The sequence below is a fragment of the Ranitomeya imitator genome, chromosome 1 (genome assembly GCF_032444005.1).
Source record: "Ranitomeya imitator isolate aRanImi1 chromosome 1, aRanImi1.pri, whole genome shotgun sequence".
NCBI classification, from domain to species: domain Eukaryota; kingdom Metazoa; phylum Chordata; class Amphibia; order Anura; family Dendrobatidae; genus Ranitomeya; species Ranitomeya imitator.
In genome coordinates, this window is record NC_091282.1 from 1,186,939,855 (window position 1) to 1,187,084,033 (window position 144,179).

The 144,179-nt window shown below is 44.8% G+C and overlaps 1 protein-coding gene across 5 annotated transcripts; it reads right to left on the reverse strand.

Moving 5' to 3' along the window:
- Positions 1-29,458: 29,458 nt before the first annotated feature.
- Positions 29,459-72,052, reverse strand: KIAA0232 (KIAA0232 ortholog). Of its 5 annotated transcripts, none has more exons than XM_069744798.1 (9): positions 71,887-72,052; positions 58,039-58,499; positions 55,024-55,161; positions 44,808-44,898; positions 44,180-44,255; positions 40,105-43,255; positions 38,035-38,143; positions 31,886-31,968; positions 29,459-30,213 (listed from the first exon to the last, which is right to left on the reverse strand). In XM_069744798.1, the coding sequence occupies exons 2-9, from the start codon at positions 58,264-58,266 to the stop codon at positions 30,037-30,039; spliced, it is 4,053 nt and encodes a 1,350-aa protein (XP_069600899.1). In that variant the 5' UTR covers positions 58,267-58,499; positions 71,887-72,052; the 3' UTR covers positions 29,459-30,036. The 5 variants fall into 5 exon arrangements, with proteins under 5 accessions (XP_069600899.1, XP_069600898.1, XP_069600901.1 ...); XM_069744797.1 differs by having other exon boundaries at positions 40,096-43,255; XM_069744800.1 differs by having other exon boundaries at positions 31,882-31,968; positions 40,096-43,255.
- Positions 72,053-144,179: the final 72,127 nt, after the last annotated feature.

Genomic DNA, 144,179 nt, shown 5'->3' on the forward strand with positions numbered 1-144,179 from the left:
TGCAGTGTCCAGATGCTTCCAATCAATGGACCCATAGGTGCTCAAATTAAGGAAGACAGACTCAGGCTGTGATCAGACGTCAGTGATTTTCTAGGATGAGAAAACCTGTCCCGAGTTTCACCAGTGATTTTTTTTTTTCATCAGAGTTTCTTCAGCGTTTGGTCAGAGTCTTATCAGTGTTTCTCGGATGAGAAACAAATACAAAAAGTGTCTCTCTTTTCTTATCTAGCAGTCTATGATGGCTTCCGAGTACTCTCCGATTTTTTTCATGGACCCATAGGCTTGCATTGACGATTTTGATTTAACCATCGGATCAAGATTGGACATGTCTCCGTCATTCCGCAAAAAATACGGACATGTGTACAACCCTATTCACTAGTGGACACAGAGAGAAGCCCCTGTGCAAAAACAGAATATGGGCCCTTTACAGTTAAATAGCTCATCATAATGCTCAATTCTACCTGCGTTAGAAGTAGAAATGGGCCCCCTTACCTCTCGGGCCCCTGTGCGCCTGCACAGGTTGCACCAATGATATGTCTGCCGCTGACCCTATTCACTATTATGGGTACGAGTGCGGAAAATCAAATACATATCTGGCTTGACCAAGATGCCCAGAATGATCACGGACCAGAACTATAGGCCTATTGGTTCAGGAGTCCCTCGGTCAGTCCATATACAGTTGTGCTCAAAAGTTTACATACCCCAGCAGAATTTTTGCTTTCTTGGCCTTTTTTCAGAGAATATGAATGATAACACCAAAACTTTTTCTTCACTCCATGGTTAGTGGTTGGATGAAGCCATTTATTGTCAAACTACTGTTTTCTCTTTTCCAATCACAATGGCAACCTAAAACATCCAAATGACCCTGATCAAAAGTTCACATACCCCATTTCTTAATACCATGTTTTGCCCCCTCTAACACCAATGACAGCTTGAAGTCTTTTGTGGTAGTTGTGGATGAGGTTCTTTATTTTCTCAGATGGTAAAGCTGCCCACTCCTCTTGGAAAAAAACCTCCAGTTCCTGTAAATTCCTGGTCTGTTTAGCATGAACTGCGCGCTTGACATCTCCCCAGAGTGGCTCAACGATATTGCAGTCAGGAGACTGAGATGGCCACTCCAGAACCTTCACTTTGTTCTGCTGCAGCCAATGACAGGTCAACAGGCCTTGTGTTTTGGATCATTGTCATGTTGGAACGTCCAAGTATGTCCCATGAGCTGCTTCTGGGCTGATGAGTGCAAATTTGCCTCCAGTATTTGCTGATAACATGCTTCATTTATCTTTACTTCAACTTTGACCAAGTTTCCTGTGCCTTTGCAGCTCACACTTCACCAAAGCATCAGTGATTCACCTCCGTGGTTTACAGTAGGAATGGTGTTCCTTTCATCATAGGCCTTGTTGACCTCTCTCCAAACACAACGTTTATGATTGTGGCCAATAAGTTCAATTTTGGTCTCATCACTCCCAATTACCTTGTTCCAGAAGTTTTGAGGCTTGTCTCTGCTGTTTTGCATATTGTAGGTAAGCTACTTTGTGGCATTTGCACAGTAATGTCTTTCTTCAGGCGACTCGAACATGCAGACCATTTTTCTTCAAGTGCCTCCTTATTGTGCATCTTGAAACAGCCACACTGCTAGTTTTCAGAGCGTCCTGTATTCCAGCTGATGTTATTTGTGGGTTTTTCTTTGCATCCTGAATAATTTTCCTAGCAGTTGTGGATGACATTTTTGATAGTCTACCTGACCGTGATTTTGTTTTTACAGAGCTCCTGGTTTTCCATTTGTTAATCACAGTTTGACCGCTGCTGACTTGTATTATCAATTCCTTGGATATCTTTTTGTATTCCTTTCCTGTTTTATACAGTTCAACTACCTTTTCCTGTAGATCCGTTGACAATTCTTTTGCTTTCCCCATGACGCACAATCCAGAAAAGTCAGTGGCTGGATGAAAGATGCAAGAGTCTGTCTGGATCCCAGAAACTCACTAAGCTTTTATGCACACATACTGATTACAAGCAAACAGGTGAGGATATTACCTTTAGCAGCCATTCAAACCTATTTATGTCAACTTCTGTCCATGTTATCAGGCCAAAATCACCAGGGCATGTGAACTTTGATCAGGGTCATTTGGACGTTTTGGGTTGTCATTATGATTTAAAAAGAGAAAACACAGTAGTTTGACAATAAATGGCTTCAGCCAACCACTAACCATGAGTGGAGAAAAAGGTTTTGGTGTTATCATTCATATTCTCTGAAAAAGGGCCTACAAAGCAAAAATTCTGCCAGAGTATGTAAACTTTTGAGCACAATTGTATCATCAGTGAAACAGACAAGTGAGCCCAGCCTTATCGAAACTGGAATCTGTTTCGCATGCATGCTGTACTGTAAAAGTGGGAACATACGATTATTGTTCATCAGCTCATGTATTTTGAAAATAGTAAAACATTCAAAATGTCCAATTACACCAAGTGTACGGATCTCCCTTCTGAGACTACAAGTCGCCGCATGCCTAGGCAGCCAGATCACTGCTCTAGAATCAGCTCAATTTCTGATTTATTGTACTATATTACATTTCCACCACTAGTGGGGGCTATAGTCATGTGTAGGTGTACTGTATACTAAACTACAGACACAATATATTCCGTACGCAAGTCTCATGACCTGAACGCAACAGTAGGCTCTGGCTCCGCCTGGTATTGCCGCTCAGGCCCTTCCACTGCAATGTCCCATTTTCACACCGAGTGGTCCACTCCAAGAAAGGGTGGAGTTGCGCAGAAAGATTTGCAGTACCCTCATCCGGCATCCACTTTGGTATTCTTGGGCAGCCATAGCAGGGCAGTGCAAACTTCCTCGGCCAACACTTACATGCCGGTATCCTGGTCTTTCATAATGTCTCTGGCCTTAGTAAAGAGATGCGTAGGATGCTGGCTGAGTACCTTGGTCCAGCTTCAAACTCGGTACTCCGTGGCAGACACCCGAGTGTGCATCCTGGGCATTACTTTACTAGATCCTGTGATGTCATGACATGCTTCTGGGCAGCATTGAAGTTGCTGGCATTTGAGTGCCAGCCGTTGAAGTTTGCACTGCACTGCTACCCAATACCAAAGTGGATGTTGGACCAGGGTACTGAAAATCTGTTTGCTCCACTCTAAGCCATGGACAATCCAGGATTAACCAAAGACTATAATGTAGTCCTCCTACTGCTGGAATAAAAAGTATGTCAAGCTGAACATCAACCAGTGGATTTCCATGCCATAGACGTTTTCAGATCTATGTCATTGTCAAAAACCCAGGGGCACTCTTGTTTATTGGCAAAGCTTACTCCCAAAAGGTATTTAAGTATAAGAGAAAAAAAAAAGATCTACCGAGTGAAATTATGCCAGTAGACCGGTAATACCATACTGCCACGACAGGGGTTGGCAATTAATTTTCCCGAGGGGCCACATTTTATATTAAATATACCACTTAATGGTGACGCACGTAATGGTGACGCAGCCCAGAGGAGATCGTGGTATGCCTAGGCACTGAACGCACACTGTGATCTCCGACAGAGAAGCAGGGACGTGCCAGGAGGGCGAGTATGCTATATTCACCTGTTCCACCGCTGCGTGCCACAGTCTTCCACATTCTCTGCCTGTGACGTTCAGGTCAGAGGGCGTGATGACACGATTAGTGCGCGCCGGCGCTGCATTCTGACTGAACAGTCACAGCCCGAGGACCCGGAAGAAGGAGCGGTGCGCTGCGGTGGAACGGGCACAGGTGAATATAACAAGTGCCGGGGGCCTGAGCCAGAGGTGATACCGGCACCTGACCCCCATAGCGCGCCGGTGTCCCCACCTGCTCAGGCCCCCGAAACTCAGCGCTCAGCGATGATAGGCATGTCTTTTTTTTTTAGTTTATATTGCAGCAGCATATGGGGCATATAATACTATGGTGCATCTTATGGGGCCATCAACCTTTATGGAACAGCATACGGGGCATATACTATGGAGGATCTTATGGGGGCCATCAACCTTTATGGAGCAGCGTACGGGGCTTATGGATGGGAGCAGCACATTACAGAATGGGGGCGCAAGATGGGAGCAGCACATGACAGGATGGGGGCGCAGGATGGGAGCAGCACATTACAGAATGGGGGCGCAGGATGGGAGCAGCACATTACAGAATGGGGGCGCAGGATGGGAGCAGCACATTACAGAATGGGGCGCAGGATGGGAGCAGCACATGACAGCATGGGGGCGCAGGATGGGAGCAGCACATGACAGCATGGGGGTGCAGGATGGGAGCAGCACATGACAGCATGGGGGTGCAGGATGGGAACAGCACATGACAGCATGGGGGTGCAGGATGGGAACAGCACATGACAACATGGGGGAGCAGCACATGACAGCATGGGAGCGCAGGATGGGAGCAGCACATGACAGCATGGGGATGCAGGATGGGAGATGCACATGACAGGATGGGGCGCAGGATGGGAGCACCACATGACAGAATGGGGGTGCAGGATGGGAGCACATGACAGGATGAGGGCTCAGGAAGAGTAGCACATGACAAGATGGAGGCGCACAAGGCAAGATGGGGGCTGCACGACAGGATGGGGGCGCAAGATGGTAGCAGCACATGACAAGATTAGGGCGCAGGATGAAAGCACCACATATCAGGATGGAGACCATATATCAATATAAATGCTCGCCACCCGGGCGTAGAATGGGTTCAATAGCTGGTATATATATATATGTGAGCCCAACATAGCCCCCTATAAATGGTATGAGCTACTAGTATCTCTATACAATATGAGCTCACATATCCTTCTACAGTATGAGCTCCCACAGCCTCCTAAATACAGTATGAGCCTTCACATAACCTTCTATATTCAGTATGAGCCCCGTATAGCCTCCTATATACAGTATGAGCCTCCTATATACGGTATGAGCCCCACATAGCCTCCATATACAGTGTGAGCCCTACAAGCCTCCAATATACATGCAAATATCCCACACACATAAAAATAAAAAAAAAACAAATATACAACACATACTCACCTCGTTCCCGTTCCCCCCCAGCACTTTGCTCCTGTCTCTTGTTCGAGTCTCAGCAGCAGTGCAATTAAATGACATCATTGCATCTGTTGTCTCAGTTGCACATGCTGACTGGTGGAAGATGAGCTGGCAGCCCTGTCCTCCACTAATGTAGTCAGCGCTGTCTGCATCCTTAGGGTGGGAATAGCGCTGACAACGGGCGGCGGATGGATGGCAGGCAGGGGAGGGAGGGAACGATGCAGCCAGTGGGCCACTGTTTCAGGCCTTCAGTTGTCTCGGTCCTCAATTTACCCAGGTCTGTGCAATGAGGTACATGCACTTTCACCCAGAAAACGTATAAAGCTGGTCATACACTAGAGAAGGCCATAAAGACTGAGTGCCTTTGGGTGAGTCACAATAAATGCTGATCAATGGCAGGTATCAAAGTTTATCTGCTGTTTTTCTTTATTGGTTGATGCTGTGGTTAAAAGTTTGTTCATCCTATCAAAAGAAAGTCAGACGAGGCCACAGCTCATAGCAAAGTTCATTTATACTGTATTCACACATCCACGTTGTGTGGTCTGATCACGGACTCTTCACGGGTCTCCTGATCCGAACTTGACAGCAAAATAGGCAAATGTGTGGCTGTTGAGTTTGGGTTGCATTTCATTCACCGCAACCCAATTCTTTAGTTGGATTATACCTGGGTACTGGAGTTTCTAGGAACTCACCTCTATTAGATGACTTCTGTGATTCTTACTTTGTAAGGAAGTCTTAGTAATGGAGAAAAGAGGTACAGGATTCTAGGAATGTGCGGTCATCGTCAGTGGAAGAATACAAACTGGTTTTCGAACCCGAACTCAAGTCTTCATCAGGTAGGTCGAGTTTCACACTGAAGGTGGTTTAAATCCCCAATTTGAAGGTAAAAAGGTTCAAGTCTTGGCAATACATAGTAACATAGTAACATAGTAAGGCCGAAAAAAGACATTTGTCCATCCAGTTCAGCCTATATTCCATCATAATAAATCCCCAGATCTACGTCCTTCTACAGAACCTAATTGTATGATACAATATTGTTCTGCTCCAGGAAGACATCCAGGCCTCTCTTGAACCCCCCGACTGAGTTCGCCATCACCACCTCCTCAGGCAAGCAATTCCAGATTCTCAATGCCCTAACAGTAAAGAATCCTCTTCTATGTTGGTGGAAAAACCTTCTCTCCTCCAGACGCAAAGAATGCCCCCTTGTGCCCGTCACCTTCCTTGGTATAAACAGATCCTCAGCGAGATATTTGTATTGTCCCCTTATATACTTATACATGGTTATTAGATCGCCCCTCAGTCGTCTTTTTTCTAGACTAAATAATCCTAATTTCGCTAATCTATCTGGGTATTGTAGTTCTCCCATCCCCTTTATTAATTTTGTTGCCCTCCTTTGTACTCTCTCTAGTTCCATTATATCCTTCCTGAGCACCGGTGCCCAAAACTGGACACAGTACTCCATGTGCGGTCTAACTAGGGATTTGTACAGAGGCAGTATAATGCTCTCATCATGTGTATCCAGACCTCTTTTAATGCACCCCATGATCCTGTTTGCCTTGGCAGCTGCTGCCTGGCACTGGCTGCTCCAGGTAAGTTTATCATTAACTAGGATCCCCAAGTCCTTCTCCCTGTCAGATTTACCCAGTGGTTTCCCATTCAGTGTGTAATGGTGACATTGATTCCTTCTTCCCATGTGTATAACCTTACATTTATCATTGTTAAACCTCATCTGCCACCTTTCAGCCCAAGTTTCCAACTTATCCAGATCCATCTGTAGCAGAATACTATCTTCTCTTGTATTAACTGCTTTACATAGTTTTGTATCATCTGCAAATATCGATATTTTACTGTGTAAACCTTCTACCAGATCATTAATGAATATGTTGAAGAGAACAGGTCCCAATACCGACCCCTGCGGTACCCCACTGGTCACAGCGACCCAGTTAGAGACTATACCATTTATAACCACCCTCTGCTTTCTATCACTAAGCCAGTTACTAACCCATTTACACACATTTTCCCCCAGACCAAGCATTCTCATTTTGTGTACCAACCTCTTGTGCGGCACGGTATCAAACGCTTTGGAAAAATCGAGATATACCACGTCCAATGACTCACCGTGGTCCAGCCTATAGCTTACCTCTTCATAAAAACTGATTAGATTGGTTTGACAGGAGCGATTTCTCATAAACCCATGCTGATATGGAGTTAAACAGTTATTCTCATTGAGATAATCCAGAATAACATCCCTCAGAAACCCTTCAAATATTTTACCAACAATAGAGGTTAGACTTACTGGCCTATAATTTCCAGGTTCACTTTTAGAGCCCTTTTTGAATATTGGCACCACATTTGCTATGCGCCAATCCTGCGGAACAGACCCTGTCGCTATAGAGTCCCTAAAAATAAGAAATAATGGTTTATCTATTACATTACTTAGTTCTCTTAGTACTCGTGGGTGTATGCCATCCGGACCCGGAGATTTATCTATTTTAATCTTATTTAGCCGGTTTCGCACCTCTTCTTGGGTTAGATTGGTGACCCTTAATATAGGGTTTTCATTGTTTCTTGGGATTTCACCTAGCATTTCATTTTCCACCGTGAATACCGTGGAGAAGAAGGTGTTTAATATGTTAGCTTTTTCCTCGTCATCTACAACCATTCTTTCCTCACTATTTTTTAAGGGGCCTACATTTTCAGTTTTTATTCTTTTACTATTGATATAGTTGAAGAACAGTTTGGGATTAGTTTTACTCTCCTTAGCAATGTGCTTCTCTGTTTCCTTTTTGGCAGCTTTAATTAGTTTTTTAGATAAAGTATTTTTCTCCCTATAGTTTTTTAGAGCTTCAATGGTGCCATCCTGCTTTAGTAGTGCAAATGCTTTCTTTTTACTGTTAATTGCCTGTCTTACTTCTTTGTTTAGCCACATTGGGTTTTTCCTATTTCTAGTCCTTTTATTCCCACAAGGTATAAACCGCTTACAGTGCCTATTTAGGATGTTCTTAAACATTTTCCATTTATTATCTGTATTCTTATTTCTGAGGATATTGTCCCAGTCTACCAGATTAAGGGCATCTCTAAGCTGGTCAAACTTTGCCTTCCTAAAGTTCAGTGTTTTTGTGACTCCCTGACAAGTCCCCCTAGTGAAAGACAGGTGAAACTGCACAATATTGTGGTCGCTATTTCCTAGATGCCCAACCACCTGCAGATTTGTTATTCTGTCAGGTGTATTAGATAGTATTAGGTCTAAAAGTGCTGCTCCTCTGGTTGGATTCTGCACCAATTGTGAAAGATAATTTTTCTTGGTTATTAGCAGAAACCTGTTGCCTTTATGGGTTTCACAGGTTTCTGTTTCCCAGTTAATATCCGGGTAGTTAAAGTCCCCCATAACCAGGACCTCATTATGGGTTGCAGCTTCATCTATCTGCTTTAGAAGTAGACTTTCCATGGTTTCTGTTATATTTGGGGGTTTGTAACAGACCCCAATGAGAATTTTGTTACCATTTTTCCCTCCATGAATTTCGACCCATATGGACTCGACATCCTCATTTCCTTCGCTAATATCCTCCCTTAAAGTGGACTTTAGACAAGACTTTACATAGAGACAAACCCCTCCTCCTCTCCGATTTTTACGATCCTTTCTAAACAGACTGTAACCCTGTAAGTTAACTGCCCAGTCATAGCTTTCATCTAACCATGTCTCGGTTATTCCCACTATGTCAAAGTTACCTGTAGATATTTCTGCTTCTAGTTCTTCCATCTTGTTTGTCAGGCTTCTGGCGTTTGCAAGCATGCAGTTTAGAGGATTTTGTTTTGTTCCAATCTCCTCGCTGTGGATTGTTTTAGAAATGTTCTTACCTCCCTTCTGAGTTTGTTTTCCTGGATCTTCTTTGTTCAAGTCTAATGTTTTTCTTCCCGTCCCCTCTTCTTCTAGTTTAACGCCCTCCTGATGAGTGTAGCGAGTCTTCTGGCGAATGTGTGTTTCCCAGGTTTGTTGAGGTGTAGTCCGTCTCTGGCGAGGAGTCCATCGTACAAGTAATTCACACCGTGGTCCAGGAATCCGAATCCTTGTTGTCTGCACCATCGTCTTAGCCAGTTGTTTGCATCAAGGATCCTGTTCCATCTCCTGGTGCCATGCCCGTCTACTGGAAGGATAGAAGAAAAAACTACCTGTGCATCCAGTTCCTTTACTTTCTTCCCCAACTCTTCAAAGTCTTTGCAGATTGTCGGTAGGTCCTTCCTTGCCGTGTCATTGGTGCCAACATGTATCAGAAGAAATGGGTGGACGTCCTTGGAGCTGAAGAGCTTTGGTATCCTATCGGTCACATCCTTGATCATCGCACCTGGAAGGCAGCATACTTCTCTTGCAGTTATGTCCGGTCTGCAGATGGCTGCTTCTGTGCCTCTCAGTAGTGAGTCTCCCACCACCACCACTCTTCGTTGCTTCTTGGCTGTACTTTTTGCTGTCACTTGTTGCTGTGTGCCCTTTTCTTTTTTGCTTGCTGGTATTGCTTCATCCTTAGGTGTGCCATCTTCATCCTCTACAAAGATTTGATATCGGTTCTTCAGTTGTGTGGTTGGTGATTTCTCTATGGTCTTCTTGCTTCTTTTGGTCACATGCTTCCACTCATCTGCTTTTGGAGGTTCTCTGACACTTTTTTCACCTTCTGTGACCAGTAGAGATGCTTCTGTTCTGTCTAGAAAGTCTTCATTCTCTTTGATGAGTTTCAAAGTTGCTATTCTTTCTTCCAGACCCCGCACCTTTTCTTCTAAAAGGGCCACTAGTCTACACTTCTGACAGGTGAAATTTAATTCTTCTTCTGGTCGATCTGTGAACATGTAGCACATGCTGCAGCTCACCATGTAGGTTGTCACATCTGCCATGTTGCTCCTAGATCCTGCTGACTTGCTGTGTGTTTTCCTTCTTGTGTAATCTACTCAGCCAAGCTCTCTTGCAATAATGTCCTACAGGCAAAAATTTGGTGATTCTTTCCAAGCAGCTGGTCCCGGCTGTACCCAACGATCTTCTAGCTTAGGGAGACTCTTCGCTTTCCCAGAAGGCACCTGGAATATGCAAATTAGCCTCCTCAAGCTTGAATCCCTGGTTTGGTGATTCTTTCCAAGCAGCTGGTCCCGGCTGTACCCAACGATCTTCTAGCTTAGGGTGACTCTTCGCTTTCCCAGAAGGCACCTGGAATATGCAAATTAGCCTCCTCAAGTTTGAATCCCTGGTTTGGTGATTCTTTCCAAGCAGCTGGTCCCGGCTGTACCCAACGATCTTCTAGCTTAGGGAGACTCTTCGCTTTCCCAGAAGGCACCTGGAATATGCAAATTAGCCTCCTCAAGCTTGAATCCCTGGTTTGGTGATTCTTTCCAAGCAGCTGGTCCCGGCTGTACCCAACGATCTTCTAGCTTAGGGAGACTCTTCGCTTTCCCAGAAGGCACCTGGAATATGCAAATTAGCCTCCTCAAGCTTGAATCCCTGGTTTGGTGATTCTTTCCAAGCAGCTGGTCCCGGCTGTACCCAACGATCTTCTAGCTTAGGGAGACTCTTCGCTTTCCCAGAAGGCACCTGGAATATGCAAATTAGCCTCCTCAAACTTGAATCCCTGGTTTGGTGATTCTTTCCAAGCAGCTGGTCCCGGCTGTACCCAACGATCTTCTAGCTTAGGGAGACTCTTCGCTTTCCCAGAAGGCACCTGGAATATGCAAATTAGCCTCCTCAAGCTTGAATAAATTCCCCTTGGAATAAATTCCCCTTGGAAGGATGGGTCATCAATATCACATGTCCGGAGAAATCTTTTTAGTTGTCAAGAACATAAGGGCTCATTCAGACATCAGTTGCTTTTCTTGTGAGCAAAAATCGTTTCATCAGTGTTTTTGATTAGAGTCATCAGATTTTGGTCATGGTTAGTTTTTAACATCAGAGTTTCATCCATTTTTCTCAAAAACAAAACTTGACAGATGTTTCTCCAGCTTCGCCTCTCAAACAGTCTGTGAAAAATTGATGTGCTGTCCGATTTTTTTTCTTTTCACAAATCTAGACTTCTCTTGGTAAGTTTGATCCAGTCAAAATCGAATAAGTCTCTGTGCTTTTGTGCGGACCACCCCATCTGTGGAAAAAAAATCGGACATGTGAACTACCTCATAGACTCTCGAAGGTGCAAGTGCGCGATAGCCATGAAAAAATAGAATTAGGCTTACCGGTAATTTGTGTAACATGTAATCCCCTTAAAGGGAACCTGTCACCTGAATTTGGCGGGACAGGTTTGTGGTCATATGGGCGGGGTTTTCAGGTGTTTGATTCACCCTTTCCTTACCCGCTGGCTGCAATATTGGGTTGAAGTTTATGCTGTGTCCTCTGAAGTACATGCCTGCGCAAGGCAATCTTCACATTTCTTACGTCTTCAGCTGTTGCTACGTCTGGGTCAGGATGGGTTCACGTGCTCCTGTGGTCTGTTGGTGAGCTGACCGGGCCTTTGGCCCCCGTATTTTTCTATTGATATATTGAACAATGCATATTCCCTGGCGAGGGATGAAGATCATTACTTCCGCCATAATTTTTGTAAAAACCCGTGGAGCCGAAGAGATGCCGAAGGGTAGGACGTTGAATTGGAAATGTTTGATTTGCTGCCCCTGAGAGACTGCAAATCTGAGGAATTTCCTGTCTTCTGGATGGATTGGTACATGGTAGTACACATCCCTCAGATCCACTGTCGCCATTACCCAATCTTGCCCGATGAGGGGGATCACCAATCTGATTGTTTCCATTTTGAGTTGCCTGTACCGGACTGATTCGTTTAATGGTTTCAGGTTTATGATGATCCTGTTTTTTCCCCCCGACGGTTTTGTTACCAGAGACGAGAATAGTGGCCACGTCCTTCCTCCCGCTTTGGCACCTGCGAGATCACATTTGATTGGAGTAGACTTTGTAGAGCTTTTAACAAGTAGTTTTGGAGGTGTCGGGTTTGTAGGGAGGTTATCCTCAAGCATTGTGGGGGAGGTCTCTCGAATTCTATTTTTAGTCCATCTCCTATGGTACGAAGGACCCACTGATTTGTGGAGACGGACTGCCACTGGGTGAAAAGAGTGAGTCGACCCCCGACCGGAGCACCATCATTGTTTATCTGGAGTCTGTGAGACAAGCATGTTCCTGCCCTTGCCTCCTTTGGGATAACTCCATCTCCCTGTTTTGCCTTTTCCCCTATAATCCCTCTGTGAAGATTGATCACGTGAGGGGCAAAAAAAAAGTGTATTTTACTATTTCTTTGTTCAGGGAGAATTTCTTCTTGTCCGCTGCCTTATCCAAGATATCATCCAGAATGGGACCAAACACATGATGGCCCTGGAAGGGGATGCTGCACAACTTGGACTTGGAGACAAATTCGCTCCCCCAGGATTTTAGCTAGAGTGCTCTCCTAGATGAGTTGGAGAGGACAGCAGCTTTTGCGGCTACTCGGACAGACTCAGCAGAGGCGTCGTCTAGGAACCCTGTTGCTTTTTGTAGCAGGGGTAGGGAGTCTAAGATCTCCTCTGTTGGGGTGCCCTGTGTCAAATGATCCTCAAGTTTGCGTAACCAGATGAACAGAGATCTGGCCACGCATGTGGAGGCCGTTAGTCTTTAGTAAATTTGTGGAGGTGTCCCAGGACTTTCTTAACAAGCTCTCTATCTTTCGATACATTGGATCCTTGAGCTGGGAAGTCTTCAAAGGGAAGGGCTGTTTTTTTTTTTAGTTACCCTGGACACTTTCACTTTTGGGAGAATTAGATTCTGTATATTTTTATGTACAGGAAAACCTTTTTGATCTTTGGGCTTTAGACCCTCAAACATCTAATCCTGTACTGTAAGTTTAATTTCCTCTTCCTCTACCCCCATGGTGCCTCTTACTATACTGACTAGGTCACCCATATCCTCAGAATTAAAGTAATATTTCTTGTTCTCTGATTTAGGGGTGGTGGTGGAAGTAAACCCCTCATTCTCCCAAACGTCACCTGATCCCGAGGATTGAATCTCCCCAGACTCTGAGTCGGACTCTACTGGGGCCGTTTTCCTCTTCTTAGGAGGTGGTTGAGGCACCGGGATCTGGGAGATGGTAGCCATGATAGACTGGACCTCTTGTTTATTGAGGGATCTTATGCTATCCAGAAGAGAGGGCTGCTCAGTGAGTAGGACCTCATCTGTACAAGACTGGGAAAGCTTTTTCCCATATGTAGATGGGAGTCTGGCTGCACACATTTTACACTTGCGGCTTGTCTTCTAGGGTCAGAGAACTTTTCTCCCTATAAGAGAAAAAGAACTAAGCCGCTTGTAAGCATGTATATAGGATAGCCGGGGCCCAACACAGAACGACGTTATCACCAACGATCTGGCAACAGCTTTGGTGGTTACGGAACCTACTGTTCCGACATTGTATCTACTCCCCAAGATTCATAAAAACATTTCGTCACCCCCAGGGAGACCTATAATTTCTGGACGGGGAAATCTACTGGAACATGTTAATAGGTGGATAGATTTCCACCTGCAACCATTAGTTACCAGTCTTCCTTCCTTCCTCAAGGATACTGGGGATGTGCTGCGCAGGGTTGACGGATTGTGTTTGGAGGGTGATACTCTATTGGTTTCGGCGGATGTCGAATCTCTATAGACCAACATTAGGCACAAAGACGGCATTGGTGCCGTTAGATACTTTTTGGAGTCATCTACTTTGTCCATTGGGATGAGATCGCTTCTGCTGGAACTTTTTTGTTTTTAATGGGTCCTTCTACCTACAGCTCCAGGGGACTGCTATGGGAGCGGCCTTTGCGCCCTCCTATGCCAACCTCTTCCTGGGGCTGTGGGAGAGGGACCTCCTCCTGTCCGGCGAACAGGGATCAATTGACATCTTGATGACATCTTCTTCGTCTGGAAGGGCACGTCCGTTGACCTTGCGCGGTATATCTCCTCCTTGAACAGCAACGATCTGAACATCCATTTGACATTTGTGTGGAGTGATGTATCCATCGATGTTCTAGATGTGACGATCAAGAAGGACCCTAGTGGTATTCTATGCACGGATATTTTCCGTAAGCTGACTTCCACCAATACCCTGCTGCACGCCTCCTCAGGTCATCCTCAGCACATGATACGATCGATCCCGGTGGGGCAGTTCCTTCGGATACGTCGTATCTGCTCCACCGACAGTGATTTTGAGAAAAGAGCTGGGGAACTGCGGATGCGATTTGCAGCACGGGGATATAGTGGTAGATCCATCAAGAGGGCATATCAGAGGGCGAAACATACTACATGCCATAATTTACTTTATGGCAGCCAGCATGGACAACCAAATAGGACCAATAATAATGATAACAATATTAGGTTTATCACTACCTACAATTCCAAGGCTAATCAGATTAGGAGAGCCTTGGATAAAGCCTGGCCTATTCTCCAAGTAGATCCGATAATCCAAAAGTTTATCCCGAAAAAACCATCTATCACATTTAGGCGAGCCGCCAACCTTAGAGACCAATTGGTCCATAGTCATCATGAGGGACGGTCCCCTGCAACCTTCTTGGATAGGTTTACACCTAGTGTTGGTTGTTTTCCGTGCGGTCGGTGTGTCGCCTGCCCCAATATCGAAAAGAGTGATTCCTTTTTTAATTCTAGTGGTACACAGGTGTTTTCTATTAGACAACGGATCACCTGTACCACTAGATATGTCATCTACTATGTTACATGCCCCTGCGGACTAATATACGTCGGCCTTACCACTCGCCAGTTAAAAGTCCGCGTGAGGGAGCATGTATTGGGGATACAGGCGGCCGCCGGCCACATGGATACGACCACACTAAAAACTCTGCCAAGGCATTTTAAGGCATACCACAATTGTGATGCCACGATGTTGAGAGGGGAATTGATGCCCTCAGGATCAACATCAGAGGTGGTCGCCTATCCAAGAGACTTGGTATGTTAGAGACACGCTGGATTTTGCGTTTACGTACCGTCCAGCCATATGGGCTTAATGAGGGTTTGTCGTTCGCCCCGTTCCTATAGTCGCCTGATTGATGTGCATCTTCTCCTCTGTACTGTTCCGCATACGCTATCTTTATTTGTTTTTTAATTAGTTTTTATTATTTTCATATTTTTAGTTTGTTTTCGGATCATGACCTGGTTATGGGACAACCATCTTGGTCGTCTGTGAGAAGAACTTGTATCTGGATCTACTTGTAATACATCATTGGTGGACTATTTGGAATGAACATCAGTACCCCCCAGTACCACTGGACATCAGTTCTATATATCGGATATCATGGACTATATGATTAAGCATTTACGCCTCATTATATATGAAGATGTCACTGATATCTTGATTCTGTTGTACATGAGCAGGTGGAAAGTGGGTGTGATTGGTGTCGAACCTATATACAGTTAGGGCCAGAAATATTTGGACAGTGACACAAGTTTTGTTATTTTAGCTGTTTACAAAAACATGTTCAGAAATACAATTATATATATAATATGGGCTGAAAGTGCACACTCCCAGCTGCAATATGATAGTTTCCACATCCAAATCGGAGAAAGGGTTTAGGAATCATAGCTCTGTAATGCATAGCGTCCTCTTTTTCAAGGGACCAAAAGTAATTGGACAATGGACTCTAAGGGCTGCAATTAACTCTGAAGGCGTCTCCCTCGTTAACCTGTAATCAATGAAGTAGTTAAAAGGTCAGGGGTGGATTCCAGGTGTGTGGTTTTGCATTTGGAAGCTGTTGCTGTGAGCAGACAACATGCGGTCAAAGGAACTCTCAATTGAGGTGAAGCAGAACATCCTGAGGCTGAAAAAAAAGAAAAAATCCATCAGAGAGATAGCAGACATGCTTGGAGTAGCAAAATCAACAGTTGGGTACATTCTGAGAAAAAAGGAATTGACTGGTGAGCTTGGGAACTCAAAAAGGCCTGGGCGTCCACGGATGACAACAGTGGTGGATGATCGCCGCATACTTAATTTGGTGAAGAAGAACCCGTTCACAACATCAACTGAAGTCCAGAACACTCTCAGTGAAGTAGGTGTATCTGTCTCTAAGTCAACAGTAAAGAGAAGACTCCATGACAGTAAATACAAAGGGTTCACATCTAGATGCAAACCATTCATCAATACCAAAAATAGACCGGTCAGAGTTAAATTTGCAGAAAAACACCTCAAGAAGCCAGCTCAGTTCTGGAAAAGTATTCTATGGACAGATGAGACAAAGATCAACCTGTACCAGAATGATGGGAAGAAAAAAGTTTGGAGAAGAAAGGGAACGGCACATGATCCAAGGCACACCACATCCTCTGTAAAACATGGTGGAGGCAATGTGATGGCATGGGCATGCATGGCTTTCAATGGCACTGGGTCACTTGTGTTTATTGATGACATAAGAGCAGACAAGAGTAGCCGGATGAATTCTGAAGTGTACCGGGATATACTTTCAGCCCAGATTCAGCCAAATGCTGCAAAGTTGATTGGACGGCGCTTCATAGTACAGATGGACAATGACTCCAAGCATACAGCCAAAGCTACCCAGGAGTTCATGAGTGCCAAAAAGTGGAACATTCTGCAATGGCCAAGTCAATCTCCTGATCTAAACCCAATTGAGCATGCATTTCACTTGCTCAAATCCAGACTTAAGACAGAAAGACCCACAAACAAGCAAGACCTGAAGGCTGCGGCTGTAAAGGCCTGGCAAAGCATTAAGAAGGAGGAAACCCAGCGTTTGGTGATGTCCATGGGTTCCAGACTTAAGGCAGTGATTGCCTCCAAAGGATTTGCAACAAAATATTGAAAATAAAAATATTTTGTTTGGGTTATGTTTATTTGTCCAATTACTTTTGACCTCCTAAAATGTGGAGTGTTTGTAAAGAAATGTATACAATTCCTACATTTTCTATCAGATATTTTTGTTCAACCCTTCAAATTAAACGTTACAATCTGCACTTGAATTCTGTTGTAGAGGTTTCATTTCAAAACCAATGTGGTGGCATGCAGAGCCCAACTCGCGAAAATTGTGTCACTGTCCAAATATTTCTGGCCCTAACTGTATGTGCAGTCACGATGGCCGTGCGTGATATATTTCTTCTATGGCCGATCCTGATGTGTGCATATGTGTCTTCTATACCTACTCACTGGCCATATGTTTATACTATGTTCCGTATTGATGGTCACTATAGCGGACTATTTGTGTCATATGTAGTTGTTTATATTTGCTTATTTTTTCCTGTTTGTTTATTGCTTTTATCCTGCACGCTGTGGTTAGAGGTATGCGCACTTTTATGTGGGAGCCGTTTTGGCTCTTCTTATATGCCAGCACATTTGCCCCTCTCCCAGATGGCCGTGGCTGCAGTTCGCGCATGCGCAGTCGCGTCTTTCCTGTCTCCGGCTCCTGCAGTGCCTTGTGGGGCGGATCACATGGGGCCCGTGTTTCCGGTCCCACAGGCCGTGCGGACCGGATGTGGGATGATGCGATGCGGTGTGGAGCGCGAACGCCGCTACTTCCGGATCATAAGGTATTTAACCGGTGCCCCCCATCTCTGGGCACCCCCCCTGAGGAAGGCCAATCGCCAAAACGCGCGTCGGGGAGGACGGGACTACTGTGCACGTGTTTTGTGACTCACCACTGCGGTATGTACTATATATCTGACACACGTGTATAGGGTCACATGCATTGCTGCTAGACATTTTCTTTATGTCTTATGCAATCGATAGCATATATGGACCTTTATGATAGCATATATGGACCTTTTAACTTTATGGTCCATAAAAGATATTAGTGCACTGCAGTCCGGTCCCTCTATGTGAGATGTGTGTGCAGGCTTGTGTAGGGGATTTGTTTGCCTGCCATGCTGTATACCTGTGTTTTTTACATAATAAAGTTTTCTTCATATTTGCATTAATTGGACGTTTTTGACTGCGTTTTTGGTGCTTTTTCTGTTTGATACATGCTACTTACAGTAGGAGGGGGTATGCTGGGTTCTGCAGAAGCAGAGCAAGGGGGTTTGTCACCGTCCATGTCCGTCCAGTCAGCGTCAGACAGGCCTTACCTGGCGTCCCCCCCACCCAGATCTTTAAAGGGACACTGTCACCTGAATTTGGAGGGAACAATCTTCAGCCATGGAGGCGGGGTTTTGGGGTTTTTGATTCACCCTTTCCTTACCCGCTGGCTGCAATATTGGATTGAAGTTCATTCTCTGTCCTCCATAATACACGCCTGTGCAAGGCAAGATTGCACCTTGTGCAGGCATGTACTACGGAGGACAGAGAATGAACTTCAATCCAATATTGCAGCCAGCATGCAGCCAGCGGATAAGGAAAGGGTGAATCAAACACCCCCAAACCCCGCCTCCATGGCTGAAGATTGTTCCCTCCAAATTCAGGTGACAGTGTCCCTTTAAGGCCGGGGACACACACAATGTATTAAAAAACGGTCCGTTTTTGACGGACGAGAATCGCACAAATGTTACCAAAACAGTTATCCGTGTGCAGTGCGAGAATGCGATTTTCTCGCATCAAATGATCCGTGTGACATCCGTATGGCATCCGTATGGCGAGATTTTCTCACACACTTGCAAAATGAGCAAATAATGGCTGAGCCTTTCCTGTCACCTGCCTAATGCCTGAGAATTTCTCGCAAGTCACACTGATGGTCCGTGTTCTGTGCTATTTTTTCTCATCCCCATAGACTTTCATTGGCGAGTCTCGGCCGAGATACGCTGACAATCGCAGCATGCTGTGATTTCACTCGGATCCTGAATACGGCCGAGAAAATATCGGATGATGGGAGCTGCCCCATAGATTAACATTGGGACGAGTGCTATGCGATTTTTTATCGCATTGCACTCGTCCGTATTACGGTCTAGTGTGACCCCGGCCTAAAGGGGATGATGGGTCAGCGTCATCTGTGCTCCTCCAATCCTGGCCCAATTGAAAGGGGGGGGAAATCCTTCCCGGAACGCCCCGGTATTACTGCCCGCTGAAAACAGCCGGCTGGCGCGCACTCCAGGTGGAACGCACAGGAAGAAACCAGAAGTGACGCGCCACCCTCCCCCAGCACGCCCCGACAGCACCAGAATGCAGCAAGTGACGAGGAAACCAGGGGGCTACCGCCCTGCTTTACCCCCAGAGGTGGGCGCAGGAGAGGCAGGATGGTCCCAAGTCCTGCCGAGGATAGGAGACGGGAGCAGCACCGGATGAGAGACGAAGCCCCCGACCTCAGCTGCCTGGCTTGAAAAGGTAGTGTGTGGAGCTCCAATCGCCGGCCACGGCAGCCCCTTCAGATTCTCTTCAAGCCCCATAGGGGACAGGAAAACAGTGGTGGTTGCAGGAAGGGGAGAGGTATTTAACCTCTTTGTGTGCCTGTCCCCCATTAGGGCGGGGAAGACAACCTTAGAAGTGGCTGTCGTGGAAGGTGACTAGAGAAACTCTGAATTCATATAAGAAAAACCTTTTAGAATTGAGAGTCCTCAGTGGTTGATACCTTTTAATGGCTCACTGAAAACATGGTAAATTGCAAGCTTTCGAGACTACTCAGGTCTCTTCATCAGGCATAGACTAATACAACATCTGAAGAATCACATATTTATACACAACACAGCAGAAAGATAATGCAATGGATAAGTCAAGTGATGTGAAGCAGAGCTATAATTTTTCTATCTACTGGCTAACACGGTACCAAGATATACATCTTTCCTGTACAAGAAAAACGGACATTTCAATGAGAGCTTATTGAGGTCATCCGTTCATGATAATTCCTACCCAAATAATAGCCAGAACATCCAATGTCTGCAGAAACTCCTGAGAATATAACTGGAGGAAGCATCTACAGGTCTACTCTCTCATATTATACCATACCAATTAAGTTCTCAAGCAATTCACCATCACATCTTGTGGTGGCGTTTACTTTTCTGTATAGAATCCACTTTTCATACCTTTCACCTACACTTAGAAGGCATCTACTAGGATCCAAAAGGCATTCGGTTTTATTGTATCCTTTCTGAAATTCAGTTCGAAAATTTAATTTGGCATCAAAGAAAAAATATTTTTATTTCCAATATGTCAATTTCAACTGTAAAAATAGTAAGTGATATTATCCTTGTCTGTTATCTCACAAAGAAATAGACTAAGCACTTGTGGTCAGTAACATTGCACACTGAATGGTCCCGAAGTGCTGAATCTACAAGTCTAAGAGACAAAAAGGAAAGGGGAACAAAGCCAAAAAACATTATGGCGTGCACTGGCGAAAGTGGAACCAAAATCTGTAACACGACTGCACCCCTTAAAGGGAAGGTGCCACCAGTTTTCTTGTATTTTGTTTTTTGTGAAATTAAGCTTAAAATAGTAATTAAAATGTATTAATGCAATGTTTGCAAACATTTCTATATGAAAAATATTATATATTTTTCTACAAATATACATATTTACCACTAGGGGGAGCATTTTCCGTTTTAGACCTCAAGCAGCTATAGTAAGATTTAGCAGCTCTGCCCCAGGGATATTAGACCACCCAAAAGGGGAGGGAAATGGTGATGTCAGCAGTTACTGCCCCAACAGTAAGACTGAAGAGCAGCATCACAGGGCAGCGCCATTTTGTGTGTGACTGCCCTGTGCTCTGCCATCACCAGCAGTTACTGCATCAGAGGCACAGCTGTTTACAGAGGAGCAGAACACAGTGGACTCAGCAGCATCTGGACCCAAGAAGAGTGAAGACGTGTGGTGTGCATGGAGCAGCATTAGGAGCTGTCTGGGAGCTCCAGCTCTGCAGTGAATAGCCAGGCATTATGGAGGGAGGGGAGAGATGCATTGTATGGCTCAGGCCGGGGTCACACTAGACCGTAATACGGACGAGTGCAATGCGATAAAAAAAAAAAAAAAAAAAAAAATCGCATAGCGCTCGTCCCAATATTGATCTTTGCCCCTATGGGGCAGCTCCCATCATCCGATATTTTCTCGGCCATATTCAGGATCCGAGTGAAATCGCAGCACGCTGCGATTGTCAGCGTATCTTGGCCGAGAATCGCCAATGAAAGTCTATGGGGTGAGGAAAAAAAGGAAAAAAAAAAAAAAAAAAAAAAAAAAAAAATCGCACAGCACATGGACCATCAGTGTGACTTGCGAGAAATTCTCAGGCATTGGGCAGGTGATAGGAAAGGTTCAGCCATTATTTGCTCATTTTGCAAGTGTGTGAGAAAATCTCACCATACGGACGCCATACGGATGCCAAACGAATCATTGGATGCGAGAAAATCGCATCCTCGCACTGCACACGGATCACTGTTTTGGTAACATTTGTGCGATTCTCGTCCGTCAAAAACGGACCTTTTTTTATACGTTGTGTGTGTCCCCGGCCTAAGAGTGACTGATGGGAGAGAAAGAGACGTGAAGTATGATGAGTGAGACACATATGGAGTGTGATGGGGAGATACACCTTGAGGCTGTGTGCACACGTTCAGGATTTTTCGCATTTTTTTGCGTTTGTTCGCTATAAAAATGCGATAAAAACTATTTAAAAATGCATACATATGCATCCCATCATTTATAATGCATTCCGCAATTTTTGTGCATATGTTGCGTTTTTTTCTGGGGAAAAAACGCATCGCAGTAAAAAACGCAACATGTTCTGCGCATGTCGTGTCTCCTCCTTTGATGTGGGCTCCGGCGCTGAGCCCACATCAAAGTCACGACATGTCGGCTGTTTTGTACAGCTGACAATGCGCGCAATAGCGTCAGGATGGTCACCATAGAGGTCCTTGAGACCTCTATAGTTACTGATGCTGGTTTGCTGTGAGCGCCACCCTGTGGTCGGCACTCATAGCAAGCCTGTAATTCAGCTACGGAGCAGCAATCTGATGATCGCTGCTATGTAGCTGAGCCGATCGAGTTGTGCCAGCTTCTAGTTTCCCATGGAGGCTATTGAAGCATGGCAAATGTAAAAAAAAAATGTTTTTAAAAATATGAAAAAAAAATAAAATTAAAGTTTAAATCTCCCCCCTTTTGCCCCATCAAAAATAAAACAATAAAAAAAAAAATCAAACCTACACATATTTAGTATCGCCGCGTTCAGAATCGCCCGATCTGTCAATAAAAAAAAAACATGACTGACATGTGCCCGCAATAGCGGCGGGTGAAATCGCGATTCAACCGTTCCTCTGTGTTTTCCGTCCGGCGGAAACAGCTGTTTTGACGGATCCTGCAAAAAACGGATGAAACGTGTGGCCATCCGGCGCTAATACAACTCCATGAGAAAATAACGGATCCGGCGAAAAAAACCTGATCTGGCAGAAAAAAAAGGAACTTGTGGAAAAAAAAAAACGTATCTGGCGGGAAAAAACGGATCCGGCGGAAAAAACTGATCTGGCAGAAAAAAAAGGAACTTGTGGAAAAAACAGATCCGGCGGAAAAAAACGGATCAGGCGGGAAAAAAAGGATCCGATGGAAAAAACTGATCTGGCAGAAAAAAAAGGAAATTGTGGAAAAAAAAAAAACGGATCCGGCGGAAAAAGACGGATCAGGCGGAAAAAACTGATCTGGCAGAAAAAAAGGAACTTGTGGAAAAAAACACGGATCCGGCGGGGAAAAAAAAGGATCCGATGGAAAAAAACGTGATCTGACAGAAAAAAAAGGAAATTGTGGAAAAAAAAACGGATCAGGCGGGAAAAAAGGATCAGATGGAAAAAAACTGATCTGGCAGAAAAAAAAGGAAATTGTGGAAAAAAACGGATCAGGCGGGAAAAAACGGAACTGGCAGAAAAAAAAGGAACTTGTGGAAAAAAACCGGATCCGGCGGGAAAAAACGGATCCAATGGAAAAAAAACCTGATCTGGCAGAAAAAAAAGGAAATTGTGGAAAAAAACGGATCCGGCAGGAAAAAAGTGGATCCGGCGGGAAAAAAATGGATCCGTGGAAAAAACGGATCTGGCGGAAAAAAACGGATTCTGCAAATGTGCTCGCAGGATGCGTTTTTTCCCCCATAAACTTGTATTAGCGACGAATCGTGACGGATGGCCACACGTTGCGTGGTCGCGTCTGTCGTGCAACGGATCCGTCATGTTTTGGCGGACCGTCGGCACGAAAAAAAACGTTCAAGTGAACTTTTTTTGTCCAGCGCGTCCGCCATTTTCTACCGCGCATGCGCTGCCAAAGCTCCGCCCCCTCCTTCCAGACTTCAGAATGGGCAGTGGATGTGTTGAAAAACTGCATCCGCTGCCCACGTCGGGCACAAATTTCACAACGTGCGTCGGTACGTCGCATAGCGACGGACTCGTACAGACACAAGTGTGAAAGAGGACTTTATGAGGGTTGAATTAAAACAACAAAAAAAAAAAACCGCGTGGGCGCCCGTGCAATTTTCTGTGCCAGAGGGGGAAAGCCGACGGCCAATATCTGTAGCCTGCTATGAATATCAGCCCGCAGCTGTCTGTATAGCCTTTACTGGCTATTAAAATAGGGGGACCCCCCAAAAAAAATTGCGTGGGGTCCCCCTATATTTTATAGCCAGAAAGGCTACGCAGACAGCTGCGGGCTGATATTCATAGCCTAGAGAGGGGCCATTGATATTGATATTGCCCCCCCGGGCTACAAATACCAGTCCGCAGCCGCCCCAGAAATGGCGCATCTGTAAGATGCGCCAATTCCGGCACTTAGCCCCTCTCTTCCCACTCCCGAGTAGCGGTGGGATATGGGGTAATGAAGGGTTTTATGTCACCTTGCTATTGTAAGGTGACATTAAGCCGGGTTAATAACGGAGAGGCGTCAATAAGACGCCTATCCGTTATTAATCCAATAGTAAGAAAGGGTTAAAAAAAACACGCACACATTAGGAAAAAAGTATTTTAATATTCTTCATTTCATCATACTTACCATACTTCAGCGCCTGCAAAAAACGTAAAATAATAAACCGTATACTACTTGTCCGCCGCAGTCCAATTAATAACGAGTGTCCCACGACGATCTCCCCTATAGAACAGTGACATCGGGTGATGTCACTGCTCTATAGGACCCTCAGTGACACACTGACAGGAGACAATGGCTCCTACAGTGCATCACTGAGAGGTTACCTTAGGACAAAGTCTCACTTTATAGCAATTGCTGCCTGGGAAAAATTCTCATACAGCAATGGCATAAAGTGAGACTAGGGACTTTTTTTTTTACAGCGGCGGAGGAATACAGTGGTGGAAGGATACCTTCCTGCTGTCATTGTGTTCCTGGAGCCCCTAGAGAGCAGTCGCATTATCTGATGTTGCTGCTCTCCATTGGAGATAGTCGTGGGACACTCGTGGATTTCTGCGGACAGGGAGTATATTGGTTGTTTGTTTTTTTCATATTTTTTTTTACAGATGACACTGGCTTCGGGGAACAAAATGACAAGTAATGGTGAGTATGTAATCTATGTTTAATGTACTGTATGTCTATAAGTATGTAATGTATTGTATGTAGCATGCATGTATATATGGAGTATGTATGGAGTATTTTTTTTTTTCATTCAACACATTAGCCGGATGGTGGGACTATTACTGTCCCATAATTGGCTAATGTGTCAATCACTGTCATTGTAGCAGGCATCGTCCGATGGGACTTGTAGTCCCATCGGACGATGCTTGCATACACGCATAGAGACCTCCCCACGCCGCACAGAAATCCCCCATGCCGCAGAGACCCCCCCAAGCCGCAGTCACCCCACGCCGCACAGAGACCCCCCACGCTGCACAGATACCCCCCCACGCCGCAGAGATCCCCCATGCCGCAGAGATCCCCCGCGCCGCAGAGACCCCCCCCACGCCGCACAGAGATCCCCCATGCTGCAGAGATGCCCCACGCCGCAGAGACCCCCCCCCACGCCGCACAGAGACCCCCCCCCACGCCACACAGAGATCCCCCATGCCGCACAGAGACCCCCCCACGCCGCACAGAGATCCCCCATGCCGCACAGAGACCCCCCTACGCCGCACAGAGAGGGAAAGCGACACAGAGGGAGAGTGCAGTTTACCGGAGATCACTGGGATTGTGGGGAGGCGGAGACAGAGCAGGAGAAGCACACGGCAGAGTGTGAGAGCAGAGGATGTCTGCCCAGAACCTGCAGTGCCTGGAGTACAGAGGAGCAGTCAGTGCTTCTCTCCTGTGATAGAGAACAAGTTGAGCTCGGCAGATAGCACTGGACTATAATAAAATGGCAGCTAGTCACACCTACAGCAGTGAGTTGTTCAGCCCACAGAGGCGTGCCCAGCTCACTGCTAATGCTGCTGCAATGTTACAGATAGGGTCCGAGCCGGTCTATTATCTCCTATGTCCATGGGGTGCCGTAATCTGACACTGATAGTGACGTACTACTGCTGCAAAACCAAGATGTCAGCCCCCAGTGCATTCTTTCTACTCATATATCACACGAAATCTGTTTTACATGCATTCAAATCTGGGTTATAACAGCATGTTATGCTACATTACATTGATTAATTAATAATCTACAAACGCGGTACCTTCCCTTTAATAAATGTGGAACATCTTTCAGCTGCTGTGCGCCACTGACAGATTCGGACGTAGACGGGGAGAAAAAAAAACAAAAACACTTTAATGTGCAAGTTGTCAGGTGTGTACATGTGATATCAAACATGGCAATGATTTTCGTAGAGGTGCACAGATCCTGGCTGTACTGGGACTCCTAAATGCTATTGATTAAATACAGAAACACCTGAAAGTTTATTTTTTTTCCTGTTGTACTACATAATGAATCAGATAACAATGGCACAGGCCATGATTTATATATCAAACTATACTCCACTCTATAATGAAGGCCCATGAGACAGGTACAGCGGTGAATAAGACCACCTACAGACAAGACTTGCTGGAGCTTGTAGGTTATAACCCTTTAACACTTAAATGGTCACTATAGCCCTGGGTGAATTCTTGAGGGGTGCAAAAATGGTCGCTATAGCCCTGGGTGAATTTCTAGAGGGGTGTAGTTTCTCATAAAAGGATCATTTCTAAAACTTCTGTTTTTGCCCATTATGGGGAGGGAATACGCATATTCATCACAATTGCATTCCAAAAGATGTCACCGACAAACTAATCTGTGGGGGTCCAGAATCTTGCACCCACAAATATTGAGCAGCTGTTTATTCATTGGCAGCGCCAAAATGGTTCATAGGCGTGTCGGACCTCCTCTCCCGATCTGCTGCTCTACAAGTGGCCATCGCTGGAGCTGAAACAGCAGATTGCCAAGAGTGCCACTGGTCAGCCCTCCTACCAATCTCTTATTGGAGTACCCATCCCATGAATCTATAAATCAACGGTATTAAATCTTAACCTCCTAATGTTTCTGCAATGGCGATTGCCGTGAAATCACTCACAGATAACAAGGCTTTTTGTCTCTTTATTGGGTGTTAAATAAGTTCACAAGAAAACAAAAAGTTACTCTTGGTGTACATGAAGATCAGAACAATACAACCACTTGAGGAGAGGGGAGAAAAAAAAAAAAAAGGAGGGGGAATAAGAAGAAGAAAATAAAACTACACACATAGAAGAGATGTAAAAACAGAATCTCATCCCAGAAATGGGAAACTGATGTTTTCAGTGCGATGGATATGCAACGCGCTTCATACCACAATGCGTTCAGCGGTTTGCTAACTTTGAACGAAGAAAAGTCTTACGGAAAGAAATCTAGAAATGTCTCTGAAGAGTGGAGAGTGGGTGGGAAAAGGAAAACAAAAAACACAACAACCCTGGGTCAGGGGATTTATTAAAAAAACAAAACAAAAAAGAAAAAAACACTATTTCGTGACTAAGTATGAAGGTAAATGTCAGTAAACAGGAACTATGGATTATTGCCTTGGTCTTAAGTGACGTCTCAGCCCCTGAATGAGCTGTACCGGCACTGTGCCATAGTAGCTATGGGAGGGAACTGTGTCATGTAGAACAAGGTGTGAAGAGCATCGATGTACAACTGATGACCGGATTATGCAGCAGAGCCCTCGATGGAGGCAAGTGCTCTCACTAGCTTACATATGCCCCTGGCAAAAGAAAAACAAAAACTGCCAGGCTGTCGTGTCACTATTTTCAGTGCAGGTTTTAGTTAACCCTTTCAGGAAGCTCAAGAAATTCCAAGTCTGAAAGAGGGTAGGGGAGAAGGTTTATTAAAAAAAAAAAAAATTCTGTTCAGATAATGGTGCAAAAGCACCCCTTGGAGAAGGGATGATAGGGACCGAAAAAAAAAAAAAATATAGGGAAAAAATTGTGCTCTAGGACTCCAGTTTAGAAGGTGTAGTAAGAGGGGGACAATATGAATGCTTATAGTTCTAATGGGTTATTACATTTTCAGAAAAAGCCCAAAAAGATGGGAGAGGGGTAAGGGAAAGACCAGATCATATATCTAATATGTCCATCCAGAAGAAATGCTCCGACTATGTACACTTCTGGTTTGGGTTTCTTTCCCACTTTTGCAAGCTGCAAAATGTCATCTGCGTGAACCTGACTAAAGAAGTCACTATTCCAATATCAGGGTTTCCAAAATAATAAAAAAAAAAAAAAACCTACAGTAAATGTAAAAAAAAAACAAAAAAACAAACTCCATATCTCTATACCTGACAAACGCCAATACCGTCCCTACCACAATTTGTATTGCCTTTATGGTTACGCCATCGTCCCAAAGCAATGATGAGCTCTTTGCATTTCCTAGAGTTTGATACATGCCTTTTTTTTTTTTAATAGGTTTCTTTTGGTAAAGTTTTTATGTTTTTCTTTTAAATATTGCTCTTGCTGTGCTTGGAACAAGCTGCATAAAAGCGTTAGAAGCACAAAGAGTTCGATAATCGTAACGATCACGCTGACAAGTGTGCAGAGTTTAACAAAATTATACATAGATCAAATTGTTATTTCAGCCACACATTTGAGTGGGGGAGGAATAAAAATACACAAAACATGTTATTCACCATCACGCTCACATACTTGCCCATTACATCCTTTCAAATACATTTCTACGCTAGACTAACAGCAACAAGGACAAAAACTAAACGAAAAAATGCCAATGGCACCAACTGCAGGATTTCAGGCCATGTCATAGTACGTGGGAGAAACCATTTTTAAAACGGACTGGTAAACAGAATTTCCATCCTAAGCCCCCCAGTAGTAAAGGGATGCGATTCACATTTGGCCCGCCCCTTTATGGTCTTGGATCGTAGCTGCATCTAGAACTACAATGCAACAAATCCAAAATGCTCCCAACCTCGTTGGGACTTTGACTACAAGAACCTTAAAATGGCCATAATAGCATTTTTGGGTGCCAGCTTCAATGGAGATCCACGCTGTTGTTCAACTCTGATGCAAGCAGATTTTTTTATCTTTATAAGAAGGCCAGTCAAGACTGGCATTTTGCACATCAGTTGTGTTGAACAGTGGGCTTCAGTAAGAAATGCCAAATCCATGAACCTCTTAAATTTGGCACATCTGTCAGCCACCGTTGTAAGAAACGCACTCCAGTCAGACTGGAGTAGATTATATTTTGCCCTAAATTCACTCCACTTGTGTGGCGTAAGGTTGTGACGACTTGTTGGCCGCGTCCTTCCTTCCAAAGACCATACTGAGAACTATGGGGCCCTCATTATGGGTGGAAGAAAGGCGATTCCGGCAGCTGAATAGGAAAGGGTTCTTTACAGTTAGAGCAGTCAGACTGTGGGATGCCGACCACAAGTGGAAGTAACGGCCGACACTATAACAGCTTTTAAAGAAGGGCTGGACGATTTCCTTGATACACATAACATTGTTGGTTATAGTTACATTACTGAGAAAATGTACAATTGGTGGAGAAAGGTTGAAAAAAAGATGTAGGTTCATCAAGTTCAACCTATGTAACCATATCCTATCCAAGCGAAACTCCTCAAAGAAAGTTGGCGAGGCGGGCACATTTAAAAAACAAATGCCAGGAAGTCCTAATTTTTTGCAAAGTTGTGCAAAAACGGTAGAAATCTTTCAAAACACGTATGCCATAATTCTTGGTGAAAACAGTGAGAAAAGTTTGATAAAAAAAAAAAATTAATTATCATCCAATTATATTTATTTTAAAATATCACTAGATTACTGGACAATCTGTGCTTTCAGTGCAGTACTATGATATCTACGACCAGGCATTAGCCCACCCAATATAAAAGCGAATATAAAAAAAAAAAAAAAAAAAAAAAAAAAAAAAAAAAAAAATCAGTGGTAAACCATCTTTGTTCTTCCCATTGCACACAAACTTTCCAAAAATACCTTGGGCTCATGCCATTAGCAAGAATATGAAATCATTTTCTCCTCCGTTAGTGAGCGCAAAATATTATAGGATAGAAAACACAGTATTCTTTAAGTCTCTAAAGCACAATCTCATTGCTTCTACTTAAGATACATTTTTTTTATTATTTTTTTTTTTTTTTCAAATATATTTTCTCAAATGAAAACTGGGCAAGTCATTCATGCTACTCTCCTGCATTCAGAAAGGCACTGATCGATTACAGTGTTACTTATTTATCTCCTAAGTTTTCAAGAGAATAGAAAGAAAAAAAAAAAAAGAAAAAAACAAGCCAAAGACTCTAGAAGTCTTCGAATGGCAGAAGTAGCTGTAGGTGGCAAGATCCAACTACAGCTCCTAACAAAGGGTAATGGAGGGGAAAAAAAAAAATCCTAGAGGGTTTACAAACTGGATGCAGGATTTCTACAAACACAGTCATTCTTCATCTGACAACACGATTTAATCTAGCCACACTAAGCAAAGTATACCAGCTTGTCAGAAAAAGGGAAACAAAAAAAAAAACAAAAAAAGGGGGGGGGGGCTTTGATTGCAGGGAGAAAAAAAAAAAAAAAAGAAAAGATTGTTACTCTACCTATACTGCAAGAAAAGGGAAAAAAAATAAAAAGCACACAAACATCTAAAGTGGTAACTAAACAGCCTCCAGAGGAAACAGACAAGTGAGGGCGAGATCTCTCCTCAGCGCTCCGATCTTAAGACGCTTGTTCACAGCTGAGTGCGAGAGAAAAGTTCCTCTCGGCATATATCGGCCCAGTCGTGTCCGCCCTCGGAAGCCGTCTCGGAGCTTGAACTGTCGCTTGAGTAGATCTTCTTCCTGAAGCAACTGGATGTTACCGCACCATTGAAGTCAATGGTGATTTTCGCTTTGTTACATGCAGATGTCTAAAGAGAAAAATAAAAAAGTCGTTTTTTAACTGAATAAATGAAATTAGTGTCAGTGCACAATCATCATCAGAAGTGTGAAATGAAAGTTTGGAGGAGCTGGCTGAAATATCACCATGTGTGGTGCAGCAACTAAGGGCTCGATTCATCTTCAATTTTTTTTTTTTTTTTTTAAATATTTGTTCCCCTTTAAAACTACATTTATGCGTTTGCCAGTTTCTTATGTTCGCCTTTGTGGTTTTTATTTCCAAGGATGTTTTGTTCAATTGCAACTTTTTAAAAAGTAGCAAAAAAAAAAAAAATAGACTAGGTACTCTGCACACATCCTTAACCCCAGGAGCTTTTTTCGGTTTTGCTCCCCTTCTTCCCAGAGCCATAACTTTATTTTTCCATCAATATGGCCATGTGAGGGCTTGTTTTATGAGGGACGAGTTGTACTTTTGAACGAAACCATTGGTTTTACCATTTTGTATTGCCTCTGACAGTGGCATTTAACTAGTGCTTCCAGCCGTGCGGCCGGAAATGCGCTCATCGCCGACCCCCATCACATGATCGGGGGTCAGCTATGCGTCGCCATAATTAGAGGTCTCCTTGAGACTTCTATGGTTGTTGATGCCGACTTGCTGTTAGCGCCACCCTGTGGTCGGCGTTCAAAGCAAGCCTGTAACTCTACTACATAGAGGCAATCTCTCTCTGAGCCGATCCGAGTTGTGCCAGCTTCTAGCCTCCCATGGAGGCTATTGAAGCATGGCAAAAGTAAAAAAAAAAAAAAAAAGAAAAAAAAAAAGAAATAAAAAAAATATATAAAAGTTTAAAATCACCCCCTTCGCCCCATTCAAAATAAAAAAATAAAATCAAATATACACAAATATGGTATCCCCACGATCAGAATCGCCCGATCAATAAAAAAAGGATTAACCTGATCCCTAAACAGTAGCGAGAAGAAAAAAAATTGAAACGCCCGAATTACTTTTTTTGGTCGCCGTGACATTGCATTAAAATGCAATAACGGGCGATCAAAAGAACGTATCTGCACCAAAATAGTATCACTAAAAACGTCAGCTCGGCGTGCAACAAATAAGCCCTCACCCAACCTGAGATAACAAAAATGGAGTCGCTACGGGTATCGGAGAACGGCGCAATTTTTTTTTTTTTTAGAAAAAGTTTGGATTTTTTTTTCACCACTTAGATAAAAAATAACCTAGACATGTTTGGTGTCTATGAACTCATAAAGGACGTGGAGAATCACAATGGCAGCTCAGTTTTAGCATTTAGTGAACCTAGCAGAAAAGCCAGAAAAAAAAAAAAAAAAAACACGCATGGGATTGCACTTTTTTATTTGCAATTTCACCGCACTTGGAATCCTCCCCCTCCCCCCCAATTTTCTAGTACAAGACATGGTAAAACCAATGAGGTCTTTCAAAAGTGCAACTTGTCCCGCAAAAAATAAGTTCTCACATGGCCAATATTGATGGAAAAATAAAAAAAGTTATGGCTCTGGGAAGGAGGGAGCGAAAAACAAACACGTAAAATCCCAAGGTCATGAAGGGGTTAAAAAGTGAGGATTTTTTTTTTTTTTTTTAAGACTTCAATAGTCTCCATAAATGTTATGTCTAGCATGGGGTGTATATGATAGAGACTACAAAACAAGTCTGAAAACCACATTACCTACTTTCTCAATCTCAAGAGGATGCCAAGCAGCACAGGGGATGTCCTTCCCACCTTTATGATCTACACAGCTTTCTTCCTTTACATCTGTATGGAGAGTGGAGGACCATAAGCAAATAGTAATGCAAAAAAAAGGAGATTTTTGTGTACTCACCGTAAAATCTTTTTCTCCGTACCAATCATTGGGGGACACAGGACCATGGGTGTTATGCTGCTGCCACTAGGAGGACACTAAGTTAACACAAAGAATAACTCCTCCCCTGCAGTATACACCCTCCTGCTGGCTCTCAGTGAACCAGTTCGGTAACAAAGCAGTAGGAGCTTAACATTTAACAAGAATGAACTATGACAAAACCAAGACAACACAGAAAAAAAACAAAGCCCAGAGGCTAACAGGGTGGGTGCTGTGTCCCCCAATGATTGGCTCGGAGAAAAAGATTTTATGGCGAGTACACAAAAATCTCCTTTTCTCCTACGCCTCATTGGGGGATACAGGACCATGGGACATCCTAAAGCAGTCCCTGGGTGGGAAACAATCCACTGCAATTGCTACTTGTACCCACAAGTTACAGATGCAGCACTGCCGCCTTCAAGATTCGTCTGCCGACGGTCGCATCTGCTGAGGCCTGTGAATGAATATGGTAATGTTTTGTAAAGGTATGCAGGCTGGACCAAGTCGCAGCTCTGCAGACTTGTGCTGCCGATGCCTGGGTGCTGGATGGCCCAATACGCACCTACCGACCGAGTAGAGTAAGCCTTAATCCCTGCTGGGACGGGGTTACCTCTCACTCGGTACGACTCCTGGATAGCAGAATGAATCCACCTTGTTATCGTAGCCTTGGAAGCGGCCAGACCCTTCCGGGAGCACAAACAGAGCCTCTGACCTGAGGAAAGACGCCGTCCTCGAGACGTATCTCCAAAGAGCTCTCACCAAATCCAGTGTTTGAAGAGCCCTCTTGGTGCGGTGAACAGGTGCCGGACAAAGAGAAGGCAAGACAATTTCCTCATTAAAGTGGAAGGATGAGACAACCTTCGGTAGAAAAGACGGGGAAGTTCTCAGAACCACCTTATCTTGATGAAAAACTAGGAAGGGAACCTGACAGGACAAAGCCGCCAGTTCTGAAACTCGTCGGATGGACGTGACCGCAACTAGGAAGGCAACCTTCCAGGACAGAAGAGACAGGGGAACGTCCTGCAGGGGTTCAAAGGGAGCCTCCTGCAAGACACCGAGGACCAGATTAAGGTCCCATGGTTCCAACGGCATCTTACAAGGCGGGACCACATGGGAAACCCCTTGAATGAACGTCTTCACCTGTAATTTGTTGGCAATATTCCATTGGAACAGGACTGACAGGGCAGAAATCTGCACTCTGAGGGAACTAAGGGCGAGCCCTAAATCCAAACCCGACTGAAGGAATTCGAGGACAGAAGGGATGGAAAAAACGAGAGGAGAGCATCCTCGGTCTTTGCACCATGAGAAAAAGGTCTTCCAAATGCAATGATAAACACGCATAGATGTAGGCTTCCTAGCGCTGATCATGGTAGAAATGACCCTTCGAGAGAAACCTGCCTGAGGTAGCACCCAGGACTCAACGGCCATGCCGTCAAACACAGGGCTTCGGAGTTCTGGTGGTAGATGGGGCCCTGGGACAACAGGTCCACGTCGGTAGACGCCAGGGGACATCGGCGACTAGTTGAAGATTACTGGTACCCCCTCTGCTCTGATCTTCTTGATGACTCTCGGTAGTAAGGGAAGCGGGGAAAAAAATGTACGGAAGCCGGAATTGGTGCCACGGAAGTACTAGTGCATCTGTCCCGATGGCTGCTGGATCGTGGGAACGAGCTATGAAGTCGGGGGAATCTTGGAATTTAGCCGTGAGGCCATGAGATCCACATCCTGGACTCCCCAGCGACCGTAAATCTGGTGGAAGATCTCCAGGTGGAGAGACCACTCCCCGGAGTCGAGACCTTGACAGCTTAGGAAGTCTGCTTCCCAATTTTCCACTCCTGGGATGTGAACCGCTGAGATCAATGATCGGTTTTCCTCGGCCAAGCGGAAAATGTGGCCTACCTCGTTCATGGCTGCCTTGCTGTGTGTTCCCCCTGCCGGTTGATGTATGCCACTGCTGTGGCATTGTCGGACTGAATCCTGATGGGACAGCCTGACAGGAAGAGGTGGAATTGAAGGAGGGCCAATCTGACTGCCCGAATTTCCAGAAGGTTGATGGGCAGGCGGGCTTCCTGACGAGACCAGCGGCCATGGGCAGTGTGATGGTAAAACACTGCCCCCCAGCCCCGAAGACTGGCATCTGTTGTCACCACTAGCCAATGAACTGGGAAAAAGGATTTTCCTTGATTCAGGGAGGATTCCAGAGTCCACAACCTGAGAGACTGCGTGACTCGCTGGGGAAGGAGGAAGCGACGATCGAGGGAGAGCGGATTCCTGTCCCACGCAGCCAGGAGAGCGTGTTGTAATGGCCGCAGGTGTAACTGAGCGAATGGGACCGCCTCCATAGCTGCTACCATCCTGCCGAGGACTTGCATGCAAAAGCGTAGAGTGTGAGAGTGGGGTTGGGAGAGCTTCTGAGCTTCCCGCTGTAGGACTGAGATCTTTTCTGGGGGAAGAAGTACCAACCCCCGGGACGAGTCCAGTATCATTCCTAAAAAGGAAATTCGCTGAGCTGGTACTGGGGAAGATTTTTGGAAGTTTATCTTCCAACCCAGGTGGGAAAAGGTATAGCCTGTGATGGACATGGCCTCCTTGCAGGTGTGGAAAGAGGGGCCTTTGATTAGGATATTGTCCAGATACGGTAGCACCACAACACCTCGGGTATGAAGGATGGTCACGGAAGCCGCCATGACCTTGGTGAATACCCTGGGGGCGGAGGCGAGGCCGAAAGGCAGAGCAGCAAACTGCAAGTGATCTTCCTGAACTGCAAAGCGAAGGAACCTTTGGTGAGAAGGGAAGATTGGAATGTGGAGGTACGCGTCCTGGATGTCTATTGACGCCAGGAACTCGCCTTTTTCCACGGAGGTGATGACAGAGCGAAGCGATTCCATCTGGAACCGTCGCACCCTGACGAACCTGTTCAGCAGTTTTAGATCCAGTATGGGCCGTACTGTACCGTCCTTCTTTGGGACATTGAACAGGTTTGAATAAAAACCTTGAAACCTTTCGCTTTGAGGGACTAGGATGATAACCCCATCTTCCTTTAGGGCGATTATGGCCTGGAAGAACTTTGCTGTCTTTGCCCTGGGAGGAGAATTCTATCTTGTATCCGGAGGACACTAGATCGCGGACCCATTCGTTGTGAACGAGAGCCACACGTCGCTGAAAGAAAGCAGGCAGCCGCCTACTTTGAGCGAGTCCTCCAGATACCGCAGGAAGTCATTGTGTGGGAGACCTGCCCTGTCTGGAACCTCTGGCTCCTGACTGCCTAGGCCTGCCTCTCCAAGAAGGGGAGGGTTTATAATAGGTCTGAGGACCTCTATCCCTTAGTTGTGCCCGGCCCGATGCGGAAGATGTGGAAGTAGTGGACCAATTTGAGTTGAAGCGGAAGAAACGGGACCAAGCCTGTTGCTGTTGATTCCGAAAGGGTCTCTCTGTTGTGGAAGAAATTTACTCTTCCCTCCAGTGGCGTCGGAGATTAGTTGGTCGAGCTTTTCGCCAAAAAGCCGGTCGCCCTGATACGGAAAAGTCAATGACTTCTTGGAGGCCGAATCCGCACGCCAATCCCGGAGCCATAGGGCCCTCCAGATGGTGATGGCGTTTGCTGCTGCTTGTGAAGCACAATTAGCAGCGTCCAGGGTCGCGGAAACTACAAAATCTCCGGCTCTGGCTATCTGGGTAGCGAGGTCTGTTATCTCGAGAGGGAGATCGGTATCCAGTACTGTTGCAGACAGAACCTCTACCCAGTGCATCATGGCTTTAGCCACCCACGTAGCCGCGAAGGATGGGAAGATTGCGGCTGCTGAGGCTGAACGCGCCATGTTATCGATCGGTTGGGTTCTCAATAGAGGCCCCCCGAGGATGATAAAATGGACTTAGTAGCCAGGCGAGATACCGGACGATCTACCGGGGGAAATTGAGCCCAATTCTTCTATAGGTCCTGGGCAAAAGGATATTTTGATTCCATGGACTTCTGCCCTGTGAAACATTTATCGGGACGGATCCTGTGGGATTCAACGATATCCTTAAACTCGGGATGAGTGGCGAACACTGTGGGACCCCTCGGCTCTTTTAAAGGAGACGGCGTGATCCGCGTTAGATGAAGGTTCCTCAAGTTTTAAAGCCTTATTTACTGACTCAATGAGAGAGTCGAGTCTCCTGATCGTGATGGAATTCCTGATCTAGAGACGTGTTAGAATCGTCTTCTGAATCAGGATCTCTGCTAGCCCTGATGGAAGGGGAACGAGAAGTGGAGCTCTCAGATCCCAAAACCCAGTGACGGTCTGGGGATATGGCATAAGCCCTTTTCCTGCACGAGCGAAAGCTGGTACGCCCCCTAGAGTACGAGGGTTTCGGAAAGTCAGGAGCGTCGTGCGTCAGAGTGCCCTGTTTGGAGGGGGGGGGGGGGGGTCTCGGAACGATTCCAATGCTTGTCAGGGATGCCATAGACCGGGTAAGGGAGACTGCCCACTCAGGGGGGCCGGGCTCACTAGGTTCGGTATCATTAATAGGAGGCTCCTGAACAGGCACCGGTTCACAGGCTGTGCACAGTGCAGTATTGTGACCTCGGGGTAATGAGACCTTACAAGAGGTACATGCAGCAAAAAATACTGTGTGGGTTTTCCCAGACATTTTGTGAGGCCTTGATTGAGACATAGTGGCCTTGAGGAGAGCGCTTACTGGCAGGGGAAGGGTTAAGCTATGTGTGCGCAGCTTACCCAAGTCCTGTGTCTTGAGTCCCCAGGGAAGGTCCGCGATATGCATGTCCTGAGGGCTGATAGGAGGGCTGGAGCGGCGCTGCAGTATCAGCGTTGTGGGAGTCCCAAGATGGCCGCCGAGATCTTGCGAGAGCGCTTCTCACAGAACAAGAAGCGCTTGAAAGGACGGCGGTGAATGCCGGTGGGCGTGGCTACAACTCCGGCCTGCGTGAATGGAAAAGCCGGGGAGTAAATTTTAAACAGCCTGCATTTGCGGCCTGCGGCGCCGTGACCGCTAGAGGTGCCATCGCTCAGCCACGCACATTTTAATAAAAAAATGCCCTTAGGACACCTACAGACCCGGGCTTAATGCCTTGCAAGGAACCTTCCATACCCCGGGGACCAGGACCTCCCCCGCAGCGCCTCGGCCCCCGCAGTGTACTTACAGTAGGTGCGGTAGGCCGGCGCTCAATCCACCGTCGCCATAGTGAGGGAGGGGGTGGAGAGCTTCTGCCGCCTTGCGCCATCCGCTGTATCAGTGGTGTTGCAGTGGGGGGCTGCACGGACGCCATCCTAAAAGTCCGGCTATGCACCTGGCTCCAGGAGAGGTAGATGGAGGGCTACTCCATGTGGTCGCCTGCTATGGAGGGGGGAGATCGGAACGCGAAGGGACAGTCGTTCGTAAGGTGAGCTCAGGGCTGGCATCCAACGTTGCAGGAAACGATACGGGAGGGATGCTCCACGTACTTGCCAGTTGATGATTCGGGGGAGATCGGAACCTAGAAAGGATCCGTCGCCCCCATTTACTCCGTTAACGGAAAAAAATAGAACGAAAAATAAAAAATAAAAATGGTGGGGTCTGAAAGCAGACCCAAGTGCCTCCTACAGACACTAAGCAAGAACTGGTTCACTGAGAGCCAGCAGGAGGGTGTATACTGCAGTGGAGGAGCTATTCTTTATGTGTTTACTTAGTGTCCTCCTAGTGGCAGCAGCATAACACCCAGGGTCCTGTGTCCCCCAATGAGGCGTAGGAGAAAATACTACAGCTACATAATATAATACATACACTCATTGTGCCTTTGTCCAACATCACCTTTTGTAACTAATTTCTTAAAAGATCAATTTAAGGACGGACTACAACAAACCAGAGATACTCGCAAGAATGTACTACTGTTTGTGTATAAGGATCCATCTAAGAGCAGTCTAAGGACTAGAGGCATTCAGCCGGCCGGACATCATCAGGCACCAGTCACAACCACCATTAGCTAAGTTTAACAATTTCCTTACGGTCACAGCAGGATCCAGCGATTAATGGAGAGTACAGGGCCTTCTGCCACCAGCACTGCTTTTCGTTAACAGCATTTATGCCCTGTAGGTTGATGCTCAAAGAAGGATACTGGAATTAAAAAAAATAAAATGCATTAATTTTCTGGGTATTTGCCATGGAATACAAATAAAACCTAATAATCAGGGCTGTGGAGTCGGGAGTCCATTTTTGTGGAGTCAGTATAGAATGGACAGACTTAAGATATTATAAATTGGGTATAGTACAATGCAGGATGTGCTGTAAATGTTTTCATAATTTGGGAAAGTTATGAAATGTCCTATAAATGTCTGTTCTGTTCCTGATCTCAGGATCTCGGCTTTTAGCGGAGATGAATCTGTGCTGCACTGTATGTACAGGCTCAGTAGAGACCAGTGCCGTGGAGATGAATCTGTGCTGCACTGTATGTACAGGCTCAGTAGTGACCAGTGATGTGGAGATGAATCTGTGCTGCACTATGTACAGGCTCAGTAGAGACCAGTGCTGTGGAGATGAATCTGTGCTGCACTGTATGTACAGGCTCAGTAGAGACCAGTGATGTGGAGATGAATCTGTGCTGCACTATGTACAGGCTCAGTAGAGACCAGTGCTGTGGAGATGAATCTGTGCTGCACTGTATGTACAGGCTCAGTAGTGACCAGTGATGTGGAGATGAATCTGTGCTGCACTATGTACAGGCTCAGTAGAGACCAGTGCCGTGGAGATGAATCTGTGCTGCACTGTATGTACAGGCTCAGTAGAGACCAGTGCTGTGGAGATGAATCTGTGCTGCACTGTATGTACAGGCTCAGTAGAGACCAGTGCCGTGGAGATGAATCTGTGCTGCACTGTATGTACAGGCTCAGTAGTGACCAGTGCCGTGGAGATGAATCTGTGCTGCACTGTATGTACAGGCTCAGTAGAGACCAGTGCCGTGGAGATGAATCTGTGCTGCACTGTATGTACAGGCTCAGTAGTGACCAGTGCTGTGGAGATGAATCTGTGCTGCACTGTATGTACAGGCTCAGTAGTGACCAGTGCTGTGGAGATGAATCTGTGCTGCACTGTATGTACATGCTCAGTAGTGACCAGTGCTGTGGAGTCAGGGAAATTGAGAAGTCTGAGTCAGAGGTTTGTTTGGCTTACCTACTCCACAGCCCTGGTACTAATGGAAATTAACTAACAAGAGGTTATCTTAACACTGAAAAAAATACTCATCTCCCTCAGTTTCCAACGTGCCATAATACAACTTATATGCCATGGATAAGGCTGGTTTCATACACCAGTGTTTCATGGTCTGTGATGCACACGATGGCAGTGGAGGGTTAGAAGCGTCTCCTGACCAGAACACGACAGCCTCACGTATCCATCCTCAATCATGAAGCATGGATGTAAGAAAGCAGCCTTTTGATTCAAGTTCGGCTTCATACAGTCAATCTTATCCAAAGAAGAAGGAAAAAAAACAAACAAAAAAAAACCCATGCACTATTGCTGGATCCGTTTGTTAAATTTACTGATCAGTTTATCCCCTTCATGACCATGAGATTATCCGTTTTTTTTTTTTTCTAAAGTGGGGAGAAAAAAAAAAAAAAATAAAATCAGTCCATATTGCATGGAATAGTCGCATGTCTCCCGACCAGAGCACGACAGCTTGAAAGAAATATATGAAGCAGTCACGCTTTGGTCGGAAGAACCATGACTAGTCCAAGCACGGTGGTCAGATCGTAGACAGATTTGTATGGGATGTCTGAACGCATAGTTATCCTGCAAATTTATCCCATATCTGTTTGTATATAAAGTCTGAAAAGCCATCCCAGCGGAATCACAAAATCAAGAGGTTAAAAAAAAAAAAAAAAAAAAAAGTGATGTATGGTATCCAGTCTTGGATGTTCATTCTGCTTCAAAACATTAGTGACTGCACTGAAGCCAACTGCCATCCCCACGTTATGGTAAAACTTCACTAATACTCACTACTTTTCTACCCAGTCTCCGTCACCTCTAGCTAGTATACAATACGTAACTTCTTGTAAAAACCATGTACCTACCTCACCCACCTCTTCTTCCAATGCAAGAGTGCCTCTAGTATTAAGGCTTTCCTTAACATCCGCTTTGCTTTTCAACTCCACAATCTTGCAGCTTTCTTTGGAGTTCGCCATCACGTCACTTTCACACGACTCGATAATCCTAAAGTCCAAGTTATCCTGGTCCTCCTCAGCAGGCAATACAGCACAGGCTTCCTCTTGACCATCCAAAGAAGTTTGCGCACTTTTTTCCATGCCCGACTTTTGTAGCCTAGGGAGAAACTTTCCAGATTCTAGCTCAGACTTTCCATAAAAATTACTTTCCTTCTCCGCATCTTCCTCAAGAGGTTTGAGATCGTCCTGTGGATCTTCAAACACCTCGCCTTCGGAAAGTGTAGGTGCTGCCGCCTCATCTTTCTCAGATTCAAAGTCGGACTCGCTCCCGACACACGGAGACAGCTCGGATGCAGAAATCGGGCGGAAGTGAGTACGCGGAGAAATTCTTATAGATCTATACTGAGTCCTGTCCACGCCACAAATCCTCGGGTGGCCGATGTCGCCCTCTGGATCAGAGCACAGGGCTTTTGTTTTAGAAGTAGGACTACTGCTGACAATATTACCAGGTTCGAAGGAGCACTCAACATGAAGGACTTGAGAAAATCTACTGTTCAAATCAAAAGACGAGAATGAGTAGCCCATGCCTGGCTCCTCCATCTGAAAGTCACCACATGTGCTGAGCAGATTTTCATGCAATATAAAAGAAAAACCCTTGCTTGAGCCTTTATCTCCATTTTGCTCATTTTCTTCAAAAGAAACAAATGGTCTCCATAGCTGGCGATGCCCAGGAGCAATGCTATTCCCCGGGGTCATGAACACATCAGTACCAGCTATTGTAACAATATCCGAGGCAGCGCAGTCCAGTAAGCTCGCTGCTTTAGCTGGACCCTGCGGTACCACAGCCCACTCATCCTCGCCATTAAAGCTTCCAAACTCCCCGTAAACGCCTCCGAGAATGAACGAATTCTCTTTCGCGTGGTTAATATCCCAAGGTTTTGAGGGAGTCATATAGTCTCCGCTGTCGACCTTCGATGAGTCGCAAGTGAGAAACGCTCGCTTTTCTGAAGGGTGCCTTTGACTTTCCCAAAGGTGGTATTCTGATCTTTGAACGGCCTTTCGGGGCTCTTGAAAGTTTGCTTCCTCTGCCTCATTTGCATTGTGACAACTAAATGAGTTTACATCGAGAGGAAAGAGCGGATCTTCTTCTACATTTGTCCATAAGTCTTTGAGGTCTCCTGAGCTGTATCCAGGCTGACAAATGGCGATTTCTGGATCGATCTCTGTAGTGTTGGATATTTCTTCATTTTCCTGTTCTAGCCGAATGCCACAAAGTGACTCTAACTTGGATTTCTTGCCCGACACTGGCACAGGATCATCTCCTAAAGTCCTGTATGAACTTTGAGTGTTTACACAGGGGATATCATCTTGGAAACTTAAAGTAACTGTAGGGATAATGTAAGTGGTATCTTCTGCGTTCAACTGAGCGTAATCTTCTAGGTAACTGTTGAGAGCCTCCGTATCGGAGCGGGTTCCCTCCGAATGCGACCATGGACTGCACGTTCTTGTAGAAATGTTCGAACACTGTTCGTTATCATCGAAGGCACTATTTTTGGTCCATATGAGTAATCGCGACTGAGTTTTCCCAAATCCGTTCGTGCTGGAAGAAGACTCCGCTTTACCTTTCTCGTTGAACACCCTCTCGCTGGGCATGGAGAATACAGAATTACTGCATTGCACTTCAAACACTGAAAAATAAGAGTTGTTTCCATCAAAAAATAAATCTTGATTGCCTGCCTGCATGTGTGTATGGAGCTTTGTGCTGTCGTAAAAAGGGGAGAACGTACTTGGGGAGTCCCCACCCAAACTCTCCCCGTCTGCATCAGCTGAACTTGAAGGTGAACAGGACTCCCAAAATTGAGCTAGTCTACTATGATCTTGCAATAAAAAGCCTTCAGCACCAATAGAACTGGTTGACTCTGTCCATATTGCACTCTCCCCTTGCGGCTCCTTGTCGTCTAACACTTTGCAAGATTCAGCCTCAAGATCGCTTTTTAGGTTGCTTTTTTGCCGAATCATATTCAAGATTCGGCTTTCTCCTTTTGTTTTCTCTGAGGCACCTGGATCCAACATGGATTGATCAATTTCCACTTCATAGAAGTGTGTGAGTTCTGCAGGATGAATATCATCCAAATAATGGTCCTCCAGGAGAGAACAGTTTGAGGTCCCTGTGTGATCGCTCGTCTTGGTTACGATGGCAGGCATTTCTACAAAGTGGCCCTCAATAAAGGTACCTGCTGCGAGGTATGTTTCATGGATATTGTGGTTTAGATGAAGGTCTTTAACAAACTCTGACAACTCTTCTATCTCTTCCGATGCGTTATACCAACCGCGGTTTTTCCGGTACGTCGTTTCCAATTTACTTTTACTGTTGAGAGGAATGAAGTACTCAGTTATGGGCTCCGTGTACCACAAGGGCTCCTCTCGAAATGCAGTTTTATTTCTCCTCTCTTTAAAGACATCATTTCCTTCATTATCCATCTCTTTATATGCGTACTCTCTTCCTTGACGTTTTACTTTCTTGCAGAGTGGCTTCACAGGCACCGCTCCGCTTCCCGCTGACACGTCTTTTTTCTCGCTGTTTTTTGATGGCACCTTTGGACCAGTTTTCCCCTTTTTGTTCCGGACCTCCCTAACTTTATGTCTTACTTTGATTAATCTAGTTTTCAGGTCGCCCCGATTACCGCTTGAACTTGATCCTGCTTCACTTGAGCCAGATGACCAGGATCGAGGGCGGTTCTTTCCGTTTGACTTATGCCTCACAATTTTTGCCATGTTTGTTTTCTCGTCGGCTGCGCCATTGCTAAACTTGTTCTCTTTCTCGTTCTTGCCTTTCCTCTGTTGGTTCTTTCCCTGTACAGTGTTAGAAGCTGCATTGTTCTTCTGGGTCATTATCGCTTCACTTTCGCTGTGGCAATTCTTTGGTGATGGAGTTTCGGTGCTTGTTTGTGGGGCCGTGGAAGAAGAGGAAGAGCTAGAATAAGAGCAGATTTTTGCCTTGTTCCATACGGTCATTATTTCTTGCAGGCAGATTGGCTTTTCTGAAAGAGGTGGAAAAGCTTCATAGTACCTAATGGGAACATAAAACAGACAAGATTCAGGGACTTCACTGCAAAAACCATACTGAACGGAGCATGTAACCTAGTGATATTGGCCCTAGTGTGTGAGCTGGCGTCACCCAGAAATAAGTGCGAGTGAGGAGTTTGCAGAATGTTTTAGCTGTTTTTTATTTTAAATTTTTTTATATTTTTGTCTTGTATAGATCCAAATAAGGCTATGTTCACATGCTGTGTTGACGTATTTTTTCCCGAGGGGAATATTTTTTTTATCCCAGTTACAGACTAAAGCGGGGCAGGTCATTATGGTTGCTTGGCAGCGTTGGGGGTCCTGGGTTTGAATCCCACCAAGACTAATCTGCAAGTAGTTTTTAGTTTGTGTTTGGAGTGCAGTAGGAAGTCACAGAATGGAGAGCTTAGATTGTGAACCCCAGTGGTAAAGTGATGAGGTCTGTAAATAGCTGTGGCACTATAAGAAAGTAAATGGCGCTATACAAGATATAGAGCACTAAAATGAATAAGCCGGTCAGATTCCTGACCACTACGCCATTTGTTCCCATTGGGAATGGAGCGATGGTGGAGCATGAGCACTGCAGCTCCATTTTAAACACTGATAACAGTGCCCCATTCTGCAGGTCCCAGCAGTTACACTCCCCCACCGATCAGAAAACTTATTTATCCTGTGGATAGGCGAAAGCTGGACAACCTTTTTTTTGCCATGCAAGTGTTGCAGATTGGCAGATAACATCAAACACTAGCGAGAAGAGTGGGATAGGTGATGTCCCCTATACAGGACATATGCAGAGATCCTGGCCGGTAAGTGCCAGAATAACTCGCTACCAAAACACCTTCACCATTTCATCAGACACAAATTTTGTGCAAGACTTCAATATGTGCTCCGTTTTATGGGGGCTTGCGAGCAACACAGAATCACTTACATTTCTGCCTGATCCTTTCTTGCTGGAGATGAAGTGGCTTCTGGTGACAGCGATCCATCTAGGTCGTTCTTCTCTTCTGTGAAAAATGTATGAACACACTTCATTAGGAAGGGGAAACCTGGTAATGTGGCTATGCAACCCTAGAAGATCAATGCCAAGTCAACTTACTGACGGGTGGAAACCATTATAATATTTCATCTTCAGTCATTTTATGAGGCCTTGCATATCAATTCTACGACCGGCTTCTGAAGAAACCATTAAAATTCCAACTTTACAAAAGTTTGTAAAACCAAACAATGCTATCAAATAACCACCGTGTACACAAGGCACAGATTTACGATTAGGAAAACTATCAGTTTGTTTTCCTTTATGCAGGTGACTTGGATTGACAATTTAGTAAACCTTACGATTCAATACAACATGGCCAGTCTGGATTTTGCACCGGAGGACTGGATTGCTGTATCAAACCAATGCAAAGCGTTTCATGCCAATCAATCTGTCAGATAAGTACCACATGCTAGCTTAATCAAAACGGTCAATAGAGAGATTTTCCTATTTTATATCATTTACTTTTAGCTCCTTAAGAAAGTTACACAGCATGTCAGGATGGAAAAGGAGAGAGGTTTACCTTTACTTGTAGTCAGCTGGTCACCTTGGCTACTCTGGAGATCTTTCAGCTTGGAGCAGAGCTCTTCCACTAAAGTTTCAATTCCAGAGCTCTTTTGAAAACAAAAAAAATAAAAATTATAAAAAAATTTATGATCAGTGCTGGCAATGAGCAAGCCTGATATCCCCACAGTTCCCAAGAGAAAGATAAGACTACTGGTGCGTAAATAGGTTGTGCCACCAATGCACGGTACCACCTAGCCAGAAGATGGGGAATATCCTGACCATAGCGGGTTCCCATGATCGGACCCCGCCAAAAATCTGGAATGTCATGCATCTCTTTGTATATTTAAGAATATCAGATTTTAAGAAGTAACCATTTTGCCTTCATTATACACTATAGAGAAATAAATAAGCACACAGTGGCCCTATTACACAGTGTGTGCAGGCACCAATATACATTAGCTATTGAACAGGTCCTACAGTTTTATTGGTACATTTATTCAGGGTCTTCTATAAAATGGCGCCGATATCACGGTGTGTGCACAAGCCGACTCTGGCGCCATTGTGTTGAATGTACTACAACTCAACAGAGCGGTGCGCATGCACAGGTCACGGGATAGTGGCGCTGGCCGGCGCATGCACGCTGCTATACTGAAGTTGTAGTAGAATTCTTCAATAAAATGGTGCTGAACCAGCAAGTGCTCATACCACGATATCCAGTGCTAATTTTATTTATTTATTTTTTAAAGACACCGAGTTCATAGACCGTGTCTTTAATAAAATGGTGAGGTAGTGCTGTATGCGCACACGCCAACTCAGGCGCCACACTGCGCAGTCAACATAATGCCCACGCGCTGGCTATAGGGATAAAGGCGACGGCCGATGCGTGCGCACTGCTACGTTGACATAGTAATACAATTCTTCAATTTGTTTGCAGTGAAAAAAAATAAAATATGGCGCTATATGCAGACGCCACTCCACGCATGCGCTGTCCATCCCGACTTCAGACATGAAGACGCATCCTCCACTATATACAAGATACAGACAAATACTTGGATGCCGTAGTGTTATACTGTAGGATAGGGTCATGTATGGAAGTAACCCAAGAATCCTGGGTCATACTATGCACAGGGTTTGTTTGCACTATTCCCATGGCGATACATAACGCTGCATAGATGCTGTATACACAAAATGTTTTGACAACTTTAACCCCTTAATGACCGCCAATACGTCTTTTAACGGACCTGAGATAAGCATAGCCTCCCAATACAGGTGACAATCCAGCATCTGTCGGCTGTACACTATAGCTGACAACTTGCTGCATCAGCCACAATCAGTGTTTGCACTGGCCAAATCTGTTTAACCCATTAGAAGCTGCTGTCAATAGGGACTACATTATAAATGGTTAACAGAGTGTGGCTTCTCCCTCTTTATCCCAACTGGTGCCCTCAGATCATGATTGTGTGTTCCTTATTTGGTCATGAATTGCCATGGCAAACATAACGGCCTAAAGGTACTGTCACACCCAGCGACGCTGCAGCAATATAGACAACGAGCCGATCGCTGGAGCGTCGCTGTTTAGGTCGCTGTAGAGACGTCAAACACAGCAACTCCAGAACGATGCAGGAGCGATCCAGTGACGTAACGGCGACTCACTTATCGTTCTCGCAGGTCGTTAGCTCCATGTAAAACGTTGCTGGCATCGTTGCTTTTGATGTCAAACATGACGATACACGCCGACCTGACAACCAAATAATGTTTTGGACTTCTAGCTCCGACCAGCGATGGCACAGCAGGATCCAGATCGCTGCTGCGTGTCAAACACAACGAGATCGCTATCCAGGACGCTGCAACGTCACGGATCGTTGTCGTGCTCGTTGCAAAGTTGCTGAGTGTGACGGTACCTTTAGAGTCTGCCGGCTGTAGTCATCAGTTTAGAAGTTACCGACATTTAGGTGGTAAAAATACATACATAGCTTAAAAAAAATAAATAAAGTGATGCAATAATGCCTCAGTTCAGTTATGTGAACATGGCTATGTACACATGTTCAGGATTCTCTGCAGAATTTTCCTGAACAAAACCGGACTTTTTCTGCAAGAAATCCGTTCGCTTTTTTCCCCCCAGAGTTTCCCCAATGCAATAATATAGCGGCAAAAACACGAAAAATCTGCAAAATTAATGAACATGCCAAGTTTTATTTTTACGCCGATGCGTTTTTTTTTCACAAAAAAAAAAAAAACGCATCATGTGCACAAAATTTGGAGAATGCATTAAAAATGATGGGATGCTTATGTGTTTTTTCCCCGAAAAATTCTGAATGTGTTCACATAGCCTTATAGACATATTAACAGCGAGATGTGCAAATCAGAAACACTACAAGTCATCCAATATCTGAAGACATTTCCCTAAACAAGAGGTGCGGACTGCCCAGCGACAGACACTACTGCCCCCTGATAAGTGCTCCATCTGGACGCGCCCAGTCACAGCTCTGCATCCGAGTGCAGCGTTCTTAGGCTTTGCATGAACTTTGTGGATACCTGGATACTGCAGATGGAGCAGTAATGCGCTGCTAAGAGTAGTCAGTACCTCTGCTCAATATACTTATTATTTTTTTTTTAAGCCGCCATGACAATATACTTGTGCTGACTCACAACCGCATCCGGACATCATAAAACCTACAGACCACGAGCAGTGAATGCTTGCTGGATGACTCTGCAGATTCTCTCCATAAAGCACAACCTGACTGGTTTTCTGCAGTTGTCGTCACTGGGACTGTATTAAATGCACAGGTAAATCCACTCCCCCGCCCAAAATATACCGTAGGTTCCCGCGCCGTCACCTTACCATGACTCAAGGAGTGTAGTTTCGGAAGCAAACACTTAGTATCTGGATCAGGGCCGTCATCCAGCAGCTGACATTCTGCATGCTGTTGTGCCCAGCGGTACATAGCCGGCAGTGTAATGGGAGGGGGAGGATGGAGGCCGCTAGCAGTGCAGCGTACCAGCCCCCAAACCATCCCCATAGCATAACTGGGCCCTGCTCACGAACACCATGAGCCAACAAAGTTTTCCTTAGGTCAGGGATCTCACGCGGACATTGTACAGCTGTCACAAAGAGGAGAGGGGCCTCCCTATTACCAGCAGGAGGGAAGGGATAGAAAGAAAAAAAAAAAAAAAAAAAAAAAACACCCCCGACAGTTCAGCTCCTCACCCCGGCTTCAGGATAAGTCAGCACAAACTATAAATATGGCGAGGCGCAGAGAAACAGATCAGAGTGTGCGCAGACACCACCGGTAATGGCAGCTACTGGCGAAAGCCTGTCCCTAAAGACCTTCTGTCAGAGAAACATCCAGTGTACGGTTACATGTGTACGGTGGGAGAAAACGATCTGCGGACCTACAAGTGATCAGCTGCGCACAGCTCTGGAAGTAAAGCTAGCCAAGACCACAGATACCGAGGGAAAGAGGCGCTCCGGGCCTATTAGAGAACCAAAAGGGTGGTCTGCTGGAAATCCGGGAGATCGGCCGCCATAAGTTGAGTCTGGCAGCGACTGTCAGAACACAGGCGCTGGCCTCCTGTGCATGGGGGGAGTCAGAGGGAGATGACGGGGCCATATAATGTGTATGTGTGGGCTATAATTTCCACGGCAATGTCCATTGTCAAAAAAACACCATGCTCTACGTTACATAAAGTGTGCTCATGTTTTAGGCTTTATCCATACTTCTAGAGAACACATAGGTGACCACTTCCTTGGCAAAAATAAATAAAAATCATCTGTTGGATGATTCAGAGAACTGGCCTCTGATAAGACTCCAGGCTCCGCTCACAACATCAAACCATCATGGCTTCCAATTACAGCAAAGCCACAAGAACCGACAGATCCACGGCGATTCTGATGGACCTAGCATTTCATAAGGATTGCGCTGTCTAAGGCTGGCTGGTGTATGTAGTTCCCCAACGGGCTGGATAGGAAAGTGAACATACAACGTGAATGCATTTTTCTTTCCAGCAATGAGCAGGCTCATTATCACTTGATAAGGCGGAGAGGAGCGGAGCAGGCAGCGCTGGCGCAGGCACACGGAGGCTCTGCGGATTGCTTTTCCAGGAATGTGGGCTGTCAGAGTGAAGGATTAAGCAGCTGTTGTGTGGAGTCAGCCGCCCGGCCACGTGAGCCCAGGCACAGGGCCGCTCACCCAACACAATCAATACGCCGCATACATTTGCACTTTAAAAAATTTCTACGAAAACGCATGGAAGGTCCCAGCACGTGGTCACTATGCAGCCGGTCAGTGGGAGGCACAGAGCACGCGTGCCCCCCCACCCCCATTAGGTGGATCGTCCAAAAGGGAATAAAAACCAGCAGGGGGCGCCACACCAGCAATATCACATTACAGAACATTCCAGTTAGGGAGCAGGACTTACATATTTTTTTTTCAACAATTATACTTCATGTTTACATAAAACAAACTGAGGCCTTGAACCCAAGTGTCTGCTGGTCTCCCAATTCTCCCCAAAAACAAGGATGAAGAATGTTGGATTTCAGTATGCGGCACTCATTTTCAGATGACAAACCACCACGTCTTGCAGCATACAGGTATATAAGGGAAGGGTTGGAGGAATCGCTGCTGCCCAAACAACCACCAAGTGCATTGGCAGCGTAAAAGGGACCCTTCAGTCCAAAGCAAAAGTCAACAGGAGGAAGGTTACCTGGCTTAGTACCAATACACCATTTTTGGGTCCCTCAGTCATTATTCTTACCAATGATCAGCACTTGCCATTTGGATACCCGATACAGTGACCATTGTGTGGTTGGGGGAGGGGGCTGTAAATTTGCACGTTGGTGCAAAAGAAGGGCACCAGCTAACAGTAGTCCTTAAGGCCCTTCACCCTGTACATAGGGGGGGGCTTTATTCAGAGCATGAGAAAGTCTCCTCTCTAAACTATCTAGCCCCCTCCATGCAGTTGGCCATTGGGTCAACTGAGGTGAGCTACCAAAATTGACACTGTGACCCTTATTCAGAGAGTCATTACGGTCACTGTCTAGGCCAAAAATAAAAATGGGAGTTCTAATGACACAGCCAAGCATTAGTCAAAATCATCAGAATATTAAAGTCCTTCACCATAAGAATATTTTTTCCATACGACCAGAACATTCAATATCTCATCATGGTCTAAATTAACTTTTTTTTTTTTTAAGTTTATGCAGAAATTCAGTGTATGAATCAAAGAATAAAAGCAGTATAGAACACCTGGCACCGCCATAAACCCGAGTAGCAAATCACTGCCTCCTGAGAGGACAACCTTCAGCACAACGTTGGAAGGAAGCTGCAGTAGGCTCAATGCCAGGAGGTCGGCTGCAAACACAAGCAAAGCACAAAACATTAATAAGCTACGTAACATCATGCACTTTTCTGCTCCACGGCAAAGTGTACCCACTGACTCCCAGGCTCCGGCCGGTACGGGTCCATTCTGGGGACGGCGGTTGCAGAAGCCTGGAGCACGGCGTGTGCATGGATGCATACAACCCACGGACTGAATCATATGACTGCTTGTGTGACTGAAGGTTTACTCTAAAAATAGCTCTTGAGGGCGAACGTCCAAAGCGAAAATGACGTCCGGATAACGTTACCAGCATGTAACAGGGCAAGAAAACAAACAAACAGGATCTCTGGGCTCGGCCATAGAGTGGTGCGTCACGGTCCTTTACCATTTTGCCTTATGCCAGGAGAGACCACAGACATTTAGCTACAGGTATTACTATAAAAACTTCCTGCATTAAAGCCACAGATCTCCAGTCTCTTGTCAGAAATCACTGCAGAGGTTAAATACCCCCCAGCCTGCCCGACAGCTAGAGTAGGCGTCATGGCTAGTTTGCCAGGTTGCCACAGTTTAACATCATAAAACAAGGTGGATCTGACAGAAAAAAGGAGAGAGGTGGTTGTAGGGGTGGGCTGAGAAACTAAGGGGGCCATGCACCAACATCTAAATCAAACTTTTAGAGGCATTTTCAGACACCCCTGGGTCACAACCACAGAAGCACCATGCACTTTAAGGCAGGCCGATCATTTGGAACCAGTTTTTGTAGGAATGCCAACTTCTCCAATTATCACTTGGCTGCCAAGCACCCAAGAAAAGAGCAAAACATAGCACCCAGGTCAAAAGTCATGGAGAATTCAGACACTTTTTTTTGTAAAACACAATGCCAAGAAGGAAAGTTATCAGTAATGGTTGCTGCCCATCGATCTTGGAAGGGTTGCAAGGCAATAATTTGAGAGTCCAACATTCTACTTTGAGAAAGATTGTCAACTATCTTTAACGTTTTTTTCCACTTGTGAATAATCTTCCCAGAAGTGGATGTCCAAGGAAATCAATCTAAAAAAGGTCAAATCATGCAAAGCTCAGAAAAACTGCAAAAATCCAAGAGCCACAGCTCTGACTCTGAAGGCCTCAGACTTAATGAAAGTGCAACTGCAAAAAGACTGAACTTTTCCAAATGGCTTATTTAGAAGGGATGCCAGGAGAAAGCCCCTTTCTAAAAAGAACATCGAGGCTAAAGTTTGTAGTTACACGGGAACAAACAATAAGACTGAGATAATGGCCTAGATTCATAAAGCTCAGCATTGTTCATGCCAACACCTTCTGATGAATCCAGAGTGCTCATGTGCCATGCCACAAATCCTACTCCAGACAAGGACTGGAGTAAGATTTATGATGTAAACGCTGCCGCTTGTGAGGAATTTGGTCAGCAGGGGTTTCCACAGCCCCATCCCAACTCTTCCCACATTTTAAAATAATCTTGTGTTAAAAAAAAAAAGATACAGTTTTTTAAGCTTTAATTCTGGCGTAAAAGGTTTTATGAATTGGGCATACCACCTTTTGGACAGACAAGACCAAAGTCCAGAGGTTTGACAAAAACCAACAATCCAGCACGGTGGTTGAGAAAGGATTTGAGCTAGTTTTGCAGACACAGAACCTGAGCATCTTGCCGTCACTGGGTCCACCATGAACTCCTCTGTATATCGAGGTCTTCTAGCGTCAAATGTGAGGACATTTATGCTAAGTTTGTCTGAAAGTGGGTCATGCAACAGGACAATGACCCAAAGGACTTTAGAAAATGTCTAGAATAGCTAGGAGGGGAAAAAAAGAAAACAAAACAGAAACACACGACTCAACGTTGCAGTGGCCGAGTCATAGTACAGACCTCATGTCGTCCATTTACCCAAACAGTAAGTAGTGATCCTGAGTGTAATAAGCCTTAAGTCCAGAGCTGCATTCACAATTCTGCTACCAACTGGAGTTAGTTTTTTCATAATTTTAGTGTTAAGGGGTTAACCCCTACACGACATGCACCGTACTAGTACGTCGCATGTCGTGTCTCCCCCTTTGATGTGGGCTCCGGCGGTGAGCCCACATCAAAGTCGCGATATGTGTGCGCAATAGAGGCAGGTGGAATTGCGATCCACCTGCCGCTATTAACTAGTTAAATGCTGCTGTCAAACGCTGACAGCGGCATTTAACTACCACTTCCGGCCATCGGGCCGGAAATGCACGTATTGACGACCCCCGTCATGTGATCAGGGGTCAGCGATGCGTCGGCATGATAACCTGAGGTCTCCCTGAGACCTCTATGGTTGCTGATGCCAGCTTGCTGTGAGCGCCAACCTGTGGTCGGCGCTCATAGCAAGTCTAATTCAGCCGCATAGGAGCTGCGTAATGCATAACACACTGCGGGGCTGGGATTCCCAAGCTGGGTTGCCGCACAGGCGCAGTCTGCAAGACTGCATGTGAGGTCAGACGGCCAGAGCTCACTGCGCCTGCACTAGCCAGTATTAAACAGCGCAGGCGCCGGATTTCATGGGAAAACAGCGCGGAGGGGGCAGCGCCCGTGAAGATTTGAGTGACGGCAGTGTGGCGTTTCCAGCAGGGTGTTTAAGACCTGCCTCCCTGTCTAAAGAAAGGTATTTTGGCGAAATTATAAAACGCTTTATTTTGGCAATAACTGCACCAAAATCTAAAAGAGCCACCTTGTTAGAATGCAGCATTACTGCTGCACAAGGTGGCTCTTTTAGTTTATAACGGCTGGAGGGGGTGACAGAGGCCCTTTAAATCACCCCCTTTCAAAATAATTAAAAAAAATATATCAAACCTACACATATTTGGTATCGCCGCATTCAGAATCACCTGATTTAAAAAAAAAAAAAAAAAAAGGGATTAACCTGATAGCTAAACGGCATAGCGGGAGAAAAATTCAAAACGCCAGAATTACTTTTTTTGGTCGCCGCGACATTGCATTAAAATGCAATAACGGGCGATCAAAAGAACGTATCTGCACAAACGTGGTATCATTAAAAACGTCAGCTCGGCACGCAAAAAAAAAAAAAAGCCCTCACCTGACCCAAGGTCTTGAAAAATAGAAACGCTAAGGGTATCGGAAAATGGTGCTTTTTTTTTTTTAAAGCAAGGTTTGGAATTTTTTTTCACCACTTAGATAAAAAAATAACTTAAGGCCCCGTCACACATAGCGAGATCGCTGCCGAGTCACAAGTTTTGTGACGCAACAGCGATCTCAGTAGCGATCTCGCTATGCGTGACACGTAGCAGCGATCAGGCCCCTGCTGTGAGATCGCTGGTCGTGTCGGAATGGCCTGGGCCATTTTTTGATCGTTGAGGCCCCGCTGACATCGCTGAATCGGCATGTGTGACGCCGATTCAGCGATGTCTTCGCTGGTAACCAGGGTAAACATCGGGTAACTAAGCGCAGGGCCGCGCTTAGTAATCCGATATTTACCCTGGTTACCATCGTTAAAGTAAAAAAACAAACGCTACATACTTACCTACCGCTGTCTGTCCCCGGCGCTGTGCTTCTCTGCTCTGGCTGTGAGCACCAGGCAGCCGGAAAGCAGAGCGGTGACGTCACCGCTCTGCTTTCCGGCCGCTGTGCTCACAGTCAGTGCAGGAAGCAGAGCGCCGAGGACAGACAGCGGTAGGCAAGTATGAAGCGTTTGTTTTTACTTTAACGATGGTAACCAGGGTAAACATCGGGTTACTAAGCGCGTCCCTGCGCTTAGTAACCTGATGTTTACCCTGGTTACCCGGGGACTTCGGCATCGTTGAAGACAGTTTCAACGATGCCGAAGTCTTTCCCCTGATCGTTGGTCGCTGGAGAGAGCGGTCTGTGTGACAGCTCTCCAGCGACCAAACAGCGACGCTGCAGCGATCCGGATCGTTGTCGGTATCGCTGCAGCGTCGCTAAGTGTGACGGGGGCTTTAGACAAGTTTGGTGTCTATGAACTCGAAATGACCTGGAGAATCATAATGGCAAGTCAGTTTTAGCATTTAGTGAACCTAACAAAAAACAAGTGTGGGATTGCACTTTTTTTGCAGTTTCACCACACTTGGAATTTTTTTCCCATTTTCTAGTACAAGACATGGTAAAATCAATGATGTTGTTCAAAAGTACAACTCGTCCTGCAAAAAAAAAAAAAAAAAGCCCTCACATGGCCATATTGACGGAAAAATAACAAAGTTAAGGCTCTGGGAAGGATGGGAGCGAAAAACAAAAAAGGGCTGCGTCTTGAAGGGGTTAAATCAGTCTCCACTGACAGCTATATCCTATACTAATGAGCAAGACCAGAGCATGGTAACTGGAGTTGAGAGTGCAGATCGGGTAGATAGGGTCTGCTCAAGTCACTGTATAAAAGGGAGCATCGCTGGATCACCTCTAAGGCTATGTGCACACATTGCGGATTAGCGTTAGGAATTTCTGGTGCGGATTCTGCCTCTCCTGGCAGAAAACGCACCTGCGGATTTGTTGCGTTTTTTTGTGCGGTTCTGCAGGTTTTTTGTGGATTTGGTGCATTTTTTTTTACCCCTGTGGTTTTACATAATGGAATGGGTACAAAAACGCTGCAGATCCACAAAAAAAGTAGTGACATGCTACTTCTTTTAAACCGCAGCGTTTCCGCAGCAGTTTTCCGCAAAGTGTGCACAGCATTTTTTTTTCTCATTGATTTACATTGTACTGTAAATCAATTGCAGATCTGCAGCGTTTCTGCACCTCAGAAAACGCTGCGGATCCGCAGAGAATCCGCAACGTGTGCACATACCGTAAGACTAACAAGACTGCAGGGAGGATCACAGTGTATATCTGGATAATAGTGGAGCACCACTCTAATAATGTACAATAACTGGGCACTTTACACTTTGTATTGATGCCATTAGCAGTCACCACTTACTTCATCAGAAGCTGAAAGCAGACACTGCACTGCTGCCTGTTTCTTCATTTCTTCCATTGAGAGATCTGAACTCTTTTTCTTGCCTTTCCCCCACTTCTTGCAAGCTCCCTTTTCCCAGCCCGCAAAGATGTAATTTTCCTGCAATTTGGGAGAAAAAAAATAAAACAAAACCAAAGTAAAGATTAAGTCTGACCCTTAGCACAATATATATGATCTCACTGTGCATCCAACACACACTTCTCTAGTTACGGTACATATTTGCATTCACATGTACACAGAGCAAATCTGTACAGTAAAATCTTACATGCAGCACCTATCCTAAAAGAAATTGTGTGGGTGTTTTTTTTTTTTTTTTTAAAGCCCCCCCCCCCCCCCCCAAAAAAAAAAAGTTTTCTATTGGGCACCACTTGAGAAAAGTCTCTGCAGAATTTCCCTTTACCTGAAGCAATTTTCTGCAGCTTTTCTATTGGACAGCACTTATTCTCTTTTAGTAGATTCTATCTAAAGCCACTTGAAAAAGAAATGTGCGGATGTGACACCTAGTGAAATTGACAATGTAAGTAGCTGAGCAAATCCCCCACTGATCTGATGGTAATAGATCTTTACTAATGACAGGTGATCAGATAACAGGCTCATTTACCGGAAGCTGCCAGTTAAACAAGTGCCATCTAAAGGTACCGTCACATTTAGAGACGCTGCAGCGATATAGACAACGATGTCGATCGCTGCAGCGTCGCTGTTTGGTCGCTGGAGAGCTGTCACACAGACAGCTCTCCAGCGACCAACGATGCCGAAGTCCCCAGGTAACCAGGGTAAACATTGGGTTACTAAGCACAGGGCCGCACTTAGTAACCCGATGTTTACCCTGGTTACCATTGTAAAAGTTAAAAAAACAAAAAAAAAAACAAACAGTACATACTCACATTCCGGTGTCTGTCACGTCCCCCAGCGTCAGCTTCCCTGCACTGTGTCAGCGCCGGCCAGCCATAAAGCAGAGCACAGTGACGTCACCGCTGTGCTCTGCTTTACGGCCGGCGCTGACAGTCAGTGCGGGAAGCTGACGCCGGGGGACGTGACAGACACCGGAATGTGAGTATGTACTGTTTGTTTTTGTTTTTTTTAACTTTTACAATGGTAACCAGGGTAAACATCGGGTTACTAAGCGCGGCCCTGCCCTGATCGTTGGTCGCTGTCACGCATAACGATTTTGTTAACGATATCGTTGCTACGTCACAAAAAGCAACGATATCGTTAACGAAATCGTTATGTATGAAGGTACCTTAAAATTCTTTATGCGCAGAGTAGAATTTTCGACAGCACATTTCCAATTTAATGACCGCCAATACGACTTTTAACAGCAGTCGTTAAGGGTACTTAAACCACAGGGCCAGGGGTAGCCAAGACCCCAGAGAGCATGATTCAGGTTGGTTTTTACCGACCCCGGTTTTGTGATCGCCAGTATTAACTGTTTACCGGCGACCGAAAAAAAAAGTCTGATGTGCCAGTTAATTTCTCTCTCCTCTGATGTGATCGCAGAGAGAAATAGGGTCCCTGATCCCCCCCCCCCCGTACCTCTTGATGCTCCTCGGCCCTCCTGTGGGCGCCGCCATCTTGATCAAGGAAGTAAAAAAATAAAAATAAAAAATGGTGGGCGTGTCCGCCGAGATCTGCCGGCCGGCACCAGGCAACAATAGGAAGATATTCCTATTGGTTCATCTTGATCACTGTGATAAAACTTATCACAGTGATCAAAAAAAAAAAAAAATTGTAAATAGGGGAAAATAATAAAATAACGAAAATGTATTCATTTCCATTTTCCCATTAGGGTTGCAGTTGGGCTAAAGTTCAGGTTAGGGTTAGGTCTAAAATTAGGGTTAGGCTTCTTTTACACTTACCGTGGTTTTGCTTCCTGTTTTTGCGGTCCCAATAGATTTCTATGAAGCCGCAAAAAATGGTCGCAATAATTCCACAGAGCGCCGTACGGCCACATTTAAAGCTGTGAAAAAAATATCGAGCAAAAAATGGTTTTGTAAATTTTGTAGTAAAAATGAGAAAATCGCTGGTCCACCGTTAACCCTTATAACGTCCTAACAAAAAAAAAAATAATAATTGTTTCCAAAATTGTGCTGATGTAAAGCACACATATGGGAAATGTTATTTATTAACTATTTTGTGTGACATAGCTCTGATTTGAGGGCAAAAAAAAATTCAAAAGTTTGAAAATGGCTAAATTTAAAAAATTTGCCATATTTCCGTTTTTTTTTTCATAAATAAAACGCAAGTAATACCAAAGAAATTTTACCACTAACATGAAGCACAATATGTCACGAAAAACAATGTCAGAATCAGAGGGATCCGTTAAATTGTTCCAGAGTTATAACCTCATAAAGGGACAGTGGTCAGAAGTGTAAAAATTGGCCCGATCATTAAAGGGAACCTGTCACCTGAATTTGGCGGGACTGGTTTTGGGTCATATGGGCGGAGTTTTTGGGTGTTTGATTGACCCTTTCCTTACCCGCTGGCTGCATGCTGGCTGCAATATTGGATTGAAGTTCATTCTCTGTCCTCCATAGTACACGCCTGCGCAAGGAAAGATTGCCTTGTGCAGGCGTGTACTACGGAGGACAGAGAATGAACTTCAATCCAATATTGCAGCCAGCGGGTAAGGAAAGGGTGAATCAAACACCCGAAAACTCCGCCTCCATGACCCAAAACCAGTCCCGCCAAATTCAGGTGACAGAGTCCCTTTAAGTACCGAATTGGCTCTGTCACTAAGGGGTTCAACAGAACGGTGTGCTGCAGAGAACTAGATTTTACAGTATTGAAGAACAATCCAAACATTTTGCTCGTTCATCAGGTGACTTCCGGCACGTTTACAGAAGCCAATAATCAAAATGGTCACCGTCTAAATAAGCCTTTAGCATCGGAAAAGCCATATATCTAGTAGTGACTGTACTGGGAAGTAAAGACAAGAGAAACAACAGCACAGGAAGTACATGAAATCTGCAGTTATACCTGATCTTGAAGGTCGTAATCATAGTTGTCATGCAGCAGAAGACTCAAGACATATCTAGTGTATATCATGGCATCAATACCACATTTCTCCAGCTCTTGCCCCAGCCAGGTCTGGACTGGGTCTAGAGCACGAAGCATCGACATTTCCAAGACAGAAATGGGGCCAGGAAACGAGCTCAAGGTGCCTTCTGATGGTAAACCATCCACAACTGTACAGATAGGGCGCATGAATCTAGGTAATTGGCATTCCTAGGACATGAAGCATTTTTGGTAGGATGTTGCTTTAGAAGGTGGAAGGGATCTTCATTTTAGGAATATGGCGAAAAACTTCAATTCCAGGAAGATCATTTAACATTGCTGACATTTAGTCTTCGAGAGAGACTTCTTATTCTTCAGGCATTACTGAAGACATCTTACAAGGAGGATTCACATTGACAAAAGGATTACCTCTACGGCAGAACCTGGAAGACAGAATAAAAAAAAAAAAAAAAAAAAAAAAAGACATAAATATAACTGCAATCGTACATACTAGTCCAATAGATCAGTAATGTTATGTGCTTCCACAACAGACGTCCGCAGAGGACAAGGGATTAATGACTGCTGGATTCCACAGATCACTAAAACAAGGCCCCAAGCATCCTTCTGCTCCTCAGTGCAAAGCCGCAAGGACGAGAACACCCAAGGCAAGCTACAAAAGTAAGCCCATTCCATGCTTTCCCCATAAAACCAGGCCTTTATTTCTGGAGCCACACAAATGGCACAAGGACATTTGCAATAAAACTAGAAGATCACACAAAAACGATGCCCCCTGGGCTATAACAGGTTGTGAATTAGGACTATTGCAAGACAATTAAAGTCAATGGGTTGAACAGATGTGCAAAGATCTCAGGAGTTTCCGATGAGGATGATACTTAGTGCTATAGGGAAAGCAACGCCCTCCTCCAGCGAGGTGAGGAACATCCCTGTTACCCAACATCTCTAGAACATCATTGTTATTATTGTTCAATGCAAATGGACTATAAAGTGATATCCTAACCACAGCAAAGTATTGGGCGAAGCGAAAACTTACTGACCATCGGGGCAACCCTGCTGTATAGGTGGAAAAGTATACGGACCTCAGCCCCTTTATCCTCTAACTAGAGGGATCCCAGATGATAACCTCCACTACTAACCTGTTATTTCCAATCATAATGGCTAAAACTGCAAATTGCTTGCAAAAAAAAAAAGGAACCTTAAAATCCCTCAATTCTTGTGAACAGAGACAAATTTTTAATAAGAGTTAAAACTGTATAGATGTTTAGGTTGCCAGCTACATCTGCAATTAGAGGTGGCCAGTCAGCTAGGTTAGGAGCGCAGTGCTTACACGCTAGGTTAGGAGCGCAGTGCTTCCCCGCTAGGTTAGGAGCGCAGTGCTTCCCCGCTAGGTTAGGAGCGCAGTGCTTACACGCTAGGTTAGGAGCGCAGTGCTTACACGCTAGGTTAGGAGCGCAGTGCTTACACGTTCTTTGCTCTAGTGCTTGTAGGCAGTGTACTGAAGCTGGATCTAGCTACACTATGCCCCTGCGCTCCTCTGATGCTGCCTCATACAGGAGCATCAAAACCACGCACCATGCCTCTGGCTCAAGTTACCAATCAGGAACAGTGTCCTCGGTAATGCCAACCAGTCAGAATTTAGGCACCGGAACTCACACCATCACTTTTGTAAGTGGCTGCCTACATCAGTCTCAGCATTCTAGTAGAGATAAGGTTTGCATGCAAATTAGTTTCCTGGAGTCATTGGGGAGAAGCCGCTCAGGTGAAAAGTCATTTCAAGCATTTCCTTTAACACCTATTCTGACATGATTGACCTCCCACTGGCAAGGATACATCATCACTGATCTGTTCTGGAGCCTTTTGACAGGCTGGTGGCCTCCCATACAGGTGGACTCTAATGATTGTGTCAAGGCAAGTACATGCAAAAAACATGGCACATGGTTAGGACCTAGACCGGCCGGAGACAATGTATGTCTGAGGGCCATCAATCAATGCAGAATTCGGGATTAACCACCATGACACCAAAGAAAATATTTTGCACAGCGCAAAGTACATCTCAACAAGAACAGCGGATAAAAGGATGACCTTCCGGATTGATTTTCTCCAGAACTGGATCATCTATGTGATGAACTTGTTGCTGTGCCATCTCTGGTAATAAAGCAGAGTATATAGAGAAACAATCGGCTGACACTATGCCAGGGTATGGGCCAAGCTAAAGAAAGCTTACACGTAATTATAGAGGTAAAAATAGCACAAGTAACCTGTATGTGGGTCACAATGAGATCCGCCTGCCAGAAAACAGGATCTGCACTCAACGGCTTCCAGTTCCTTGTGAAGCTAATTCATTCCATTATTAGTGATAAAAACATGCGAATAATACACACGTTTAAATCAATCCCAAAAGTAAGCAAATTCTATGCCACAGCATTGGAACTTGTGAATGACCTCTACTCCGAGCGGCAGGACAAATCAATATATACAGCTAATTAAACCCCACAGGACTAAACACAGACAGACCATCAAGTCAGGAGGTATATGTATAAAATATTTTTGTTTAGAAACTAACAATAAATGTATCAATTTCTAACAAGTTTTCTCAATTTTTTTTGCCATAAGGATAGAAACTTATTAGCAGGAAAATGGATGGAATAATCGATGTAGCAGATGTCTTGCAGTGACTTGTGTCAGCCTGTAGGAGGAGCTGCATTTTATTATCGGAGGTAACATAGCAAACAATCCCCACAATCACATACACCAGCTGCTACCCACTAGTATCCCCCATAGAGCAAAGTCAGACACATGACACTTTTGCAGCATTTTTAAATGCCACAATGCATGAAATTATGGATTTTCTACAAGTGTTTTGCAGAATTTTGTCAAGGGTTAAATCGTTCTATTAAATAAAAAAAACACAAACAAAAAAAAAAAAACACACAACAGACACACACAACCATCTGTGGCACTGTATCCCTGTCAGGAAAGGAGCGCTGCTGCATGCGCCTCAGTCTATGAAGTTGACGGAAACAGCCGAGCACTGTACTCTGCTTTCTCAGGCAGCACCAGAAAATTAATAGTGTGGTCGTCAGGCATTGAGCTGCTGCTCAAATATGTAACAGGGATAAAAATTCCCAGACCAGGGCCGGACCTCATTGATCAGATCACCATTAGTCCCTGTGGATAGGTGATAAAGGTTCAGTGAAAACCAGTTAAGGCCACATTCACATTGTGTGTTGCAGTCAGTGAGGCACAGACCGGCTGCGGGTCTTCTGACCCAAACTCCACAGCAGCATAGGCATATATAAGATTGTGGAGTTTGGGTCATGAAACCCATGGCCACAGATGTGTGAATTTAGCCATAGCCATGCGTTTCACCCTCCGCAGTCAAGGCTTGTCAATTTACACATCACATTCACTACTGTGGGTGCAAGAAATTTCTTAAAAATCCAACACACCGTGCTGCTTCAGTAACAGAGGTTATCCAGATAGAAAGCCTGCTATATAAACCCCAGAGGAATGTACCTTAAAGGGGTTATTGGGCCTTCTGCACTATCAGATCGTCTGTTTCTTCAGTACCTCCACTGATCAGCTGGAATCAGCCATGTTCACTGTGTAGTAGCCAAGCAATGCATTTCAGGTCCTATTCAACTGAATGGGAGCCGAGCCGTGAACATAACTGCACTGTTCCAGCCCCATCCACTTCACAAGAGCTGATCGGTGGGGTTCTGACACCTCACACCTCCACCAATCTGATATATGATATATTTATGACCCCTCTAATGGGAAGCCCCTCTAAAGCTGCCATGTGGATAGGATTGTTCGGCCTATTTCACACCATGTTTTTTTGTCAGTTTTCAGTGTCGCCGATTTTTACAGATCGATCCTGTAATGGCGAACGCATCGCTAGCGCACGCCCACATTGGGCATGCGCTAGCAAGTGCCGTCATTTGAGTGACGGACCACGAACACTGCTTGCAGCGTTCGTGGTCCGTTCCTCGCTAGTGCAGATCGGGGATCTGCGCTAGCGGGATCAGCCAACGCGATCTGTTTTGGGACATTGCGTTAGCGCAGTCCGTAGCGCTATGCGCTAAACGGACTGCCCTAACGCAATGTGACCCTAGCCTAGGACTGATGCAAACCAGATGCATTTTCATGCAAAATAATCTTTAATGTGATTTGTTTTCTGGGATAGGTCTCATCCATTTTCTATAAATTACAAGGATATATGGATATATAATGTAAGGATCAAACAAGTAAAAGAAACCAAATAAATGATCCAACACGTCAAATGGATAGCAATGGGACATTTGTTTTTCCTACTAAATTTCTATGTAAAAACAAATGCATCCATTTAAATCAATCTTTTTAATTACAACAGGATATGGAAAGTACATCCCAAAACGCGGTGTGAAAACAGGACCTCATGACATGTTCCCAAACCTAATCACTACATTGGGTCCTAAAAGTGGAGCTACATATTAAATAAATGTAGTCAATCCTCAAGAAAGAAGAGAGGCTGGAGGAACAACCAATACTCATAGGGCCGTAGAACAAGTCATTCAGGTATATCCGCGGAGTGATCGATGGGGTTCCCCTCCACTAGGAGGTAGTCATTTGGAGGGGACAAGATCCAGGAAGTGTAATATGGGTCAATATTTTAGAAAACAAATAAATTGAAGAGATTCTAGTCTACGCTCCCATAATCCAGGTTATCTCTAGGTACATTACACTGTTCTGGCACCGTGTGACGCATCTACAGATGAAGGAGAGCTGAAATCCTCATGGCCCTCCCGAAAAGCTGCAGTCATGCCTCCAGAGCACAGGTTATGGTGCAGATTGATCTGCAGTCCTATGTAAAACCATAACAAGTGACGTGATCAGGAAAAAAGGTATGATGGTTATCAGTCCCTCTCCTGTACCTCTTCCTCCAGCAGCTCACCTCATGTGAACTCAACATGCTGCAAACACAGAATATCTGATGGCAATGCCGCCCCTCCTCCTGCACACCAGGGACTGGAGAGGGAGCAGCCAGCGGCTGGGAGGGGGTGGTGGTGATGAGGTGGAGCGTCTCCCATGATGAGATGCAGGGGGAGGTGGAGAGTCTCCCATGATGAGATGCAGGGGGAGGTGGAGAGTCTCCCATGATGAGATGCAGGGGGAGGTGGAGAGTCTCCCATGATGAGATGCAGGGGGAGGTGGAGAGTCTCCCATGATGAGATGCAGGGGGAGGTGGAGAGTCTCCCATGATGAGATGCAGGGGGAGGTGGAGAGTCTCCCATGATGAGATGCAGGGGGAGGTGGAGAGTCTCCCATGATGAGATGCAGGGGGAGGTGGAGAGTCTCCCATGATGAGATGCAGGGGGAGGTGGAGAGTCTCCCATGATGAGATGCAGGGGGAGGTGGAGAGTCTCCCATGATGAGATGCAGGGGGAGGTGGAGAGTCTCCCATGATGAGATGCAGGGGGAGGTGGAGAGTCTCCCATGATGAGATGCAGGGGGAGGTGGAGAGTCTCCCATGATGAGATGCAGGGGGAGGTGGAGAGTCTCCCATGATGAGATGCATGAGGAGGTGGAGAGCCTCCCATGATGAGATGCATGAGGAGGTGGAGAGTCTCCCATGATGAGATGCAGGAGGAGGTGGAGAGTCTCCCATGATGAGATGCAGGAGGAGGTGGAGAGTCTCCCATGATGAGATGCATGAGGAGGTGGAGAGTCTCCCATGATGAGATGCATGAGGAGGTGGAGAGTCTCCCATGATGAGATGCATGAGGAGGTGGAGAGTCTCCCATGATGAGATGCAGGAGGCGCTGGAGAGTCTCCTATGATATGCAGGAGGAGGTGGAAATACAGGAGGAGGTGGAAATACAGGAGGAGGTGGAGAGTCTCCTATGATGAGATGCATGAGGAGGTGGAGAGTCTCCCATGATGAGATGCATGAGGAGGTGGAGAGTCTCCCATGATGAGATGCATGAGGAGGTGGAGAGTCTCCCATGATGAGATGCAGGAGGCGCTGGAGAGTCTCCTATGATATGCAGGAGGAGGTGGAAATACAGGAGGAGGTGGAAATACAGGAGGAGGTGGAGAGTCTCCTATGATGAGATGCATGAGGAGGTGGAGAGTCTCCCATGATGAGATGCATGAGGAGGTGGAGAGTCTCCCATGATGAGATGCATGAGGAGGTGGAGAGTCTCCCATGATGAGATGCATGAGGAGGTGGAGAGTCTCCCATGATGAGATGCAGGAGGCGCTGGAGAGTCTCCTATGATATGCAGGAGGAGGTGGAAATACAGGAGGAGGTGGAAATACAGGAGGAGGTGGAAATACAGGAGGAGGTGGAAATACAGGAGGAGGTGGAAATTCTCCCATGATGAGATGCAGGGGGAGGTGGAGAGTCTCCCATGATGAGATGCAGGGGGAGGTGGAGAGTCTCCCATGATGAGATGCGTGAGGAGGTGGAGAGTCTCCCATGATGAGATGCAGGAGGAGGTGGAGAGTCTCCTATGATATGCAGGAGGAGGTGGAAATACAGGAGGAGGTGGAAATACAGGAGGAGGTGGAGAGTCTCCTATGATATGCAGGAGGAGGTGGAAATACAGGAGGAGGTGGAAATACAGGAGGAGGTGGAAATACAGGAGGAGGTGGAGAGTCTCCCATGATGAGATGCAGGAGGAGGTGGAGAGTCTCCCATGATGAGATGCAGGGGGAGGTGGAGAGTCTCCCATGATGAGATGCAGGGGGAGGTGGAGAGTCTCCCATGATGAGATGCAGGGGAGGTGGAGAGTCTCCCATGATGAGATGCATGAGGTGGAGAGTCTCCCATGATGAGATGCATGAGGAGGTGGAGAGTCTCCCATGATGAGATGCATGAGGAGGTGGAGAGTCTCCCATGATGAGATGCATGAGGAGGTGGAGAGTCTCCCATGATGAGATGCATGAGGAGGTGGAGAGTCTCCCATGATGAGATGCAGGAGGCGCTGGAGAGTCTCCTATGATATGCAGGAGGAGGTGGAAATACAGGAGGAGGTGGAAATACAGGAGGTGGAAATACAGGAGGAGGTGGAAATACAGGAGGAGGTGGAAATACAGGAGGAGGTGGAAATACAGGAGGAGGTGGAAATTCTCCCATGATGAGATGCAGGGGGAGGTGGAGAGTCTCCCATGATGAGATGCATGAGGAGGTGGAGAGTCTCCCATGATGAGATGCAGGAGGCGCTGGAGAGTCTCCTATGATATGCAGGAGGAGGTGGAAATACAGGAGGAGGTGGAAATACAGGAGGAGGTGGAGATTCTCCCATGATGAGATGCAGGGGGAGGTGGAGAGTCTCCCATGATGAGATGCAGGGGAGGTGGAGAGTCTCCCATGATGAGATGCAGGGGGAGGTGGAGAGTCTCCCATGATGAGATGCAGGGGGAGGTGGAGAGTCTCCCATGATGAGATGCAGGGGGAGGTGGAGAGTCTCCCATGATGAGATGCAGGGGGAGGTGGAGAGTCTCCCATGATGAGATGCAGGAGGAGGTGGAGAGTCTCCCATGATGAGATGCATGAGGAGGTGGAGAGTCTCCCATGATGAGATGCATGAGGAGGTGGAGAGTCTCCCATGATGAGATGCGTGAGGAGGTGGAGAGTCTCCCATGATGAGATGCGTGAGGAGGTGGAGAGTCTCCCATGATGAGATGCATGAGGAGGTGGAGAGTCTCCCATGATGAGATGCATGAGGAGGTGGAGAGTCTCCCATGATGAGATGCAGGAGGAGGTGGAGAGTCTCCTATGATATGCAGGAGGAGGTGGAAATACAGGAGGAGGTGGAGAGTCTCCCATGATGAGATGCAGGGGGAGGTGGAGAGTCTCCCATGATGAGATGCAGGGGGAGGTGGAGAGTCTCCCATGATGAGATGCATGAGGCGCTGGAGAGTCTCCTATGATATGCAGGAGGAGGTGGAAATACAGGAGGAGGTGGAGAGTCTCCTATGATGAGATGCAGGGGGAGGTGGAGATGCAAGGGGAGGTGGAGTGTCTCCTATGATGAGATGCAGGAGGAGGTGGAGAGTCTCCTATGAGAGATGCAGGAGGAGGTGGCGAGTCTCCTATGAGAGATGCAGGAGGAGGTGGAGAGTCTCCTATGAGAGATGCAGGGGGGAGGTGGAGAGCCTCCTATGAGGAGATGCAGGGGGGGAGGTGGAGAGCCTCCTATGATGAGATGCAGGGGGGGAGGTGGAGAGCCTCCTATGATGAGATGCAGGGGGGAGGTGGAGAGCCTCCTATGATGAGATGCAGGGGGAGGTGGAGAGTCTCCTATGATGAGATGCAGGGGGAGGTGGAGAGTCTCCTATGATGAGATGCAGGGGGAGGTGGAGAGTCTCCTATGATGAGATGCATGGGGAGGTGGAGATGCAGGGGGAGGTGGAGAGTCTCCTATGATGAGATGCATGGGGAGGTGGAGATGCAGGGGGAGGTGGAGAGTCTCCTATGATGAGATGCATGGGGAGGTGGAGATGCAGGGGGAGGTGGAGTCTCCTTTGATGAGATGCAGGGGGAGGTGGAGATGCAGGAGGAGGTGGAGAGTCTCCTATGAGAGATGCAGGAGGAGGTGGAGAGTCTCCTATGAGAGATGCAGGGGGAGGTGGAGAGTCTCCTATGAGAGATGCAGGGGGAGGAGATGCAGGAGGAGGTGGAGAGTCTCCTATGAGAGATGCAGGAGGAGGTGGAGAGTCTCCTATGAGAGATGCAGGAGGAGGTGGAGAGTCTCCTATGAGAGATGCAGGGGGAGGTGGAGAGTCTCCTATGAGAGATGCAGGGGGAGGTGGAGAGTCTCCTATGAGAGATGCAGGGGGAGGTGGAGATGCAGGGGGAGGTGGAGATGCAGGGGGAGGTGGAGATTCTCCCATTATGAGATGCAGGGGGAGGTGGAGATGCAGGGGGAGGTGGAGATGCAGGGGGAGGTGGAGATTCTCCTATGAGAGATGCAGGAGGAGGTGGAGAGTCTCCTATGAGAGATGCAGGAGGAGGTGGAGATTCTCCTATGATGAGATGCAGGAGGAGGTGGAGAGTTTCCTATGATGAGATGCATGAGGCAGTGGAGAGTCTATGATAAGATGCAGGGGAGGTGGAGATTCTCCCATTATGAGATGCAGGGGGAGGTGGAGATGCAGGGGGAGGAGGAGATGCAGGGGGAGGTGGAGAGTCTCCTATGAGAGATGCAGGAGGAGGTGGAGAGTCTCCTATGAGAGATGCAGGAGGAGGTGGAGAGTCTCCTATGAGAGATGCAGGGGGAGGTGGAGATTCTCCTATGATGAGATGCAGGGGGAGGTGGAGAGTCTCCCATGATGAGATGCAGGAGGAGGTGGAGAGTCTCCCATGATGAGATGCGTGAGGAGGTGGAGAGTCTCCCATGATGAGATGCATGAGGAGGTGGAGAGTCTCCCATGATGAGATGCATGAGGAGGTGGAGAGTCTCCCATGATGAGATGCAGGAGGAGGTGGAGAGTCTCCTATGATATGCAGGAGGAGGTGGAAATACAGGAGGAGGTGGAAATACAGGAGGAGGTGGAGAGTCTCCTATGATATGCAGGAGGAGGTGGAAATACAGGAGGAGGTGGAGAGTCTCCCATGATGAGATGCAGGAGGAGGTGGAGAGTCTCCCATGATGAGATGCAGGGGGAGGTGGAGAGTCTCCCATGATGAGATGCAGGGGGAGGTGGAGAGTCTCCCATGATGAGATGCAGGGGGAGGTGGAGAGTCTCCCATGATGAGATGCATGAGGAGGTGGAGAGTCTCCCATGATGAGATGCAGGAGGCGCTGGAGAGTCTCCTATGATATGCAGGAGGAGGTGGAAATACAGGAGGAGGTGGAAATACAGGAGGAGGTGGAAATACAGGAGGAGGTGGAGATTCTCCCATGATGAGATGCAGGGGGAGGTGGAGAGTCTCCCATGATGAGATGCAGGGGAGGTGGAGAGTCTCCCATGATGAGATGCAGGGGGAGGTGGAGAGTCTCCCATGATGAGATGCAGGGGGAGGTGGAGAGTCTCCCATGATGAGATGCAGGAGGAGGTGGAGAGTCTCCCATGATGAGATGCATGAGGAGGTGGAGAGTCTCCCATGATGAGATGCATGAGGAGGTGGAGAGTCTCCCATGATGAGATGCATGAGGAGGTGGAGAGTCTCCCATGATGAGATGCATGAGGAGGTGGAGAGTCTCCCATGATGAGATGCATGAGGAGGTGGAGAGTCTCCCATGATGAGATGCAGGAGGAGGTGGAGAGTCTCCTATGATATGCAGGAGGAGGTGGAAATACAGGAGGAGGTGGAAATACAGGAGGAGGTGGAGAGTCTCCTATGATGAGATGCAGGGGGAGGTGGAGAGTCTCCCATGATGAGATGCGTGAGGCGCTGGAGAGTCTCCTATGATATGCAGGAGGAGGTGGAAATACAGGAGGAGGTGGAGAGTCTCCCATGATGAGATGCAGGGGGAGGTGGAGAGTCTCCCATGATGAGATGCAGGGGGAGGTGGAGAGTCTCCCATGATGAGATGCATGAGGCGATGGAGAGTCTCCTATGATATGCAGGAGGAGGTGGAAATACAGGAGGAGGTGGAGAGTCTCCTATGATGAGATGCAGGGGGAGGTGGAGATGCAAGGGGAGGTGGAGTGTCTCCTATGATGAGATGCAGGAGGAGGTGGAGAGTCTCCTATGATGAGATGCAGGAGGAGGTGGAGAGTCTCCTATGAGAGATGCAGGAGGAGGTGGCGAGTCTCTTATGAGAGATGCAGGAGGAGGTGGAGAGTCTCCTATGAGAGATGCAGGAGGAGGTGGAGAGTCTCCTATGAGAGATGCAGGAGGAGGTGGAGAGTCTCCTATGAGAGATGCAGGGGGAAGTGGAGATGCAGGGGGAGGTGGAGAGCCTCCTGTGATGAGATGCAGGGGGGAGGTGGAGAGCCTCCTATGATGAGATGCAGGGGGGGAGGTGGAGAGCCTCCTATGATGAGATGCAGGGGGGAGGTGGAGAGCCTCCTATGATGAGATGCAGGGGGAGGTGGAGATGCAGGGGGAGGTGGAGAGTCTCCTATGATGAGATGCATGGGGAGGTGGAGATGCAGGGGGAGGTGGAGAGTCTCCTATGATGAGATGCATGGGGAGGTGGAGATGCAGGGGGAGGTGGAGAGTCTCCTATGATGAGATGCATGGGGAGGTGGAGATGCAGGGGGAGGTGGAGAGTCTCCTATGATGAGATGCATGGGGAGGTGGAGATGCAGGGGGAGGTGGAGTCTCCTTTGATGAGATGCAGGGGGAGGTGGAGATGCAGGAGGAGGTGGAGAGTCTCCTATGAGAGATGCAGGAGGAGGTGGAGAGTCTCCTATGAGAGATGCAGGGGGAGGTGGAGAGTCTCCTATGAGAGATGCAGGGGGAGGAGATGCAGGAGGAGGTGGAGAGTCTCCTATGAGAGATGCAGGAGGAGGTGGAGAGTCTCCTATGAGAGATGCAGGGGGAGGTGGAGAGTCTCCTATGAGAGATGCAGGGGGAGGTGGAGAGTCTCCTATGAGAGATGCAGGGGGAGGTGGAGAGTCTCCTATGAGAGATGCAGGGGGAGGTGGAGAGTCTCCTATGAGAGATGCAGGGGGAGGTGGAGATGCAGGGGGAGGTGGAGATTCTCCCATTATGAGATGCAGGGGGAGGTGGAGATGCAGGGGGAGGTGGAGATGCAGGGGGAGGTGGAGATGCAGGGGGAGGTGGAGATGCAGGGGGAGGTGGAGAGTCTCCTATGAGAGATGCAGGAGGAGGTGGAGAGTCTCCTATGAGAGATGCAGGAGGAGGTGGAGAGTCTCCTATGAGAGATGCAGGGGGAGGTGGAGATGCAGGGGGAGGTGGAGATTCTCCTATGATGAGATGCAGGAGGAGGAGGAGAGTTTCCTATGATGAGATGCATGAGGCAGTGGAGAGTCTATGATAAGATGCAGGGGAGGTGGAGATTCTCCCATTATGAGATGCAGGGGGAGGTGGAGATGCAGGGGGAGGTGGAGATGCAGGGGGAGGTGGAGAGTCTCCTATGAGAGATGCAGGAGGAGGTGGAGAGTCTCCTATGAGAGATGCAGGAGGAGGTGGAGAGTCTCCTATGAGAGATGCAGGAGGAGGTGGAGAGTCTCCTATGAGAGATGCAGGAGGAGGTGGAGATGCAGGGGGAGGTGGAGATTCTCCTATGATGAGATGCAGGAGGAGGTGGAGAGTTTCCTATGATGAGATGCATGAGGCAGTGGAGAGTCTATGATAAGATGCAGGGGAGGTGGAGATTCTCCCATTATGAGATGCAGGGGGAGGTGGAGATGCAGGGGGAGGTGGAGAGTCTCCTATGAGAGATGCAGGGGGAGGTGGAGATTCTCCTATGATGAGATGCAGGAGGAGGTGGAGAGTTTCCTATGATGAGATGCATGAGGCAGTGGAGAGTCTATGATAAGATGCAGGGGAGGTGGAGATTCTCCCATTATGAGATGCAGGGGGAGGTGGAGATGCAGGGGGAGATGGAGAGTCTCCCATTATGAGATGCAGGAGGTGGATGCCTCCTATGATGAGATGAAGATCCCTGCTCACACTGTCAGATTGCATCAGCCCCTTGTCGTTATGGGGGGGGAGGTGACACCATCAGTGAATTCATGCACGGCAGCCCCTCCCCCACCTCCTTCCAGCCTAAAACCTGACCAGCCACAATGTGTTTACACCAGTAGGGAAGAGGCTATGTCCTTCATTAACCCTTCAAGGGGGCAGGTGCACAATGAACATTGACTGGTAATCAGGACGCGATTTATAGCTATATCATTTGCAGCCATTAACCCCTCACTAGCCGATGCTGTTACTGTGATGCAAGTGGTCACATGTTGGCAACATAATCCCCCCCAGAGATATATACATAGAGATTCAAGGGGCTCTTTATTATTAGAGACAGAAGGCGGAATCACCGTACAATAAAGGCTTACAGTACTTTCACTTTCTTTATCAAAATAATTGTTTGCTGTCAGTGAATGGAATCAATCCTGACTACACCTATGGATCATATGCAAAATAAAGGTGGTGGTGGGGGGGGCAGGAGATTTTTTTGGGGGGGTGGAGAGACAGGCACCCAAGTAATGCAATGCATCAGCCTTCACATGTATACAGTAAAAGTTCTCGTTTACTGAGAGCAGAGGATCTTTATAATGCAATGATCGGGACCCCTCTATAAGAGGTATAGTTAAGGGGGCCACCCCATAGCCAAGTCCACACGGATGACGTAACCAATGGCAACCAGATTACACAGAGGCCTTGTCACTGCTATGGTAACGCTCAGCAATGGGTGCAATCCCCCCTCCCCCCGGGCGGGGGAGGGGCCTACATTTTGGACACGTGCCAGTCCCTCCATAGACCCAGCAATATTGCCCCTCACCGAACACTTCATACCCGCAGGACCTAGTAAAACCCAATTGTAATAACAGGTCCACATGTCAGTCAGCCCCTTTACATAGCTATATAGGCCGGTCACTCAAAGTTGCCCCCCCTTCCTCCCCCCAATCACCAGGACAACAGGGGCCACCAGCACCCCCCTACTGACCGCTGATTGCCCGGATACAACGCGCCGTGCAGGCCCCAACTGCCTCCTCTAGGAGAGCGATCATGATCTAACGCCGCCGGACCGGCAGACAGGCAGCACTGCACATGGTGGGCAGGCGGAATGAAGACCACCATAAACAGGCGGCGAGCCGGTAGCGGGAGCCATGTTGTGCAGGCCCCACAGAAAGAGGAACAAGCGGCACATCCCGTGACCATGACAGACGACGGCGGCGGCGGCTTACCTGGCAATTATTAGCCGTGGTGACACTAAGTGTCCCGTGAGGTAATGGCGGAAGGGAAGGCAGGTGAGCCCGGTCCTCCCCGGTACAGACACCTCCACTGCTATGCAGCCGCTCCGGGAGTGACGGAGAATACCACCCCCGTAGACACGCCCACTTTCACCGCCCTGACGTCACTCGTCGTCTCACGACAGGGCGGCCGTTCCCGCACTTGCGCGCTGGGAGCACAAAAGAGGCGGGAATTGGTGGCTCCTCTTATCTTACCGCGCGCAGTCTCTCACACAAGCCATTGTGTCTGCCCTGCGTGGGGGGAGATGCTGATAAGTGGTCCAGCGAAGGGTCAAGGACTACAAGTGTCATAAAAATCATCAAAAAAAGGGAAACACGAAAAACACTAGATCATGAATAAAAAAATTCTACACATAATTGGTTTTGTTGTGTCCATGATAACCAGCACTATAAAATCACCTCATAATTTATCGTATGCAGTAATCAAAGGCACCTATACTGTATATAGTGGCCCGATTCTAACGCATCGGGTATTCTAGAATACGCATGTCCACATAGTATATTGCCCAGCCACGTAGTATATTGCCCAGCGACGCAGTATATTGCCCAGTCACGTAGTATATTGCCCAGCCACGTAGTATATTGCCCAGCCACGTAGTATATTGCCCAGTTACGTAGTATATTGCCCAGCCACGTAGTATATTGCCCAGCCACGTAGTATATTGCCCAGCGACGCAGTATATTGCCCAATCACGTAGTATATTGCCCAGCCACGTAGTATATTGCCCATCCATGTAGTATATTGCACAGCCACGTAGTATATTGCCCAGCCACGTAGTATATTGCCCAGTCACGTAGTATATTGCCCAATCACGTAGTATATTGCCCAGCCACGTAGTATATTGCCCATCCATGTAGTATATTGCACAGCCACGTAGTATATTGCCCAGCCACGTAGTATATTGCCCAGTCACGTAGTATATTGCCCAGCCACGTAGTATATTGCCCAGTCACGTAGTATATTGCCCAGCGACGCAGTATATTGCCCAGTCACGTAGTATATTGCCCAGCCACGTAGTATATTGCCCAGCCACGTAGTATATTGCCCAGCCACGTAGTATATTGCCCAGTCACGTAGTATATTGCCCAGCCACGTAGTATATTGCCCAGCCACGTAGTATATTGCCCAGTCACGTAGTATATTGCCCAGCCACGTAGTATATTGCCCAGCCACGTAGTATATTGCCCAGTCACGTAGTATATTGCCCAGCCACGTAGTATATTGCCCAGCCACGTAGTATATTGCCCAGTCACGTAGTATATTGCCCATCCATGTAGTATATTGCACAGCCACGTAGTATATTGCCCAGCCACGTAGTATATTGCCCAGTCACGTAGTATATTGCCCAGCCACGTAGTATATTGCCCAGCCACGTAGTATATTGCCCAGCGACGCAGTATATTGCCCAGTCACGTAGTATATTGCCCAGCCACGTAGTATATTGCCCAGCCACGTAGTATATTGCCCAGTTACGTAGTATATTGCCCAGCCACGTAGTATATTGCCCAGCCACGTAGTATATTGCCCAGCGACGCAGTATATTGCCCAATCACGTAGTATATTGCCCAGCCACGTAGTATATTGCCCATCCATGTAGTATATTGCACAGCCACGTAGTATATTGCCCAGCCACGTAGTATATTGCCCAGTCACGTAGTATATTGCCCAATCACGTAGTATATTGCCCAGCCACGTAGTATATTGCCCATCCATGTAGTATATTGCACAGCCACGTAGTATATTGCCCAGCCACGTAGTATATTGCCCAGTCACGTAGTATATTGCCCAGCCACGTAGTATATTGCCCAGTCACGTAGTATATTGCCCAGCCACGTAGTATATTGCCCAATCACGTAGTATATTGCCCAGCCACATAGTATATTGCCCATCCATGTAGTATATTGCACAGCCACGTAGTATATTGCACAGCCACGTAGTATATTGCCCAGACACGTTGTATATTGCCCAGTCACGTAGAATATTGCCCAGTCACGTAGTATATTGCCCAGACACGTAGTGTATTGCCCAGTCACATAGTATATTGCCCAGCGACATAGTATACAGCACAGAGCCACATAGTATATTGCCCAGTCACGTACTATATTGTCCAGTCACGTAGTATATAGCACAGCCCACACAGTATATAACAGTGGCCACGTAATATCTAGCACAGCCCACGGAGTATATCACACTGCCCACATAGTATATAACACTGCCTATGTAGTATACAGCACAGAGCCACACGGTATCTAACACAGCTCACGTAGTATACAGTGGTGTGGGCACCATATCCCTGTTAAAAAAAAAAATTAAAATAAAAAATAGTTATATACTCACCCCTGGGATCCACCGAAGCTCCACCGAGCCGCTCGCGCCTGCCGCCATCTTCCCTTCCCAGGATGCATTGAGGAAATTACCCAGATGACTTAGCAGTCACTGATGTAAAATACTGACCAAATACTGCTAGTGTGACAGCAGCCTAATAGTTGTGGTCTACCTATGACGTCAACTACAGGCCTCTCTCATCTTTTTTCATCTTTCATCATTTAACAAAAAGCAAAGTGAGAGAACAAAAGAAAAATCTAAATCACATCAGTGTTTGGTGGGATTGCTCTTTACCTTCATCGGTTCTTCTAGGGACACTTGCACAAAGTCAGGGACTATGGAGGATTTTAGTCAGGTGTATGAGTAACCAATTACACCATATGGGTGATTGTGATCAATAGCCTTCTTTAGGCTAAGGTCACATTGCGTTAGGGCAATCCGTTTAGCGCATAGCGCTACGGACTGCGCTAACGCAATGTCCCAAAAGGGATCGCGTTAGCCAATCCTGCTAGCGCCGATCCACGATCTGCGCTAGCGAGGAACGGACCGCGAAGTCCGTCACTCAAATGACGGCACATCGCTAGCGCACACCCAATGTGGGCGTGCGCTAGCGATGCGGTCACCATTACAGGCAATGGCGGCATTAACGGACTACGTTACACCGCGTTAGGGTGGTTTCACATTTGCGTTTTTTTTTTTGCGTTTTTGTGGTAAAAAACGCATGTGTTTTTCCCCTATATTTAACATTAAAAACGCATGCGTTTTTTGTATGCGTTTTGATGCGTTTTTGCAACGCATGCGTTTTTTTTCTGCATGCGTTGTGTTGCAGAAATGCAATATGTAGTATTTTTAGCGGCGTTTTTTTCCCCGCAAAAAACGCATGCGTTTTTTTGCGGCAAAAAAATGCATTACTGTCTATGCGTTTGCATGCGTTAAAAACGCATGCGTTTTAAAAAAAAACACACTGATAAACCACCCCACACCATAAAATTGATAAAGGGATCCTACCCCTAACCCTAACCCTACCCCTAACCCTACCCCTAACCCTAATCCCTTTAAGGGTAGGGTTAGGGGTAGGGTTAGGGGTAGGGTTAGGGGTAGGATTAGGGTTAGGATCCCTTTAGGGTTAGGGGTAGGGTTAGGGTTAGGATCCCTTTAGGGTTAGGGTTAGGATCCCTTTAGGGGTAGGGTTAGGGTTAGGATCCCTTTAGGGTTAGGGATAGGATCCCTAACCCTAGCTCTTTCTGTTTATAGTGGGTTTTTTACTTTATTTTGATGATTGGCAGCTGTCACACATTTATCTGCATGCGTTTAAAAAACACAAATGCATGAAAAAACGCATGTAAACACGTTAAAACGCAGGCGTAAAAAAAACATGGCGTTTGCATGCGTTTACATGCGTTTTTTCACCATGCGTTTTTTTTTTTAAACGCATGCGTGAAACCAGCCTTATGCCGCGGTGTAACTTAGTCTGTTAAACGCGGTCACATAACACAATGTGACCCTAGCCTTAGGCTACTTTCACACATCAGGTTTTTTTGTTTCAGGCTAAATCCGGCGAATGTTGGAAAAACTGGAGCATGCTCAGTTTAAAAAACCGGATCAGGCCGCCGAATCCGCCATTTTCTGCATCTGGCACCTTCCGGCTCCCATAGGCTTCCATTCTAGCAAACAGCCGGAAGCACTTCAGGCTTTTTCGCTGGAGACAAAAAACGTTACAGTAGACTTTTTTTCAGACGCCGGGATCGACTGTACGCCGGATCCGTCATCAAACCGGAAGGAACGCTGGGCCATCCGGCGCAATCCGGCGCTAATACAAGTCAAATGGGGGAAAAACCGGATCCGGTTTTTATTTTTTCCGGTTCCGTTTTTTCTCCCGAGAGCCGGATTTAGCCTGAAACAAAAAACCTGATGTGTGAAAGCAGCCTTAGTTGAAACACAGTCATTAGCTGAAACAAAAACAGCTGTGTAGGAGAGTTAAAACTGGGTGAGAAACTGCTAAACTCTGCTACAAAGGTGAGGTTGTGGAAGACAGTTTCACGTCACTGGTCACACATCATGACAAGACTGAGCACAGCAGCAAGACGCAAGGTAGTTACACTATATCAGCAAAGTGTCCCACAAACAAAAATCTCAAAGAAGACTGGGGTTTTAAGATGTGTTCATCAAGCCTTTTTTAAGAAGCACCAAGAAATGGGCAATGGTAAGGACGCAGTGGGCAAGGAAACTTACCCTTCCTAATCGGAAGATGTCCAACAGTGCCATCAGCTCAAAACTGGCAGTAATCTACTGTCCAGAGAAATCTAGCCAGAAGTGGTCGTCATGGACGAATCATGGAACATATAGTCAGGATTAAAGATTTTTTTTGCTACTAGCTCCAACAAAGTGTTAATCCGCACAGCGGGGAAGCCCACTCAGTGCACAGGTAATTGCATGAGCTGATGCTGCAAGCATGTATACAGCAGTAAGTGCTCCGTGAGCCGGGGTGCCACTCCAAAGAAAATAGCCACAATGGATACTAAAATTGAAAGGAACGGATGACACTCACCCACCGGTTAAAAAACTTCTTTATTCCAATACTTTAAAACATCGGCGTCGGGAGGATGGGAGCAGGAGTGGAATGGACGACAGCCGTTTCGTGCTGCAGTGGCGCTTCCGTTCCAGCGGTGTCAGCAATTGCATTCCTGAGGCTGACGTTAGATTGTTACGTCTCGTGAGCCCTGCACCTAGTCAGCCCTGGTATCACTGTCTCCGCCTTCGGACGTATAAGTAATCAAGAGGGAGTGAGGGGCCAGCCGCAGCTCTCACCTCCTGTTGATTACTTATACGTCTGAAGGCGAGGACAGTGACATAAATGCAAACACATGCCAACTAGACACGTGCCGTCTTGCTCAATACAAGTGAATTGGGTGAAGCTGGATATGTCTAGTCGGAATGTGGCTGAAAGTATGCAAATCACGTACTTGCAGTTACATGACTGCAGACTTGAGCCCCAAGCACGGACAACCCCTTCAGCATAAAGAAGAACAGTCCTGTAAGTCAGAGGTCCCCAACCTTTTTTGCACCAGGGACCGGCTTTAAGCAAGACCAGTTTTCCATGGCCCGGTGGGGTGGGGGTGGGGCAGGGGTGGGGCTCTGGTCATATGGGGGTGGGGTTATGGAGTGGTGGAGCTTAGTGCATACTTATCATGTAATTATGACATTTATAATGAGAATGTGATTCACACATTCACACACACACATTCACACACACACACATTCTCATACACACACATTCACACACACACACACACACACACACACACATTCTCACACACACACACACATTCTCACACACACATTCACACACACACTCTCACACACACACATTCACATTCTCACACACATTCACACACACACACATTCTCACACACACACATTCACACATTCTCACACACACACATTCACACATTCTCACACACACACACATTCTCGCACACACATTCACACACCCCTCTCACCTCTCCTCGCACTCTACCACAGCATCTCATTGCCTTCCTCTGACACAGCCGGCCGCTGAATGATGACGTCATCCAGCGGCGCGTCTGTGTGAGAGGAAGCAGGAAGACAGATCGCTGGGCAGCGGAGCTGCGGGGATTTCTCCCTGCCCGTCGCAGCCACCCTGCAGGGGCTCCCCTCCACCTCTGCACACGTTGGGAGCCGGCGCTCTGCAGCTTGACAGTCGGCACAGAGAACAGCTGACTCCCTGACCGGGGGCGGCAGAATGCAGCCGCCGGGGGAGACACTGCGGACCGCCGAATGAGGCGGCCCGACTGCGCCCCTCCCTGCCGGCTGCGCCCGGGGCAAATGCCCCGGCTGCCCCCCCCCTAGATACGCCACTGGGCGTGTCAGTGAGGAGAGCCTGCCGCCCCACCCCATCAGGAACACACCATGCTGCGCAGGAGGGCTGCGTCACTAAGACCCGCCTGACGCCCCGCCCCGTCCTGCATAATGTTCTCTGCCGGGAGCTGCGAGCTGTCACAGAGTGTGCTCTGACCAGGCGCAGGGCCGCGAAGCTAGCTGTCAGCGGCGCCGCGGACCGGCTGAAAAACCTCAACGGCCCGGTCCTGGTCCGCGGACCGGCGGTTGGGGACCTCTGCTGTAAGTGATGATATGGCCCCGTCTAAGCCCTGATCTCAAGATCGAGTTTAACTGGGATTACCCCATTCTTACCACAGCTGCCTAAAATGCTTGCAGAGTACTGTATATACCTGTGACAATGGGACTACATAATAAACCTTAGTTAAAATTTTAAAGCTGGCCATACACATTGCACTTATGTCAGCTGAGCCTGCCGATAGCTATGGGTTCGGCAGACGGTCTAATGTATATGGGGGTGACGGCCGACTGATGATCGAGAGAAATGACGATCGGACATGGCTGATTTTGGATTTCTGATCACCTTGTTCTCCCTGAGATAAGTCACATGCTGACTAGACGCACTTGGCTTCTCTAAATAAGTGACTTGAGAAAAGCCATTCATGTCTAGTCTGCATGTGACTGCAAGTATCCAACTCGTATATAAGCATTCACATGACCGCCTGTTCACACCAGCAATACTGGGGAGTCGTTACATAGAGCACACCACATGCTATCATTATTCAGCAGCCTGTAGTCACGTAGGGTAACTGCAGACTTTTGTCTCAAGCCTAAACAACCTTTTTGGCTATATGCACACGTATTCTTGGCCACTGCGGATTTTTCCGCAGCGGATTTGATAAATCTGCAGGGCAAAAATGCTGCGTTTTTGCTGCAGATTTATCGCGGTTTTTCTGCGGTTTTCACTGCGGTTTTACAACTGCGGTTTTCCATAGGGGCAGTTGTAAAACCGCTGCGGAATCCGCAGAAAGAAGTGACATGCTGCGGAATGTAAACCGCTGCGTTTCCGTGCGTTTTTTTCCGCAGCATGTGCACAGCGTTTTTGGTTTCCATTAGGTTTACATTGAACTGTAAAATGGGATACTGCTGCGGATCCGCAGCAAAATCTGCATCGTGTGCACATACCCTTTAAGCTATCTGTATAATTGTTTTTTTCTGCACTGGAGTATCCAGAGAAATCCTTTGCAAACGTGGAGAGCTCATACAAAGTTCAAGTAAAAGTTTCCCTGGGTAGAATTTGAGTCAAGGACCCCAGTGTTAACACATAAAAAGTACTTAAAGAGTCATGTCATGTCATGTCTGTCATCTCAGAAAAAGTTACTTAACTGCAGGTGTCTGCAGCGCATATGTGCACTAAGGCTACTTTCACACTAGCGTCGGAATTCGGCCCGTCGCATTGCGTCGGACTGAGATTCCGACGCTAGGGTTGTTAGCGCCGCACAATGAGTGCAGCGGATGCATTCTCCGGCGCATCCGCTGCCCCATTGTGAGGTGCGGGGAGGTGGGGGCGGAGTTCCGGCCGCGCATGCACGGTCGGAAAAAGCGGTCCGTCTGGAGCAAAAAACGTTACATTTAACGTTTTTTGCTCCCGGCGGTCCGCCACAACACGGCGCAACCGTCGCACGACGGTTGCGACGTGTGTCAATACGTCGCAATGCGTCGGTAATGTTACTCTATGGGGCAAAAACGCATCCTGCAAACAACTTTGCAGGATGCGTTTTTTCCCCTAAACGACGCATTGCGACGTATTAAAAAAAACGCCAGTGTGAAAGTACCCTAAGAGCTGTCTAGCCAAGTTGCGGTGCGTGCTTACAGTATAGTGAGCGGTGACTGTAGCCGCTCTGTGCATGATCCCAGGACTAAATACATTTATTTTCTCCTGAACATGGCACTTTCAATAAGGCAGCCGAACAGCATTGTAACACTATTTTTCTGCAAATGATCCTTATATCTGTGGATAAATCATGTTTGCTGGGTGACAGGTTCCCTTTAAAAAGAAAAAGTACAAAAATAAGTATAAATCTGACAACAAAAAATTCATATCAGCAGCTAATTTTTGTACTGTCACAAATGCTATGACTAATGGGCCAGTATAAAAACTTTAAAAAAATATAGATTTTGTACACAGCAACCAACCATACCTCCATTTTTTATTAAGCCCTTGACATTAGGTGGTCAAGTCAACCATCTGTTGTGTATGGGGCAATTTCAACGGCCAACCCATTTCTTTTCAGAGGGGCTAGGGCGCTACAAGAGGAGTTTTGCGGTGGCTTTCTCCTCTCTCCGCACTGAAAACATTTGAACACTCAGCTGAGCTGCGTGCTCATGTGCATGGATGAGCAGACCCGTGAAAGTTTGGGTTCTGGTACTGTACCTGACCTTTTCTCCAAAGTTTGGTTCGGGTACCAGAACTGTACCCAAACTTGAACCAGAACCGGAACTCCATTGGAAACAATGGGGACCCAAACTTTTGAGCTGGAAATTTTTCTCTCTCAAGTGTATGGAGATTAAGAGATAGCTGTCTGATGAACGTTCAGCCAGTGTTATAATATTCTAGGAATATTAAAAGCGAGCTCAATGGTTTTTTAGGATTTTATGATGTCTATAAACAGTTTTGCCCTTCCTGAACTGTAGAGGTTTAGGAACCACTGGACTAGTATGTAATGTCCAACGAACCCCACCATAAAATAATACGGTGAAGCCACAGAGATCTAATATGTTGTAGTTATTGGAGGTATTTATGGGGAGTCAGCAGGGGTACACAATATAAGGGGCTGTCCAGCAGAGACTTTTTTGCAAAAGGATTTAACAAAAAAATAATAAAAGAAGCGATATTCACCCTTACTTATTCCCCATTGCCCTCATTCTGATGTCTATCAGCTTTCCTTTGCATTGACCCCATTCACCCAGAGATTGGCTCAGCTGCCATTCCTACGTTTTTGTTGTATTATGGTAGAACTCTTATGAAAGTTTACCCTGTGGCTGGGATTCATTGGAGATCGTCAATTTCACAATGCACTGCAATACTTTAGTGTTGCTGTGTATTTAAGGGCTCATCTCCACTTGTGTGAGAAAAAAACGGTCCGATTTACGGACTGAAAAAACTGATGTAACGTCTGCGAGTGCCATGCGAGTGCCATGCGAGTGTCATGCGAGTGTGATGCAATTTTTTTATCGCAACATCCGTATGACATCCGTATTGCTGTCCGATTTTTACGCACGGGTCTCCTTAGAAAAGCCGGCAATTCAGCGCAGAGTACAGTAAAATCACACTGACAGGTTAGATTAGAGTAGATATATACACATAGAATAGGTATATATACATATATATATGTCAGGGAGACACCTATATATATATATATATATTTATATTTAATGCAGCGTGAGAGAGCTTTAAAGCTGGTAATTCAATTACCGGCTTTTGCTTTCTCCTTCACAAACCCGACATGATATGAGACCTGGTTTACATACAGTAAACCATCTCATATCACCATTTTTTTTGCATATTCCACACTACTAATGTCAGTAGTGTGTATATGCAAAATTTGGCCGTTCTAGCTATTATATTTAAGGGTTAAATGGCGGAAAAAATTGGCGTGGGCTTCCTCGCAATTTTCTCCGCCAGAGTAGTAAAGCTAGTGACTGAGGGCAGATATTAATAGCCTGGAGAGGGTCCACAGTTATTGGCCCCCCCCTGGCTAAAAATACCTGCCCCCAGCCACCCCAGAACAGGCACATCTGGAAGATGCGCCTATTCTGGCACTTGGCCACTCTCTTCCCATTCCCGTGTAGCGGTGGGATATGGGGTAATGAAGGGTTAATGCCACCTTGCTATTGTAAGGTGACATTAAGCCTAATTAATAATGGAGAGGCGTCAATTATGACACCTATCCATTATAAATCCAATTGAATGAAAGGGTTAAAAAAACACACACACATTATTAAAAATTATTTTAATGAAATAAAAACAAAGGTTGTTGTAATATTTTATTTAACGCCCAATCCAATCAATGAAGACCCTCGATCTGTAAATAAAAAAACATAATAAACCAACAATATACATACCTTCCAAGGATTTGTAAAGTCCAACGATGTAAATCCTTCTGAAGGGGTTAAAACATTTTGCAGCAAGGAGTTCTGCTAATGCAACGCTACTCCTCGCTGCAAAACCCCAGGGAATGAAGGTAAAGTAGGTCAATGACCTATATTTACCTGCATTTGCGGTGAGGCGCCCTCTGCTGGCTGTTCATAGATCGTGGGCGCTTTCCTTGAAAGCTCCCAGGCTTTCTAGGAAAGTTCCCACGATCTATGAACAGCCAGCAGAGGGCGCCTCACCGCAAATGCAGGTAAATATAGGTCATTGACCTACTTTACCTTCATTCCCTGGGGTTTTGCAGCAAGGAGTAGCGTTGCATTAGCAGAACTCCTTGCTGCAAAATGTTTTAACCCCTTCAGAAGGATTTACATCGTTGGACTTTACAGATCCTCGGAAGGTATGTATATTGTTGGTTTATTATGTTTTTTTATTTACAGATCGAGGGTCTTCAGTGATTGGATTGGGCGTTAAATAAAATATTACAACAACCTTTGTTTTTATTTCATTAAAATAATTTTTAATAATGTGTGTGTGTTTTTTTTTAACCCTTTCATTCAATTGGATTAATAATGGATAGGTGTCATAATTGACGCCTCTCCATTATTAATTAGGCTTAATGTCACCTTACAATAGCAAGGTGGCATTAACCCTTCATTACCCCATATCCCACCGCTACACGGGAATGGGAAGAGAGTGGCCAAGTGCCAGAATAGACGCATCTTCCAGATGTGCCTGTTCTGGGGTGGCTGGGGGCAGGTATTTTTAGCCAGGGGGGGCCAATAACCGTGGACCCTCTCCAGGCTATTAATATCTGCCCTCAGTCACTGGCTTTACTACTCTGGCGGAGAAAATTGCGCGGCAGCCCACGCCAATTTTTTCCGCCATTTAACCCTTAAATATAATAGCTAGAACGGCTAAATTTTGCAGATACACACTACTGACATTAGTAGTGTGGAATATGCAAAAAAAATGGTGATATGAGATGGTTTACTGTATGTAAACCAGGTCTCATATCATGTCGGGTTTAGGAAGGAGAAAGCAAAAGCCGGTAATTGAATTACCAGCTTTAAAGCTCTCTCACGCTGCATTAAATATAAATATATATACATATAGGTGTCTCCCTGACATATATATATGTATATATACACCTATTCTATGTGTATATACAGTGGGGCAAAAAAGTATTTAGTCAGTCAGCAATAGTGCAAGTTCCACCACTTAAAAAGATGAGAGGCGTCTGTAATTTACATCATAGGTAGACCTCAACTATGGGAGACAAACTGAGAAAAAAAAATCCATAAAAACAAATTGTCTGTTTTTTTAACTTTTTATTTGCATATTGTGATGGAAAATAAGTATTTGGTCAGAAACAAAATTTCATCTCAATACTTTGTAATATATCCTTTGTTGGCAATGACAGAGGTCAAACGTTTTCTGTAAGTCTTCACAAGGTTGCCACACACTGTTGTTGGTATGTTGGCCCATTCCTCCATGCAGATCTCCTCTAGAGCAGTGATGTTTTTGGCTTTTCGCTTGGCAACACGGACTTTTAACTCCCTCCAAAGGTTTTCTATAGGGTTGAGATCTGGAGACTGGCTAGGCCACTCCAGGACCTTGAAATGCTTCTTACGAAGCCACTCCTTCGTTGCCCTGGCGGTGTGCTTCGGATCATTGTCATGTTGAAAGACCCAGCCACGTTTCATCTTCAATGCCCTTGCTGATGGAAGGAGGTTTGCACTCAAAATCTCACGATACATGGCCCCATTCATTCTTTCATGTACCTGGATCAGTCGTCCTGGCCCCTTTGCAGAGAAACAGCCCCAAAGCATGATGTTTCCACCACCATGCTTTACAGTAGGTATGGTGTTTGATGGATGCAACTCAGTATTCTTTTTCCTCCAAACACGACAAGTTGTGTTTCTACCAAACAGTTCCAGTTTGGTTTCATCAGACCATAGGACATTCTCCCAAAACTCCTCTGGATCATCCAAATGCTCTCTAGCAAACTTCAGACGGGCCCGGACATGTACTGGCTTAAGCATTGGGACACGTCTGGCACTGCAGGATCTGAGTCCATGGTGGCGTAGTGTGTTACTTATGGTAGGCCTTGTTACATTGGTCCCAGCTCTCTGCAGTTCATTCACTAGGTCCCCCCGCGTGGTTCTGGGATTTTTGCTCACCGTTCTTGTGATCATTCTGACCCCACGGGGTGGGATTTTGCGTGGAGCCCCAGATCGAGGGAGATTATCAGTGGTCTTGTATGTCTTCCATTTTCTAATTATTGCTCCCACTGTTGATTTCTTCACTCCAAGCTGGTTGGCTATTGCAGATTCAGTCTTCCCAGCCTGGTGCAGGGCTACAATTTTGTTTCTGGTGTCCTTTGACAGCTCTTTGGTCTTCACCATAGTGGAGTTTGGAGTCAGACTGTTTGAGGGTGTGCACAGGTGTCTTTTTATACTGATAACAAGTTTAAAAAGGTGCCATTACTACAGGTAATGAGTGGAGGAAAGAGGAGACTCTTAAAGAAGAAGTTACAGGTCTGTGAGAGCCAGAAATCTTGATTGTTTGTTTCTGACCAAATACTTATTTTCCACCATAATATGCAAATAAAATGTTAAAAAAACAGACAATGTGATTTTCTGGATTTTTTTTTTCTCAGTTTGTCTCCCATAGTTGAGGTCTACCTATGATGTAAATTACAGACGCCTCTCATCTTTTTAAGTGGTGGAACTTGCACTATTGCTGACTGACTAAATACTTTTTTGCCCCACTGTATCTACTCTAATCTAACATGTCAGTGTGATTTTACTGTACTCTGCGCTGAATTGCCGGCTTTTCTAAGGACACGGGTGCGTAAAAATCGGACAGCACTCGCATGGTGCGAGTGCTGTGCGTTTTTTTTCTCGCACCCATTGACTTGCATTGGCGAGTCTCGTCCGAGAATCTCAGCAATACGCAGCATGCTGTGATTTTTTTCTCAGCCGACACAGATTTTTCTCAGTCCGATTTCGGCTGGGAAAAAAAATCGCAAATGGAGTGTCACCTATTGATTAACATTGGTCCGAGTGCAATCCGATTTTTTATCGGATTGCACTCGTCCGTTTTCCTCACAAGTGGAGATGAGCCCTAATAGTCAATGAAGCGATTGCAAGTTCAAGTTCCCTAAGGGTTTAAAACATAAAAATATTTATCCCATAAGGTCCACACTAGAAAAAATAAAACTCCAGAATTGGAGTTTTTTTCAGTTTGCCGGACATTCCCTAAAAACATAAATAAAAAATAATGCAAAGAAAACATTGTATATACCCCCAAATCGCATCAATAAACCTACAGCTCACTATGCAAAAAACAAAAACTCATACAGATACTACTGAAACCAAAAAATAAGAAAAAGTTATGGATATCAAAAAATGGCAATACAAAATAAATGATTTTTACAAAGTTCTGACATTTTTAATAAAAAAAAAGTTTAGTATCTCCGTAATCATACTGACCTGGAAGATCATGTTACCATAATGATCACTCACCATTAACCCTGCTGTTGTCTTCGGTCAAAAATGACCGACCTTGAACTTCAATATTCTTTAAAATATTCAAGATGCGGCTCTGAAACCTGTGGCCGACCGACCCATCCTCATTTAAGTCAATCAACCACAAGTTTCAGAACCGCATCTTGAACACCACCAAAAATACCAAAGTTCAAAATAGGTCTCCCCAGACCGAAGACAACAGCAGGGTTAAACAAGACCTAAAAAACAATGGTGGATTTGCGTTGTTTTTTATACTCTTTCATCCCATTTGGAAATGTTTTTCCATGTTTAAATATATTATATGGTAAAATGAATCATGTCATTTAAAACTACAATTTATCTGGCACAAAATAACAAGCCTTCAAATGACTATGGTGACAGAAAAAAAAAAAGTTATGGCTCTTTGGAAAAATGAGAGGAAAAGTGGTATAATGTAAATTCCCCCATCTAATCAAAATTAAACTTTGCCCAGGAGATTAGATATGTAAAACATAACGTACTCACCTACATTCACCCACCTGGAATCAGCCAAGGCTGCCCCGTGGTCTGTACAGAGACAGGAAAAGAGATGCCACTGTTCCACCAGTCGCCAGACTTCTGCCACTTGTGTTTGTCTGCAGTGGTCAAGTGAGCTGAGGAATACATCATCAGATGTCCACTGTAACCAGTCACAATCCGTAGTGATCCAAACGTGGAACGGTGAAGTCACAGCTTCTCGTCTCTGTGCTTTCCACAGAGCGCTATGTTCTCTGGATATCGATAGGTGCCGTTCGGTGAGTATGACTCAGTTTATGTTTTCCATATCCAGTCCCTTGGGTAAAGTTTTGTTTTGCCTGGACAAATTACACAACTGATTTTCGTGAACGAGTGCTAGCCGTGCTTTTCACGGATAGCATTCTGGCACTCATGCCTATGATATTCTATGGGGCTATGAACAAGTAAATTTTTTCCTTAGACCGAGTGGTACATGGAGACATGTCCAACTTTGATCCGAGTGTCGGATATCAGTGGTCTAGATGGCATCACAGGGCTTTGGAACTTGGCCTGTCATTGGAGCCAAATCTCTCACAAGTGTGTCATGCCAACCTGGGAGATCTAGGGGTAGAAGATCTCTACATACTGTGACTCGCAGATCTCATACTCATTTACGAGGAAAATGGATGAGTGCAATCCGATAAAAAAAATCGGATTGCACTCTGACCAATGTTAAGCTGAGTCCCTGCTCATCTTCATTTTTTTTCTCAGGTGAAATTGGACGAAGAAAAAAATTGCAACATGCTGTGATTGTCCTCATATCTCAGACTAGACTCACCAATGCAAGTCGATGGGTGCGAGAAAAAAAAATTGCATGACACTCAGATGATTTTTACACATCATGTAAGGTTACAGGGCCAAAATTAGGTGACAGATACTCTTTAACAGGAGCATTGTGAGGTCTGAAACTCTGGCCTCTGTACTAGACATGAGCGAATATCATCAGATCCCTCCTTTTTCAGCTCGCTAATAGAGCTTACCGAATAGCTGCACTAGGAACCCGAATACCTGGAGCACTCCCGATAATCAGGTGTCCGGCACCGCAGTTGCATGTGTCACAACACACAGGCTCTCCATGCATGTATTGTGACTGTCGCACAGCCGCGACACATGCAGCTGCAGTGCCAGGACACCTGATTATCGGGAGCAATCCAGGTATCCGGGTTCCCGCTACAGCTATTTGGTAAACTCTATTCGCGAGCCAAATAAGGAGGGATCTGACAATATTCACTCATGTCTACTCTCTACCATCAAGAGTACTCCTGGGACAGGGATAGTTAGGGTCCCAGTTCCAGGGACAGTTTGAGACCCCTCTCCCCTACCTAAAACCGTCACAGCGTGACAAAATCTTTCTTTGTAACATAACTTTGCCTTGAAAATGGTATTTTAGACATTTTATGCAAGCTGTTTGTGCTTTTTTTTCTATATAATATCATATCTGGGAAAAAGTTCATTTGCTACCTAGTATTATTACAGTTGTCTATAACTTTGGAACATTGTGAATGGAAATTACAAATATTCAATGGAATCATTACAACCCCAGAGCAGGTAACAGATGAAGGGACAGATGGATTCATGTCAGAATTTCTTGTGATAACTTAGAATGGTCACCATGCATATGACTAATGTCAGTCGGACTGCCGATAACGACAGGTTTGTCTGAGTCTAATGTGTATGGCAGACCCAGACAATTGATTGTTGGGGGAGTTAAGAATCTGGCATGTTTGATTTTTGGATTGCAGATCCATGACTGGCAGAGGATTTCTCAAAGAGACCTAAGGAAAGCTCAGAGAGCAAACATTCCTGTTTTTGGGGTTGAGAGCGGTGGCTGGGATCAGCTGAACCTTTGTCCGGCCAACAGACATCTAATGAGAATGGGTGGCTTAAGAGTGACAGACAAGTCTTCTGAAAATGTGTCTATAATCTCTAGAATATAGCTAGATGCACGTCTACATACAGTTACCATGTAAAACGATAATTAAGAAAATAATAGAATCTGTAAGAAGCCTCAAACATAGATTTTACCTACAGACCTACTATTCTGACGCAGGATACTGTACATCAGAATCCATATCACAATACAGGTCAGACTACAGCTCTCCTTGACGATTTCTTATTAAGTTCTTAATGTCAAAAAAGTAATTATATGTTGAAGATGTCATAATGACACGTTATACAGACATTCCAGTGCATGCCGCCTCTTTGTTAAGATTCTTATTGGGGCTGATTCACCTTATAGTTATGAAATATCGCTGTACAACTCTAAATGGATTGACGTGCTAACATATAACTAATTCTTCTGTATGCTCACAGGCGCCAGTGAGTGTAAGAATAGCTGATGCTACCAATCTGGAAAGCCTACACGTATATAGTCATTTATAAAGGAGCCTTTATAAAATGTGTCATTTGTCTTGTATGACATACAAACCCCGTCGACTAACGTTGAGTGTGAACAGAAAGCATGAAGCATTGTAAATGTCAGAATCTCGGTGAACGTGGCGTGAGTGTAACCTGACATATATTGATGTGGAGATTTTTGCTTTTCTCCTGACTTTTACATCCTGTGAGAAGGACTGTGAAGATGTGATGATTAGTGTGTAATATACTCAGAAGTCAGAGTCAGAAGCTCCAGAACATCTGGAAAACCTCCACTGACCAATGAAATGTAAAAGATTAACTACTAAACACAACAATTGGTTTGCAGAGATTTTTTGGTTACTGTGTCTAAGAGACGCAAGATAATTATTGGAGAAATAGTTTCTTAGCATTTGGAAAAAAAATTAATAATTAGACACAGAACAGTTTGTAAATTTTTTTTTCAGGTTACTGTTCACACTGGAGCCAAACTCAGAACTGTGTTACTTCACATACAGTACAGACCAAAAGCACACTCTTGGCATTCTCTTGAAGAGCTTCAAGAGGTAGTCACCGGGAATGGTTTTCACTTCACAGGTGTGCCCTAAACACTTCAAATAATTACGCTTCCTCTTCAGATCAATGGGGACACATGCCTATAGCACCTGTATATTTTTTTTGTTTTTGAGTGTAGGGAAAAAAAAAGAAGAAAAATGCAAATTATTGAGGAGATTTTGCTTGTCAAATGCTCCAATTTAACCCCTAAATCAGTAAAAGCAGAAAAATGCTCCATACACCAAAAACAGCTTTTAAAAACAGTTTAAGCCAGAAAAAAATCTACATAAAAAACAGTTTGAACGGGGTAATTTGAGTAGTGTTTTTATGTCAGTAATTGTGGGGACCAATCATACTGAATGGGGGGATGGTGGGCGCCATTATATTGAATCTGAGTCTTTGTGAACCATAATACTGTGTGAGGGGCTATGTGTTGTGAATTCTGTGGCAGAGTTCACTCCTGTGGTCACAAGTGGTACTTCGGCTGATTCTCTCTGGGATCTTCCGTTTGTGGAGGAAAGTGGTACTGCAGCTTCTGAGTTTCCTCCCTCAGGTGATCTGGTGAGCTCGTTAGCTTCTTCTCTACTTAACTCCACCTGATGCTTTGATCCATGCTTCCTGTCAATGTTCCAGTGTAGGACTTGTTTTTTCCCTGGATCGTTCCTGTGGCCTGCTGCTCTGCAAAGCTAAGTTTTGCTAATGTTATTTTGTTGCTATTTTTCAGTCCAGCTTGCTTTATTGGTTTTTCTTGCCTGCTGGAAGCTCTGAGACGCAGAGGGACCACCTCCGTACCGTTAGTCGGTGCGGAGGGTCTTTTTGTCCCCTCTGCGTGGTTATTTATAGGTTTTTGTGCTGACCGCAAAGTTATCTTCCCTATCCTCGTTCTGTTCAGCTAGTCGGGCCTCACTTTGCTAAATCTGTTTCATCTCTATGTTTGTGTTTTCATCTTACTCACAGTCATTATATGTGGGGGGCTGCCTTTTCCTTTGGGGAATTTCTCTGAGGCAAGGTAGGCTTATTTTTCTATCTTCAGGACTAGCTAGTTTCTCAGGCTGTGACGAGGCGCCTAGGTTCTGGTCAGGAGCGCTCCACAGCTACCTTTAGTGTGGTTTGATAGGCTTAGGGATTGCGGTCTGCAGAGTTCCCACGTCTCAGAGCTCGTTTTTTTATTTTGGGTTGTTGTCAGATCACTGTATGTGCTCTGACCTCCATGTCCATTGTGATTCTGAATTGCCTTTCATAACAGCTATGCCCGGACTGTGAGGTTGTCCTCATTCTGTGTGGGTGGCTGTGTTGTCCCTAATACTGTCTGAGGAGCTGAGGATATCCTTATGCTGAGTGGTTAGCTGTGGGGGCAATTCTACTGTGTGGAAGGTTGTGGGGGCCCTCATTCTGTGTGGGGAGCCCTCGGTCTGTTTGGGGGGCTACAGGGGCTCTCATTCTGTGTGGGGTGCTCTGGAAACCCTCATTCTGTGTGGGGGCCTTCTTAATATCTGAGGGTCTGTGGGGGCTTTCATACATAGTAGAAAGCTGTGCAGGCTCCCTAGGCTGTGGAGGACATGACACTGTGTGTGTGGGGTCGGGAACTATGGTGATATCGTACTATCAGGAAGCACTTTAGGGTCATCATGCTTTGGCAGTATTAAGGCCCCTTCACACTCAGCGACGCTGCAGCGATACCGACAACGATCCGGATCGCTGCAGCGTCGCTGTTTGGTCGCTGGAGAGCTGTCACACAGACCGCTCTCCAGCGACCAACAATGCCGGTAACCAGGGTAAACATCGGGTAACTAAGCGCAGGGCCGCGCTTAGTAACCCGATGTTTACCCTGGTTACCATGCTAAAAGTAAAAAAAAACAAACACTACATACTTACCTACAGCCGTCTGTCCTCCAGCGCTGCGCTCTGCTTCTCTGCTCTCCTCCTGTACTGTCTGGGAGCCGGAAAGCAGAGCGGTGACGTCACCGCTCTGCTTTCCGGCTCACAGCCAGAGCAGGAGGAGAGCAGAGCACAGCACTGGAGGACAGACGGCTGTAGGTAAGTATGTAGTGTTTGTTTTTTTTTACTTTTAGGATGGTAACCAGGGTAAACATCGGGTTACTAAGCGCGGCCCTGCGCTTAGTTACCCGATGTTTACCCTGGTTACCAGTGAAGACATCGCTGGATCGATGTCACACACGCCGATCCAGCGATGTCAGCAGGAGTCCAGCGACGAAATAAAGTTCTGGACTTTATTCAGCGACCAACGATCTCCCAGCAGGGGCCTGATCGTTGGTCGCTGTCACACATAATGATTTCATTAACGATATCGTTGCTACGTCACAAATAGCAACGATATCGTTAACGATATCGTTATGTGTGAAGGTACCTTTATACTGTGTTGATGGCACCATGGAGTCATCTATACTGTATGCGTAGGGTGAAAATGTTGGGCTATAAACTGTGGGGTACCCTACTGAGTGTTTGTAAGTGGGGGCATTTTTGGAAGCATCATCTTCAATAATGGTCATAAAAGAATATTGCTTCTTTTTCCACATGGGAAAAAAAGTGTTAAAAAACACAAGTTTTTTTTCTGTTGAGTCTGTTGACATAATTTGAAAGCTTTTCTGAATAGTTTTTTTCATGTGTATTTTGGAGCAGAATTTCCTCCCATATTCCATGTTTCTAGTTCGTTACTGATTTATACCTCAAATATGGACATTGCACATTTACAATATTTCCCATAATTTGAATAATTTTACGTGGAAAACAATTTGCATGTTAGAAAATATAATTTTGTATATGTTTCATGATGCAATGTCTGTGGTCAGCCTTGGAGATTCACAGAGATCGCAGACATTAGCATGCAAATTTAGATGAGCCCAACCTGCAGATGGGGAGAGTGAGATAAGGGTGCTAAATAGTTAATTTACAGAATGCACTTGCATTTTATTCTTTACTCAAGGAACCTTTGATTTGAAGTCCTCAACTTGAAAGCATTGTTTCCCAGGTTTGATGTGTAAATGTGTGCAAGGCATGATGACAGTTTTTCACATGCTCTAGCAAATGCATGTGTTCATTTGTTCTGTACAGGGAAATTGGATTAATCTGCAGCCAGACACCTCTGTCAGTGGTTTATACCCTGGAGAAACAAAAGGATCGGACCCTTAAATTTATTACAACCCTATACACATTAGATGGTTGGCTTGTCTCGTTGAAATTGGCGGGTTCAGATGATTCTAATCTAACCTGTATAGGGGGTCTTTTACTCCAGTATGATCCTTATTTAACCCCTTTACCCCCAAGGGTGGTTTGCACGTTAATGACCAGGCCAATTTTTACAATTCTGACCACTGTCCCTTTATGAGGTTATAACTCCGAAACGCTTCAACGGATCCTGGTGATTCTGACATTGTTTTCTCGTGACATATTGTACTTCATGATAGTGGTAAAATTTCTTTGATAGTACCTGCGTTTATTTGTGAAAAAAACGGAAATTTGGCGAAAATTTTGAAAATTTCGCAATTTTCAAACTTTGAATTTTTATGCAATTAAATCACAGAGATATGTCACACAAAATACTTAATAAGTAACATTTCCCACATGTCTCCTTTACATCAGCATAATTTTGGAACCAATTTTTTTTTTTGTTAGGGAGTTATAAGGGTTAAAAGTTGACCAGCAATTTCTCATTTTTACAACACCATTTTTTTTTAGGGACCACGTCTCATTTGAAGTCATTTTGAGGGGTCTATATGATAGAAAATTCCCAAGTGTGACACCATTCTAAAAACTGCACCCCTCAAGGTGCTCAAAACCACATTCAAGAAGTTTATTAACCCTTCAGGTGTTTAATAGGAATTTTTAGAATGTTTAAATAAAAATGAACATTTAACTTTTTTACACAAAAAATTTACTTCAGCTCCAATTTGTTTTATTTTACCAAGGGTAACAGGAGAAATTGGACCCAAAAAGTTGTTGTCCAATTTGTCCTGAGTACGCTGATACCCCATATGTGGCAGTAAACCACTGTTTGGGCGCATGGGAGAGCTCGGAAGGGAAGGAGCGCTATTTGACTTTTCAATGCAAAATTGACAGGAATTGAGATGGGACGCCATGTTGCGTTTGGAGAGCCACTGATGTGCCTAAACATTGAAACCCCCCACAAGTGACACCATTTTGGAAAGTAGACCCCCTAAGGAACTTATCTGGATGTGTAGTGAGCACTTTGACCCACCAAGTGCTTCACAGAAGTTTATAATGCAGAACCGTAAAAATAAAAAATCATATTTTTTCACAAAAATTATATTTTTGCCCCCAATTTTTTATTTTCCCAAGGGTAAGAGAAGAAATTGGACCTCAAAAGTTGTTGTCCAATTTGTCCTGAGTACGCTGATACCCCATATGTGGCAGTAAACCACTGTTTGGGCACATGGGAGAGCTCGGAAGGGAAGGAGCGCAGTTTGACTTTTCAATGCAAAATTGACAGAAATTGAGATGGGACGCCATGTTGCGTTTGGAGAGCCACTGATGTGCCTAAACATTGAAACCCCCCACAAGTGACACCATTTTGGAAAGTAGACCCCCTAAGGAACTTATCTAGAGGTGTGGTGAGCACTTTGACCCACCAAGTGCTTCACAGAAGTTTATAATGCAGAACCGTAAAAATAAAAAATCATATTTTTTCACAAAAATTATATTTTTGCCCCCAATTTTTTATTTTTCCAAGGGTAAGAGAAGAAATAACGTGGCGTGAGTGTAACCTGACATATATTGATGTGGAGATTTTTGCTTTTCTCCTGACTTTTACATCCTGTGAGAAGGACTGTGAAGATGTGATGATCAGTGTGTAATATACTCAGAAGTCAGAGTCAGAAGCTCCAGAACATCTGGAAAACCTCCACTGACCAATGAAATGTAAAAGATTAACTACTAAACACAACAATTGGTTTGCAGAGATTTTTTGGTTACTGTGTCTAAGAGACGCAAGATAATTATTGAAGAAATAGTTTCTTAGCATTTGGAAAAAAAATTAATAATTAGACACAGAACAGTTTGTAATTTTTTTTTTTTCAGGTTACTGTTCACACTGGAGCCAAACTCAGAACTGTGTTACTTCACATACAGTACAGACCAAAAGCACACTCTTGGCATTCTCTTGAAGAGCTTCAAGAGGTAGTCACCGGGAATGGTTTTCACTTCACAGGTGTGCCCTAAACACTTCAAATAATTACGCTTCCTCTTCAGATCAATGGGGACACATGCCTATAGCACCTGTATATTTTTTTTGTTTTTGAGTGTAGGGAAAAAAAAAGAAGAAAAATGCAAATTATTGAGGAGATTTTGCTTGTCAAATGCTCCAATTTAACCCCTAAATCAGTAAAAGCAGAAAAATGCTCCATACACCAAAAACAGCTTTTAAAAACAGTTTAAGCCAGAAAAAAATCTACATAAAAAACAGTTTGAACGGGGTAATTTGAGTAGTGTTTTTATGTCAGTAATTGTGGGGACCAATCATACTGAATGGGGGGATGGTGGGCGCCATTATATTGAATCTGAGTCTTTGTGAACCATAATACTGTGTGAGGGGCTATGTGTTGTGAATTCTGTGGCAGAGTTCACTCCTGTGGTCACAAGTGGTACTTCGGCTGATTCTCTCTGGGATCTTCCGTTTGTGGAGGAAAGTGGTACTGCAGCTTCTGAGTTTCCTCCCTCAGGTGATCTGGTGAGCTCGTTAGCTTCTTCTCTACTTAACTCCACCTGATGCTTTGATCCATGCTTCCTGTCAATGTTCCAGTGTAGGACTTGTTTTTTCCCTGGATCGTTCCTGTGGCCTGCTGCTCTGCAAAGCTAAGTTTTGCTAATGTTATTTTGTTGCTATTTTTCAGTCCAGCTTGCTTTATTGGTTTTTCTTGCCTGCTGGAAGCTCTGAGACGCAGAGGGACCACCTCCGTACCGTTAGTCGGTGCGGAGGGTCTTTTTGTCCCCTCTGCGTGGTTATTTATAGGTTTTTGTGCTGACCGCAAAGTTATCTTCCCTATCCTCGTTCTGTTCAGCTAGTCGGGCCTCACTTTGCTAAATCTGTTTCATCTCTATGTTTGTGTTTTCATCTTACTCACAGTCATTATATGTGGGGGGCTGCCTTTTCCTTTGGGGAATTTCTCTGAGGCAAGGTAGGCTTATTTTTCTATCTTCAGGACTAGCTAGTTTCTCAGGCTGTGACGAGGCGCCTAGGTTCTGGTCAGGAGCGCTCCACGGCTACCTTTAGTGTGGTTTGATAGGCTTAGGGATTGCGGTCTGCAGAGTTCCCACGTCTCAGAGCTCGTTTTTTTATTTTGGGTTGTTGTCAGATCACTGTATGTGCTCTGACCTCCATGTCCATTGTGATTCTGAATTGCCTTTCATAACAGTACAGGAAGCCCAAAGTGCTAATGATTCTCAATAGAGGGAAAAAAGAAGTTCTGAGACCATTTTTTTTTCTTTGCACTGTGTTTTGTCTTTTTTTTCCCCTAGACATTTGGGTGGTTCAGGACACAGGTGTAGCAATGGACATTAAAGGTCTGTCTTCATGTGTGGATCAGCTCACGGCAAGAGTTCAAAATATTCAAGATTTTGTGGTTCAGAATTCTTTGCTAGAACCGAGAATTCCTATTCCAGATTTGTTTTTTGGAGATAGAACTAAATTTCTGAGTTTCAAAAATAATTGTAAACTCTTTCTGGCTTTGAAACCTCGCTCTTCTGGTGACCCAATTCAACAGGTTAGGATCGTCATTTCTTTTTTGCGCGGCGACCCTCAGGACTGGGCGTTTTCTCTTGCGTCAGGAGATCCTGCATTGAGTAATATCGATGCATTTTTCCTGGCGCTTGGGTTGCTGTACGATGAGCCTAATTCAGTGGATCAGGCAGAAAAAAATTTGCTGGCTCTTTGTCAGGCTCAGGATGAGATAGAGGTATATTGTCAGAAATTTAGAAAGTGGTCAGTGCTCACTCAATGGAATGAATCTGCGCTGGCAGCAATATTCAGAAAGGGTCTCTCTGAAGCCCTTAAGGATATCATGGTGGGATTTCCTATGCCTGCTGGTTTGAATGAGTCTATGTCTTTGGCCATTCAGATCGGTCGACGCTTGCGTGAGCGTAAATCTGTGCACCATTTGGCGGTATTACCTGAGCTTAAACCTGAGCCTATGCAGTGTGATAGGACTTTGACCAGAGTTGAACGGCAAGAACATAGACGTCTGAATGGTCTGTGTTTCTACTGTGGTGATTCCACTCATGCTATCTCTGATTGTCCTAAGCGCACTAAGCGGTTCGCTAGGTCTGCCACCATTGGTACTGTACAGTCAAAATTTCTTCTGTCCGTTACCTTGATCTGCTCTTTGTCATCGTATTCTGTCATGGCATTTGTGGATTCAGGCGCTGCCCTGAATTTGATGGACTTGGAATATGCTAAGCGTTGTGGGTTTTTCTTGGAGCCCTTGCAGTGTCCTATTCCATTGAGAGGAATTGATGCTACGCCTTTGGCCAAGAATAAGCCTCAATATTGGACCCAGCTGACCATGTGCATGGCTCCTGCACATCAGGAGGTTATTCGCTTTCTGGTGTTGCATAATCTGCATGATGTAGTCGTGTTGGGGTTGCCATGGCTACAAGCCCATAATCCAGTATTAGATTGGAAATCCATGTCGGTGTCCAGCTGGGGTTGTCAGGGGGTACATGGTGATGTTCCATTTCTGTCAATTTCGTCATCCACCCCTTCTGAGGTCCCAGAGTTCTTGTCTGATTACCGGGATGTATTTGATGAGCCCAAGTCCAATACCCTACCTCCGCATAGGGATTGTGATTGTGCTATCAATTTGATTCCTGGTAGTAAATTCCCAAAAGGTCGATTGTTTAATTTGTCCGTGCCTGAACACACCGCTATGCGCAGTTATGTGAAGGAGTCCCTGGAGAAGGGGCATATTCGCCCGTCATCGTCGCCATTAGGAGCAGGGTTCTTTTTTGTAGCCAAGAAGGATGGTTCGTTGAGACCTTGTATAGATTACCGCCTTCTTAATAAGATCACGGTTAAATTTCAGTACCCCTTGCCATTGTTATCTGATCTGTTTGCTCGGATTAAGGGGGCTAGTTGGTTCACAAAGATAGATCTTCGTGGTGCGTATAATCTGGTGCGAATTAAGCAAGGTGATGAATGGAAAACTGCATTTAATACGCCCGAGGGTCATTTTGAGTATCTCGTGATGCCGTTCGGACTTGCCAATGCTCCATCAGTGTTTCAGTCCTTTATGCATGACATCTTCCGAGAGTACCTGGATAAATTCCTGATTGTGTACTTGGATGACATTTTGATCTTCTCGGATGATTGGGAGTCTCATGTGAAGCAGGTCAGAACGGTTTTTCAGGTCCTGCGTGCTAATTCTTTGTTTGCGAAGGGATCAAAGTGTCTCTTTGGTGTGCAGAAGGTTTCATTTTTGGGGTTCATCTTTTCCCCTTCTACTATCGAGATGGATCCTGTTAAGATCCAAGCCATCCATGATTGGACTCAGCCGACATCTCTGAAAAGTCTGCAAAAGTTCCTGGGCTTTGCTAATTTTTATCGTCGCTTCATCTGCAATTTTTCTAGTATTGCTAAACCATTGACCGATTTGACCAAGAAGGGTGCTGATGTGGTCAATTGGTCTTCTGCTGCTGTGGAAGCTTTTCAAGAGTTGAAGCGTCGTTTTTCTTCTGCCCCTGTGTTGTGTCAACCAGATGTTTCTCTTCCGTTCCAGGTCGAGGTTGATGCTTCTGAGATTGGAGCAGGGGCTGTTTTGTCACAGAGAGGTTCTGGTTGCTCAGTGATGAAACCATGCGCTTTCTTTTCCAGGAAGTTTTCGCCTGCTGAGCGAAATTATGATGTGGGCAACCGAGAGTTGCTGGCCATGAAGTGGGCATTCGAGGAGTGGCGTCATTGGCTTGAAGGAGCTAAGCATCGCGTGGTGGTATTGACTGATCATAAGAACTTGACTTATCTCGAGTCTGCCAAGCGCTTGAATCCTAGACAAGCTCGTTGGTCGTTGTTTTTTGCCCGTTTTGACTTTGTGATTTCGTACCTTCCGGGCTCTAGGAATGTGAAGGCGGATGCTCTGTCTAGGAGTTTTGTACCCGACTCTCCGGGTTTATCTGAGCCGGCGGGTATCCTCAAGGAAGGAGTAATTGTGTCTGCCATCTCCCCTGATTTGCGGCGGGTGCTGGAAAAATTTCAGGCTAATAAACCTGATCGTTGCCCAGCGGAGAAACTGTTTGTCCCTGATAGGTGGACGAATAGAGTTATCTCTGAACTTCATTGTTCGGTGTTGGCTGGTCATCCTGGAATCTTTGGTACCAGAGAGTTAGTTGCTAGATCCTTTTGGTGGCCCTCTCTGTCGCGGGATGTGCGTGCTTTTGTGCAGTCCTGTGGGATTTGTGCTCGGGCTAAGCCCTGCTGTTCTCGTGCCAGTGGGTTGCTTTTGCCCTTGCCGGTCCCGAAGAGGCCTTGGACACATATCTCTATGGATTTTATTTCTGACCTTCCCGTTTCTCAAAAGATGTCGGTCATTTGGGTGGTCTGTGATCGCTTTTCTAAGATGGTCCATCTGGTACCCTTGTCTAAATTGCCTTCCTCCTCTGATTTGGTGCCTTTGTTCTTCCAGCATGTGGTTCGTTTGCATGGCATTCCAGAGAATATTGTTTCTGACAGAGGTTCCCAGTTTGTTTCGAGGTTTTGGCGAGCCTTTTGTGGTAGGATGGGCATTGACTTGTCTTTTTCCTCGGCTTTCCATCCTCAGACTAATGGCCAGACCGAGCGAACCAATCAGACCTTGGAAACATATCTGAGGTGCTTTGTTTCTGCTGATCAGGATGACTGGGTGTCCTTTTTGCCTTTGGCTGAGTTCGCCCTTAATAATCGGGCCAGCTCGGCTACCTTGGTTTCACCGTTTTTCTGCAATTCTGGGTTCCATCCTCGTTTCTCTTCTGGACAGGTTCAGTCTTCGGACTGTCCTGGTGTGGATACTGTGGTGGACAGGTTGCAGCAGATTTGGACTCAGGTAGTGGACAATTTGACCTTGTCCCAGGAGAAGGCTCAACTTTTCGCTAATCGCAGACGCCGTGTGGGTCCCCGACTTCGTGTTGCGGATCTGGTTGGTTATCTTCTCGTCATATTCCTATGAAGGTTTCCTCTCCTAAGTTTAAACCTCGTTTTATTGGTCCGTATAGGATTTCTGAGGTTCTTAATCCTGTGTCTTTTCGTCTGACCCTTCCAGATTCTTTTTCCATACATAACGTATTCCATAGGTCATTGTTGCGGAGATACGTGGCACCTATGGTTCCATCTGTTGAGCCTCCTGCCCCGGTTTTGGTGGAGGGAGAATTGGAGTATATTGTGGAGAAGATTTTGGATTCTCGTGTTTCAAGACGGAAACTCCAGTATCTGGTTAAATGGAAGGGTTATGCTCAGGAAGATAATTCCTGGGTTTTTGCCTCTGATGTCCATGCTCCCGATCTTGTTCGTGCCTTTCATGTGGCTCATCCTGGTCGGCCTGGGGGCTCTGGTGAGGGTTCGGTGACCCCTCCTCAAGGGGGGGGGGGTACTGTTGTGAATTCTGTGGCAGAGTTCACTCCTGTGGTCACAAGTGGTACTTCGGCTGATTCTCTCTGGGATCTTCCGTTTGTGGAGGAAAGTGGTACTGCAGCTTCTGAGTTTCCTCCCTCAGGTGATCTGGTGAGCTCGTTAGCTTCTTCTCTACTTAACTCCACCTGATGCTTTGATCCATGCTTCCTGTCAATGTTCCAGTGTAGGACTTGTTTTTTCCCTGGATCGTTCCTGTGGCCTGCTGCTCTGCAAAGCTAAGTTTTGCTAATGTTATTTTGTTGCTATTTTTCAGTCCAGCTTGCTTTATTGGTTTTTCTTGCCTGCTGGAAGCTCTGAGATGCAGAGGGACCACCTCCGTACCGTTAGTCGGTGCGGAGGGTCTTTTTGTCCCCTCTGCGTGGTTATTTATAGGTTTTTGTGCTGACCGCAAAGTTATCTTCACTATCCTCGTTCTGTTCAGCTAGTCGGGCCTCACTTTGCTAAATCTGTTTCATCTCTATGTTTGTGTTTTCATCTTACTCACAGTCATTATATGTGGGGGGCTGCCTTTTCCTTTGGGGAATTTCTCTGAGGCAAGGTAGGCTTATTTTTCTATCTTCAGGACTAGCTAGTTTCTCAGGCTGTGACGAGGCGCCTAGGTTCTGGTCAGGAGCGCTCCACAGCTACCTTTAGTGTGGTTTGATAGGCTTAGGGATTGCGGTCTGCAGAGTTCCCACGTCTCAGAGCTCGTTTTTTTATTTTGGGTTGTTGTCAGATCACTGTATGTGCTCTGACCTCCATGTCCATTGTGATTCTGAATTGCCTTTCATAACAGCTATGCCCGGACTGTGAGGTTGTCCTCATTCTGTGTGGGTGGCTGTGTTGTCCCTAATACTGTCTGAGGAGCTGAGGATATCCTTATGCTGAGTGGTTAGCTGTGGGGGCAATTCTACTGTGTGGAAGGTTGTGGGGGCCCTCATTCTGTGTGGGGAGCCCTCGGTCTGTTTGGGGGGCTACAGGGGCTCTCATTCTGTGTGGGGTGCTCTGGAAACCCTCATTCTGTGTGGGGGCCTTCTTAATATCTGAGGGTCTGTGGGGGCTTTCATACATAGTAGAAAGCTGTGCAGGCTCCCTAGGCTGTGGAGGACATGACACTGTGTGTGTGGGGTCGGGAACTATGGTGATATCGTACTATCAGGAAGCACTTTAGGGTCATCATGCTTTGGCAGTATTAAGGCCCCTTCACACTCAGCGACGCTGCAGCGATACCGACAACGATCCGGATCGCTGCAGCGTCGCTGTTTGGTCGCTGGAGAGCTGTCACACAGACCGCTCTCCAGCGACCAACAATGCCGGTAACCAGGGTAAACATCGGGTAACTAAGCGCAGGGCCGCGCTTAGTAACCCGATGTTTACCCTGGTTACCATGCTAAAAGTAAAAAAAAACAAACACTACATACTTACCTACAGCCGTCTGTCCTCCAGCGCTGCGCTCTGCTTCTCTGCTCTCCTCCTGTACTGTCTGGGAGCCGGAAAGCAGAGCGGTGACGTCACCGCTCTGCTTTCCGGCTCACAGCCAGAGCAGGAGGAGAGCAGAGCACAGCACTGGAGGACAGACGGCTGTAGGTAAGTATGTAGTGTTTGTTTTTTTTTACTTTTAGGATGGTAACCAGGGTAAACATCGGGTTACTAAGCGCGGCCCTGCGCTTAGTTACCCGATGTTTACCCTGGTTACCAGTGAAGACATCGCTGGATCGATGTCACACACGCCGATCCAGCGATGTCAGCAGGAGTCCAGCGACGAAATAAAGTTCTGGACTTTATTCAGCGACCAACGATCTCCCAGCAGGGGCCTGATCGTTGGTCGCTGTCACACATAATGATTTCATTAACGATATCGTTGCTACGTCACAAATAGCAACGATATCGTTAACGATATCGTTATGTGTGAAGGTACCTTTATACTGTGTTGATGGCACCATGGAGTCATCTATACTGTATGCGTAGGGTGAAAATGTTGGGCTATAAACTGTGGGGTACCCTACTGAGTGTTTGTAAGTGGGGGCATTTTTGGAAGCATCATCTTCAATAATGGTCATAAAAGAATATTGCTTCTTTTTCCACATGGGAAAAAAAGTGTTAAAAAACACAAGTTTTTTTTCTGTTGAGTCTGTTGACATAATTTGAAAGCTTTTCTGAATAGTTTTTTTCATGTGTATTTTGGAGCAGAATTTCCTCCCATATTCCATGTTTCTAGTTCGTTACTGATTTATACCTCAAATATGGACATTGCACATTTACAATATTTCCCATAATTTGAATAATTTTACGTGGAAAACAATTTGCATGTTAGAAAATATAATTTTGTATATGTTTCATGATGCAATGTCTGTGGTCAGCCTTGGAGATTCACAGAGATCGCAGACATTAGCATGCAAATTTAGATGAGCCCAACCTGCAGATGGGGAGAGTGAGATAAGGGTGCTAAATAGTTAATTTACAGAATGCACTTGCATTTTATTCTTTACTCAAGGAACCTTTGATTTGAAGTCCTCAACTTGAAAGCATTGTTTCCCAGGTTTGATGTGTAAATGTGTGCAAGGCATGATGACAGTTTTTCACATGCTCTAGCAAATGCATGTGTTCATTTGTTCTGTACAGGGAAATTGGATTAATCTGCAGCCAGACACCTCTGTCAGTGGTTTATACCCTGGAGAAACAAAAGGATCGGACCCTTAAATTTATTACAACCCTATACACATTAGATGGTTGGCTTGTCTCGTTGAAATTGGCGGGTTCAGATGATTCTAATCTAACCTGTATAGGGGGTCTTTTACTCCAGTATGATCCTTATTTAACCCCTTTACCCCCAAGGGTGGTTTGCACGTTAATGACCAGGCCAATTTTTACAATTCTGACCACTGTCCCTTTATGAGGTTATAACTCCGAAACGCTTCAACGGATCCTGGTGATTCTGACATTGTTTTCTCGTGACATATTGTACTTCATGATAGTGGTAAAATTTCTTTGATAGTACCTGCGTTTATTTGTGAAAAAAACGGAAATTTGGCGAAAATTTTGAAAATTTCGCAATTTTCAAACTTTGAATTTTTATGCAATTAAATCACAGAGATATGTCACACAAAATACTTAATAAGTAACATTTCCCACATGTCTCCTTTACATCAGCATAATTTTGGAACCAATTTTTTTTTTTGTTAGGGAGTTATAAGGGTTAAAAGTTGACCAGCAATTTCTCATTTTTACAACACCATTTTTTTTTAGGGACCACGTCTCATTTGAAGTCATTTTGAGGGGTCTATATGATAGAAAATTCCCAAGTGTGACACCATTCTAAAAACTGCACCCCTCAAGGTGCTCAAAACCACATTCAAGAAGTTTATTAACCCTTCAGGTGTTTAATAGGAATTTTTAGAATGTTTAAATAAAAATGAACATTTAACTTTTTTACACAAAAAATTTACTTCAGCTCCAATTTGTTTTATTTTACCAAGGGTAACAGGAGAAATTGGACCCAAAAAGTTGTTGTCCAATTTGTCCTGAGTACGCTGATACCCCATATGTGGCAGTAAACCACTGTTTGGGCGCATGGGAGAGCTCGGAAGGGAAGGAGCGCTATTTGACTTTTCAATGCAAAATTGACAGGAATTGAGATGGGACGCCATGTTGCGTTTGGAGAGCCACTGATGTGCCTAAACATTGAAACCCCCCACAAGTGACACCATTTTGGAAAGTAGACCCCCTAAGGAACTTATCTGGATGTGTAGTGAGCACTTTGACCCACCAAGTGCTTCACAGAAGTTTATAATGCAGAACCGTAAAAATAAAAAATCATATTTTTTCACAAAAATTATATTTTTGCCCCCAATTTTTTATTTTCCCAAGGGTAAGAGAAGAAATTGGACCTCAAAAGTTGTTGTCCAATTTGTCCTGAGTACGCTGATACCCCATATGTGGCAGTAAACCACTGTTTGGGCACATGGGAGAGCTCGGAAGGGAAGGAGCGCAGTTTGACTTTTCAATGCAAAATTGACAGAAATTGAGATGGGACGCCATGTTGCGTTTGGAGAGCCACTGATGTGCCTAAACATTGAAACCCCCCACAAGTGACACCATTTTGGAAAGTAGACCCCCTAAGGAACTTATCTAGAGGTGTGGTGAGCACTTTGACCCACCAAGTGCTTCACAGAAGTTTATAATGCAGAACCGTAAAAATAAAAAATCATATTTTTTCACAAAAATTATATTTTTGCCCCCAATTTTTTATTTTTCCAAGGGTAAGAGAAGAAATTGGACCTCAAAAGTTGTTGTCCAATTTGTCCCGAGTACGCTGATACCCCATATGTGGCAGTAAACCACTGTTTGGGCGCATGGGAGAGCTCGGAAGGGAAGGAGCGCCGTTTGACTTTTCAATGCAAAATTGACAGGAATTGAGATGGGACGCCATGTTGCGTTTGGAGAGCCACTGATGTGCCTAAACATTGAAACCCCCCACAAGTGACACCATTTTGGAAAGTAGACCCCCTAAGGAACTTATCTAGAGGTGTGGTGAGCACTTTGACCCACCAAGGGCTTCACAGAAGTTTATAATGCAGAGCCATAAAAATAAAACAAAATTTTTTTCCCACAAAAATTATTTTTTAGCCCCCAGTTTTGTATTTTCCCTAGGGTAACAGGAGAAATTGGACCCCAAAAGTTGTTGTCCAATTTGTCCTGAGTACGCTGATACCCCATATGTGGGGGGGAACCACCGTTTGGGCGCATGGGAGGGTTCGGAAGGGAAGGAGCGCCATTTGGAATGCAGACTTAGATGGAATGGTCTGCAGGCGTCACATTGCGTTTGCAGAGCCCCTAATGTACCTAAACAGTAGAAACCCCCCACAAGTGACACCATTTTGGAAAGTAGACCCCCTAAGGAACTCATCTTGATGTATTGTGAGAGCTTTGAACCCCCAAGTATTTCACTACAGTTTATAACGCAGAGCCATGCAAATAAAAAATATTTTTTTTTCCACAAAAATTATATTTTAGCCCCCAGTTTTGTATTTTTCCAAGGTTAGCAGGAGAAATTGGACCCTAAATGTTGTTGTCCAATTTGTCCTGAGTACGCTGATACCCCATATGTGGGGGGGAACCACCGTTTGGGCGCATGGGAGGGTTCGGAAGGGAAGGAGCGCCATTTGGAATGCAGACTTAGATGGAATGGTCTGCAGGCGTCACATTGCGTTTGCAGAGCCCCTAATGTACCTAAACAGTAGAAACCCCCCACAAGTGACACCATTTTGGAAAGTAGACCCCCTAAGGAACTCATCTTGATGTGTTGTGAGAGCTTTGAACCCCCAAGTATTTCACTACAGTTTATAACGCAGAGCCATGCAAATAAAAAATATTTTTTTTTCCACAAAAATTATATTTTAGCCCCCAGTTTTGTATTTTTCCAAGGTTAGCAGGAGAAATTGGACCCTAAATGTTGTTGTCCAATTTGTCCTGAGTACGCTGATATCCGATATGTGGGGGGGAACCACCGTTTGGGCGCATGGGAGGGCTCGGAAGGGAAGGAGCATCATTTGGAATGCAGACTTAGATGGATTGGTCTGCAGGCGTCACATTGCGTTTGCAGAGCCCCTAATGTACCTAAACAGTAGAAACCCCCCACAAGTGACCCCATATTGGAAACTAGACCCCTCATTGAACTTATCTAGATGTGTTGTGAGAACTTTGAACCCCCAAGTGTTTCACTACAGTTTATAACGCAGAGCCGTGAAAATAAAAAATCTTTTTGTTTTCCCACAAAAATTATTTTTTAGCCCCCAGTTTTGTATTTTCCCAAGGGTAACAGGAGAAATTGGTCCACAAAAGTTGTTGTCCAATTTGTCCTGAGTACGCTGATACCCCATATGTTGGGGTAAACCCCTGTTTGGGCACACAGGAGAGCTCGGAAGGGAAGGAGCACTGTTTTACTTTTTCAACGCAGAATTGGCTGGAATTGAGATCGGACGCCATGTCGTGTTTGGAGAGCCCCTGATGTGCCGAAACAGTGGAAACCCCCCAATTATAACTGAAACCCTAATCTAAACACACCCCTAACCCTAATTCCAACGGTAACCCTAACCACACCTCTAACCCTGACACACCCCTAACCCTAATCCCAACCCTATTCCCAACTGTAAATGTAATCTAAACCCTAACCCTAACTTTAGCCCCAACCCTAACTGTAACCCTAACCCTAGCCCTAACCCTAGCCCTAACCCTAGCCCTAGCCCTAACCCTAGCCCTAACCCTAGCCCTAACCCTAACCCTAGCCCTAGCCCTAACCCTAGCCCTAACCCTAGCCCTAGCCCTAACCCTAGCCCTAACCCTAGCCCTAATGGGAAAATGGAAATAAATACATTTTTTTTTATTTTTCCCTAACTAAGGGGGTGATGAAGGGGGGTTTGATTTACTTTTATAGCGAGTTTTTTAGCGGATTTTTATGATTGGCAGCCGTCACACACTGAAAGACCCTTTTTATTGCAAAAAATATTTTTTGCAATACCACATTTTGAGAGCTATAATTTTTCCATATTTTGGTCCACAGAGTCATGTGAGGTCTTGTTTTTTGCGGGACGAGTTGACGTTTTTATTGAAAACATTTTTGGGCACGTGACATTTTTTTATCGCTTTTTATTCCGATTTTTGTGAGGAAGAATGACCAAAAGCCAGCTATTCATGAATTTCTATTGGAGGAGGCGTTTATACCGTTCCGCGTTTGGTAAAATTGATAAATCAGTTTTATTCTTCGGGTCAGTACGATTACAGCGACACCTCATTTATATCATTTTTTTATGTTTTGGCGCTTTTATACGATAAAAACTATTTTACAGAAAAAATAATTATTTTTGCATCGCTTTATTCTCAGGACTATAACTTTTTTATTTTTTTGCTGATGATGCTGTATGGTGGCTCTTTTTTTGCGGGACAATATGACGCTTTCAGCAGTACCATGGTTATTTATATCTGTCCTTTTGATCGCGTGTTATTCCACTTTTTGTTCGGCGGTATGATAATAAAGCGTTGTTTTTAGCCTCGTTTTTTTTTTTTTTTCCTTACGGTGTTTACTGAAGGGGTTAACTAGTGGGACAGTTTTATAGGTCGGGTCGTTACGGACGCGGCGATACTAAATATGTGTACTTTTATTGTTTTTTTTTTTTTTATTTAGATGAAGAAATGTATTTATGGGAATAATATTTTTTTTTTTTTTCATTATTTTGGAATATTTTTTTTTATTTTTTTTACACATTTGGAAAATTTTTTTTTAACTTTTTTACTTTGTCCCAGGGGGGGACATCACAGATCAGTGATCTGACAGTTTGCACAGCACTCTGTCAGATCACTGATCTGACATGCAGCGCTGCAGCCTTCACAGTGCCTGCTCTGAGCAGGCTCTGTGAAGCCACCTCCCTCCCTGCAGGACCCGGATCCGCGGCCATCTTGGATCCGGGGCTGGAGGGAGCAGGGAGGGAGGTGAGACCCTCGCAGCAACGCGATCACATCGCGTTGCTCCGGGGGTCTCAGGGAAGCCCGCAGGGAGCCCCCTCCCTGCGCGGTGCTTCCCTGCACCGCCGGCACATCGCGATCATCTTTGATCGCGGTGTGCCAGGGGTTAATGTGCCGGGGCGGTCCGTGACCGCTCCTGGCACATAGTGCCGGATGTCAGCTGCGATAAGCAGCTGACACCCGGCCGCGATCGGCCGCGCTCCCCCCGTGAGCGCGGCCGATCGGCTATGACGTACTATCCCGTCCAGGGTCAGAAAAGCCCAGGGCACCTCGACGGGATAGTACGTCTAAGGTCACAGAGGGGTTAAAGAGTAACTAAAACTTTGCAATTTTTTTGTTTTTTATCTTTTGTCTTCTTAATTCTAAGCAGATCGGTGAGGGTCCTGACACCCTGAATGATTGCTCAAAAAAATTCCCATGAAGTGCACAGCTTAGGAGACAGGAGCGCCCAGTATAGACTTTCTAATGAATTCTGTAGCAGCAGCACCTCTCACTTACTCTGGATGTCTGATGCGTCCGAACGAGGGGAGCATGAAGTGGAGGCTGATTAGCCACAGGGAACGGGTGACAACGCAATGTCACATGAGCCCCGGAAGAGTCACTGCCGACTTCACTGCAATGGTGCCGGCACTGTAGGTGACTATAGGTGCGATTATTTTACTGCTGGAAAATATGTGATTGAGAAAGGGCTATCCAAATAATGACCTTGAATCTCGTTCTGACTATCTGTTTGCCTATCCCCTTTACTCTGATCCTTTATCTTTCTGGTATTTTGACCTTGGAGGGTAGATTTCTCCTTCTGGAGTCCTTGTAATTCCGGCTGGTGCTCTCTGTCAGCCTCTTGGTATTGCTGAATCGGCTTCAGTCGTCCCTCGCGATCATCTGCATCAAGTTGCAGTAGGGCCAACCGCAGGTGGGTGTCCGCGCTACCCAGATTGCGGCTGTGACTTGCATCTGTAGGTGGGCCCTTGCTCTCCTCCCCTTCATCAGGGCTCGGGTATCGGGCTTGCTCCACATCTTGTTGCACCAGTTCAGTGATCATTTGCTGCCTGTCTTTGTCAGTGGGGTCAATCTGTCTCATTGCACAGATCGCAGCAAGAGCCACCTTTTAATCCTATATTCTAGGGCCACCGGAAAGTGACTAAACTTTTGCATTTGTATCTCTTTCCACTTAATAAACACAAAATCTGTTACCTGCTGATATGAATTCCTGTCATTTTATACACAAATAAAAAGGCATCGCCTCTTGTAATTACATACTACACCCGCTCTGTTTAGTTAATGGTTGAATGCTTTTGGGATGAGTGTCCCTTACACTGCGTTTGATGCAGTCATACTTACTAAACCATGATAGATATTGAAGTATTTGGGAGGATCTTTGTAGCAGGTGTCATCTGTTACCACCTATAGTCAGGGTCATTATCAGTCTGATTGTCTGTCTATAGTCAAAGTTTGGGGCAAAAGACTGATGGCCAGTAATTGGCATTTTAATTTACATATAAATAATTATACTAGCATTCAGGCCACAAGCATTATTCCTTTGTTGGACTTTACACAAGTAACATTCCTCAGTGATCTATAAAAGGCCCATTTGGTACCCATACATGATGCTTTAAAAAGACGTACACCTACACACTTATCATCATTGGTTTAAATTTGCTACCATGGCCTGCAGCGTCTCTGGACTTGTCTCCCATACAGCACTCCTTGCCAAGATCCCAATCTGCGTATGTGCTGCCTCCGGCAGCCATTTTCGCGGAGGCCACAGCATTGCAGCAATGGATGTGCTGCGGCTCCGGTCTTTCACAAAATGTCAGCGGAGCCCCTGCCCCACCGAGCGCCACTGAATACTAGCGCACCAGTCTGGAATGGGAGTCATATCATCGCCCTGCAGCGTCAGACCACGGAACATCCCTCTTCCCAGCTCAGGGCCGGTAGAATCGTCGACTCCTGCTGGACATCTGGACTTTAAGATGCACCCCCTATATTTCCCCAAAAATTTTTGGGGAGAAAAGTGTGACTTATAGTCTGAAAAATACAGTAGATTAAAAATTTAAAATATTTTTAGGGTTGGGGTTAGATTTGTTTTTTTGTTTCAAAAGTTAAAAAAAAAATGTTGGCAGTATGACGGCTAGTGTTGAGCGCAAATACTCGCTAGTCGAGTTTCCATCGGGTCCTTGGGTATGCACGGAGCATCAAGGATCACCGCATGTTTTGTTTTTTTGTGTCTAACAGCCGCAAAACATATGTGGCATGTCAGTCGAGCAGATGCGATATTCGGTGCATACCCGAGCACCCGATGCAAACTGGAGTATCGAGCGCTTGCGCTCAACACTAGTGACAACATATTCAATATGACGACCTAATGTTATCAAATTCTGTGTAAAACCTGTGGGTTCAAAATGCTCAGTATTCCCCTGGATAAAATTCATGAGGGGTCACTTGTGGGGGGTCTCCACTATTTAGGGGCTCTCCAAACATGATATGGCATTCCCTAATTATTCCAGCAAATTTTACATTCAAAAAGTCAAACGGCGTTCCTTCCGTTCCAAGCCCTGCCGTGCGCCCATACAGTAGTTGTCCTCCACATATGAGGTATCGGCATGCTCAGGAGAAATTGCACAACAGATTGTATGGTGCAATTTCTCCTGTTACCTTTATGAAAGTAAAAAAGTTTGGGTCTAAAATTAATTTTATGTGAAAAAAATGAAATGTTCATTTTTTCCTTCCATATTGCTTCAGTTCTTATGAACTAACTGAAGAGTTAATAAACTTCTTGAATTTGGTTTTGAGCACCTTGAGGAGGGCAGTTTTTAGAATGGTGTCACTTTTTGGTATTTTCTGTCATATAGCCCTTCCCAAAGTCACTTCAAATGTAATGTGGTCCCTAAAAAATAGTTTTGTAAATTGTGTTGGAAAAATGAGAAATCGCTGGTTAACTTTTAACCCTTCTATCTTCCTGACAAAAAAAAATTATGTTTCAAAAATTGTGTTAGGCTAGGTTCCCATTGCGTTAATGGGAACGCGCTAACGGACAGCGTTGCACGGCGAAATTAACGCCGTGCAACGCGTCCGTTAGCGCGCCCATTCACGGCAATGGGAACGCGCAGCACTAGCGCCTGCCACGTTCGGCACGTGCTAGCGACGTGCCGGTGTTTTGTGGCGCGACGCGGACGCGGACGCGGCCCCGGTAAAAAACATTGCGTTAGCGCAATCTGCTAGCGCTAGCACTAAACGGATTGCACTAACGCAATGTGACCCTAGCCTTAATGTAACGTAGACATGTGAAAAATATTATTTATTATCTATTCTGTGAGACATAAATCTCTCATTTATGGGCATAAATATTATGTTTGAAAATTGCAAAATTTTCAAAATTTTTGCCAAATTTCCATTTTTTTTTCACAAATAAGCGCAAGTCATATAGAAGAAATTTTAACACTATCATGAAGCACAATATGTCACGAAAAAACAATCTTAGAATCAGTGGTATACGTTGAAGTGTTCCAGAGTAATAGCCTCATAAAGTGACAGTGGTCAGAATTGTAAAATTTGGCTTGGTCATTAAGGCCAAAATTAGCTTGGTCATTAAGGGGTTAAAGTTATATTCTTGATATGTCAGCATGTTATCATCAGAAAGGAAATTGTTAAGAATTATGGCTGATTTGACCTTTCTACTGCAAATGTCATAATATTATTAACTATTAAAAAGTTCAAAAAGTGGTCGGTTATAGCCAGGCTATAATCTTCTTCTCCTTCACCTCCTTTATTTGTGGCATTTGTTCATTGTGTGAGAGGTGAATGTGGCATGTGGACCAAAGACATTAGCGAGATAAGAGCTTAAAGGGGTTATCCACTGCTAGGATAACCCCTACTTGATCAAAATGTTTGGCTTGTATAAATTAATAAAGCTTATACTGACCTACCGTGGCAGTGCCATTCCAGCAGTGTCGGCACTCACTCTCCGGGGGCTCCAATGCTGTCGTTGTTACATGTGACGCTGGCGCCCCCAATCATAGCCAACATCACTATCCCCGCCTTCAGACAAATCAAACATGAAGAGGAAGTTCGGGCTGCAGCTGATCTCTGAATTCTTCTTCATGCTCAATTCGACAGGATGTGAGAACCGTGACGGCAGCGCTGATTGGGCACCGGCGTCACGTGTTACAACAACAGCACCGGAGACCCAGGAAAGCGAGTGAAAAGAAGAGGTATGAAAAGAAGTTGTCCAAGTAGAGGACAGCTACTTTAAGATATTCACATCTGTGACATTTCAGATATCCATGAAGCTCTGACTAGTACACACTTCAGACAATTAATATAGTGAACAGCTCTTGTTTTATGTATACTGCTGAATTTATATATGTACAGTGGGGAAAAAAGTATTTAGTCAGCCAGCAATTGTTCTCCCACTTAAAAAGATGAGAGAGGCCTGTAATTGACATCATAGGTAGACCACAACTATGAGAGTCAAGATGAGAAAACAAATCCAGAAAATCACCTCGTCTGATTTGGCAAGATTTATTTTGTAAAATATGGTGGAAAATAAGTATTTGGTCACCTAAAAACATGCAAGATTTCTGGCTCTCACAGACCTGTTACTTCTTCTTTAAGAGTCTCCTCTTTCCTCCACTCATTACCTGTAGTAATGGCACCTGTTTAAACTTGTTATCAGTATAAAAAGACACCTGTGCACACCCTCAAACAGTCTGACTCCAAACTCCACTACGGTGAAGACCAAAGAGCTGTCAAAGGACACCAGAAACAAAATTGTAGCCCTGCACCAGGCTGGGAAGACTGAATCTGCAATATGCAAGCAGCTTGGTTGAAATCAACTGTGGGAGCAATAATTATAAAATGGAAGACATGCAAGACCACTGATAATCTTCCTCGATCTGGGAATCCACGCAAGATCTCACCCTGTTTGTCAAAATTATCACAAGAATGGTGAGCAGAAATCCCAGAACCACACAGGGGGACCTAGTGAATGACTTGCATAAAGCTGGGGCCACTGTAACAAAGGCTACCCGTCAGTAACACACTACGCCACCATGGACTCAGATCCTGTGGTACCAGACGTGTCCCCCTGCTTAAGCCAGTACATGTCCAGACCCGTCTGAAGTTTGCTAGAGAGCATTTGGATTATCCAGAAGAATATTGGAAGAATGTCATATGGTCTGATGAAACCAAAGTAGAACTGTTTGATAGAAACAAAACTCGTGTTTGGAGGAGACAGAATCTCCAAAGAACACAATACCTACTGTGAAGCATTGGAGTGGCAACATCATGCTTTGGGGCTGTTTCTCTGCAAGGGGCCAGGATGACTGATCCGTGTACATAACAGAATGAATGGGGCCATGTATCGTGAGATTTTGAGTGCAAACCTCGTTCCATCAGCAAGGGCATTGAAGATGAAACGTGGATGGGTCTTTCAACATGATAATGATCCCAAGCACACCGCCAGGGCAACGAAGGAGCGGCTTCGTAAGAAGCATATGAAGGTCCTGGAGTGGCCTAGCCAGTCTTCAGATCTCAACCCCATAGAAAACCTTTGGAGGGAGTTGAAAGTCCGAGTTGCTCAGTGACAGGCCCAAAACATCACTGCTCTAGAGGAGATCTGCATGGAGGAATGGGCCAATACACCACGAATAGTGTATGCCAACCTTGTGAAGACTTACAGAAAACGTTTGACTTCTGTCATTGCCAAAAAAGGATATATGACAAAATATTGAGATTAACTTTTGTTCATGACCAAATACTTATTTTGCACCATATTTTGCAAACTAAATCTTGCCAAATCAGACAAGGTGATTTTCTGGATTTGTTTTCTCATTTTGACTCTCATAGTTGTGGTCTACCTATGATGTCAATTACAGGCCTCTCTCATCTTTTTAAGTGGGAGAACTTTCACAATTGGTGGCTGACTAAATAGTTTTTTCCCCACTGTATATCACTCAAGAGAGAAGGCTTATATATGCAAATCAGTTCACACATTCCCTCCAGGCTACTGGAGCATTATGTTTCAGATCAATACCGTGTGTTTTCATCTTCTGTCTTCTTTAAAAGAAAAGTTTTTTTTTCTGTTTAGCAGCAGACTTTATATGACAGTCCATTCACACAATGTATCATGTGCAATTTTAATTACTTTCCATTTATGCCTAAAGGATAAAGGTATATCTAAGCTATAGAGCAGTAACCTCTAAGGGTATGTGCACTCGCTGCGGATTTTGCTGCGGATCTGCAGCGGTTTTGACGCTGCGGATCTGCAGCTGTTTTGCATGAGTTTACAGTACCATGTAAACCTATGGAAAACAAAATCCGCAGTGCACATGCTGCGGAAAAAAATGCGCGGAAACGCAGCGGTTTACATTCCGCAGCATGACAATTCTTTGTGCGGATTCCGCTGCGGTATACACCTGCTCCATAATAGGAATCCGCAGGCGTAAAACCGCAGGTGGAATCCGCACAAAAACCACTGTAAATCCGCCGTAATTCCGCAGTAAATCCGCAGGTAATCCGCAGTGCGGTTTACCTGCAGATTTACTAAAACAGGTGCGGAAAAATACGCAGACATCCCACCTACGTGTGCCCATACCCTAATGCTCTAACACTTGAAACTGATCCAGTATTGTTTTTAAACAACATTTTACCTCAAAGAAAGATTCGGCTGTTATCCCAAGCTGTAATGTCTGTATAGTCTCCTGCTTCCTCCCCTGGCCAGTAGCTGTGATATGTCCAACCATTTTCTGCATGGTCAGACACAGCCAATACACAACATATACATAAGATTATCTCAGCACGGGAAAATATTATTTAAATACATCCAAATGTGAAGTTTATTTTTATTCCAAGATCTGTTGATTAAAATATACTTTTGTTCGTGATACAACCTTTTTACATTTTCATGAAACACCTAATGTTTTCATACCTTGTCCTAGGCATTTGTTATGAAAGTGTTCACACTCACACCATGTCACCATGCTTCATTGTCACCTGGCTTATTCATGGGTTTTTTTCCCCTTTTTTTTTTTTTTTTCCTATACTATGTTGTGCATAAATATGTGATTCTTCAGAATTTGTTTTAGTCTTTGCCTGATGAAGAGACCTGTGTAGTCTCGAAAGCTTGCAATTTGTTACCATCTTTTCAGTTAGCCATTAAAAGGTATCAACCACTGAGGACTCTCAATTCTAAATATTTTTCTATCCACTGGCTAACACGGTACCAAGATATATTTCTTTCCTGTATCACACTCACACCAGTGACACACCACAGCTACACCCAACTGGTCCCTGTACAGACCTGGTTCCCCAAAAAGGCTGTCAAGAGGTCTCTTGTACCCGTTGAGAAACCAGAGGGGAGGCTTCAACATACTACCAACAAGGGGAAAAGGAAAGTGTGAGGAGAAATACGCGAACCCAAGGTGAGAAACTTTCAAATACAGTGGAGGGTGAGGGTTAAGGAGCACTAATAATGAAAGGAACAAGACCTTCCAAGATCCTAACTGTGGTAAAAAGAAAAGGTGCTGGGAGGGAAAGGAAACCAACGTGCAGCAAGAATACAACAGGAGTTTACCCAGCAAGGTAAACCCATAAGATAAAGAGCTGGAACTCCTAAGTATACATTCATCAGGAAACGCAAAATACCCAGACTCATATTGTTCAGTATGCCATGCAATTAATGCCTACCTACTTACATACCACTCCATGATAATTATATTAAAAAAGGAGAAACATTGGAGTTTTGGGCAAAATTTCTATAACAACTTTTATTGAAACAGACCATCAAACATGTATTAACAAACAAGATTTAAAAGATGTGATTAAAAAGGACACCAACACAGGCCGCACTCAGCACTAAATGTAATACTAAAGGGCTTCAATCAACATGATATTTCAAGGACCCATTCACCTACAATGTCCATCCACCTGCTCCCAAAGGTTAATGGAGGGAGGACATTAATCAATATAGCCCAGTGGCTGTTGTAGAATCTTCTCTGGGGATTCCTCTCCCATACTGTCCCCTTAATACATATGGTCAATGTTTCTCCTTTTTGAATATTCATCAGGAAATATAGCCAGCAAGGAAGTACAGAGAAGGGATCTATATATATAATTGTCTAAGGGTTTTTCCGTCTGTCTGTCTTTCTGTCTGTCTGTCTTTCTGTCTGTCTGTCTGTCTGTCCTGGAAATCCCGCCTCTCTGATTGGTCGAGGCCGCCAGGCCTCGACCAATCAGCGACGAGCACAGCAACGATGATGTCATAAAGGACGTAGATATCCCGCGTCTCTGATTGGTCGAGGCCGCCAGGCCTCGACCAATCAGCAACGGGCACAGCGACGATGATGTCATAAAGGACGTAGAAATCCCACGTTTCTGATTCAGCGATGGGCACAGTATCGACGTAGATGTCATTATGGTTGCCATGGCGACGATGATGTCATAAAGGTTGCCTCGACCAATCAGCGACGGGCACAGTCTGCCGCGAATTCTGGAATCATCATTGCCCATATACTATGGACATGCATATTCTAATATTCTAGAATACCCGATGCGTTAGAATCGGGCCACAGTCTAGTACTATATAAAGACCCACCCAGAATGTGATAGGGCAAACAAAAAATGGAAAAACACTTGGAAAGAAGCAGACCAAAAAGGGAGAAAACGTACAAAGGAAGTTTCAGCATTTGGACAGGGAAGGAAAAAAGCCAAAGTTCAACAGGCTGAAGACCGGACAACAAAGCAATAGGTCAGCCAGGTATGGTGCGAACTCAGATCCTGAGTTTGCTCTAGATACTAGCACCTGATGTTATACAGTGGTGCATTTTTTTAATTGCACAACTGGAGTGGTGCTACTAATGTACTTTTCCTGTCTCTAGTCTTATACTTACCTGCTGCTGTTTACATCTTTTATTAGCTCTGCTTATGTTTCCAGCAGTTTTTGACCTCCTGGATTGCTCCAGTATTTGCTGGAGCAAGCTTGAAGTCACGGCCGGCCGTAAAGCAAAGCACAGCGGTGACGTCACCGCTGCTTTATGGCCGGCGCTGACACAGTGCAGGGAAAGCTCTCGGCAGCAGTGCGTGCATTAGCAGCGCTCCTGCCGAAAGCAGTGTTAACCCTGTGGACGCCGGGGGACGTGACAGACATCGGAATGTGAGTATGTACTGTTTTTTTTTTTTAACTTTTACAATGGTAACCAGGGTAAATATCGGGTTACTAAGCGCGGCCCTGCGCTTAGTAACCCGATGTTTATCCTGGTTACCCGGGGACTTCGGCATCGTTGGTCATTGGAGAGCTGTCTGTGTGTCGTATCGCTGGTCGTGATCGTTGGTAAGTCGTTTAGTGTAACTGTACCTTAAGAAACTAAGGGCCTCTCTCACATTAGATGATTTTAATGAGTCAATCATGAAGACAATGAAAACAATGATGGCAAGATCACAAGGAGAAAGCCACTGCTCTTCTCCCGTGCTGCGCCAATCCTCTGGAATGCTCTACCCCAAGATATTAGGACCATCCATAATTTGCATAGTTTTAGGCGCTCGCTCAAAACACATTTGTTCAGAGCGGCCTATCACGTTCACTAATCAAAGTTATGTTATGTTTGTGTGTGTGTAGCCCATTCACTATCCCCATCTATTCCCCAACCCCTGAAGATGGCTGGACCATGATTGTAAATACATCATTGTAAATACACACCTGTACTTTGTATCTCCCCCACCTCATTGTAGATTGTAAGCTCTCACGAGCAGGGTCGTCTTATTTTGCTTTAATTATTGTATTGTTAACGTTGTTACTTATGACTTTTGTGTTTGAAACTGTTAAACTGTAAAGCGCTGCGGAATATGTTGGCGCTATATAAATAAAGATTATTATTATTATTATTGCTCTGCATAGAAAACATTGCTGCCAGTCAGCATTATACTAAAGATCACCTAGACAAGCCAGGAGGTTATTGGAACAATTGTTTTATAAACAGATGATACCTAAACAGAAATACACTGAATTACAGCATAAAAACCTTATACACACTGTGCAACTTGGAAGAGGTAGTATCATTATTTGGGGATGTTTTACTGCATCTGGGTCAGGACTGCTTGCCATCATTAATGGAACAATGAATACTGACTAAAACCAGCAACTCCTTAAGGAAAGTGTCAGGACATCTGTCATACATGTGTGTTACACCCGATCCGGTTCCTGTACCTTCGCGGGGTCCCCGTCGGGACTCCTGGTCTGCGCCAGCTCCACTCTGTCCGGATGGGACCTCTGCTTCTCCTCCCTCCTCTGCTTCCTGGCGTGCAGCCAGCAGGTCCTTGCGCTGTGTGCTTAGGTCACACGCGTGCTTGCTCCCGGTCTCTTAAAGAGACAACGCACATTTTTCCAAAAGGTGCTTCTGACCAATGGCGTGTGAATGATTGCTACTTCTAGTTCCTCCAACATAGGGAGGGTGCCGGAGCAACAAGTCTTCTCAGTTGCTATCTTCCGGTTCCTGCTAGCATGTGCTTCCATTCTAAAGTCTCTGTCAGTGCTTCGCTTACACTGTTTGTCTCCCCGGCTATCTGCTACCCGTTACCTGGCTTTTCTGGACGATCTCCAACTTGCTTACTCCAGTTCCGTCTCGTCCCACCATTCAGTCACCTGAACCTCAGGACATCGTCAGTACCGCTGGAACCAGCTTCTACCTGTACCACCGATACCCACCGGTTAGCTCTACATCACCTGCTAACCCAGTTTGCCCATCTGTCCCGCTGGGTAAGCTACCTCGAGTCCGGGGTCTAACTGGAGGTAGCACCCGTGTCCCCCAGGTATCCCATTCCAACACTGTTCGAGGGGTCCTACTACGGGTATCTGGGGCTCACGTAGTCATGTTCCCTTCGGAGCCCCCCGGACCGTGGTCCAGAGTTTCCACGTTCAATTACAATAAAAACGAATGTGAACTTCATCATCTGTGCTTCGATTTCCATTCGTTACAATGGGTCATGCAGCAAGTCCACAGACCAAGCACACACATCATTCTACAAAAGAACAGTTAAAGAAAATTAAAGTTTTGGAATGGCCAAGTAAAAGTCCTGCCCTTAATCCTATAGAAATGTTATGGAATCACCTGAATGGAGAGTTCATGGGAGAAACCCACCAACATAACAGAGTTGAAGCTGTTTTGTAGGGAGGAAAAAGCTCAAATTCCCTCAAGCCAATGTGCAGGACTAAAACACAATTACTAGAAAGATTTAGATGCAGTTATTGCTGCAAAAGAGATCACAAAAACAATACTGAGAGCAAAAGCTCACATACTATTGCCACTCACAGACATGATATTGGATCATTTTCATCATTTCGATAATGACAAAATGATAATATTTTTGATTCCTTTCTTTTATTTGGTTCTCTTTATTTTCTCCAAGACTTGTATGAAAATCTGAATTAATTTAGGTCAGGTTTATGCAGAAATATGGAAAATTATGACGGGTTCATAAACTCTTAAGATGTACGTCAGGGATGGCATCTCACTAGGATATGCCATCTCTTGCGTCTTACCTCTAGGACCTACCGTACTTTCCTTGCACATAGGAGTTGTGAAGCACCAGCATATCCAGGGAACTGCAGCCGGCCTCCATAGTTTTATGGGGGGAAACATTGAGGGTCCTACAGTACAAAAGTGCTGCAACCCCTTCATCCTCAGGACCTCTAGAAGTCACAAAGGTCATTCCCCCACCATGCCATTGCTTGTAAAGACATAACAGCCCTTTAACCATGTAAAGCATGCACTTTGTTTCTGGCCTCAAAAGTCTATCTTTTATGAGAGTTTTCATTCTTTTTTCATTTTCTATTTATCTTTTATATAGATGAAATTGCTTTTATTGTGCATATCACAACTCTTTAAAGGGAACCTGTCACCCCATTTTTTCAGTATGAGATAAAAATACTGTTAAATAGGGCCTGATCTGTGCGTTACTATAGTGTATTTTGTGTACCCTGATTCCCCACCTATGCTGCCGAAATAACTTACGAAAGTCGCCGTTTTTGCCTGTCAATCAGGCTGGTCTGGTCAGATGGGTGTGGTGACATCGCTGTTTCTTCCCCCAGATCTTGCATATCTTTCCGTTGGTGGCGTTGTGGTTTGCGCATGCCCAACTTCTGAATCCAGTGTGCAGGCGAAGAAAAAACACGCGATCTGCGCTATTTCCCAGGTGATCGGTGGGGGCGGCCATCTTCCTGAGGCCGCGCGTGCACATATGGAGTCCTCTGCTGCCCGGGGCTTCAGGAAAATGGCCGCGGGATGCCGCGCGTGCGCAGATGGAGATCGCGGCGGCCATTTTCCATCTGCTCATGCGTGGCATCCCGCGGCCATTTTCCTGAAGCCCCGGGCAGCAGAGGACTCCATATGCGCACGCGCGGCCTCAGGAAGATGGCCGCCCCCACCGATCACCAGGGAAATAACGCCGATCGCGCGTTTTTTCTTCGCCTGCGCAGTGGATTCAGAAGTTGGGCATGCGCAAACCACAACGCCACCAACGGAAAGATATGCAAGATCTGGGGGAAGAAACAGCGCTGTCACCACACCCATCTGACCAGACCAGCCTGATTGACAGGCGAAAACGGCGACTTTGGTAAGGGTAAGGTATTTCGGCAGCATAGGTGGGGAATCAGGGTACACAAAATACACTATAGTAACGCACAGATCAGGCCCTATTTAACAGTATTTTTTTATCTCATACTGAAAAAACGGGGTGACAGGTTCCCTTTAACCCCCTTCTCCATTTGCTGTACTGATGTATATGCATCTAAATGCTGCACATGAACTATTTTTTTTCGCATTCCTTTGATGATAAGTAAACTAGCCATGTGCAAATGATTAGTACAGACAGCAGGCATGTGAACAAGAGAACTGTGTCATGAACTCTAGTAGCATTTCATATGCAAAACAATTAGGCTTGCTACGTGAAATTATGAATAGGTCGAATAATTTTCTGAGTGTCTAATACTGGCTACATAACTACATATCCTCATTAAATATTGTTATTTAATAATATTAAATAATTAATTGGTTTCCTTTGCAATACCAGGCACAGTCACCATCACATGTGACCTTACAGAGAAAACATAAATTGATTGACAGATCTCTCCTTATGTTCTCTCAACAAGAGAGGAGTGAGGAGAAGCCAGATGTGAGCAGCACTGGACCAGTCATGTGTCTCCTATAATGCTTGGCTGGCTTTTCAAACTATGTTTTCTCTGAAATGGTGGAGAAAAAAAGAATACCTGGCTGCAATTGTGACTCCAGTCTTTGATTCATTTTGGATAGGATGAATCTAGCGATAGGTTCCCTTTTAAAGCTACAATCAAAATGATTCAACCCCCATTTACAAATTTGATTTATAGCAAAATTTACAAACTTTCTGCTTTTTCCAATAAAACAATTTTTTAAAACATCATAAAATAATAATAAAAAAATATATATATTATACCAATAGCTAATTTTATATAAAAAAGTCCACATATTTGGTATTGCCACATCTGGAACGACCTGCCCCATAAAACTGTCTAACTAGTTAACCCCTTCAATAAACACAGAAAACAAAATTAAAAACAAGGCAAAAAAAAAGACACTTTTTCATCACATTGCCGAACAAAAAGTGGAATAAAAAAAGATGACTATATAAAAATGTTATAGCTGAAAATGTCATCTTGTTCTGTAAAAAAAATAAACTACCATACAGCTCTATCAGTGGAAAAATAAAAAAGTTATAGTTATAAAAAAAATTTATTGTGTAAATGCGCCAAAACATAAAAAAAAAAAAAATGTGATATCGCTGTGATCATACTGTAATTGTACTGACTGAAGAATAAAGATGACTTATACTGACAAAGAGCTGTTTAAGTGGGCACCATCACATGTTATATTATGATAACTAGTCAGGGATCACTACCATGCATTTAAAAAGTACCACAGAAACCAAACAAAGACAAGTACATGCATATATTCGTAGGATCAACCACGAGACGGCAAAGTGCTAATCACAAAGATTCAAATTTTATTTGACACATCAAAGAAAAAACAGACAGAACACACTATTAAAAACATTTAAAACTTGTTCCACATTGAACAATCAGTTAGATCCAAATGGCATATAATGGATAACAATCAGTATATATCATGACAAAAAGTGCCCGGCTGTGAAATATCTTTACATACAAAAAAGTCCATAGTTTATAATACCTATTTTTCTATTTTTCAATGCACTAGGTTATAATGGAAACCAATCAGAGTGGACTCTGGTAGTCCATAGGGCATAGGCCGCACCTCACAGTATGATGATAACAATACAAAACCATATAATGCTAGAACCAAGTGCCCTCATATATATGCATATTCCTGTTGGTGTGGGCATCCCCATAGAGTCTAATGTAGAGGGTGTCCCAAAGCACATATAAGCGCATGAATACTCCCTTACACCCTAAGGGTAACAGACAAACAAGAGGTACACTGCCCGAATAACGAGTTGGTCATACTCCACCAAATACCGTCTCCAAGTCCACTACCGTCATCATGGTCCTAAGTGCACTGTTACAGTCCGGGCATGATAGCTGGACCCACGCGTTCCGACACACCCTGTGTCTTTCTCAAGGTGGTACTGTCTGAAATTAGCTAGATGTGTCTATTTATAGATACCTTAAATTAAGTTCATGTTGCAGCTGTGAGACGCAGCTCCACAAGCCTGCAGATGAATCTGTGCGCTGCTGCCCCGGAAGTGGAGTTCGCAGGTCACATGGGTTGATGACGCCGAGAATGGAGTAGTAGAGGACGCCTCCCACAGAGTTCCGTAATGTGGAGTGCGCCTGCGCATCCATGCACCTCTCAAAAACACCCACACGGCTAAGTTTTAACGGAAGGGCACCTACAAAAGGGTGCCCCAGAGTGCCATAGTATTTCCACGTAAATTACATCAACGTTTTGCTAATTTTTCAGGTACTGTAGGAGACGATCCTCCCTTGTAAAAGAGTGCGCACGCGTACTCTTTCAGCGTCCGTGTGTGCGCTAATAGCGCATCTACACCACCACCGACTGCATGTGGCGAAACTCCTCCCCTGTATTGAGGAATAACAACGCCCCCAGTCTGCCAGCAGTGCTCGGGCGCTAGGGCGCTCCACCCCCTCTGTACAAATAAGGCAGTCGCAATTAGATGGAGCCCATGTGGGCGCATACGGCGTAAATACCAGCATTGAGAGTCTACGAGAATTACACCCCTTGTTTATACTCCAATTCTCGGCGTCATCAACCCATGTGACCTGCGAACTCCACTTCCGGGGCAGCAGCGCACAGATTCATCTGCAGGCTTGCGGAGCTGCGTCTCACAGCTGCAACATGAACTTAATTTAAGGTATCTATAAATAGACACATCTAGCTAATTTCAGACAGTACCACCTTGAGAAAGACACAGGGTGTGTCGGAACGCGTGGGTCCAGCTATCATGCCCGGACTGTAACAGTGCACTTAGGACCATGATGACGGTAGTGGACTTGGAGACGGTATAGGGTGGAGTATGACCAACTCGTTATTCGGGCAGTGTACCTCTTGTTTGTCTGTTACCCTTAGGGTGTAAGGGAGTATTCATGCGCTTATATGTGCTTTGGGACACCCTCTACATTAGACTCTATGGGGATGCCCACACCAACAGGAATATGCATATATATGAGGGCACTTGGTTCTAGCATTATATGGTTTTGTATTGTTATCATCATACTGTGAGGTGCGGCCTATGCCCTATGGACTACCAGAGTCCACTCTGATTGGTTTCCATTATAACCTAGTGCATTGAAAAATAGAAAAATAGGTATTATAAACTATGGACTTTTTTGTATGTAAAGATATTTCACAGCCGGGCACTTTTTGTCATGATATATACTGATTGTTATCCATTATATGCCATTTGGATCTAACTGATTGTTCAATGTGGAACAAGTTTTAAATGTTTTTAATAGTGTGTTCTGTCTGTTTTTTCTTTGATGTGTCAAATAAAATTTGAATCTTTGTGATTAGCACTTTGCCGTCTCGTGGTTGATCCTACGAATATATGCATGTACTTGTCTTTGTTTGGTTTATAAAGATGACTTATATATCAATTTCTAAATTGCTGTTTTTGGATCACTCTGCTTCCCAAATATCAGAATAGAAAGTGATCAAAATATGACTTCTGTCCAAAGGTGGTACCAATGAAATTGTCAAAATGTGGAAAAATTATAGCTCTTAAACTATGGCGAGGCAAAAACTCATTTTTGCAATAAAAAGAGTTTTTTTAGTGTGTAACAGCAGTCAAACATAAAAAAAGATATAAATCTGGTATCGTTGCAATCTTACCGACCTGAAGAATAAATCAGTCCAGTCACTTATATCACGCGAGGGATGGTGTAAAAAATGAACAAAACCAATTCTTCACCTGCTGTTGATTTTATCATTCTGCCTTCCAAAGATCGCAGTAAGGCTCGGCTTACATTTATCCCGTACTCTATGCTGAGCGCTTACTCTCAGGTTTCCATGTAAATCTTTGAAAATACATGATTCAGACAGAACACCCGGCGGAAGATTCCCTATAATGAGGCAGATGGAGGCACTGTGGATGCCATCTGGCCTATGATCCACCTGTGTCCGTCTATTTAGGCGTGCATAAAAGCGATCCACCACAGTTTTGTACACTTCTGAAAAGAAGGAAACCACTCAACAGAGGTTGGATGGAGTCCAGAGCAACTCTGCTGCCTCATTATCGGGGGTTTCATTTGAATCACATCACTCAGAGATTTAGATGGAAAACCCAATATAAGTGCTCAGCATAGAGAGCAGGATAAATGCAAATGCCCACACAGGTCAGTAATATGGTAACGGAAATAAAGGGGCCGTCCATGTTACTGGTAGCACAAAGGCTCTGAAAAAGTGCTATGGCTCCTCGCCCCCCAAAAGAAATCCAGCGAATTCTACACTCCCAAATCCAAATTCCCGTCTCTGTTCTGAGCCCCAGTGTACTTAAACCACATTTAGGGTCCACATGTTTGGCATTTCTGTAGCGATGAGAACCCGCCTAATTTGTGGTTGCATGTCTCCAGAAGCACAATCTGGGCATAAAATACTGGGCACTATAACCTACTGGTCACTACAATGAACGGGCACTACAATCACAGTTTGCAATTTACTCAGCATCATCCGCTGCTACTTGTTTCTGGTAAGTACCCATGGAGTCAAAATCATCACTACACCTGTAGATAAATTTCCAAAATATTGGGTCACTTGAAGAGGGATTTTGCGTTCTAGCACTTTGGGTTTTTGTATATGGAATCCGCAAACTATTCCAGGAAAATCTGCACTCCTGGAAGCAAATAACACTCAGTCCCTCCTGAGTCTCGCTTTATGGCTAAGCAGTGCTGTACAGCCACATATGAGGCATTTCTACATTCAGCAGAAATTGTGGGACAAAATTTTTTTGCCTCTTTTACTCATTTCTCCTTGTGAAAATGTAAAATCTAGGGCTAAAATGACAGTTTTGAGTTAAAAAATCTTCACTGCCCAATGATATAAAATTCTGTGACAGAATTTTCGTGTCAACATGTTCACTGCACTCCTAGATGAATTCATTGAGAGGTGTAGTTTGTTAAATGACATCACTTATGGGTGCATTGTGATTGTGGATACTTCACACTAGACCTTGGAAATCAAGGTTTCAGAGTCTGGATGTAAAGTGGAGAGACCACAGTCCAAGCTGCTGGAGGTCTAGTGTGAAGTTTCCACAATCTGTGATGGTTTGGGGAGCCATGTCATCTGCTGGTGTAGGTCCACTGTGTTTATCAAAGTCAGCGCAGCCGTCTACCAGGAAATTTTAGAGCACTTCATGCTTCCCTCTGCTGACAAGTTTTTTGGAGATGGAAATTTCATCCTCAAGCAGGACTTGGCACCTGTCCACACTGCCAAAAGTACCAATACCTGGTGTAAAAACAACAGTATCACTGGGCTTGATTGGCAGCAAACTCGCCTGACCTTAACCCCATAGAGAATCTATGGAGTATTGTCAAGACGAAGATGAGAGACACCAGACCCAACAATGCAGACGAGCTGAAGGCTGCTATCAAAGCAACCTGGGCTTCCATAACCCCTCAGCAGCGCCACAGGCTGATCGCCTGCATGCCACACCGCATTGATGCAGTGATTGATGCAAAAAGAGCCGCAACCAAGTACTGACTCCATTTACTGAACATACATTTCAGTAGGACAACATTTCAGATGTTAAAATCATTTTTTCAAGCTGGTGTTATAAAGTATTCTAATTTACTGAGATAATGACTTTTGGGTTTTCATTGGCTGTAAGCCATAATCATGAACAATAACAGAATTAAACACTTGAAATAGATCACTCTGTGTGCAATGGCTCTATATAATACTGTATATGAGTTTCATGTTTGGTATTAAAGAACTGAAATAAATTAACTTTTTGATGATATTCTAATTTTGTGAGATGCACCTGTAAATTGACACTGGCCAGTTTTTAAAAATTTGGCCTGGTCATTAAGGTCAAAATTAGCTCTGTCGCTAAGCGGTTAAGTTGTTATTGTTTGATCAGATCAGTGCAAACAACAGAAAGTTTTACATTTTGCTAATAAACCGAATTTGCTTTGGGGGTAAATAATTTTGATTTCAACTGTAGTAATATTGAGTTTTTACCATGACTTTCAGGTCATTCCCTGGTGTCATATTCTTTTTGGGATAGATTAGGAGGTTTCATGGTACGACCAAAAGCATAAACAAATACAGTGGTATGACACAGCTGTAAAGCTTTGTTAGTTTGAGACGGGTACATTAAAATACCTACTAATTCATTTAAAGAGTGGGTTTGCAAAGACAACCTGCAAGCCTATGAGCTCAAATATATGCCATAGAGAAGGGTCTGCTTGAAACAAATTGTCCATGTAATACATGAGTGGGCAATTCATTTCCCCAAAGGGCCACATGAGAGACTGAGACATTTTTGGAGGGCCAATCCAACAGGCCAAACTTAATTCTGCTTCTCACACAGTTTGATGTCCCCACGCAGCTCCCCATAGAATATGATGTCCCCACGCAGCTCCCCATAGAATATGATGTCCCCACGCAGCTCCCCATACAATATGATGTCCCCACACAGCTCCCCATAGAATATGATGTCCCCACACAGACCCATACACTGTATGTTGCTCCTATACAGCCTCACAAACAGTATGATCTCCCCACAAAGTGCCCAATATGATATCTCCCACACATTATTCTACTAGTATGATGTCCCCAGTGTTTCCAACCCTTTAGCTGTCCCAGTCCATGAACCGCACAGTAACAGCCGTTGGGCCACATGTGATCTCAGGCTTTTGCTCAGGTCTGCTCTGGAGTGATTGATGAAAATAAAACGTCTTGCTGTGAACAGCTTGCATTGGAAAAATCAGCTAGTCACTGCTGCAACTTCAATATTGAAAGGGTTTGTCTGTGACAAATTAGCAGGTCCACATTTACTGTATATCTAACTGGCAATACCTAGTCATTCTCTAAAATCCCATGGTGCTTTCATATTTGCATCACATATTTGCTGTAAGCTCATGGCCTTTAGCTGGAACTTGAAAATACCTACATAGGAATGCACGCAGGGTGTTCCCATCGTATCTAGGCATGCCCAGAATTTCTATTTTGACTGGCTGACATATACTAATGGTATAGGACTCTGCACATGAAAGTGAAAGAATATCAAGTATATGATGACACATATGTGTAACACCCCAGGAATTCGGTTGTTACAGTGGTATTGCCTTCCTCATGGGGACGGTGATGCCATGCCAAGGGAAAGAGAAAGAGCCACTCTACAAAAATCCGCACACCACAATCAGGTATAATAGTATAAAGGATAAACTTTTATTGATACATAATATTAAAAACATTTAAAAATATCCCCACAAAAAACTCAAATTCTGCCAAACATACATAATGCTAAACACTGTGAAATAACAGTTAATATAGCATACCTCCCAATAGCATGTAAATAATAATATGTCTTGCTGTGGTACCCAAATCGCTGCAATACAACAGAGATAATATACAAGTAATGGTAAACAACAGCCTATATATACAAGCCTGGTGACCTGCCCTCTCTTAATAAAAATGCTACCACCTGTATGCCAGTAATGAATGAACGAATCCGGTAACGTCTGATGTTAGTATAAGTACGTATCAAGTCCTGATAACCTAGAAGGGGTTAAATCACCTAATAATAGCGATTCCAGCCAAGATATAAACCCCTATGAGATCCAGATGGTAAACCAAAGGTTAAATAGTTAAATGGCCGCGGTACTAGCAGAGGTCCCAATGCAAAGATAATCAGTCCCTGGTGCCGATATGAGGTGCAGCACCTGGGTCAGACATGAGACCACAAAAGATGTCGGGCGGGTCACCTGAGAGGATGAAGCGGCAGAAATAAACGTGGGGAAGAACCCTACGCGTGTCGCCGTTACCAGAACGGCTTCATCAGGGGAAGGTAAATAAAACCACCAACAATAAGAGTTTAAATACCTTAGTAAAGGCGTGGATGAGCGCGCAGTCAGATCGGGAGGCCGGAACCGGAAGTGGTCAATAAAGGGGAGGAGCCCGAAAACAGGCAGGCGTCCCTGCCGAACGATACACAGTGCGCATGCACTGAAAAGAATATTCAGTGCAGCGCCCGATGTAATGAATAGCGCTATTCACCTAGACACAGATAGGGGGCCGTGAATCACCAAAATATACAAGAAATGAAAAATACAAAAAAAAAAAAAAAAAAAAAAAATTGGCCAAAATAAACTGGAAAAAATATATATACTGTTATATACAAGATACAAATAACATGGAAATAATATATAGATGAACAAATAAACAATAAATAATAAAAAAAAAAAAAAAAAAAAAAATAAAAAATAAAAAATAAAAAATAAAATATAAAAACAGACAAAAATAAACAAAAACAAAACGAAATATGAAAGAAAAATATAAAAGTAAATAAATATAAATAAGGATAGTAATAATGAAAAAAGAAAAAAAAAAAAAAAAAAAAAAGAAAAATTCAGACATTGTGGTCCCCAAAATTTGTTGTAAGGGATATAGAGGCATTGCCTTCAAGAATCCCGACGGTCGCTAATCTTACATCTTTAGAGAAACGTGCATTAGACAAACTAAAATCGAATAGCGAATTTATAATACGCGAAGCAGACAAAGGGGGTAATATTGTGCTATGGCCCCATGATTTTTACTTGGAAGAAGCACAGAGACAACTCAATAACCCCCATTTTTACCGTAGACTCCCATCAGATCCCACTGGAGTTTATGCATCTAAATTAAGAACGCTAATTGATAGAGCACTAGAGTTGGGTATCATCAATAAGGGGGAACATGATTTCATTTGGGTCAAACATCCTGTAGTGTCGACTTTTTACATGCTTCCAAAAGTCCATAAAGACATCCGCAGACCGCCTGGAAGGCCCATCATCTCAAGCATAGGGAGTCTATGTGAGAAAGCGGGGACCTATATAGATTTTTTTCTACAACCTCGGGTATTAGAACTCCCATCACACATCAGAGACTCATCTCATTTTATCAGATCTCTACAAGGCATTTCTCTTTTACCAGGTGATATCATGGTGACATGCGACGTTGAGTCACTTTATTCTAACATCGATCATGACCATGGTTTACAAGCGGTACTATACTTTCTGGACTTATTACAAAATTCTGACAGGATGCATGACTCTTTCATCGTGGACCTCCTTGACTTTGTCTTAAAACATAATTTTTTTGTTTTTGATAGGACATTCTATCTTCAGGCCTCCGGTGTGGCCATGGGCGCACGTTGTGCCCCGGCCCTGGCGAATTTGTTTTTAGGGTGGTGGGAAGCTACCATTGTCTACAAATCTATCTGGTACAAATCCAAGGTACGTTGTTGGTACAGATTTATCGACGACGTCTTTTTCATTTGGTCGGGATCTGAAGAGGAAATTGGAATTTTCATGAACTCTCTGAATGAGAATGTATTTAACATCTTTTTAACCTACACATGTTCTTCCTCTTCAGTGTGTTTCTTGGATCTTAATGTCAAGTGTCAAGATGGTTTGTTATCCACTGGACTATACCGTAAACCTACGGCTACCAACAACGTACTGGAATACCACAGTTTTCACCCACTGCATACAAGAAGAGGAGTCCCTGTGAGTCAATTTTTACGAACTAGGAGAAATTGTACCTCAGATGAGGATTTCCGTAAAGAAGCTCGAGATTTGACCGAGAGATTTAAGAAGAGATCATATCCAAATAGGTGCATCTCACAAGCGTACCAACGAGCCAACCTTCGATCACAGGCATCTCTTTTGGAGTCTACACAGAAACCCTCTGATAGGTCTGTCCGGTTCATCACAGGCTTTAACACCCCTTGGTCTCAGGTAAGACAGGTCCTACAGAGGCATTGGGGCATACTCACAGCGGATTTCTCGACCTCACGGATTGTGAGTGAGAAACCGCTTATGACAGCCAGGAGAGCGCCTAACCTAAGAGATATCCTGACTAGGAGTCACTACACCAGGCCCACTATACGTTTAAATCGGGGCATTACCATCAAAGGCTCTTTTTCCTGCGGTGAGTGCAATGTATGTTCGTACATGCATCCCGTTAGAGAGATATTCTGCAATCCAACTGATCATACTGAACATCAGCTCAAAACGTACATTAATTGCAAATCGCAAAATGTCGTTTATGCAATTATTTGTCCCTGTCCACTTATCTATGTGGGACAGACGTCCCAGCAATTACGCAGACGCATACAAAAACATTTTTCCACCATTAATACTGCGTCTGTAGACTCTAGGAAGGGTAAAGAACTCACCACGGTGGCATCACATTATCTGTCACAACATGCTGGTAGATGTTCTGGAACAAAGGTTGTTGGCCTTGAACAGATTAAGGGCTCAGGCAGAGGTGGCTCGTTAGAAAATAAGCTGTTACAAACGGAGGCCCGATGGATTTTTGCGCTGCATTCGACTGCTCCATACGGTATAAATGAAGACCTCCTTTTTACGGGCTTCCTCGGTTAAGTGACCATTTGATAATACCCTTTATATGTTTCCTTTTAGGACACATTTGGATTTTTTCTTGGTTTCACTACAGTGTCTTCTGGCTACAAGGATTCTATATACATTGGATAACAACATGAACAAACTATAGATACTCGGATTTCACAGTGTAATTGATGGAAGAGGCCCCATAAAGAAAACATCATGGGAAGAAGTTCTGTTTATGGACAGTTGGGGGTATCCCCCACCGTGGGAGATATTTTTGAATACGTGGAAACTCTATTGCATCAGATGACTGGTGGCTAGCTAGCCCAATTGAGATTTGTAGGTTTCTCTTAATCTCCCTGAATCATTTGATGTCTGTAACATACGTAGAGGGCTATATGGCTGAAATATGGTGGCTTTACAACAGACCTTCTGACTTTCATCTGCGGTTTTTACTATAAACGGTGGGTAGGTTTATGTATCCTTATGTTGTGGCTCTATTAGGGGTCTGCCAACAATACATATGTAATTTTTAGATATATATGTTTTATTTGCTTGTCATTAACGGCAAGTGAGGGCATGTACTTTACCTAGGGATACCCAGTAATATCTGTATGCCAGTTGACTTATGTAGATTGGTTGGCTCAAGGCTCTGTATGGGCTGTTTATGGAGAATTATACATAGCACCTTTCTTTGGAAGGGCCTTTTTTTTTTTTTTTTTCATTCTATATATTGTTGTATTGGGTCATGGTATGGGCCGTTACGGCAAGTTCCTATGTGACTGTTTCCATATATGTTGTTTTGATTTAATTTTCGAAGGATTGCGCTATTCTTCTAGATCTTCTTTGGATATGGGTAGTCGAAACGGGAGGTTTCTTCTATATTTCTTATGATTTATGAGTGTATTGTTGTTGGGATACCTTACAACAAATTTTGGGGACCACAATGTCTGAATTTTTCTTTTTTTTTTTTTTTTTTTTTTTTCATTATTACTATCCTTATTTATATTTATTTACTTTTATATTTTTCTTTCATATTTCGTTTTGTTTTTGTTTATTTTTGTCTGTTTTTATATTTTATTTTTTATTTTTTATTTTTTTTTTTTTTTTTTATTTTTTTATTATTTATTGTTTATTTGTTCATCTATATATTATTTCCATGTTATTTGTATCTTGTATATAACAGTATATATATTTTTTCCAGTTTATTTTGGCCAATTTTTTTTTTTTTTTTTGTATTTTTCATTTCTTGTATATTTTGGTGATTCACGGCCCCCTATCTGTGTCTAGGTGAATAGCGCTATTCATTACATCGGGCGCTGCACTGAATATTCTTTTCAGTGCATGCGCACTGTGTATCGTTCGGCAGGGACGCCTGCCTGTTTTCGGGCTCCTCCCCTTTATTGACCACTTCCGGTTCCGGCCTCCCGATCTGACTGCGCGCTCATCCACGCCTTTACTAAGGTATTTAAACTCTTATTGTTGGTGGTTTTATTTACCTTCCCCTGATGAAGCCGTTCTGGTAACGGCGACACGCGTAGGGTTCTTCCCCACGTTTATTTCTGCCGCTTCATCCTCTCAGGTGACCCGCCCGACATCTTTTGTGGTCTCATGTCTGACCCAGGTGCTGCACCTCATATCGGCACCAGGGACTGATTATCTTTGCATTGGGACCTCTGCTAGTACCGCGGCCATTTAACTATTTAACCTTTGGTTTACCATCTGGATCTCATAGGGGTTTATATCTTGGCTGGAATCGCTATTATTAGGTGATTTAACCCCTTCTAGGTTATCAGGACTTGATACGTACTTATACTAACATCAGACGTTACCGGATTCGTTCATTCATTACTGGCATACAGGTGGTAGCATTTTTATTAAGAGAGGGCAGGTCACCAGGCTTGTATATATAGGCTGTTGTTTACCATTACTTGTATATTATCTCTGTTGTATTGCAGCGATTTGGGTACCACAGCAAGACATATTATTATTTACATGCTATTGGGAGGTATGCTATATTAACTGTTATTTCACAGTGTTTAGCATTATGTATGTTTGGCAGAATTTGAGTTTTTTGTGGGGATATTTTTAAATGTTTTTAATATTATGTATCAATAAAAGTTTATCCTTTATACTATTATACCTGATTGTGGTGTGCGGATTTTTGTAGAGTGGCTCTTTCTCTTTCCCTTGGCTCATGTTGTTTGCCACTTTTTCCGCACCCCTTGTATACTATTTGTTATAGTGTAGTGCGCCGACATCTGTTTTTGTATTGCTGTTGTTCCCTTGGCACTAGGTGCCTGTTCTGTTGGCAGCACACAGCTTATTATAGCTTTTGTTGAATTTGTGTACTTGTGTTATATGAGTGGTTTGGCAGTCAGTTTGTGGTAGGATTATGGATTGGGATTCACGAGAGGCAGCATGGAGAGTTTCTTCGTCTCAGGTCTTTACAGAGACAGGCACTATTCAGGGCGACCCGGATTTTTCAGGTTTGACCACAGATTTGATTAATACACAAAAGCATGGTATCAGACTTCTCTGGAATATTCGATGTATGGAGGAGTATTTAAAGTTGAATATTGTGCCCAGGGGACTTAGGATCTCGATTTTTCCAGCATGGGAGCCGTCCCCTACTTTCCGTACTATATGGGAACAGGGTCTCATTCGTTGTTCTAGTATCTTGATGAACTTACTTGTCACGCATGATAGGGAACTTCTACATAAGGTCAAAGCGGAGATCAAGAATTTAGAGGCTAAGCTTATGAAATTTGATGAAGTCACGCAGGTTCAGCCGTTTAAAACAAAACTCAAGGATTTACTCGATAAGTATGATAAAGAGATTATGGTGAAAAAACGTTCTAAATTTCTAAGAGACAAAACAGACTTTGAAGAAAATACAGTATTTTTCTGGACACACCAGGGGAACAGGCGTCGTGGTACTGGTCCACATTTGAAAGCAATCGGGACGGAAAGACAGGCACCATCTAACGAGTCACACACTTCGAGTGATTTTTTATCCTCGGCAGACAGCGAAAACGACCCAGGACCAGGCGAGGACACAGAAAGCGGAGGTCCGTACGTCCGGGTCACCAGGAATCGCAATTACAGGCCGCCATGCCGGAACTTGCGGAAACAGTTCCGCAAATGATGTCCCCAATCTCAACTAATACTGGTGAGTATGACCAGGGTGGTACTCTTCAAATCATTAATTTGTCTAATTATGTTCTTTCATCACAGGAAGTATCTGTTCTCTCCAAGGGTCTTACATTTTCTCCAGTCCAGCAGGTGGACAAATTCATCTTGATTAAAGATCTATTTTTATTCTGCAGAAAAATTATCCTACAAGTCCTACACAACAGACCACAGTGTGCTGCTATTTTGGATCCAACTGAACAAATGGTTTTCCGGGATCTTATGGATTTACTATCTGAGGAAGATGAGACTATTGGTAAGCCCAAATTTCCACACAGAAACAGATCTCGCATTTCACCACCTCTGTCTACTGTTCCTGCTGTCAAGGTTTTTTTTTTACATGGTTAAAAGGGATATAGAGGCATTGCCTTCAAGAATCCCGACGGTCGCTAATCTTACATCTTTAGAGAAACGTGCATTAGACAAACTAAAATCGAATAGCGAATTTATAATACGCGAAGCAGACAAAGGGGGTAATATTGTGCTATGGCCCCATGATTTTTACTTGGAAGAAGCACAGAGACAACTCAATAACCCCCATTTTTACCGTAGACTCCCATCAGATCCCACTGGAGTTTATGCATCTAAATTAAGAACGCTAATTGATAGAGCACTAGAGTTGGGTATCATCAATAAGGGGGAACATGATTTCATTTGGGTCAAACATCCTGTAGTGTCGACTTTTTACATGCTTCCAAAAGTCCATAAAGACATCCGCAGACCGCCTGGAAGGCCCATCATCTCAAGCATAGGGAGTCTATGTGAGAAAGCGGGGACCTATATAGATTTTTTTCTACAACCTCGGGTATTAGAACTCCCATCACACATCAGAGACTCATCTCATTTTATCAGATCTCTACAAGGCATTTCTCTTTTACCAGGTGATATCATGGTGACATGCGACGTTGAGTCACTTTATTCTAACATCGATCATGACCATGGTTTACAAGCGGTACTATACTTTCTGGACTTATTACAAAATTCTGACAGGATGCATGACTCTTTCATCGTGGACCTCCTTGACTTTGTCTTAAAACATAATTTTTTTGTTTTTGATAGGACATTCTATCTTCAGGCCTCCGGTGTGGCCATGGGCGCACGTTGTGCCCCGGCCCTGGCGAATTTGTTTTTAGGGTGGTGGGAAGCTACCATTGTCTACAAATCTATCTGGTACAAATCCAAGGTACGTTGTTGGTACAGATTTATCGACGACGTCTTTTTCATTTGGTCGGGATCTGAAGAGGAAATTGGAATTTTCATGAACTCTCTGAATGAGAATGTATTTAACATCTTTTTAACCTACACATGTTCTTCCTCTTCAGTGTGTTTCTTGGATCTTAATGTCAAGTGTCAAGATGGTTTGTTATCCACTGGACTATACCGTAAACCTACGGCTACCAACAACGTACTGGAATACCACAGTTTTCACCCACTGCATACAAGAAGAGGAGTCCCTGTGAGTCAATTTTTACGAACTAGGAGAAATTGTACCTCAGATGAGGATTTCCGTAAAGAAGCTCGAGATTTGACCGAGAGATTTAAGAAGAGATCATATCCAAATAGGTGCATCTCACAAGCGTACCAACGAGCCAACCTTCGATCACAGGCATCTCTTTTGGAGTCTACACAGAAACCCTCTGATAGGTCTGTCCGGTTCATCACAGGCTTTAACACCCATTGGTCTCAGGTAAGACAGGTCCTACAGAGGCATTGGGGCATACTCACAGCGGATTTCTCGACCTCACGGATTGTGAGTGAGAAACCGCTTATGACAGCCAGGAGAGCGCCTAACCTAAGAGATATCCTGACTAGGAGTCACTACACCAGGCCCACTATACGTTTAAATCGGGGCATTACCATCAAAGGCTCTTTTTCCTGCGGTGAGTGCAATGTATGTTCGTACATGCATCCCGTTAGAGAGATATTCTGCAATCCAACTGATCATACTGAACATCAGCTCAAAACGTACATTAATTGCAAATCGCAAAATGTCGTTTATGCAATTATTTGTCCCTGTCCACTTATCTATGTGGGACAGACGTCCCAGCAATTACGCAGACGCATACAAAAACATTTTTCCACCATTAATACTGCGTCTGTAGACTCTAGGAAGGGTAAAGAACTCACCACGGTGGCATCACATTATCTGTCACAACATGCTGGTAGATGTTCTGGAACAAAGGTTGTTGGCCTTGAACAGATTAAGGGCTCAGGCAGAGGTGGCTCGTTAGAAAATAAGCTGTTACAAACGGAGGCCCGATGGATTTTTGCGCTGCATTCGACTGCTCCATACGGTATAAATGAAGACCTCCTTTTTACGGGCTTCCTCGGTTAAGTGACCATTTGATAATACCCTTTATATGTTTCCTTTTAGGACACATTTGGATTTTTTCTTGGTTTCACTACAGTGTCTTCTGGCTACAAGGATTCTATATACATTGGATAACAACATGAACAAACTATAGATACTCGGATTTCACAGTGTAATTGATGGAAGAGGCCCCATAAAGAAAACATCATGGGAAGAAGTTCTGTTTATGGACAGTTGGGGGTATCCCCCACCGTGGGAGATATTTTTGAATACGTGGAAACTCTATTGCATCAGATGACTGGTGGCTAGCTAGCCCAATTGAGATTTGTAGGTTTCTCTTAATCTCCCTGAATCATTTGATGTCTGTAACATACGTAGAGGGCTATATGGCTGAAATATGGTGGCTTTACAACAGACCTTCTGACTTTCATCTGCGGTTTTTACTATAAACGGTGGGTAGGTTTATGTATCCTTATGTTGTGGCTCTATTAGGGGTCTGCCAACAATACATATGTAATTTTTAGATATATATGTTTTATTTGCTTGTCATTAACGGCAAGTGAGGGCATGTACTTTACCTAGGGATACCCAGTAATATCTGTATGCCAGTTGACTTATGTAGATTGGTTGGCTCAAGGCTCTGTATGGGCTGTTTATGGAGAATTATACATAGCACCTTTCTTTGGAAGGGCCTTTTTTTTTTTTTTTTTTTTTTTCATTCTATATATTGTTGTATCGGGTCATGGTATGGGCCGTTACGGCAAGTTCCTATGTGACTGTTTCCATATATGTTGTTTTGATTTAATTTTCGAAGGATTGCGCTATTCTTCTAGATCTTCTTTGGATATGGGTAGTCGAAACGGGAGGTTTCTTCTATATTTCTTATGATTTATGAGTGTATTGTTGTTGGGATACCTTACAACAAATTTTGGGGACCACAATGTCTGAATTTTTCTTTTTTTTTTTTTTTTTTTTTTTTTCTTTTTTCATTATTACTATCCTTATTTATATTTATTTACTTTTATATTTTTCTTTCATATTTCGTTTTGTTTTTGTTTATTTTTGTCTGTTTTTATATTTTATTTTTTTTTTTTTTTTTTTTTTTTTTTTTTTATTATTTATTGTTTATTTGTTCATCTATATATTATTTCCATGTTATTTGTATCTTGTATATAACAGTATATATATTTTTTCCAGTTTATTTTGGCCAATTTTTTTTTTTTTTTTTTTTTTTTTTTTTTCATTTCTTGTATATTTTGGTGATTCACGGCCCCCTATCTGTGTCTAGGTGAATAGCGCTATTCATTACATCGGGCGCTGCACTGAATATTCTTTTCAGTGCATGCGCACTGTGTATCGTTCGGCAGGGACGCCTGCCTGTTTTCGGGCTCCTCCCCTTTATTGACCACTTCCGGTTCCGGCCTCCCGATCTGACTGCGCGCTCATCCACGCCTTTACTAAGGTATTTAAACTCTTATTGTTGGTGGTTTTATTTACCTTCCCCTGATGAAGCCGTTCTGGTAACGGCGACACGCGTAGGGTTCTTCCCCACGTTTATTTCTGCCGCTTCATCCTCTCAGGTGACCCGCCCGACATCTTTTGTGGTCTCATGTCTGACCCAGGTGCTGCACCTCATATCGGCACCAGGGACTGATTATCTTTGCATTGGGACCTCTGCTAGTACCGCGGCCATTTAACTATTTAACCTTTGGTTTACCATCTGGATCTCATAGGGGTTTATATCTTGGCTGGAATCGCTATTATTAGGTGATTTAACCCCTTCTAGGTTATCAGGACTTGATACGTACTTATACTAACATCAGACGTTACCGGATTCGTTCATTCATTACTGGCATACAGGTGGTAGCATTTTTATTAAGAGAGGGCAGGTCACCAGGCTTGTATATATAGGCTGTTGTTTACCATTACTTGTATATTATCTCTGTTGTATTGCAGCGATTTGGGTACCACAGCAAGACATATTATTATTTACATGCTATTGGGAGGTATGCTATATTAACTGTTATTTCACAGTGTTTAGCATTATGTATGTTTGGCAGAATTTGAGTTTTTTGTGGGGATATTTTTAAATGTTTTTAATATTATGTATCAATAAAAGTTTATCCTTTATACTATTATACCTGATTGTGGTGTGCGGATTTTTGTAGAGTGGCTCTTTCTCTTTCCCTTGGCTCATGTTGTTTGCCACTTTTTCCGCACCCCTTGTATACTATTTGTTATAGTGTAGTGCGCCGACATCTGTTTTTGTATTGGTGATGCCATGCCTGGAAGCGACAAGTATCCCTTTAACAGGTAACACGTACATACAACACTGTTCTGACTTCAGGCCAGAAGGGGGAGCTCGAGACCCGGTTTAAGGGTAGCTTCCGTATATATTCTGGCTGGAGGAGAAGTTAGTGGCCAGTCTGTGAGGAGAGCTGGAGCTGAGCAGACATGCGGCTCTGCTGCTCCTGACGGGAGAGTCAGGCAGATTGTAGGAGATAGTGAGGGAAGAAGGAGCACAGGAGAAGAGAGAAGCTGAAGTGGAGCTGCGATTGGGCTCACTCCAGGTTTGAGCGCAAGAAACCGGAGGCTGGAATTCCGAGGTTGTGGGAGTAACTGTATGCCCCACTACAGAAACCGACGGGCAGGAGATTTCAAGTCTCCTGGCCACTTTACACCCAAAGGCACAGCAGCAGAGTCACCACGCAAGAGGGACACCTATAAAAAGGCTCGAGTTACCTGCCATGTGGGTAGTGTCCATCTAAAGGGACAGAGAGAGAGAGAGGACCTTGTGCAGCTTCAGGCAGCAAAGGACTGAGAACACAGCACAGTAAGGAAGGCTTCCAACCCCACCTGGCTATGGGGATTCCGAATAGCTGCCCGGATTCCAAAGACCACCTGTAACCTGTACCTGAACTGCATCAGTAAAAGGTAAAGAGACTGCAACCTTGTGTCCTCTTATTCTTACCTGCACAGTTACCAACTGTACTGGGAGCCCTGGGGACTAAGCTATACCTGTGGGGAACTGTACCACCTCAGCTGCAATACCATCACCCCCAGAGGACCCCTTTAAGCAGCATCGACCATCGCTGGCCGAGTACCACAGTTGGCATCACGAATCCAAGTGAGACTGAGTGAGTGAGTGAGACTGAGCAAGACGCTGGGACCGACGTCCCTGCTGAGCAGACTCCACTGCGGCTGGATAAGAATGGGAGACCGCAGAGGAGATGGCTCGAGATTTGCCCTGTGCAGAAGCGGGAACTCGAGACCTAACATTACCCCCCCTCCTAGGGCCCCCCCCTCCTTGGACCTCGCTACGCTCGAAGGCAGCAATGAGCTGTGGGGCCCGAATGTTTTTGTCTTCCTGGAGCAGAACAATATTGTATCATACAATTAGGTTCTGTAGAAGGACGTAGATCTGGGGATTTATTATGATGGAATATAGGCTGAACTGGATGGACAAATGTCTTTTTTCGGCCTTACTAACTATGTTACTATGTTACTATGTTACTATGAATATTACTACATTAGACTTTATTTCCATTTCCATTAATCCCCCTTTTATTGGACGCCCAGGGCCACGGCCCGGGTCACTGCCACCGTGACACATCCCTTTAAGTACCGGCCTCGTACCGAGTACCCCACGGTCCTAGCTCCATATGCACAGTGCTATGTTCAGCCTCGATTTATCCAACCTATGACGTCCAATGTCCTTTCCATTGATGTCATAGAAAGAGCATTTCAAATAGCTGGTTTCTGCCTAGAACAGGTGCCAATAGTAGCATAGCCAATACTTCCCGGGCAGGACAGGAATTGGATACTGAAACAGACTCAGACTATATGGACAAAGTAACGCTAACCAGGAAGACACTGGTGCAGGTTCAAGTACCTTTACAGGTACTGGTGCGACAGGAGCGACTTCAAGTTCAGGAACCGCAGAAGCGGTATAACGGTTCATGTACCACGGGTGCGGCTTCAGTCACAAGTACCGCAAGATATAACCATAGTCAATGAATATAACCGCAATATATAACCATAGTCAATATAACCTCAATATATAACCAGTCAATGAATATAACCGCAATATATAACCAGTCAATGAATATAACCTCAATATATAACCAGTCAATGAATATAACCGCAATATATAACCATAGTCAATGAATATAACCGCAATACATAACCATAGTCAATGAATATAACCTCAATACATAACCATAGTCAATGAATATAACCTCAATATATAACCATAGTCAATGAATATAACCTCAATATATAACCATAGTCAATGAATATAACCTCAATACATAACCATAGTCAATGAATATAACCTCAATATATAACCAGCCAATGAATATAACCACAATATATAACCAGTCAATGAATATAACCGCAATATATAAGAAGTACCGCAAGGACTGATGTCAGGCTTTATTTACCGTGGTTGTGGTTTCAGGCACATTTACCACAGGAGTCCGCGTCTGCAGCAGCACCATGGTCGGGCTGCGCTCTTATCAATGTCCTCAAACCTGTGCCTTCCTGAATAGGGCCGTACATTCCCTTGTCTGTTATTAAAGACACAATACTTACCTCACCATCACTTACGATACGTAACTGATGAAGGTCGTTGTTTATGACCGAAACGTTTTGTTGTTACTGCATTTGGAATAAAAACCGCTTGCATATACCACAAGTTGAGTGCCAGGTTTTTGCTATATATTATTAAGGTTTTGGAACCTACCTGGGCACCACCTCTTGGAGCTGTGCACGCGCTTTTTTGATTAGAAATATTGGTCATGTAGTAAATCTCCATCCAGGGTAATATTAGTAATATATTCCATCTGGGGACAGCCTGGGCCTGCATGATTTCAAATGCCAGGACTGAAATTCAGTCCCAGTCCATACCTGGTACCGTGGGTACGGTTTCAGGCATAGGTATCGTAGGGAGCGGTGTGGAGGTTCAGGTACTGCCTGAGCAGTGTCAGGGTTCAGGTATTGCTGGAGCAATGTCCTGGTTCAGGTACCACACTGAATATAGGAAGAGGTATAAACATATGGAACTCCCGCCAGGGCCGTGGGGATACTCGGTACTGGGTCCGGTACTTAAAGGGGATGTCACGGTGGCTGCAACCCGGTCCGTGGCTTTGGTCGCCCAATTAAAGGAAAAGTCTTTTAGGGGTTTTATGAATAAAGCTTGTGACGCCACCTGGGGTATTCAGTCAGTAGGGACCGACGCTGCTAAAAGGGGTCCTCTGGGGTGATGGTATGGCAGCTAGATGGTATGGCACAGGTGAAGTAGGTCCCCAGGGCTCCCGGTGTATAAGTGAAGGTGGTGAGAAGTGCAGTGAAGAATGAGGACACAGGTTTGCAGTCTTTACCTGGTTTAGGCTACGTTCACATTGGCGTTCCGCCAATGTGCGTCGCTGTTGCGCCGGCGACGCAGCGGCGACGCAGCGGCGACGCGCCCCTATGTTTAACATAGGGGACGCGTGCGTTTTTAGGGTGGCGTTTTTCGACACTTGCGTCGTTTCCGACGCTAGCGTCAGACGCAAGAAAATGCAACAAGTTGCATTTTCTGTGCGTCCGATTTTGGTCAAAAAACGACGCACGCGTCGCAAAACACGCGCGTTTTTGCGCGCGTTTGCGCGCGTTTTTTCGTGCGTCGCGCGTTGCGTCGCCGACGCAGGGCGGCGCAACGCTAGTGTGAACGTAGCCTTACTGTAGCTTCAGGCAACTGCAGTCCAGGGCACCAGATCACAGGGCAGGCAGTGTCCGGCCAGCTTGGAAGCAAATCCAGAGTCTCCCTAACCAGTTGGAGATCAAAGCCTTCCTCCAAGTGCGGTGGTGATGTGGTCCTTTACTGTCTATGGCTTCACCTAAGGTCCTCACAGTTCTTCTCTGTCCCCCATAAAGGTTAGGACAAAACTCATATGACAGGTGAACTGGGCCTTTTTACAGTGTCTCTAGGATGACCCGGGCCCTATAATTATCACTCTGTCTCCTGGGTGTCAATGCGGACAGGTGATGTACAATCCAGTTGTCCTGCTGGTTTCAGCTATGCCACTATGGAGTTCAGCATGGCCACGGTTTTCTGGCTACCGGAATCTGCACTAGCCAGGGAGGTAGCCTCTTCTCAGTTCTGCTCCCTGGTGTTTCTCTCCTGTGCTTTCTCCCTCCTGCTCTCGTTCTACAAGCTGTCCGTGCTTTCTGTTTCCTCCTTCCTCCAGGAGCTGTAGTTCCTCGAACTACACAGCTCCTTCAGACTTTCTGGCACTCACTGCTGTCTGCTCTCTTCAGGTCCCCTGACAGTCTGCACTGTCTACTGTCTGGGATGAACTGTCTGCTTCTCTGTCCTATGACAGAATGCTCTCTAACATCCTCTCCAGCCAGAATTTATAAGGGAGTTCACCCTTAATCTGGGTTCAGAGCTCCCCCTTCTGGCCTGGAATATGATCGTGTTGTATGTGAGATATACCTGGTGAAAGATATCCTTCATCGCTCCCAAGCGTGACATCCCTCTCCCCAAGGGGAAAGCAATATCACTGTGACGACCAGGACCCTGAGGCACCACACATATACTACACAAGACACAGGTACCTGGCAACTCACTCATTGCACATAATGTCACTAACTGGAAAATGTTGCTCAGGCACCTGCCAACTGGGAAGGGTGCTTTTTCTGCTAAATGCCTCCCAGCGATTGGCCGTGGAGCGTTCCTGACTCTCCCTAGACGCCTCTTCACAGCCTCAGAGCTAGCTAGCCCTAGAGATAGAAAATAAAGCCTACCTTGCCTCAGAGAAATTCCCCAAAGGAAAAGGCAGCCCCCCACATATATATACTGTGAGTAAAGATGAAAGTCACAAACGCAGAAATGAAACAGGTTTCAGCAAAGGGAGGCCAGACTTACTAAACAGACAGAGGATAGGAAAGGTATCTTTGCGGTCAGCACAAAAAACTACAAAAGACCACGCAGAGTGTGCAAAAAGACCTCCGCACCGACTCACAGTGCGGAGGTGCCACTCTGCATCCCAGAGCTTCCAGCTAGCAAGACAAAATCATGATAACCAGCTGGACAAGGAAACAATGAACAAATAATAACTATCAGGAACTTAGCTTCTGCTGGAGAAGACAGGTCACCAGAAAGATCCAAGAGCGAACTGAACCAATGCAGGAACATTGACAGCTGGCATGGAGTAACGATCTGAGAGGAGTTAAATAGGGCAGCCAACCAAAGGATAAACCACGTCACTTGTGTAAGGAACCTCAGAAGCAGCAGCTTCACTCACAGCCACCAGAGGGAGCCCATAGACAGAACTCGCCGAAGTACCATTCACGACCACAGGAGGGAGTTCGACAACAGAATTCACAACAGTACCCCCCCCTTGAGGAGGGGTCACCGAACCCTCACCAGAGCCCCCAGGCCGATCAGGATGAGCCAAATGAAAGGCACGAACAAGATCGGCAGCATGAACATCAGAGGCAAAAACCCAGGAATTATCTTCCTGACCATAACCCTTCCACTTGACCAGGTACTGGAGTTAACGTCTTGAAACACGAGAATCCAAAATCTTCTCCACCACATACTCCAACTCCCCCTCAACTAACACCGGGGCAGGAGGATCAACGGAGGGAACCATAGGCGCCACGTATCTCCGCAACAACGACCTATGGAACACATTATGGATGGCAAAAGAAGCTGGAAGGTCCAAACGAAATGACACAGGATTAAGAACTTCAGAAATCTTATATGGCCCAATGAAACGAGGCTTAAACTTAGGAGAGGAAACCTTCATAGGAACATGACGAGATGACAACCAAACCAAATCCCCAACACGAAGTCAGGGACCAACACAGCGCTGGCGGTTAGCGAAACGTTGAGCCTTCTCCTGGGACAATGTCAAATTGTCCACCACATGAGTCCAAATCTGCTGCAACCTGTCCACCACCGTATCCACACCAGGACAGTCCGAAGGCTCAACCTGCCCTGAAGAGAAACGAGGATGGAAACCAGAATTACAGAAAAAAGGAGAAACTAAAGTAGCCGAGGTGGCCGATTATTAAGGGCGAACTCAGCCAAAGGCAAGAAGGACACCCAATCATCCTGATCAGCAGAAACAAAGCATCTCAGATATCTTTCCAAAGTCTAATTAGTTCGTTCGTTTTGGCCATTAGTCTGAGGATGGAAAGCCGAAGAAAAAGACAAATCAAT

Coding starts and splice junctions, on each gene's coding strand:
- KIAA0232 (XM_069744797.1), bottom strand. CDS start 58,266: ATGCGCCCTATCTGTACAGTTGTGGATGGTTTACCATCAGAAGGCACC. Junction 55,162..58,038: donor ATTACGACCTTCAAGATCAG/GTATAACTGCAG, acceptor CCCAAATTGCAG/GAAAATTACATCTTTGCGGG. Junction 44,256..44,807: donor CCAGCTGACTACAAGTAAAG/GTAAACCTCTCT, acceptor CATTTTTCACAG/AAGAGAAGAACGACCTAGAT.